Source organism: Conger conger, chromosome 13 (genome assembly GCF_963514075.1).
Source record: "Conger conger chromosome 13, fConCon1.1, whole genome shotgun sequence".
NCBI lineage: Eukaryota > Metazoa > Chordata > Actinopteri > Anguilliformes > Congridae > Conger > Conger conger.
In genome coordinates, this window is record NC_083772.1 from 15,136,248 (window position 1) to 15,279,820 (window position 143,573).

Consider the following 143,573-nt stretch of genomic DNA (forward strand, 5'->3'; position numbering starts at 1 on the left):
TACGGGTTTTTGCGAATTCGGGTTTTTCTTATATCTGGTGTGAGGCTTTACCTGCTGCTGATAGCTAAAGAGATCAATCCTGGCTGGTCTTCAATGGAGGCCCAGTAGTGCATACTGTGAGGGCTGCTGTCGAGCGGGAGGTCTTCTGTGGATGGAGCACCACTGGAGGTTCTCCTCCATAGCCCGCACCCCTCCCAAAACTGCAATTTCCATGAGCCCCAGCAGCAGGCTTTTAGTTGAAAGGACAAAGTGCAAATAAATGGCACACCCAGTGACAGTATATACTTATATACTATACACAAACACTTTCCCAGAGATATATTTTCACACAGGTGCCATGATGGGAAAGGTTTTAGATCATGTGAGCGATGTGAGTGACACAGGTCGTAACCCTGTCATAATAAGCTACAAAGTGTGTTCATTTACAAAGGGCCCATATGGCCCCTCTCTCTGTGGTCAAAGGGAACTGACCCAAAACAATCCCTGAGTTTGGGGAAAAATATGCTTGTCCATGCAGCGTCATTCAAATGGTTGCTTTATCCTTGTTCTGACATAACCCTCTAATTTCCAGAAACATTTCTTTGTGTTCAGATAACGACCAAGGCCAATTCCACACTGTTACCTTCATTTAGCATAGGGACTTATTCGGCTGCACTGTCCTGACTAACCACATTTTGCCCCATCAAACCAAGTAGAATTGTGACAATTCGACTGCTGAATTTAGAAAAATCAATTATACAAAAATTGTGCACATTTCATCAAAAGAGACTATATTTCATCAAGCGAGATTACATTGCATGCAAAGAGATTTAAAATGACAAGATGGTGCCTACTCCACACATGCAAATCAAACAGCTGACCAATAACAATTCAAATTCAATTAATCTGAAATATTATGTAAGATACAACTGTTGAGGTCTCCCTGCGGCCATGATTGCAGAAATGCATGTACCGCCCGAAAATCAGTGGTTTAAGTGAAAATAGGTCAGATTTCAAATGGAATCCGTCTTAAATTAAGCCAAATTCATTTTATTTCATACAGTGAATTCTCTCCTCTAACGTGCGCATGAATACACTACGCACTATACAATTAATACATTATACTACTTTGTTTATATTACTTTACCTTAATAGTATAGCATTTATTTCTGAAAGTCTATGGCATGTATGATAATTACAGTTGGGTTACACGCAAACACGCTCCCTATTAATGAGACCCCTACTATTAAGTTGTCCCTCGTGAGGCAAAGTTCCATTGAACTAAAATTAATTGCATCCAGCCTGGATTCCTCCTGAAACAGAATCTTAGCAGGAAGGGTGGTTTTGCGTCGGCCAGTCGCATTGACTTTCCCCGAGTCCATCCTTTTCTGTGTCACGGACGCTCATTCACAAAGCTCGCTCTCGCCATTTCACATCCGGTCACGTCAAGCCGGATGCGATGAGAAACAATTCTTATTCCTTAGTCATTAATATCCAGAAAGAAACAGAAACAGCATTTTAAGGAGGTGAGGAACCAAAAAAAAAGAGATTATGGCAGATTCAGGACACAGGGAGAGGAGAGGACCCAATGAGGCAAGTCATTGATCCTGCTAAACAGGCACACAAGGCCATATCCCCCCTGGGACTGCCAAACCAATCCAACAAGAGGAGCAGGCCTTTTCAGACACATCCTGATCTGGCTTTGAGAGACTTCTAACAGATAGCAACGCGCGGTCGATATGACTATGCAAATGTCACAATCTGGGCGAGTGTATTCTGTGGGTGTTCAGCGCGAGCGTATGTGTGTGAGCTAGCAGGCTGCTATGCTTTTAATTGCTGTAAGATAGCTAATGTAAAACATTTTTTTGCTCATGGCATCAACGTTTTTGCCATTGTGCATGGCCCAGCTGCGGGTGATAAATTGTCACTAGTGATCCCATGCTAATCCCACTAGCTACGTATTGCATGCTAATAGCCTTTTGCTATCATATCTTCCCTTCAATTTAAGATTAATGCCAGTTTCTTTTTTTTTCTTAATGAAAATTTACAGATTTAAGTAACCTTTCAGCAGCTGGACAGGGTAAGTGTGTACCTTACGCACCGTAGACAGACACTCCCAGGACAATACATCAGCATTTCACCCATTTCGTCACTGCACATCTGTCGGCTTTGGGGCAGAATTTGATGGAGAAATTCGATACAACTGGTATCATTTTAATTACACTCATGTCAGCACCACCTGTGGGGACCTGGGCAACCAAGCAATAAAATATGCAGGAGGTCACCGGCGCTGGCTTTCGTATTTACATCCCCTCCCCACTCAAAGCACTGGGCGAAAGCGGTTTGGTAAAGGAGAGAAATATCGAGTACCCAAAAGTGCATTTGCGCTGACAAACTGATAAATTAAGCTTCATCTCCCTGCACCACAGCCACAATTAAACAGCCGAGGGAGTGAATTCAGCAAGGGGACATTTTCAGCGCTCCGATCAAAGGAGAGACCAACACACAATATAAAGACATGCCTTTAAACTTGTTTTTATGATTTCCTTTCCTTTCCTTTACATTTTCAGGCCTCAGGACAGGAAACACTTGACAATCCTGCTTATGTGTAGCAAAAAAGAAACGGGAAATAATAACATAGTGAGATATGAAATAATAAAATTTTGTATTTCTTTAATCTCAGAAGCACCACTGATTTGACAGGTAAGTACTGATGGGAGAAGCTTCCACGTGCAGTCAATGGCTGACTAAGTTAGAAGACCAAACTGAAATATCATTGGTTTATACCAGGGAGTCACAGATACAAACGTAATAACTCCACCTATAATGGACGACATGGTATCACCCTCAACTCTTCCAAGTGATAGCATTATGCCTTATGCCTGTCAAATGTTTGGATTATTAGCACCCTGGTTTTTCAGTAAAATACGCGACTCTGTCGCTGAAATCTGTTGCGTGTCTCAATAGCTCCTGAATTTGGACACATGAGAGGTAATTGGCCACTGGTTCAGCCTAAACCGAGTGCAGTCCCATCAATGTAAACACTAAACAAGCAGGTGAGAATAGGGGAATGAAAAAAGGAAGAACAAAAACTAAAAGTGGTTTCTTGTACAAACGTGTAAACTACGGTATTATTAATTCTACAGGACACAGATGGATCATAATTTTTCACAAACTCAGTTTGCACAACATGCAGATACATGACAAATCAAATGCCAAACTAATATACAAACACAATGTACTGGACCTTTCTCTTTATCCAGTCTTTGTCTTCCTGCAAACAACCTTTTAGTGCGCTAGATTATTCCTCATAGTTGTACACAGCACTAAAATGATCATTTTCAGGTCGTCAAAAAAGGAACAGTTGAATGAGAAACTTTAAGAAAGGTTGTGACTTGACAGGACCGTATTTGTACATTCATTTGACAAAAAATGGATTAACAACACAATTGTTGTCATTACAATTAGCCTATACCAGACATACCACAATAAGCAATAACCTTGCTGTTTCAGTAAGAATACAAATCATTTACTGGTAGATAATATATTACTAGCATATTATCACAAATGATAATATGAATGGATAAATACTTGTCAATAGCCCTGAGCGTCACTTTGGGAATCAATACACACAATTCAGTGTTATTAATCATTAGAAGACTAATTGAGATGATTCGGGTACTTCAATGGGATTATTGTTAATGGTTGCTTAAAAGGTGGCTTCAGGAGTAGCTGTATCAGCAACCTGTCTTAAGAGGATTGAATTACAGTCATATAAAGGAAGTAAAGGATGGCCACTGAAATTGCAGGGCCCTAGAATGCATGGGAGATCCGCAGGAATATCAACTAACGCCAAATTAATTTCTTACGAAAAGACCTGATGTCAGCTAGACTGAAGTTTCACACGGTAATCACCACAATATTCAGTGTCCCAGAAACCAACATAAGAACACATGCAAAAATAAGTATTTCAGTTGTCTCCTGTGGGTTGCATAAATTATATTTAACATGGATTAACATTTAACATATTTAACAATGTTCTGCCAGTGTTCATACACGAACTATCATTCGGCATGTTAATAAATGCATTATTTTCTTTTACATGTGACATAATGAACTGACAGTGCATATGCAACATATAGATAAAGCGCAATGGCAAAATATGGCGAGAAACATTTTTTATCAAACATTTGTTTGCAGTTATTCATAACGCAATAGGTCAATATATCATTGACAACATTTCATTAATAAGATCGTTACAAACATCGTTATTTTAATGTAGGGACGTTTTTTAAGGCCTAGTTACGCCGTCTATACGGACTGTGTACAGATAAAGAAAACGAAATGGTTCGACTGGAAACGACCGTGTACAAGACATGAAGTATTAAATGTTATTTCAGAGTAAACCAATACGAAAGACGTGTAGCGTCTTTCCAGAAAAACAATGTAAAAACAGACATCATTCGTCTATGCCCCCTCCTCAGCCTTCCGCTGACAACCCCCGAACGAAAGGATGGGGATGACCACAAGTACTGTCATCTAAAGACCATATTTGAAAGAAATACAGGGGCCTTCACAAATACATCGCCGTTCGCTAAATGTTTTCTGCGATACGAAACGCACTGCCAGTTTCATTATCGGAACATAATCTTCCATAGGGGTACACACATAACCGACTGCAAGATGTAGATGTCTCCTGTTCGCTGTCACGTGTCCCGGACCAAGCCTCGGCCATAGTAACAGAATTGCTTCGAAATGGGAGTGGCTGTTCGTTTTTCCCCCTTAACTCGAGTTTTAGATACCATGGAATGCAAGATCATTAGCATCGCGTAGCAAAATGTATCATTTCAATTAACGATTTTAATAGTTATGCCTAGTGTTTTCTGATATTTGTGTTTTCTGACCATTAGGCCTTTGCTCTTAATATTATTAATACTACCACTACTTCTACTACGACTACTACTACTACTACTACTAATAATAATAATAATAATAATAATACTAATAATAATGGTATAAAATAAACTCGTGCATGTTGTTTATACATATTCTGTATCGTAAAAAATGCCAATGCGCGTCCACACGATTGTCGAGCGTTCACAGATCATATTTTGATTACTGAAATTAGCCACAGCAACTGAAATTGGCGTTTTTTTGTTGTTGTTAGCTTGCAGTTTTCATCTTAACTCAGTCTGCCAATTGGGGAAGGAAATACAGCTAGCTAAATCCTGACATACGGGCCTACATGAAAATGATATTCTCAAAATGTGTTATAAGGGCGCGTGAATAATATAAAACAAGACGACTTCTGGCTGGTGACATAATTAGCTAATAATCTACATTCCACAATAAAGTCAGTCCCGAATAACACGCCAGCAACTTTGCTAGCAAGCTAATGCTAAAGTCAAACAAATGCCCTCTAATAACCTCACCAAATTTTTGTAAAATCTTGTGACACAGCATTCATCAGCAGCACCACGACATAACTGAATGTATCCGACCAAATGTAGCTAAACGCCAAATAGCTAGCTGGCTCTACCATATTGTGCTTGTTCTATAGCATTACTGCTACAGCTAGCTAGGTAGATACATTTGTACATGCAGCATCATGCTGACCATGTAGCTGGAACAAATGGATGTGCAAATGGCATCATTTTAAAAACGCTGGGTTGCCAGACAGTGCCTTATAGCTGTAACGTTAGTATTATGCTCCTTGTAATAATTAAACCATCATTGTAATCGACCTTCATATGCAAAGTGTGCACAGATAGCTAAGAATTGCTACAGTAAGTTAACTGATGCTACCTAACTTACAGCTTGCTACCCCTTTTACCCGCAGTGCATCCATAGCGCATTCACAGCCAATACCACATCCCTATCATATGCTGTTTTATGACAATCACCTGCAAGAAAACACAAGATTAAAGTACAATGTATGATACATTGTAGGGTATTATTGCGAGCTGCTGGCGAGATGCGATTTGTTAGCTAGAGCTAACGTTACACATAATCTGCAGAGTAATGTCATTTTACTTACGTGGTCCGAGTTCCGTTCATTGCCAGACGGTAGTGCTGAGCGAGAAGACATTGTCCCTGAGTGTCCCTACTTTTAGAGCTATAAATTATTTGTGTTTATATATATATATATTTACAGTATTATATCCAACTGAAAATAACAGTCGACATTGGCCGCTCCGCAGCCGAGCCAGTGTTCCAAGGCAATCGATGCCTTATCCCAGCGGCGAATCCGTGTAGGAGAGTCGTATCCTCTCTCTCTGCTCGTCGCAGCAGGGACTGGTATCCTCAAACGATCCGCATTTTCAGTGATAAAATACGACAGCAGCAACAAACAAAACAAGATAAATTCGTACAGTCGACTAAGATTCGTTCATGTTTGGCCAGAGTCTACTGTATGAAACGAATGTCAATACTGTGCATCATTTTGGCATAAATACAAGCACGACCAATTTCGCCTCCGTTTATCACATAGCCAGCTACCTAGGCAGCCATCCGAAATAATATTGGCCGAAATACTTTATGTCCTTGATTCAATCGCTCAATTGGTCTAGCTATCAATCTGCGTTGAAACGCTAGCCAGCTTACTGAAAGGCAAAAATCGACAAATAGCGAACAGCTTGATAAAAAGAATAAATGGGAACGAAGGACTGAAACTCAGCTTACGCTCTGCTAAAGATTGAATAAATCTCCCCAGTAGAAAAACAGATTAAGGAAATATTTATCGGTATACTTTGTTTTCCGTAAATAAAATAAATAAATAAATACAAAACAGCGACTTATATCTAGCTAGGTATATTTAAAAACGGAAAACATGTGCTAGCTAGCCTATAGCAACAACGAAGCTAGCCTCTGGTTTGGGATAAACAAACATCCCCGTTTCAAAATGCACCCCCATAAGGGGTAGCTATTTTGTTAATAAACAGCCGTCCCCCACCCCCAAAATTATCTTAATAAGAACAGTTCAGTTAAAAATCTACATCCCGAAATCGTATGACACTTAGGAGAAGGAAGGACGTCAGGAGAAAGAATAGGCACGGCTGCAGTGGTCGCTCACACACCCTTCCCCCATTTTCTTAAAGAGACAATCCCTTCATTCATTCATCTGCACCAGTGCTGCCGCCAGCCACACGTACAGTTGGCATTAGATACACCCAGCCGAACGTTCTGCATCAACTCGGCCACTGCAGGTTGATCTCATCCCCAATAATACGATATTTCCCATATCCTACTATTTGAAACTAGTTATTTGGATCGAACATAGAGGAAAACTCAATTAAATCACAACAAATTAAAATGACAGACTTTCCAATTATGAATACAGGTATAATTAGAATTTCAGTGTTTTAAAAGATTTTGTTATTCAGCGGTAATATCATTGATATGGTTGATTACGCAATTTTCCTGAATTAGTCTATTTTGTGTACGTAGCTGTTACTATTGAACTTGAACCAAGGGTTAAACCTGTGATTGCATTGTTCCCCCTGAAGGTAAGCTGTTACAGTACAAGAATGAATGAATGAATGAATAAGCACGTTCAGAAAACAGACCCAGTGCGCTTAATGTGAAATTGTTGCATCAGTGTTACAAATGTTTAATAACTGAATAAAATAATGAAAATACAAATATACAGTACAAATAGAATTAGTGGAAAAGCAACATTGAAATACAGCACTGTGGAACAGTCATGCATGACATAAAAATGCAAGACAAGAGAGGTCACTGATGTTCCATTGGCAATTGTGGGTGTCCTTCCATACATATTATTATTTTAGGTGAAGGTGTCAAGAGGTCTGACTGATCTTCCACAATCTTATCCATCCTATACCCCCATATGTGACATCAACAACAATCAACATACATCCAAAAAACAAGTTCTTTTTTTTTCCCAAGCAACCTGCTTTTAATAAAATTCTTTATAGATTGCAGCAAGTATGGTACTGACTTGAGTCACAAATGATGAGCTACATGTTCTATATGCTCACAACCCCAATTCTCGTTCTTCCTCTCTACGCACTGATTCATGAAGATGAATGGTAGCATATTTCAGCTTACTGCAAGATGTGTATTGCCCTGTGTTCTGTTGTCTCTGTTGGCAATCCCATTCTTTGTAGTTCACGGGGAATGTCTGCTAAGTTGCTGAGTCACACATGGACACAGGCCACACTGAGTTCTAGGAACCAGCTGTTATAAAAAAACAGAGAGAACCTATCCGAGCTCCGCTCCATTAGTCAGCAACACTCAATAACAATAATTGGACAGTTTTTCTTTCTGCACTCAGAGGGAATAATTCAAAAGGACTTCAGTTGGGAACCTTTAATTAGCCATTTTCAGTATTTCAAATGGGTTAGCCGTGGAGGCGGGTAAAGTTTTTTCCATAGCCAGGACGGAGACGGCCGCCTGGGATGTGATTGCAAGTGATGTCTGCACACAAAGCAGGTCAGAAGAATCAATAGGGATCCAGCCTGGTGGATGCATCCATGTCTGACCCCAAATAGACAGGCCGCACCTCAGCAGAAGCTCCATGGCTTCCCCAGGTATGAGTAAAACAGCAGAACCCCAAATATTACAGATTTTCATTCCATAGCTTTATAAGAACAGATCAGTGCTGTGAAATGTAATTGCAAAAAAAACAAAAAAAACTAAAACTGAAGTGCACTCATTACTCAACTTCTGACCAGTGATTTGGAACAGAGTGTCTGTAACAGTGATGTTGTCAGTGGATTCTGAAGTGATCAATATGGTCACATTTTTAAAATGTCACAATAGTGTTTTGACAATGTGACAATGTTCAATGACATCCTCCCTGGCAGAGATACAGACAAGACTCCATAAGATTCAGTACAGACTTATCCAAGTGTATATTAGATGACACATTAAATTGAACTCTTTAGCAGATTACAAATACTTTTTTTCAGTCTGGCTACACAATCATTACAACTGAATGAGCTACGTAACTGAAGCTGTCCTCTCCCACTTAATTGACTAGCAATGAGGAGGCACAAAATAACTGCCACATATCATCAAGGTAGGGCTTCTGATTGGTGGTGCAAGTAGCTGACTTGCTTATGTCAGTGGAGGACAGGGTATGTGCAGTGATCACTGCATTGGCTTAAGAACCCCACCGGCTAGTGAACTGGTTGCAGTGGGTGGGTGTGGTTTCCACTCCATTAAATCAGGCACATCAAATGGTGCCTATGACTACCTTTTAAACGGTTTGCTCCACCATCGCTGGGTCTCTATCATGTGACCTGCGGGAACTTGTATTTCAAAGGTTATCCTCCAGGGGACCCCATGGGCACTCCAATGGCACAGTCAAGTGTGATCATACAATGAGCTTCTGAGACATGTAAAAATAATATGTGGATCTAATATGGGAAAAGTCAGGAAGGAAAGTGAACATGAATGGAAGTTTAAATGCAATGAAAAGCATGAGCCAGTGGTCATCACTGCTTGTCATGGAGAGCTGCTGATTAGCACAGCAATTTATCAGTGACCGCAGTGGATTATACAGTTTTAGTCGGGTCATCTAGTTTTTTGGGTCTGAACCGGTCGCTGATCTTAAGGGAAAAAATAAATAATAGACTCTGGCTCTCTAGGCCCAGGATTGAGTATCACTGCAGGAAAAAAGACAAATGCACCCATTTAATATCAATCTTATCTAAAAAGGATTTTTTTTGCCTGCCCAGCACTAAGACACCTGATTCTACTTAAAATCTTGAGGCCATGAGTAGTCAATTAGTTGAATCATGAATTTACATTTTTATTTAACTTTTTGTGCAAGTTAAAAGTATAACTGTTCTCATTTATAATGTGGGCATTTCTAACAAAACATATCATACTTTTCAACATTTAAAAACACTGCAGCATGTGCACGGTAGTAAATAATCAAACTGAATTTAACACTTCACATGGAAGCATTGCTGTCTATATCTGTGCATAATTAGTGGCACTTCATCAACTTAGGTTATGGAGGTGGTGCAAATGGGAAAATATTTTCACAACAAGGGGCTTAATAAAAGAGGCTATAGTGACCTCTAGCTGTTGGAGGACTGAAGTACAACGTGAGAAAGCAAGGGGAGACAAACTGATGGCTCTACCATATAACATACATAGGAACTGGAGAGGGTGGGACAGACCAGGTAGTGAACCCTAGGAAATAACAGGAAACAGTCTCCACATGTTGAGGGAAAAAGAGCTTGTTGAATTCAATTTAGAAAACGAAGATGATTTAACAACCTAAAGAAAACCACATTGGTCAATTTTGTTGCAATCATACATTTCATTATGTGTACCAGTTTGTGAAACAATGGTTGCTATGATCCAGAGGTTTTTGGAAAATATTTATTAAAATGTCAATATTTTCCAAATCTGGTTTTCATATGAAACATAATCATTATTAATCAAGCTTTAAAATAACATCGGGAAAGTTTTATTTTGCCTTGAAAAGTCTGATATCCCCCATTAACTTTAATGGGAGCACTAATGTTTTGCACTCAATATGTGTAGTACAGGCTTACTTCACAAGTTTATGTTAATTGAGGATGTTCTTTCATTTCTAGTTAAATATGCACGCATATGAGCCCTACTCAGAACATATTGGATTGTACTCAACGAACATTTTAAAAGTTCATTACCTCGGTGTCTCCATAGAGGAACCCTGGGTAGTTCATGGCTTCTTTGCCGGGCAAAATTGTTCAATCTGGGAGCTTTTACACTTTTCACACCTACCATAGAGGGCTCCATAAAGAACTAAAATGGTTTCCCCTATTCCCTTCTGGAGACAAGCCAAAGGACCTTTTTTTCTGAGAGGTTGCAAATTCATATCCCTGGGGTGGAGCACCGTCATAGCCTTGGGTACTGCATCTACATTTCTTCAGTAAATATCAAAGTCTGCAATGTCTGGTGAATGTAAGTTCTCTCATTTTCTCTGCATCACTTGCTGTGCTAATAAGTAAGGTTCCAAAAATCATAGAAGATTCTTAAATCCTTCAACCATCCAAAGTATACTGAGAGTCCTGCTTTTATTTTCAAGCAAACAGTGACCTGGAGCTCCTGAGACTGTGTCCTTGGGAAAGTGCATTTTGGCCCACACAGTTTCTCCTGTGGAAGCCCACACTAGGCCCTTCGTCCTGCAGCCTCTGAGCAAGGATAGAAGGGACCAGGTCAGAAAAGCCAATCTGGCAACCATTGGGAGGGAGCCAGGCAAGACTACGTGGCCAAGAGGCCGGCTGTCCTAGGACTAGCGAACAGCTCGCAGCTACATGTACCGAGGGGCACCTGGCCCCATATGGCAAAAACAAGCCTGGCTACAAATACCCCTCTGCTCCCAGATCAGAAATATGGGGTGTCCCTACCGTGAGTTTACCGTGATCCAGCTGGATGGGTGCCCGGTAAAAATCAATCCTGGAGAAATATGGCTTCCTGTCCATTCCTCCCCAGTCATCGCCGCCGCTCACGGCAATGTGCCATGGGCCCTTTGCTAACAGCTACACTCCTGAATTCTCAATTGACCAGACTGGCTAATGCACCAAGGCCAGTGTGCAGGCTTTTTCAAGGTCCAGGCCCTATTCAACTACCCTGAAGTAGCAGGATCTCTCCCTCACTCCCTTCCTTCCTCCATCATTTTAACAAATCTGAAGTGACTACTATTCCACTGAGGTGTTGGCCATATTGCTCCCACCACTTTCTAAGAAAGAAAGGAAGGACTGGAAGGAAGGATTTTACAGTTATCAGCCTTCTGGAATGGGAGTCAACTGCTGTACATCTCATTGACCCACCATACCAATCTGGGGCTCTGTGTGACCCTCCCTTAGTCAAGAGGATAAGTGCCACGCTATACAGCTAAATGCAACAATACTGAGGCAGTGGCACAACTTGTGTTGTTTTGGTTTGGTAGTCCAGCACATTGCATTTGAAATAAAACAATGAATATGAGGCTAAAGTGCAGACTGTCAACTGAAATTTCAGTGTATTTATATTACGTGATTCACGTTGGAATTACAGCCCTTTTTGTACACAGTCCTCCCATTTTAGCAGAAGTAATTTGACATCTGGCTGCTCAGCTGTTTCTTGGCCAGCTGTGTGCAATGTAAAGCAATGTTACGTAATGTGTCAAAGTCTAGAATAAAGGGAAGACAACTGCAGCATAACCTCAGTGGGTTCAACTGATAAGCCTCAAGAAAAGCATGATTGTTCAGGTCACAGTCTGCTAAAAAGTACATTAATAAAACTGTAGAGTCCTGTAAGTCTTATGTATGGGATATTATTTTCTGTGAGGAATCAGAACAGGACCCAGTAGCAAGACCACAAAGTAATGTTCAGAGTATTTATTGTAGACCTGGCAGCAGAGTATACAGGCGAGGTTCGATGGCCAGCAAACAGAATCAGCCGGGAATTGGCAGTTCATAAGTAAGTGTCCAGGCAGAGGGCCAATACACCAGCAAATGGAGATAGCAGGGATAATCCAAAATGAAGTCGAATTCACAGGCAAAGGGTCGATAACAAGCGGGCAAACCAAACAAAAACTGAATCCGGAAACGAAAGTCAAAAAGCCAAATAGGGTTGATAAACTGCGGTTCAAAACAAGACTGACGGATAGAGCAAGAGGCGGAAGTTGAAGACAAAACAGGTCATAACAGGAATCAATCAGAAATAATCGCTGGAGACTATGGTCAGGACACATAATCTGGCAATGAGACTAACCAGACTAACAAAGGGGTTTTTATACACAGGTAACAAGAGGGAAATTACAATCAGGTGTGGGGAAACAATCAGGAAGTGGGAGACAGGTGAAATGAATGACAGGGAATGAATTAACTGACAGACAGGGTAACAATGCACGGAAACGCTAACCACTTAGACAAAACTAGACAACAACAAAAACAGAACCTGACAATTTACCTTTGCCAAAGTAATAGAGTGGAAGGAACTGCTAAAGATCCAAAGCACCCTGCCTCGTCTGTGAAACATGTTGGAGGTAGTATTATGGCTTGGGCAGTTCTCTTTATTGATGACGAGAGTGCTGATGGCAGCAGGATGAATTCTGGATCTTATCTGCTAAGATCCAATCAAATGCCTCAAAACTCATTGGATGGTGCTTCACAGGACAATGACCCAAACATACTGCTAAAGCAATCAAGGAGAATAAGGGCTAATAACCAGAAATAATTTAGGCTAGTGATCAAACTGATCATGATACAGTCGTGATACAGTGGTGCAAGTGGGGGGACAGAGCGTCGCACCGCCACTGTTACATTCTTTGGGGAGAGCCCCGCTAAATGATGTGCCTTAAGGACATGAATGTTACTGATCACAGGACTCACGGCCACCCTGTCCTTCTCCACTGAAGAGGTCACAGTAATCTAATACTGTTTATTACATTTTAATGGCTATAATCATGTTTTAAAATGTGAAAGAAATATTAAGAAGGCAATAAGTTGTCACTTCTGGGGAATATAACCGCAATTCAAAACCAGTTTCCTAGGCCTTTAAGGCATTTGCACCATTCAATCATTCCTGGAAACTAAATATCCACCCCCTCCCAATCCCTATCCTTTGGCCCTTTCTTAGCATGTGTTTAATCCCTAATCTGGTGAGGATTATGAGAGACTGAAGTTATAGAGCCTGCCAGGGTCCACCCAGCAGTCACCAGGTTTAGACATCTGTTTGAGTGTGATGGGCCCTCAGCCCTCGGCCTTGCTACAGTATGGAGCTACATGACTGTGGTATGTTGTCACAACTGAGCCATATAATTCCTCAATTTCTCTTCTGAACAGCCAGGCAAAAAGCTTTTGGTGTTATATGTTCAGACAGAGGGGGCATTGGGGTAAGGCAGATGGTGCCGCAACTGCTTTGAAGAAAAACAAAACCTTTTCTGATGGAGCACAATGGGAAAAACCTTTGGATAGAGGCTGGAACTTACATCTGTATATCTCGAAGGCCTTAGGAAGAAACAAATTTGCTGAGCAATATAACAATACCACATGTTTAAAAATCACTGTGGTCACGGGTGTAGTTTGAGTACGCTAGATCTGCAACACAGAAAGCAAATTGGATTTTGAGATTAATTTCAGCCTTCTCAAAATGGATGTGTCATCTTGCCTGTTAGGACTAGGATAGCAAATGTCAGTATTAAAACAATAGTTACAACAACTGCATCAAAGTAGAAGAAATTTAAATGAACTGTTTTCTTACATAATGCATAGTAGGACTTTTTCTTCCATTACCTACAAATGGATTTACCATAATTATGTTGATGTAATTTTAAAATGTAATTTGAGCTTGATCCTTCAAATGAAATCTATTCCTTAAAACATTTTTGTTATAGCGCCATCTTGTGGATTTAGTGTTATGAATACAATAATTATGTTCTGCCCTCCTTATGTCGTCGGTTCAGTGTTGGGAGATCAATGTTCATTTATAAATTGGATAAATGTACAATTCTTAAAATTAACGATAATCCACTGAATACCTGTACAACGTGTGTTTGTGAAAATGAAATCCTTTAGATCTGAGCCGCTTCAAGGAGGATTGCGGAATGCAGCTGGTAAAGTATGACACGCAACCAAATGGGGGCATGGACTGAAGTAAAATAAAAAACTGGAGAAAAAAAAGTAAAAAGAGCGGGTTTTAATCGGCGTGGTTATTCAGATAACTCAGTAATCCTGTTCATTGAAATACTACCTGGGACCGTCAAACCATGTCGAAAAATAGTCTTATGGTCCCCCTTGTGGCGTGAACATAAACTGCAATCACATGCTCAATAACATCATCACCGGCAAGACAGCAACACACTGTATATTGATTAGGTGAAACAGTTTTTCCTGTGGAATTCGTTATTACGTTATTTAACGTTATTGCGAATTAATATCTCGCTGTTTTCGGCAAATATACCGTATCCTAATTGTGAACATGTACGTTAAGCACAACGTGAGCATGCTATGTGCCTTAACACTGTATAAGGCTTCTTTAAGTAGCGATGTAAGGATATGCTATTTATCATACACCGAACAATTTGTACCAACACAAACAACAACAAACAACACTGTAGGTAATTTCAATGTAGCCAGTACAGACGGATTTGGAAAACCATACAAGTTTTTTTTTCTTTTTTTGCAATGGCTATGATACACTCAGTGAGCACTTTATTAGGTATTTATTAGACTTATTTTTTTAGATTTATTGGTATTCTGCTGCTGTAGCCTATCCACTTAGAGGTTTGACACTTGTGCTCAGAGATGCTGCATACCACTGTTGTAATTGTAGTGGTTATTTGTGTTACTGTCACCTTCCTGTCAGCTTCGACTAGTCTGGCCCTTCTCTCATTAACAGTGGGTTTTTGCCTGCAGAACTACTGCTCACCAGATGTTTTTTTAAATTTTTCGCACCATTCTCTGCTAACTCTAGAGACTGTTGTGCATGAAAATCCCAGGAGATCAGCAGTTTCTGAGATACTGAAACCACCCTGTCTGGCACCAACAATCATTCCATGGTCAAAGTCACTTAGATCACATTTCTTACCCATTCTGACATTTGGTCTGAAACACCACTGAACCTCTTGACCACATCTACCTAGTAAAGTATAAAAAAACAGGTCTACCTAATGAAGTGGTCACTGAGTGTATATACACGTTTAACAGATCATCTTATTCCCATGTAGGCGCTGTTTTCCATTGCTTGTATGTGCTGTGCACGACAAAGTAAACAGAAATAATACAGTGCAGTCTTTGGTATTTGACAACAATTACTATGTGGTTGAACTTTCAGACTTTCAGCTTTAATTTAGAAGGTTTTTACATCCATATTGGGTGAACTGTGTAGGAATTACTGCCCTTTTTATGTCCCAAATTTTAGGGGACCTAAAAGCAATTGGACAAATTAACACAAACTGAAATAAAGTAATCATATTCAATATATGGTTGCAAATCCTTTGCAATCAATGACTGTGTGAAGTCTGCGACCCATAGACATCACCAGATGCTGGGTATCTTCCCTGGCGATGCTCTGTCAGGGCTGTACTGCAGCCCTCTTCAGCTCTTGCTTGTTTCAGGGGCTATTTGCCATCAGTCTGGTCTTCAGCAAGTGAAATGCATGCTAAATTGGACTGAGGTCAGGTGATTGATTTAGCCAATGAAGTCCATTCCATTTTTTTTTAGAAAAATCCTTGGTTGCTTTGGTTGCAAGTTTTGGAGCATTGTCCAATCAGTTTTGATGCATTTACTTGGATCTGAGCAGACAAGATGTTTCCATATACTTTAGCATTCATCCTGCTGCTGCCGTCACCACTGACATCATCAATGAACACAAGTGAGCTAGTTCCAGTGGCAGCCATACATGCCCAAGCCATAACACTACCTCCACCATGTTTGATAGATTTAGGTGATATGATTTGGATCATGAGCTCTGGTACAGGTTGATCTTTGTCTCATCGGTCCATAAAATTTTGTTCCAGGTTTTTTAATGTAGATTATTTGCAAACTGTTAACCTGGCCATTCTGTTACTGAGGCTTGACAGGGGTTTGGATTTTGTGCTGAGGTTATTGTGACATAGTCTTCTTTTGATGATTGTCTTTGACACCTCTATGCCTACATCCTGGAGAGAGTTCTTGATCTTTTGAACAGTTACAAAGGGATTTTCTTCAACGTTTAAAGGATGCAGCTATGCAGCTATGCAGATCTTATCATGGCTACACTGGGGCTTCTGAGTCCCAATCATGTAACTTAACCACTAGGCTACAGATTTTGCCACATGCAATATTTTATGTCTTTTTTCTTTTTTTATTATGATTTTTCAGCATCAACACTTCTTTGGTCCTCATGTTGAGAGGCAACAGCAGACTCCAAATGCAGATGGCACTCCTAGACCTTTTGCTAGCTCTTTTATACATGAACTAATAATGAAACTTAACACACCTGTCCAAGACACATTTGAGCAGCCAATTGTCCAATTACTAAATTCCTCTAAAATTTGGGGGACTATGCATTCCTACATGGTTCAGTATCATTTAATTGTGCTGTTTCTATTAAGTTTAGTTGTCAGTTGTCCGTTCTGGTTCCTCAGTGGTGGAATGACTTGCCTACCACTGTCAGGACAGCAGAATCCCTCCCCCTATTTCGACGCAGACTGAAAACACACCTTTTCAAACTGTACCTTAGTACCTTGTACTCCTTGTCTAACCCCCCCCCAAAAAAAATTAAAAATAAATAAATTTGCACTTATGGTGACTATATGTTTAGAACAGCATTTCATGTGTATTTTCCTAGTTGTGTGATGTGATGCTTTGACTTGTCGAAGAACCTATGCACTTGTAAGTCGCTTTGGATTAAAAGGGTCTGCCAAATGACTAAAATGTAATGTAATGGTTCACCCAATGTGGATGTAAAAACCCTCAAATTAAAGCTAAAGGTCTGCGCCTTTAACCCCATAGTGATTGTTTAATTTCAACTGTTTGTTTGCTCGAATGCAGAGTGGAAAAAACAAAAAATGTGACACTGTCCAAATACTTATAGTCTGCACTGTAAATTTCTTTCCAGAACAAATTCTCCTCTGCATGCAGAAAAGTCTAATGCTTTAATTTATGAATGTTATCAGAACAATTGACTGTTATTTAGCTGATACTTTTATCCAGAGCGACTTATAGTTGATTAGACTAAATAGGAGACAATCCTCCCTGGATCAATGCAGAGTTAAGGGCCTTGCTCAAGGGCCCAACACCTATGCGGATCTTATCGTGGCTACACTGGGGCTTGAACCAACAACCTTCTGGGTCCCAGTCATGTACAGGCTGACTGGCTGACAAATGTGATGCATCCAGGGATCTTTATGCAATCATGGGTTTAAAAAACCCATTAGCAAGTCAGGTAGGCCTGTAACTAACATTAAAGGGAACCTCCACTCCACTCCACAAAAAGGAATTAAAAATTGAATAGGTTGGTACAGTAAGAAAATGCACACACACACACACACACACACACACACACACCAGCTTTCTTCTTTAGTGGAAGTCACCTGCGTGACTGAAGACTTGTTTTTCAGCTTTGTGCATCTTTGGCTTTTATTGTGTGTAGGCGTCTCTTGGTCTTTGGTTTCTCAACCTCACGCCGAGCTAGCCTCAGAGAGCAACGTCAGCAGTTTCACAGTACATCCTCTTGAAGTCTGCCATAAAAAACCTTTTGTATTTGAAAGGTTTTTCCACATAACACACGTTTTTTACAAATGGTAATTTTAGTTTTAACATACATGGTTTTTTGAGATTAAGACAATAGACTCATATCCCCTACATGGGATAAAAATGCATTTCTGGGTCTTAGGAGGATCTCACTGCCCTCACATGCCCAAAGATATTTGACCAACCAAAGGAAAAATCATTACATTCATTAAATTATGTTATACTGCAATGTATATAGTTATAACAAACAAACAATGTTGTGTAGGATGTGTCTTGTGCCCAAAATATTAAAAGTGCAGTCCTGTGCAATGAGTTCTTCATGTTCATGAAGCGACAACAAAAAAATGAATGTTGCTTTTTTCAAATTCATAAACAGGAAAATAATGCCATTATCTTTCAATGTTAATTATGTATTTTACAAACAGGAGAGGTAGAGCTCTGACATAGTGTGTCCATTTTGTATGGATATTCACTTCAAGTTCCAAGAAAACATATAAGCATCTCCAAAAGACTTAATACTAAATATAGTCGGTAGTATAAGAACTTGCTTAAAAAACACATGTACAAAAAATAGGCTGAGAATCATCATATTAGTTCTCTTTGGGTCTTTATGTACAGTATATCTGTTAAAATATATTACTTTGAATGCACAAGATCTTTCATGCCAGATATAACAGGTTCATAACCGGTTGATACATGATATTTCATAGTTATTGTAAAGTAGTATCCATCAGGCCATTTTCTAAACTGAGGCAGGAATATACACAGGACCTGTTGCCAATCCATTGCAAGGCCTGCAAAACATTCACTCACACAGGCAATTTAGGGGAAACCAGAGTACCCTGCGGAAACCCACACGGACATAGGAAGAACATACAAACTCCACACAGAGAGGCCCTCTGTACCTAGACGAAAGGGCTGCCCCAAAATAGATTATTCCAAACATTTTGTTGGTGGGAAGTCCTGAGCTACACATCCCATCCCATTACATTACATTACAGTACAGGCGTTTAGCAGACACTCTTATCCAGAGCGACGTACAATGAAGTGACGCCCATTGTGAATATGTGAAGATGGGTTCTGTTCTGTGACTGAATGTCCAAGTACAGTGAGTATGGTCTCACCTCCAGTCCTGCCTCAGATACTATCTGTCCCATTTCTGTAATACAAATGGTGCTATGTGTGAGATAATTAGGGCCTAAATGACAATGGGCCATCCAGAAAAATAATGGCACCTTGACATATAGTTGAAAAATTATATGCATTATATAAATGACATAGATTTAATAAATGCATGTGAAATGAAGCATACTCATTACATTTTTCATTGTAATATGTAGTCAAATACATGGCAGTATCAAACAAATGAAATAAACCCACTAAGCAATTGCACACAGAAGTCAACTGAACAAGACAAAGAAGAAATCCCCTTTTAAAATGAAATTTTGTCTTTTGCATTGGGGAAAAAAACCACAATACTTGTCAGTATTCATCGCTAGGCTGAAAGTTTCTACTGACTGAGCATCTCAGTTGAGAATTCTGAGAAATCCACCTCGAGAAAGCTGTCATTTCCTGGCCCTCTTTGTCCGTAAAGAGTGACAAGCAATCCTCGCTTCTCAGTTCTCTTTCTGACTCATCTGAGGTGAGTCTCACCATTCCGTTAAAATCTCTAATAATGATAAAATGCAATTATAGTCTGTTTTATATGCTGTGTATTTAAAGTCCTCAGTAAGTAAGATATTTTCACATACTACAGTCTATCCATGACAGGGTAAATCATTTATTTTAATGAAACGGTCACATAATCAGCTATGGCAAAATGATTAATCATGCCACACAATAAAAACATAAAAGTAATGATGATAATCACATTACAAAATGGAATTATATAGCCATTGCTAATGTGTAGATGTATTGCATATCTGCTATCCTGTACTGTAAGTATTATGAAAGACTATATTACATCAATATCCATGCAAGATCAGCTGTTCACTGCCTATTAAAATAATTTACAGCACGCATGTTTGAAAGTTAACTTATGTTTTCTGACTTTAAACTACTTTTATTCATTATTATTTATTTTTGTCTGAAGAACTAATAAATGTATTCAATTTAACTTGATGCCTTACATAATGCATATAATTAGCTGTAAGAAATGATCACATGGAATCCCATGCTCATAACAATCTGTTCATGTAAAAAATTACACATTTTATATTAGAAATAATAAAAATGAGCTGTGCTTGGCCTTAATCTAAAGAGAACACAAAACTTTGCTTTCTAAAATTTGTGTGATCTTCTCTCACAGACAAGTTATGGTCATGCTGGCACTCTGGGGCATGATTTTGACCCTGTCCTCTGTGGCTGGAAGCTGCCCTGAGTCGTGTGAATGCACGGACAACTCCACTCTCAGCTGTCAGGACAAAGAGCTTGAGACACTCCCGTCCCTCCCGCCTGGGACCACAGAGCTCTACGTCGCTCACAACCTCATCGACTCGCTTCCCACCCATGGGCTGGAAGAACTTAAGATTCTAGATCTGAGCAAGAACCGGCTCAATGTCTCCATCTCAACCAATGCTGTCCTCCCGGACATGAGGAATCTGGACAAGCTCTTCCTCAGAGGCAACGGGTTGGGTACGCTGGCCCCAGGACAGCTCCAAGGCCTCACCAACCTGACGTTCCTGGACCTCAGCGAGAACTACATCCAGGCCCTGCTGCCTGGGTCTCTGAAAGGGCTGCTGAACCTGGAGACACTTATCCTCAGCCTGAACCGGATCCATACCCTGCATCCCGATGCACTGGAGGGTGCTCCAAGGCTTTCTGCCCTCCACCTGATTGGCAATATCATAGAAGAACTGGAGGAGGGTGTGTTGGAGAACTCCACAAGTCTTGAGATACTGACTTTGTCCAGGAACAATTTACATAACATGAGTAATGGGTCCCTAAGGGGGGCTACAGGCCTTAAGCACCTGGACCTAAGGGGCAACAGTCTGGAATCAGTGCCTGTGGCTGCCCTAAAGGATACCCCCAATCTTCAGAATTTATACCTACAGACCAATTCTCTCTCAAGCCTTTCAGATTATGTGTTTGCTGGACTAAAGTCTCTTAAAGTATTGGATCTGAGCAACAATGTCCTGACTTCACTCTCCGAGAGATCCCTGAAGAACTTAACTGAGCTAACTCGGCTGGATTTGAGCTTCAACAGGCTTTGGTCCCTTCCCTCTCTGTTGTTCCAAGACCTGGGCAAGCTGGAGATCTTAGACATCTACCACAATACGCTGACGTCCCTCTCAGCGGGCCTTTTCCGCAACATGACTCTCCTGAAAGAGCTCCAGTTGGACAGCAACAACATCTCCAGGATCCCTTCTGACATTTTTCACGAAACACCTGGGCTCCACGAGCTGCAGCTGGACCACAATCGACTAGCTTACCTCCCAGCAGACCTTTTCTCCAAGGTCAGAGAGATGAGGATTCTGTACTTGAACCATAACCGACTGTCCAGGATTCCTATGACCATCTTCAGCCGAATGCGAAAACTACGGGAACTGCACCTGGATAACAATTTTCTTGAACCCCTCCCACGCTCAGCCTTCCGAGAGCTCACTAAGCTCAGGACCCTAAAGCTGCACTATGACCATATATCAACCCTCCACCCTCACTTGTTCACCAACCTCAAGGGACTGAAGGAGCTGTTCCTCAGTGAGAATAAGATTAAAGTTCTGCCTGTAGGCTTGTTTAAAGAGCTTGGGAACCTCAAGACACTCTATTTGGACAACAACCAGCTGACTAGCCTGGCCCCTGAGAACTTTGAGAATATGGAAAACCTCAAGGAGCTGCACCTGAGTTTCAACCTCCTCTCTGAACTTCCCGCTAATGTCTTCCTCTCCCTGGCAGACCTGAAGATACTCTATCTCCACAATAACCGCTTGACATCCCTACCAGCCTATATCTTCAGGCCACTGATGAGACTGCAGGAGCTTGATTTAGACAAGAACCAACTTGACAGCCTGCCCCCGGAACTCTTCCAGAGCCTTGAGCAGCTGAAAGTGCTCTACCTCAATTCCAACCACTTCAAGGCCCTGGAGCATGGGACACTCTCGCCCTTGCGGTCCATGGAGGCGGTCTACCTGGATGGGAACCCCTGGGACTGTGCCTGTGCCTCCATTCTGTATATCAGCAATTGGACCAATCGGCATCCAGCGCTGTTGAAGGACAAGCCCACGTGCCCCAAAATGGCCGTGCCACTGTCCCAGCCAGCAGAGTCACCTTCTTTGCTCCCCCAGTGTGACAGTGCATCTGCATGGCAACCCACCAATGGACCATGGCTTCACATGCTGGCAGTACTCTCAGCTGTGCTCAGGGCTGTGGGTTTCCTGTGAGGTTTCGCACTTGTACTTTTCCATCCCTTGTGTTTGTGCACAAAACCCTGATGCACTTGATCAGAAGTTTTCTCAGTTGTGACCATTCAGGCTGGGTAGAGGGCCCAATGAAAAGATCTGACATTGGGCCCCACCACCCCAGAAAATCAAATGTTCTAATATTTTTTTATGTCAGTTAGGGCCCTAGAATTATCCTAAGCACCCCTAGGCCTGCATATCGTGCCACTGGGGAGAGCTGTTACATTTAATACACTGGCATAGGTAGTGCTTAAACTACGCATTTCAAAGTGATTATGTTCAATTACAGGATGTCTAACTAATTACCACCTATTCACTTATCGCATTGCTTGCTTACATTTACTTGACAGAAGTTATAAATGAGAAGTTTTCTTAATTTTACCTGAAATATAATTCAGATTTTAAGGATAAAATATTCATAATTTGAAGGTTTTATACTGCTATTGCTAATGAAATGTCTATACTGTGAAACTATATCGATTTCAATGCGTGATAAAGCAGTGTGGTATGTAGATAATAGAATTAGAACGCTTCCATGTCTGCTAGAAAGTTATCACTAGGTGTCACTGTTTCTCTATCATTTCTGAATCAGCAACACTATTTTGCTAAATTATATTTTACTTTCCAAATAAAAGAGCATTCACCAGCTTCATTCCCACTATTGCCTAACTTGACTCTGAACACACTTCTGGTCTGCCAAGTCACAATTAACTGAACATCACATTTCAGCTGTTCTTTCCCAATTGGGCAGGGGGTTTATCTTAACAGACCTGATCTTAACATTCCTTAAAGGTCAATGGTTTTGTTCCAATATTTCTCATGACTTAGTCCAATTATTAGCAAAAAGTAATTGAAGTGCAACAAATTGCAACATCTACCTCTTAGGTTTGATGGTGATAGTACAACATGGAGTCTGAAAATGGATATTTCCTTTAAGTTGCTGAAATCAGCTCCTGTTGTCAGGTCAGCTGAAGTAGACAATGAAAAAATGCCAGAGACATTTTGTTTGTTTGGGGGGGCAGACAAGCAGTGCTCAGACAGAGGAACCTGCCCTACAGCATGCACAGTTCTCACCTTCTGTCCTGCGTTCGAGAGGGTGAAGGGGTTGACTGGCCAGGAAATAGCCCGTCACAGAAAGGAAAGCCACTTTAATCTAAATGACATCTCTCCTTCTATTTCTGCCACTGGAACACGTCAGAGGGGCTCGGAGAAGATAAACAAAGGAAGGCGTTTGGTCTCGTTGACTTTTATCTATAAACAACGAGAGAGGTCTGCCAGTGTCCCAGGGGACCAGCAGGCTGTGCGTACCCTCGGCAGTGTATTCAGTTCTACAGACATAGGCACCGGAGGCTGACCCTAACCACAGTGCTCAGACCCCCTGCTCTCACACTCCAATGAGCCCGGAGTTTCATGGCACAAAGGCTCAGCATGTCAACCAGCTTAGTCTTTTCATCCCACTGTAATTCAGCTGGTACTCACCCAGTTACTCTTTCAGTTTCCAGATACAGTACTTATGAATTTCACCCAGTTGCTGGTGAAATTCATTCAAGAACAGAAATACAACAAGAAGGCAAACACATTGACAGTGGATGACTCGTACAAATTTACAATATAAATGTATGATATCTCTCAAATAACGTAACTGTGTAATACTTGGTCCAGTGTGTACACACCACTTAGAGCAGGAGTGCACAACAAAAGCTATTTACTGATATTTGTGATATTAAAAAAAACAAAACAATTTTAACAATCTAGTTTCCAGTTCTTGATGAAAACATTTCACTATGGTCCAGTATGAAAGTGAACTAGTGCTACACAGCTGTTAAATAGCTGTTTATAAAATTAAAAGGAAGGAATATATAAGGAACCTCCAGGACATGAGTGGCTCACCCTTGAATTTGAGGCATTGTGTACAGCTGCGGTTCCCAAACTCAGACCTGAAGACCCACTGTGTAGGCTGGCTCATTACAACCATTATTGCAACCTTTGAATTGTAACAGCCTTCTAATTGTTCTTAATTACAGTTTAAATGCCTATTGGGAGGGGATAGACCCTCTTAATTCAATATTATGTCAGACATGCACACTATGACAAATAAATGCCCCAAGCTACAGTGTAAAGTAGCTAAAGTATGCCCTTCCATGCTTTCAATTCTGTCCAAGGTGTGAGCAGTCCCTTGTTACTCTGCTATCCTTCATATACTGTACCACACATGGATCAAAGTGTGAGGAGGACAACATGGGCACCAATCTAACTCCTGCAAAGAGGAAGACAGTGCAGGTGATCGATGGGAAACCCCAATGCCAAAGGGGGAAGGGCGTAGTCGACTCAATCCTGTTACACGAAAAAAAAAAAAAGAACTTTCTGTACTTTGGAGCTTTGTTATCTCAAAATACCAAACTATTTTTCCTTGACAAAATGTACTTTTTGTCATCCCATTTATCTCAGAGGAAGAGATTTTTTTTCAGCACTTTCAGTCATCACCTATCAGCAGCAGGAACCAATAACATCGGCTAATATGCTATAACAGCTTCAGCGGATGGATATTACTTTCACGCTGCGAACGTCACTTGTTGACTACAAAATAAAAATTCCATAGACTCTATATTACACATATTTCACATTCAATATCCTATTCATGGTTGTGAAGCCAAACCCGGCCTAATTTATATATTGTAGAGGAAAATGTGGCAATGTCACTTAGCTTGCTGACATGAGATATAAGACCCCTAAGGACCTGCAAACAAGCAGTGGTGGTGAAAGAGGTGACTGAGTTCAAGAGAGAAAGTAAGCTGGAACAGATAGCGTTTGCCGTCTCAAAAAGACGTGTCTGTCGTTGCTGGGCTTACCCGATTTTTACCTCAGGCTTCCTGCAACACCTCTTCCTGACTTCGTAGGACAACAGAGAACACAAGCAACTCCAGCACACACGCTGCTAAAGGTCACATTAAGCCAAAAGGTGAGTGCCCGCTGCTGTATTTCAAGAGTCAGACAAACCATTGTTTTCTCCAGACTCAACTCCCGCTACATAAAGGAGTTTCCGCTCCACGGACTATGACAGACCAATAAATTTCTGGTTTTGCAAATAAGGAAAAAAAAGAGAGAGAGACCGGCTGAAATAAATGATTAAAAAAACACCATTACTACTGTAATTTCCAAGTTATACAGTAACACTGTCCTAAGTTGCACTGCCCTGTGCCCCCTTACCCATAAAATATGTGTCTCTATAGGACATTCCAGGTGAATTTAACAATGAAACCCCTTGATATCGCAGTTATACTTTTGAAATATGTTTATACTTTCAAAATGTCACATGATCAAATTACTGTACAGATATTTACCCCATTATTACTCATATCATTTAGAACATCCAATAAGTATTAAGATGATATAAATATGTTGCCAGTGTAATGTACAGTTCAGAAATGACTGGGGGCATGTAAGGCCAGAAACAGCCATTTTGATTGCAAGCTTCTGAAAAAGTATTTGTGACCCAAATCTCAAATATGTGTCAATCCTCCACTGGAAGTTGTGAGGACATTTTCATACAAAACCATGCAGTCTGTCTGAATTTGGCTTGAACATTTAACACCCTTTACTAATTAATAACTGACTAATAATGTAATAACTGATTGATAATGCAAAGAAATGTTGCCAACAAAAATTTAATAATGTACAATAATGTAATTACTTGACAAATTATTTAATTATTGGTGATTACACTATCTGGTGGGTAAAGATAACTATTGGATCCTTACTTATAATATTATTTGAAAATATTATTATTAGTATTTTTTGTTTTACACATCAGACCAATAATGTCATTTTTTTAAGTTAATACATTATTGGTAGATGTATTTAATTATTGAACCTTATTACATTTTCATTGGCATTTAGAGAAACATATTTTACATTCCTGGTGGGTTATTACATTATTTCTAGTTACCCTCAATGTTCAATATCTAAAATGTATAATCCAAGTGGCACTTGCAAATGTCTAAATACCAGTCATGCCATACAAAATACAAACCCATGATGAAAAATGCCTCTGGGACTGAAGATATTTTAATAAATGGAAAAGACAATACAATAATAAATAATATTTGATAGTAATCATGAGCTAATACAGGCTGGCACCCTTGATAAATATGCACAAATAATTAACTAAAAAATAAAACAGATATTGACATTTATTTTCCAACATGTGTAAAGTAGTGCTTAATTAATGATTCAATGGAATCTACCAAACAATGTATTTCTCCAAAAAAACTGGTTTCACAATTATTGTCACTCCTGGTTTAATAGTTTGCGCAAACAACCCGAGCAAAGACAACAGCCATAAGTCTTTATAATTTGTGATATGGTTAGAGAACACATTTGGAGGGACAGTATAGACGTTGGTGGATGTTTGGAGTCTCAGCTTCCTAGCAGAAACAACCAGATTTTGAGACAAAATGTCCTGTTACTTTTTTCAAGTCATTGTGCCATTTTTCTGAAATAGTGCCCCTGGAATACATCGGCTAAAAAAATCAAAGACCCACCTCCATATTTGACAATAGGTATGAGGTACTTCTTCTTGCATACATTCCTCTTTTGCTGCCAAACCTGTTGATGGTATATATGGCCAAAATTTTGCTCTCATCTAACCATAGCACTCTCTTTCAGTCTTATTTCCAATGAAGTTTGACAAACTCTAGATGCTTGGCTTTGTATATTATGCTCAGTAAGGGCTGTCTTAGTGGCACACTTTCAAAGAGTTTGTTGGTATGGAGGCACTGTTTTATGGTTACTTTTAAGACTTAATGGCCCCAATCTCTGCAATTCTTAAATTGTGATGCTTGGGTTCTTTATGGCCTCCCTCACCATCTTCCTCACCGTCCCTGGGGACAATGAGCACTTGTATCCTAGTGAGTTTGTAACCATTCTGTTTGTTTTACATTTTTGTCTTATTGCCCTTACAGTGATAAGTGGTATGTTTAACTGTTTATGTATTTCTTTGTACCCATTACCGGACCATTGATAATCAATTACCATGTCTCCTTTGTATTGACAGTTCTTTGGTTTTTCCTATGCTAATGGTTGGCAAAGGGATTTTGCAAGCTTGTTATTAACTAAATTATTAACTTAACTAAATTAAGTAAAATTGTATTCATATTTTCACTTTATTTGATTTAATTTACAATAATTGTTAGGGGTGCCAATAATTCTGACACCTACGGCTTTCAGACAGAAAAAATGACATTGCTAAATAAAAAACATTGAAACACGAGAGTAAATGTATTGGAATAAAAGTATATAGTTTTCCCATATATATATTGAATATAACATATCAATAATTATCTGTTGTTTATTAAATGCAGCCATTTTTCTTCATTTTTTTAAAGAGTACATATAAACTCACCCTTTTAGCCCACTGTATATTCATATAATCAATTATTGTTGAGTGAAATTGTTTTACAGCTTGAGATATAAGCAATCCTAATAAGTACATATTCATACTGTATATATAATCAGATATTTTCATTGCAATCGCTCTGGAGTGTTACAGAAAGGGCGATCAATGACCGGCACACCTGTTTGAAATGGAAAGGCCGCTGTTCACCTTGTGTGACTTCACGCTATCACTCAGCAGTGACTCATAACCCTGGGAATAAATCACGTCCGCTGCATTTTTTTCACTCGCTTTTCTTGTGCGTTCTCACTGGATTCGAGAGAAAGAGTAAAATAAATAGCAATTATAAACCTTGGCACGGGCCCCTGAGCGTTTTCCCCTTGAGTACACAGTAAATACACAGCCGCTGAGGATGTCCGTTTGTCCACCCTGTGTTCCCCCGAAGTTGCCCTTTTTCACTGTTGTTCTGATAGGGCCGTCTTGATAGTGATAGCTTGCTGTCTTTCCCTCCCTCCCCTATTAATAGCTTTTTTCAGAGGTTGTTTTGGTTCAATCCAGGAAACAGCCCGCTCTTCCCACCTCCTCTTGGAAGGAGCAGGCACTGTTTTTGCGCACGGTGGCACTGTCCAGTGGCTGGTGACAACCAGGGGTGGGCATATTCTTAGACTGCAGCTTCTGTGAATGCCAAGGCCTGTTAGCCAGACTGCTAGCACTACCAGCTAATATTGCACCTTCTCAAACATTCGGTCACCCAGAGTCACCCACAGTGACAGAAAGGTTATTTGTGATTAACAATTAATAAATAAAATTAAATAAACAAATAAATAAATAAAACATGCCAACTCCATGGCCTGCACATTCTGTTTGACTGTAGAAACTCAAACAGTAGGCTAGGCATGATTTTCTCAGTGATTCTGTGCCATGAACGCAGAGAATATATCAGCTCCCTTTTCCTGTTGTTTCACGTCTCGTTGCATAACATCCTACAGTATACGCAGCTCTTTGTTGTTGTTTCCTGTTAAAATGTCATCTGTCATGTTACCTAACTGTTTTCCTCAAAAATTGTGAAAATGTGCCGACACACAAAGACTATTCACCACAGGTGCAAGAGAAGACATCTGAATGTGAAATAGTTCACTTAGTTAATTAATGGACCTTTTTTTGTAATTTGTATTTAAAAAGGCCGAGTCCTTGTCACCATCGTGTTAGTATTCCGACATTGGTATAAACTAGGCTAGTTTATTCCTGTATTTTTTTACAATGTTAGTACAGATATTTGTACTCTTTAAAACCAACATGTGCCTTTATTTAGAGAAAAAATGACATTAAATATAGACACATTTTGGGGATATAACTACCATAATGAACATTGTCTCCGAACATAATACAAGACGGTGTGTGTGTGTGTGCAGATGTAAACCTGTGGATCAGACCTATGGATCATGTGTGTTGGGACTGTTGGGACAGTATGTACAATATTACACACAGAGGCCCACTCACACACACAGGCTTGTGGATTTGAATAGAATTATGGAATTATAGAATTATTGAATAGAACCCCACTCACATTGGAACCCACCTCTCTCATAATAAGATGTTACCATGCTAACAGCATTCACCAGACTTTTAAATTTTATATAAAAATGTAGCTGATTTCTACTACTGTAGCTATCTCTACTGATTGGAAGTAAGACATTTCTAATATCCCAAACTAACAGTTTTATTAGTGTGAAGACCATCTTTTTACTTTTGAAAGGTTTACCTCCCAAAACAAATGATTCTTCAGATATTTGAATGTTACATTCTTGTGTGTAAGACCTTGAAAGAAGCAGAAACTGGCTGTGTGCCCACCAGCCCGTGTGCTGAGTACGTTTGCACAAATATACACCTGAGGTTTCAAATGTGAGAAAAATCTGTTTCGAGCACAAACACAAAAAAAGCCTTCAAAATGTAGAGTCATGCAGAATAATGTTTACAATATCTGAGTCACTAAATTTATGACTGTAACTTGTGTTATAAATGGAAGCTTTTCTGAGTAACGGTAGAAGAGAAATCTGTTTCCTAGGAAGATGAATGAGGCCTTCGGTCCAATGGAGAGGGGAGAGGCGAGATGGAGAGGCGAGATAAGCTGGCCGGTGTATACAGCTCCTGTGTGCCAGCCAGGTCTCTCTTCCCCAGTGGAGACAGTCACATAAATAAAGGCCCCTGTTGCACGCATACCATCGGCGCAGAGAATCACCCTGTTTTTTTCCACGCTATTATTTAGATGTCAAAAATATTTAAACAAAGGAAAGCTACATCCTCGTCTCAACAGATGTTTACGGTGTCTGTGACATCACGCCAGCAACTGCCTCCCCCCACCCCCCACCCCCCCACCACACACCTTCCTGCTCCGGTCTGTGCCTGTCTTACTGGGCAGTGCAGATATTTCAGGAGGAACCCATTATAATGCGCAGGGCTGTTTTGGAAACCTTTATTGTTTGGCCGGGGTGGGGTCGTCCCAGGTACTCTCCCACACGGAATGTGAAAAGACAACAGAGCTGAGTGGAGTTAGCCGAGAGCTCTGACATCATAGGCTTACAATTCGTTCGCTCTCTTCCTCAATCATCTCTTTAATGCCAGTAAGTAAGGCGCTATTCTTAAGTTCAGGCAACTTCAGGACAGTTGACTGAAATCTTGAAAGTTGCCGAGGAAACATGACGTAAACTCGGCAGTACAGGTCCTTGCCACAAGTTCAGGCGCGGCTCTCTAGCACAGAAATCACAGGGTGAAAACCAAGATGTTCTTAACTGACTGTGACTAAAAGTGGATTGGATTGGATTAAGCTGGCCAGAGATTCTAGGACTTTCACATGACCCCCAATATGGAAATGCCCAAATAGGCTGCTAGTTGTCTCTGAGGCTTTCATAATCAAGTGGGAATTTTGGATAGCCTATGAAATATACATACAGTATAGCCTTATTCCAAAATGGAATAAATTCATTTTTTTCCTCAAAATTCTACACACAACACCCCATAATGACAACATGAAAGAAGTTTTTTTGAAATTTTGGCAAATTTATAAAAAATTACTAACTAAGAAATCACATGTACATAAGTATTCACAGCCTTTGCTCAATACTTTGTTGATGCACCTTTGGCAGCAATTACAGCCTCAAGTCTTTTTGAATATGATGCCACAAGCTTGGCACACCTATCTTCGGGCAGTTTTGCCCATTCCTCTTTGCAGCACCTCTCAAGCTCCATCAGGTTGGATGGGGAGCGTCGGTGCACAGCCATTTTCAGATCTCTCCAGAGATGTTCAATCGGATTCAAGTCTGGGCTCTGGCTGGGCCACTCAAGGACATTCACAGAGTTGTCCTGAAGCCACTCCTTTGATATCTTGGCTGTGTGCTTAGGGTCGTTGTCCTGCTGAAAGATGAACCGTCGCCCCAGTCTGAGGTCAAGAGCGCTCTGGAGCAGGTTTTCATCCAGGATGTCTCTGTACATTGCTGCATTCATCTTTCCCTCAATCCTGACTAGTCTCCCAGTTCCTGCCGCTGAAAAACATCCCCACAGCATGATGCTGCCACCACCATGCTTCACTGTAGGGATGGTATTGGTCTGGTTTCCTCCAAACATGACGCCTGGCATTCACGCCAAAGAGTTCAATCTTTGTCTCATCAGACCAGAGAATTTTGTTTCTCATGGTGTGAGAGTCCTTCAGGTGTCGTTTGGCAAACTCCAGGCGGGCTGCCATGTGCCTTTTACTAAGGAGTGGCTTCCGTTTGGCCACTCTACCATACAGGCCTGATTGGTGGATTGCTGCAGAGATGGTTGTCCTTCTGGAAGGTTCTCCTCTCTCTACAGAGGAATGCTGGAGCTCTGACAGAGTGACCATCGGGTTCTTGGTCACCTCCCTGACTAAGGCCCTTCTCCCCCGATTGCTCAGTTTAGATGGGCGGCCAGCTCTAGGAAGAGTCCTGGTGGTTCTGAACTTCTTCCATTTACGGATGATGGAGGCCACTGTGCTCACTGGGACCTTCAAAGCAGCAGAAATTTTTCTGTACCCTTCCCCAGATTTGTGCCTCGAGCCAATTCTGTCTCGGAGGTCTACAGACAATTCCTTTGACTTCATGCTTGGTTTGTGCTCCAACATGCACTGTAAACTGTGGGACCTTATATAGACAGGTGTGTGCCTTTCCAAATCATGTCCAATCAACCAAATCTACCACAGGTGGACTCCAATTAGGCTGTAGAAACATCTCAAGGTTGATCAGTGGAAACAGGATGCACCTGAGCTCAATTTTGAGCTTCATGGCAAAGGCTGTGAATACTTATGTACATGTGATTTCTTATTTTTGTGAATGTTTAATAAATGAGCAAAAAACTTATTTTATGTTGTCATTATGGGGTGTTGTGTGTAGAATTTTGAGGAAAAAAAAGAATTTATTCCATTTTGGAATAGGGCTGTAACATAACAAAATGTGGGAAAAGTGAAGCGCTGTGAATAATTTCCGGATGCACTCTATATAATGGTAAATGGTTGGCATTTATATAGAGCCTTTATCCAAAGCGCTGTACAATTGATGCTTCTCATTCACCCATTCATACACACACTCACAAACCGACGGCGATTGGCAGCTATGCAAGGCACCAACCAGCTCGTCAGGAGCATTTGGGGGGTTTGGTGTCTTGCTCAGGGACACTTCGACCGGGCGGGGGATCGAACCGGCAGCCCTCCGACTGCCAGACGACTGCTCTTACTGCCTGAGCCATGTCACCCCCCCATATAATCAGCCAATCATGTGGTAGGGACTAAATACTTAAAGGCATGCAGAGATTCAGTTGTTGTTCAGACCATATGTCAGAATGAGGAAGAAATGTGATCCAAGTGACTTTGACTGTGGAATGATTGTTTGCCAGACAGGGTGGTTTGGAAATCTCAGAAATTGCTGGTCTCTTGGGATTTTCACATACAACAGGCTCTAGACTTTGCAGAGAATGGTGCGAAAAACTAAAAATATCCAGCTGTTCTGCGGTCAAAAACGTGCTGTTAATGAGAGAGGTCACAGGTGAACGGCCGGACTGGTCGAAGCTGACAGGAAGGTGACGCAAATAACCACACATTACAACAGTGGTATGCAGAAGAGCATCTCTGAACACACAAGGCAGCAAAACTCTTAAGTGGATAGGCTACAGCAGCAGAAGACTCAATATGTCTAAGAAATAAGAAGAAAGTGCTCACTGCATGTATGTACTGCATAGCCGTTTGGTGTTGGCCTTTGCGGTGAGATAACAGACAGCCACTGGAGCAGCAGTCCCTGTGAACTCTTGGTGTTGCCATGGTCCCCGGCAGGCACAGACACCCTGACAAAACCCAGAGTTCAGGTGGGAGGCGGGAAACCCCTCGCTCAAGAACAAACAAAAGAGGAACAAGAAAAAGTATCTACCAAGAGAACAAAGAGATCCAGCGACGGTCTTCCTAAAACAAACAGCGAGTATCAGTGATTAGGGTCAATATGTTTTCCAGCCCGGGGAACATTAATTAGAGGAAACCAGCGACTGATTCCTAGGGAATTCATTGTGCAGTAATGCATTATTAGGCCTGAATGAATGGGACTTGAGAGCCAATTCACCCCCCCCCCCCCCAAGCGCCAGCCATAGGGCCATCCCATGGCCTTTATGCATTTGGCAACTCAAACCGTATTCGCTGAAATGCACAGGAAATTAGTGTTACTTAATGTGGGCTGACTGGGTTCTAATACTTGTTTTTTTTTTTTGTTGTTGTAATGTTGGAGGTTGTTCTTCTAGGAGACAGGTTAATGGTCTGTAAATATTACACATTTCTGGGAAGCTTACAGGAAGTATAGTACATATTTATTTCACGATGTTCTGATTGCGTGTGTTCTTTTGGCCCCAAGTGTTATTTCTCTGCCTCTTCTCTCCCCTTTTCAGTGTCTCAGACAAAAAAGTGTTTCGTCAGTTGGGAAACTGAATTGTCTTTTCCCCTGATAACTAGCAAATTAACATGTTAGCATTTTTAGTTACTAAAATAAAGCTTTATCGTGGCACAAAACTACATTGTCTTTAGGAAAATCTTAAAACTTCAGTCATCAACCTAAATAGTTATTTCATGAATTATTGTTCTGGTGCTGTGGCCAGTAGTAAGGTGTGGATTCACATAAACATTAGCTTTTAAGTGTGATCAGGTGCATTTTGTGGAATTTGAAATTCAGAGTAGACAATTTCAATCAAAAGCAAATGCTGCTCTTATGAAGGTGTTATGCAAGCAGACCGAGTGATAAATGTGCATGATCGTACCAAGACGTAGCTTAAGGTGTAGTCCTCTAGTTATGGCAGTCTGACACCTCTACAACCACATAATGGCGAGTTTTTTTTCTCCACAACTGAAAGTATTCTTCAGACAAGAGTGGCCTTCGGTGGTCTACCAGCTCAACTGCCATTGCGGAGCTTACCAGTGTGTTCCTGCTTCTAAACAATGTATCAAAGTTGATTTTGGCACACCCGATGTTTTAGCTGTGTCTCTGACCAATTTATTCTGATATTCCCTCCTCAAGATGTCCTGCTGTACTGGAACTGACAACAGCAACAGACTCCAAATGCAAATTCCACACCTAGAATCAACTCTTGGCCTTTTGTTAGCTTCCCGTGTATGATGCAGACACACAGCTAGCCAGGAAACAGCCAAAATGTCCAATCATTTTTAAATATAATATCCAACACAGATCACCTCATATAGATGTAAATGCCCACAGTCAGCACTTTACCCTTGTATTCATTCAAACAGTGTGTCATCCTCCCTCCCAAGACTTTTACATTTAACTGTAAATTAAGAAAATGTGAATATAGGAATTAGGTACTTACTTACTGTGTATCTTCAAACTGACTCATGTCCTGGTGAAAGTAAGTATATGGATGCAACACATTAGCAAGTGGTTTTAATCTATTTTTAAAGACATCCCTGTCAATTAAGACTGTTTAACACTTAAATGGGCACTGTCACGGTTGTTTCAGTTTAGATTATTTGGATAAAATGTTTAAATGATGTGTTTAGGCGATGGCCGTCCATAAACCAGTCTCTGCTTTCAAGGGTGGAGTTTGAGCGCCCGTTACCTTCTGGCTCACACAGGCTGGAGATTCAAGTCAAACACGTCCAGTGACGTCACTTAGACTTAGACACTTGCCCTTAGAAGTTTTGCCCAATAATTAGGAAACTGCTACACTGACGGTGATTTTAAAAAGGCCTACACTCATAATTTAACCATTTAATCAAATTAATCTCAACTGAAACAAGCGTGACAGTGCTTCTTTAACAGCACCATTCATTTGATGTACAATTGCTCCAAAAATATATGAAACATAAGCCGTGTCCACTGACTCATTCCTACTTTCATTACTTCCAAGGCAATCCTTGACATCTGACATTTTCTCCAAATGTGTATTTGACCACTTAAAGCGGAGTAATCATCACAAATGGAGTTCCCCTTTAATTCTTGGACACAAACACATCAACACATGAAACACATTGTATAGTCATAACACATTATGCATGTGTTTATTCACTTAATGTTACACAGAATTTAAAAAAGGTGTACTATAATTGTAATGTAAAGCAGTTCAGGACTACGGGTGTCTTCTTTGGCCTTGAAATGCACCTTCACGCGTTGCATTGGCAGTGAATGCACTTATGCACTTTGTTGTACGTCGCTCTGGATAAGAGCGTCTGCCAAATGCCATTAATGTAATGTAATGTAATGACTGCACCTTAGTCTGCTCTCCAGATACAGATTCTGGAGCTGAGGAGAAAAGTTAGCCTGGAGCCACTTGAATTCTATCTCTGTTCTGGGCTGGTGGAGCTGCAATCTAATTTCAAGTGAGTACGTGACCATGTTACATTTTCAACCCAATGGCAAAACTACTGAAGATGATGAAGCAAGTTCTCGTTAACATTTCTGTGGTGTGGTATAAACTGCCATGTTTTTATAGTAGGAACAAAGAAGTAACTTCTTGGTCCTCACAAATATACTTCAGATAATTAAAGGTGAGAAACCTAATCAGATATGTTAACTGAACACGTCCCACCACCAAGCTGAAGGCTACATAATGTAGCATGGATTCATTTTCTTGTGTTAGCTGTAGATTTTTTCCAGGTTCTGGAAAATCCAGACCCAATCTCAAACCCATACTGGAACACTCATCGGTATCTTACTTAAAATCACTTACCTTACTTAAAATCAGGTACCTACATAAGATACTGATAATATATACCGCTTCTCCATTCATGCTCAAACTCAACGTGTGGAATCAGTAGGCCTCTTTTCAAATGATTCTTGATTGATGTCCCTTCACGTACAAAAACACAATGTCATGGTCCAATGTGTGCAAGCCGGAATGGCCTTTACTGCTTTAGATGCAAATATTAATTGGACCATTACATTGAAATATGAATTAATCTTATTATTGGACGAGAAAACCTCAAACACAACAGGGAACATGACAGGAGCTCATTCAGCCAAACACACACTTGTGGCCTTTAAGATTCCTCAGGTGAGCAAAACGTTTTCCACATTTATCGCACACGTATGGTTTCTCTCCTGTGTGAATTAGTTCGTGGGCTTTAAGGCTGTCCACTTGATTAAAACTCTTCCCACACTGAAAACAGTGATACGGCTTCTCTCCAGTGTGTATCCGTCGGTGTCTGTTAAGATTGCCCACAATTCGGAAGCTCTTTCCACACATGTCACAGCTGAAGGGCTTTTCACCCGTATGGATATATTGGTGCGTGTTAAGGCTACTCCGCTGAGTGAAAGTTTTGCCACACAACTGGCAGCTGAATCGCTTGCCGGCAGAGTGGGTTTTCTCGTGAATTTTGAGGGACCCCGTAGTCCTGAAGCTTTTCCCGCAGACGACACAAACGAAAGCTTTGAGCCCGGCGTGGCACTGCTCGTGACTCCTGAGAGAGGTCAGCGTCTCTCCGCACCGGGCACACGTGCAGGGGTTCTCTCCCGCGTGGGTCAGCAGGTGAGTCCGGAGGGGACCCGCCGTGCCGAAGCCCTTTCCACACACCACGCACGCATGCGCCTTGCCTCCGCCGTGCACCTGCTGGTGCGCCTTAACTCTGCTTTTCAGACTGAATCTCTTCCCACACGTCGCGCAGACGTACGGTTTCTCGCCCGTGTGAATTCGCTTGTGGGACTGAAGAGTGCCGGCTTGATTGAAACTCTTCCCGCATAAAGTGCAGAGAAACGGTTTCTCGCCGGTGTGAATTCGCTGATGCCTATGAAGGTTGCCCTCGATTGTGAAACTCTTCCCGCAAAGCTGACAGCTGAACGCCCTTTCTCCAGTGTGGACTATCTGGTGCTTTTTCAGATCGTAAGCGCGTCTAAAAGTCTTGCCGCAAACATCACAGCAGAACGGTTTCTCCCCGGTGTGAGTGCGCATGTGCAGTCTGAGTCTGCACTGCAGCGTGAAGCTCTTCCCACACGCTGTACAGCTGTAAGGTCGCTCAGCAGAGTGGCCAAGCCGGTGTGTCTTCAGATCCAGCAGTGTAGCAAAGCTCTTCTTACAGTGGGTGCAGATGAGTGGTTTTTCGCCGTTGGCATCACCTCTTCTGCGGCTCTTTGTGTCGTTTCGTTTCTTGAAACACTTGCCGTTGAGTAGGCTCCCGTTGTCACCAGGCCTGGCTGGCATGGGCTGTCCTTCTGCACAGGCAAGGCCTTCGCTATGCAAGCTGATTTCCTCCACACAGTTCTGATACGCAACAGGAGCTTTCTCTGCAGCAGCGGCAAGCACAGTAGGCCCTGCAAGAAACAGCAGGATTGGATATTTACAGAAGAAACTCAGTGGTACAAGGGCAATACTCCACCTGGGGATCGAACCTGCAACTTCCCTCACAAGCCCCGTTTCCTGCTACGCTGCCACCCCACAGCCCAACAATAGAAACAAGCAAGCCATCAATAAAAACAGTAATTTGTTGACACAATGTTAACCATGTTTTGAGTGTGGACTCCCCACTGTTGATGTCTGGTCCTCCCCACCACCACCACCACCACCACCACCACCTGCCAGCCTGCCCCTCATACGCAACGATCTGAACTCCTCACTTGGCCACAGCCCACACTGTCAGGACCTTTACAGCATCCTGCCTAGTAAGAAACATGACCGTTTCCACAGATGTGGGTGGTGAATGTATTATTACGACCAACAATCGTAATGCGGGACACCTTAAAACTTCCAGAAGCTTTTCAAAGTTCTATTTTGTAAACAAGTTGTACAAACCTGTCTCGGGATATACAGAACCAACTTATACATCCTTCTAAAACCTTTGATGTGGGAATTAGGGGACATGCATATCTGGTCCATATACAGTACAGTGCTGTGAAAAACTATTTACCCCTTCCTGATTCTACAAAGAAGAGTGGGCTAAACTTTATCCACAGTGATGTGAAAGACTGATAACAAATTTTGCTGCTAAAGGTGGAGCAACCAGTTATTAACTTTAAGGGGGCAATTACTTTTTCACATGGGTGGTATGGGCGATTATGAACTTTTTTCATTTAAGAAATTAAATAATTGTATAAAAAATGTGTGCTTATTCAGATTTCTTTGGCTAATATTACATTTTGTCTAACGATCACAAACCACAGTGTGACAAATATTCAATAGAGGGAAAATGCTGAAACCTATACTACAAGGAACATTCAAAGTAAATTAAAATATTTTCATTGCAATATGTTTTTATCATCCAAGACACTTGTATTATGTGAAAGAATTTGTAAAAAAAAAAAGCTCACAGCAGAATACACATAACATTTACCCTCTTTACTGGAGCCCAGTCTCCCCTCCAGAGGATGGCTCTCCAAATCCTCTTCAAGCCGTTCCTCCTTAATAATTACGGACTCAATCCTGTTGTCCACTTTAGAAGGCTGCAACAAAGAATCGTGTTATCCTCAATGTAGCAATATTCTCATTCATTCAGCAAACACACACAACCTCTCGGACGGTTAGCAAAGAATACCTGCAGGAAAAAAGTATTTACTCTTTAAAATTTACTCAGAATCTCTCAGGCCCGGTAATGCTATATAAAACGCACAACAATCTTGACTGTGCCCACAATTATTATCAGAACACATTTTGCCCACATGAAACAGAAAAAAAAAACTAGCTGAACTGTGATGGCCACATCAAAGGCTGAAAAAACCAAACAAAAAAGGCTGCAGTATCAACTGCGTCATTTGCCCTGGTAACATGAACAAGTCGGACTAAAATGTGAGGTAAGTGACAGACCTCTGCTATCATGACGACATGGTCCAATGGAGTGAATTCCTCTTCCACGACTGTGGGGACTGCATCAGCACACAAGCTGACAACGGCAGACTGTGGCTCCACTAAAATTAATGGGAAAAACAAAATCTCACCTCATTGACAGGTAGGTAGGTGTGTGTGTGTGTGTGTGTGTGTGTGTGTGTGTGGAGCTGTAATCTAACGATCACACAAACCACAGTGTGACAAATATTCAATAGAGGGCAAATGCTGAAACCTACACTACAAGGAACATTCAAAGTAAATTAAAATATTTTCATTGCAATATGTTTTTATCATCCAAGACACTTGTATTATGTGAAAGAATTTGTAAAAAAAACTCACAGCAGAATACACATAACATGAGTAATCCAGATTTTACCCTCTTTACTGGAGCCCAGTCTCCCCTCCAGAGGATGGCTCTCCAAATCCTCTTCAAGCCGTTCCTCCTTAATAATTACGGACTCAATCCTGTTGTCCACTTTAGAAGGCTGCAACAAAGAACCGTGTTATCCTCAATGTAGCAATATTCTCATTCATTCAGCAAACACACACAACCTCTCGGACGGTTAGCAAAGAATACCTGCAGGAAAAAAGTATTTACTCTTTAAAATTTACTCAGAATCTTTCAGGCCCCCAATGCTATATAAAACGCACAACAATCTTGACTGTGCCCACAATTATTATCAGAACACATTTTGCCCACATGAAACAGAAAAAAAAAACTAGCTGAACTGTGATGGCCACATCAAAGGCTGAAAAAACCAAACAAAAAAGGCTGCAGTATCAACTGCGTCATTTGCCCTGGTAACATGAACAAGTCGGACTAAAATGTGAGGTAAGTGACAGACCTCTGCTATCATGACGACATGGTCCAATGGAGTGAATTCCTCTTCCACGACTGTGGGGACTGCATCAGCACACAAGCTGACAACGGCAGACTGTGGCTCCTCTAAAACGAATGGGAAAAACAAAATCTCACCTCATTGACAGGTAGGTGTGTGTGTGTGTGTGTGTGTGTGTGTGTGTGTGTACATACAAACTGTACAGCCAACAACAAATTAAAGCCAGCATTTAGATAGGTTTAATTAGAAGTACTCACGACAATTTTAAAAAGGGGGCAAGAAATACATTTTACCTGTTTCCGTTGCTCTTAATTCACAGGCATCCTGCACTCCAACAGAATGGGTTTTTAAGGGTCTGTCTCCTGCTGCACCTGGCTGCACAATACTCAGCTCTTTGTCCATCAGCTCCAATTTCCTCTTGAGAGTTCCAATCTCATTTAGACTCTTAGTCACTTCCAGACGCAAAACCTTTGATTCGTCAATGGCGAGGTCACAGATTTTTCTCATGGCCTCTTGAGCCAGTAGCTCTATGACAGAGGCTAGTTGCGCCTAAAAAGATAGTGATACAACCATTCAATAAGCAAATCCCCACCAACGGCTGCTTGCTCACCATCTTCACGTTAACACAATGATAACACCAAGGCTGTAAAGGCATGTTCAGTCAGCAGCTAACCAGTTGGGTTATCTAGCCAGCAATATTGTATCCAGCAGCATCAGCTCTACCAAATTGGGAACATCGCTGAGTCTCTTCATCGCCCAGTGTTATTGGCACGCTTAAACTTACCATCTTCGTCTTGCTTTCCACCACAGGCAATTTAACTTTAGACACTTCATTCTCACACGACTGCGATATTTCAAAACACAAAATGGCTGAGCCTTCTATAAATTTACTAATTTCTGTAAGGACTGCTGTGGCCATTACTTCCATTATGGATGCTATTTGTGTTTTTAAAGTATTTGACATTCTCAGTGACATTAGTTAACACCTATTTCAGAATATTTTAACGATGAACATAGTTTGAACGATTTAGCATTAGGTTACCGTATAGTAATAAACAAAGATGCCACTAACAGCGCGAGCTTTAGTTTTGCGTGTAAAAAACAAACCTGCATGGTCTACGTATAGCAGGCGATGTAGTTCCGGTTGTACTTATTGAAAAGGCATTTCAAAGTAAAAGCATATTGAATAAAATTGAAAAATAGTAGACCAAAGAGAAAATAGTTGTGAAACATTGGTTAACGACGAATGTAGAAGGGACTGCTTCGCAACAAGCACTGCCGCAGTAATAGTTTTATTTACATAGTGTTCTCAGCAGTGGATGAATAATCAAGGCAACGATTGTGTCCTTTCTAAAACATTCTTGTTCAGTCAATTTAATGCCTTTGTGTCTTTGTTACAGTGCCTGTATGTATATGCATCTGGTTGTGTACGTTACACATTCATATACGAGTCGTTCCCAAAAAAGACCCAAGGACATATTCTAATAGCAATACCAAATCAAAACACACTCAAACACATTCTCAAAAGTAAACAAATTGCATACTGCCAAAAACAACTCTTCAATTTAACTGAATTAATGCTACTAAAAATGCTGGCCAGTGCCACATTTCAAAGGGTTGCATTTGGTAAAAACCAGGTAAAACCATCTGCGAAATGGTCCACAGGGACAGTAAGCGGATCCATGGGTTCATGAAGTAGGTGAGGCATTTCCTTGTGGTTTGCTGGCTTTGCTCACCCGGCACAGGGCCCAGCATTCCGCCACACCGCTGAACACCTTGATGGCTTCCATATCGGAGTAGTCCCCCCCCCTCCTGAGGAGAACCTCGATTACCAGCTGTAAATTACATGCGTAGCTCTCGGCCACGTTCATTTGTGAAAAAAGCTTGGAGATCCCCATTCTAAATGCACACGTCATTAACTTTTCCTTCATGCCCATTTCATTGGTGAAGGCATAAACCATGTTGGTCTTCACACATATAATCGTCTGTAATGACCTTGCGATTATTTTAATAGGCAGTAATTCCAAAAATAAGAAATTCACCACTGACAATGTGTACCGTCTCCAGTTGTATAAAAACAACTACTTTGTACTGTTACACATTATTATTAAAAATACCGCAAAAACACTGATTAAAAATTTAAAAAATACTGCAGAAGTGATTTATTAAAATAACAGGAAAGGTTAACAGAACATAGTCCTTAGCATGCAGCTGGAAAAGTGGATAAAAAAATAAATAAATACAAAACGTGTGAAATTATGTACATACAACTAAACTGACTGAACAAACAAGAACTCACTTCTTAAGTAAAAAATCCATCACGTGCAAAAAGCGTGCCTCTCGGGCAGCTGCCTCCCTTGTCCGTCTGTTTTCGCGGTCCCTACTTTCTCTAACGAGACGCTCCTCTCTCCCCCTCATCTCCCGGTCCCTCCTCTCCTCTCTCTCCATCATCTCCCGCTCCCTCCTCTCCTCTCTCTCCATCATCTCCCGCTCCCTCCTCTCTTCCCTCTCCATCATCACCCTCTCCCACTCTGCCTCCCTGACGTCCCTGGCCTCCTCCCTTCTCTCCAGCTCTTTGATGGCCAGGAGCCATTCAGGCTCCTTTTTGGCCCTCTTGAGGGGTGGGCTGGAGGATGGAGCCTCAGGAACAGTAGAGCTGGAGGTGGAGGCGGTGGTGGGGCTGAAACAGGAGCCGGCAGCTCTCTCCTCAGAGGGAAAGGGGACGACTGTGCCAACTGGAGCAGACGGAGAGCCAACAGCCAGAGGGGTGATGCTGTGCCCGGAACCCAACACCTTGTTCATGGCCCCATACCACTTCCAGGTGGCAGCGGTCATCTCCCCTCCCTCTGTGCTCCTCCCAATGGGTAGACTCTTTAACTCCTGAAAAAGAAAGAAAGGCCATCGTCACTGCGCTGTACTTCGTAGTAGTAGTAGCTAGATGTTTTATGTCACTATTTTATGTTGAAGAGTAGCCTATGTTTTTTGGAATGTTTTCCTTTTCAAAATTCTAGGTCAGTGTACTAGAATCCCATTGCTTTCAATTCCCACTAGTAGTCCTTACATCAGCATTAGAATGTTATATTTGTGATCTCACAAAGGAATACTGGAAGACCATGGTGAGTTTTAGCTCCCTGTAGCAGACTGAAGATGACAGCCACCAGTGAATTTCCTGATGTTACTGTTGGTGTGCTGACTTCCACAGTTGTATGTATACAGGGTGTACAGCAGCAGGGACAGGAGACACCCTGAAGTGGAGCCAGTAGTGGAGCACTGCTTATCACAGTATACCTTTGGCTCTATACCTGAGACCAGTTGGTAAGGAGGTCCAAGAGCCACCACACTAAACCCCAACTTTAAGAGATCCTTCTCACAGTAATACAAAAGCAGGAAAAGTACACAAACAATGAACAGGCATAGCTGTTTAATACAGATACCTTGTATTTCTGTTTAAGGTTCTCCCACTTTTTCTTCATAAACGCCACTGTCACCTTCCCCTCCAGCCCCATCTCTTTGATAAATATCCTGTGAAGAAATTGGCACCAATCATTAACTTCAAGCTGACCAGTGAAGATGCTGTGAACTACTAGAATAATGTACTCTCTAAATGTGGCTATAACATAGATATGATTTGTAGACTAGCTCATCACTTTCAATAATGCAGACATAGTATCAACTTACTCAAACCCCTTCACTGCAGCGTTTCGCTTGCCCGTGAAGAGGCTCTCGTTAGCGCCTCTCCATAAGATTAGCTGCTCTGTTATTCCATCCATCCCTGCAGCAGCAGGGGCATCAACAACAAAAGCAACAGCAACAAGTTACAAAACTATATAATTACCCAGCATTTCAAGTCAAAGCAACACAGTATCCTGGCCATACTGTAACGTACCACTAACAAGCGGGTATTATCACACTGTTGTTTTGATATCCCACCTAAGCAAGCTGATATAGCTAAGATAAAGTTACATATCGCTGTATTGTAGCTAGTGCCACTGAAGGATAGCCTCCACAGGTTATAGGAACATATACTTGTGCCATGACTTGGGCTTCCATAAAGTTACATCAAATCCTTATGAAACCTGTAGCCATTAACTGGCGTTTAGTAACGGACAGTTATTAACGTTGGGCTACTAATGTTACGTGCAAGTGGAGCTACCAGATAAACTACTGAGGACATTATTGTCACAAAACACTATACGCTATTCTGTAAACAGAGTGAGATCATTTTTAACAACAGAGCACATGTCGTAGCTATTTACCGGGAACTACAACTTAAAGGGAAGGTTAGCGCACATTACATTACATTACATTATTGGCATTTGGCAGACGCTCTTATCCAGAGCGACGTACAACAAAGTGCATACCCATAACCAGGGATAAGTTTGCTGAAAGACCCTAGAAGGAAGTACAATTTCAACTGCTAAGGACGAGGGCCTTTTTTTTTTGAGAACAAAATTCTCACGTCATATTACACTGCCTAATCACCTACTGGATTTGGGTAGAATAATTATTTGAATCTGTTACATTTTCCCTTTTTTTTGGGGGGGAGTTTTGCAAATAAAGGGCCATCCGCCGTCCCAGAGATTTTGTTTTGCTCGGTTTTTCTTTTGTTTCTTTTATATCCACGAAAACAATGAAATTCAACTATCTGCGAAACCACCAGGAGAGCATGCCGCTGCAGAAGGCTAGAACGATAATGGGGTGGTCTTCCAACAGAGATGAGTCACCTGTGGAAATGGAGGATGTTGTCCTGTGCCATTTTGCCCACAGCACACACCTTAGGTTAGGAAACTCTCATTGAGACTGGTCAGGGGCATCCTGTATCGGCCAGCACACTATAGGCTCAATTTGATAGATATATTTCCCAGCACTAGAGGGATTCATAACACATTTCAGAGGGAAACTCAAACCACAAGGTGCTACTTGGGAACGAGCATGTGTGATTTGAGACTACATTATACTGTGAAGCTGTTCCCACACACTGTATGGTCTTTCCACAGTGTGAAGAATCTGGTGTGCTTTTAGACTCAGCACTTTCTTAAAAAGCTTACCACTGAGTAGATTCCAATTCTTATCTGGCCCGCCTGGCATAGGTTGTCCTTTTGCCTCTACACAGTTCTGATGTGCAACAGCAGGTATCCCTGCAGCAAGAGCAGCAAATGTTACAGGTCCTGCAAGAAGCGGCAAGACTGAAGACACTGTAACCAGCATGAACAAATCCGTGGAAAACTGTTTCCAGAGCAACACCCTTGTCATGAAAGAATCATCAAAAAAGCTCACCCTGTTTACTAAGCTGCAGTCTGTCCTCTGTCTTATATATCCTTATAAGAGCAGGGAATTCATTTTCCTCCCCTGTAGGGAACATGAATCTCTGGTCTTAACCATAAAGGAAGAATATATTCTCCTACGCTGAAGCCTAAATATGAGGAACATTCAACTGAAATAAAATACATAATATATTCCTATTTTTGAAAGCACTTTGAAGGCACTATTATGTGACAATTAAAAAAATCTCAGGAGGATCATTGACCTCCGGGGAGAGCTGATGACAGCAAAATGCTCATAACTCAAGTAATCCAGATTTTACCCTCTTTACTGATGTCCAGCCTCCCCTCCAGATGACGGCTCTCCAAATCCTCTTCAAGCCGTTCCTCCTTAATAATTATTGACTCAATCCCATCCTCCACATCTGGTGGCTGTAACAAAGTTGCATTATTCTCAATTTAACCAGATTCTCAACAAATTTACAACAAATGTTAACCCTTTCAATCCCAAGCCCAATATGAAGTGGGCTTTATCTGCAAAAAATCATCAGACCCTACACCCCTGCCAGACCTCTTCGTTCAGCCTCCACAGGCCGCTTGGCACCTCCCCCTCTCAGAACCTCCACCTCACGCTCACGACTACCATCTGTTCTGGCTCCACGGTGGTGCAACGAACTCCCCGTTGAGGTCAGAACTATAGAATCTCTCCCCACCTTCAAGCGCAAGCTGAAGACACACCTCTTCAAGCAGCACCTCTCCCCATCCCTCCCTACCTCCCTGTGAACCTTAATTGTCTCTGTGACTTGCTTTGTGTATCGGTATTTTTAGTTGGCTAGGTAAGCAGTGTTTCGATAGTCAACTTTGGTGACTTTTGCTCTGTTTGTTTGTTTGTTCAAAAAAAAAAAAAAAAAAAAAAAAAAATGTGGCTCTTATCCAGAGCGACGTACAACAAAGTGCATACCCATAACCAGGGATAAGTGCACTGAAAGACTAGAGGGAAGTACAATTTCAACTGCTACCTGCACAACAAAGACAAGGACCAGGGCCTATTTGATCATCAAGTACTGTAGACTGCCTCCCTCTGGCAGTCAGGAGGAATGACATCAAACCAGAGACAGGATAGCGATGAACTGTGATGGCCACACAAAAGGTCACAAAGACCAAACAAGAAAGGCTGCAGCGTCAACTGCGCCATTTGCCCTGGTGACATAAACAGTCAAAGTAAAAACGGTAAGCGACAGCAAGTTGAACAGACCTCTGTCATCATGCTGACATGCTGCAATGGAGCAATGTCCTCTCCCACAACTGTGGGGACTGCATCACCACACAAATGGACGACGGCAGAATGTGGCAGCTCTATAATGAAAGGGAAAAATGCAAGATCTCACCTTGTCCACATATATACATGTGTGTACCCAGCTACAAATGAATACCAGTACATTATATGGATACTCCATTAATTAGGAGTATTCATAAGTATTGAAGTTAAAAGGGCAATATGAAATATACTCTCACAAACATGCTGCAACATCATACCAATTTCTGTTGCTCTTAATTCGCAGGCATCCTGCACTCCAACAGAATGGGCTTTTAAGGATCTCTCTCCTGCTGCACCTCCCTGCAAAGTCCTCAATTCCTTCTCCATCAGCTCCAGTTTCCTCTTGAGAGCTCCAATCTCTTTCTGACTCCGAGTCACTTCCAGACGCAAAACTGCTGAATCCTCAAGAGCAAGGTCACAGATTTTATTGACCGCCTCCTGAGCTAGTAGCTCTATAACAGATGCAAGTTGTGCCTACAAAGACAGTGATATAAGGAGCAAATCACCACCAAAGTCTGCTTACTCACATGTTCATGTCAACACTGACGGAGGAAAATCTAACAATGGGGAAGAGTTTTAGTAACACCACTGGCTTATTTAAGACAATTGGCATTAAAATTACATTTGGTTGCGAAAATGAGTTTATTACATTCTCAATTAGGTTACTGAACAAAAGAATAACTAAATGTGAATTACTGTGGAAGTACAAAACCAATAATATATTTAATATACAGCATTAAAACTGAAAAAATAGACTGACTAGATTTTCCCAAAGCTGTTCTTTTGCATGAATTATCTTTTACATCAATGCATGTGAGCACTCTGCCATTGTCATTTACATCTGCCTCGTTAAAGAACATTTTAGATCAGTAAATGAGATAATTGAAATTGACTCACAGAAGAGCAAGCACTTTATATTTTAGAAATATAACCTTTGGCCTATGTACAACACCTGGCATTACACCTGTTTTTAAACTGATCCGTCAATAACAACACGTAGCCTAATGTTACGCCTGGTAACACAAGTCAGTCACTCGGTAGCCAGTTGGCCATCTAACCTGCAAAGTAGAACTTGTCTACAGCAAACAGCGTCGACTCTAGACTTTGGAGCAGCGCTCAGCCTCTTCGTCTCTCACAGCTAAAATTAGCTATTGGTACGCTTAACTTACCATCCTCGTTTCGCTTTGCACCACCGGGAATATAACTTTAGACCCTTTATTCTCATGAGAGCCGGACATTTCAATACACAAAGTGGCTGAGCCCTCGACACCTTTACTCATTTCTGTAAGGACTGATGTGGCCATTTCTTCCATTATGGTGACAATTTGTCTTTGAAAGGTATTCGACATACTCAGTGACGTAAACTTAACAGCACTTATTTCAGAATATTTTAAGACTAAACATAGTTTGAATGTAGAAATTAATTTAGCAGTTAGTTACAAATAACAAATAAAGACGCCACGAGCAGTGCAAGCTTGAGATATGTGTGTAACAGACAATCCCAACCATGTACAGGCTCTGTACTTCCGGTCATACTTCTTCAACGTGTTTCAAAATAAAAGCTATTGCAGAAAAAAACAAAAAAACGTTAGACCAAAGGGGCACTAGTCTGCAGGCGTAGAAAGGACAGCTTAGCAATAAACACTGCATCACCAATAGATTCTGTGTTTACTTGCATATTATTCCATACAGTGGACACTTTAGTGCATGTACAATCAAAGCAACAAGTTGCACATTCTTAAACTATTATCAGTCAATTTCTTCTTGTATTTGTTAGTGTATGTATGCATACAGTGAGGTTGTGTGATGTAATTTAAAGAACTGATACCTGAAAATATCAGTAACTCACTCTCTCTCTCTCTCTCTCACACACACACACACACACAAGAAATAATAGGCTTGCCACTCAATGCATTGATCTCAAAAGAAATCATATATTCCACACAAGCAGTATACACTTGGAAATAATATAAAAAATAGGGTACATTAACAGACAAAATAGAACTGTTCAAAATGAGCACATCTATATTACATTTAATCAGGACAAAACAAATTAATATTTAACATGTTCTTCATATGGTAATGGTAGCATTCAAAATTGTAATACTTTACATTAGAAATGTTTCTTAAGGTGTAAACTTAATTCAAACAAACCGGATAGGCAAAAAAATAGAGAATATACAATTTTTCATCCAAATTCATCAATTCATAAGAACAAAAATTGGTATGTGGCAGCAATTTTGTTAAACAAGAGCCACACAAATGAGTGCAATTATGTGATGCAACATGTAACATTACCAAATCAGTATAATTCAAGGAGGCTATTAACACAAACTATGATATATTTGGCTGTGTTGTGTCATGCATATGTACTCAGTGAGCACTTTATTAGGTATTTATGATCTTCTGCTGATGTAACCTATCCACTGAAGAGTTTTGACACATTGTGTGGTCAGAAATGCTCTTCTACATACCACTGTTGTAATGTGTGGTTATTTGTGTTACTGTTACCTTCGCCCAGTCTGGCCCTCCTTTTGCTCACAGAACTGCTGCTCACTGGATTTTTTCTGTTTTTCGCACCATTCTCTGCAAACTTTAAAGACTGTGCCAGGAGATATTCAAACCACCCTGTCTGGCACCAACAATCATTCCACAAAGTCAGTCAAAGTCACAAGATCACATTTCTTCCCCATTCTGGCATTTGGTCTGAAAAACAGCTGATAGATATATTACATAGATATAAAAACAGCCTTTAGTTGCTGCCACATGATTGACTGATGAAATACTTGCATTGACAAGCTGGTGTGCAGGTCTACCTAATAAAGTGCTCAGTGAGTGTATTTTGGGCCCATGTGCCCAGTGTAAGTTTACGGCACATTAGGCATACATTAATCTACTCTGATCCTAGGAAGTTGTAGAAGTTCTTGATAAGTGACAAAGTTTTATAGAAATATAGCCATACATCAACAGGATGCCAATACCCATTCTGTGCATTGGCCCCATAAAAATATCTTCAATTTCACTTTAACCTGGATTATTGTTGTCCCTGGAATTATTTGATTCTTATTCAAAACTTACAAAATAAATTAAAGGGCAATAACAAAGCAAATATCATTGAATTAATGCTACCAAGGATGTTAAAATCCTATAAATAAACCAAATCTCTCTATACTTCAACATGTATAATGTTCTTATTTTGTCAACATAATAAGGCTGTTTGGTGCAAATACTGAGACACTTTACGGCTTCTTAGAATTAAGTCACAAGGTATTCCTTGCTATGGGAAACCTGGCATGAAGAGGAAAATGTGCAGTAATGGAACATGTGGGGCCCCAAAAATCAATCATGTTGTACGGTCCAGTTAAAAGATTTGGTCTAGACTTTTACAACAAATAGTTGACCCCAGTCTCAAATTCCTTGCTGTCAGGAGATGTGTTGTTGGGAATCCCATAATGCTGCATAATTGGCCATAACATTCTCTAGAGATTTAGTGTTTTAGCAGGCAGTCTACAGAACACTGTAGAACACTGTCTTCTTCAACAGTGGCCCCTCTGGTTAAGTGGGTTAGTGAAACCACTTCCAATTTTTTCAAGTCATCGGGTCAATGTCAACAACTGTATTTTTCACACAGAGTAGCATCTGTACGAGACACAATGCAATATTTATTGCGAATGACTGCTTCTAGCTGACATACTAAGGAGTTGCATTTTATTTTTAGATTTTACATAAAGCCCTGTTAATAAGAACAGATCAAGGTTGCTTGGTTCTGAGGAAATTCTGATTTTAAAAGATGAGGATCAGAGAACCTCTTCCCAAATGGTACCAGAAAATAGTTCCCTTCAGGTGTAAACACATTTGTGTTCCCTAAGATTTCTTACATATGCAAAACTCTTCCCACACTTGTCACACATGAATGGTTTCTCTCCTGTGTGAATTTGCTGGTGAGCTTTAACATTATTTGCTTGGCTGAAACTTTTCCCACAAATATGACAGCTAAATGGTTTCTCTCCTGTGTGAACACGTTGATGTCTCTTAAGATTGCCCACAAAACTGAAAGTCTTCCCACATGTGGCACAGTTAAAAGGCTTCTCTCCAGTGTGAGTTCTTTGATGTGACTTAAGACTATTTTGAAAACTGAAATTCTTCCCACATATGTCACAGGTGAATGGTTTCTCTCCTGTGTGTATTTTTTGGTGTGATAGAAGTGCACTTACCTGGCTAAAACACCTGCCACACTTCACACAGCTGTATGGTTTCTCTCCTGTGTGAACTCGCTCATGTATTTTAAGGTAATGCGCATACCTGAAGGTCTTTCCACAAAACTCACAAGTGCAAGGATTCTGTGTGTTTTGCTCTCCAGTGTGAGTTTCCTCATGTTTCTGGAGTGTGACCTGATGAGTGAACCTTCTCCCACATGTAGCGCAACTGAATGGTTTCTCCTTTCTAAACCTTCTCTGTCCAGTGTGAATTTGCTTATGGTCTTTCAGACTATTAGCTTGTGTGAAACACCTCCCGCATATGTCACAGCTGAACGGTTTCTCTCCCGTGTGCACTCGTAGGTGTCGATTGAGGTTAACTGCAACGCTGAAACTCCTCCCGCATATAGCACAGCTGAAGGCCTTCTCTCCCGTATGAACTACCTGGTGCGTTTTCAGACTATTTGCACTGCTGAAGCTCTTCTCACATTTGTTGCAAGGGTACGGCTTCTCTCCTGTGTGAACCCTGCGGTGCACTGTAAGGTAGCTAGCTTGGCGGAAACTCTTTCCGCATGTAACGCAGCTGTATGGTTTCTCACCCGTGTGAATACGCTGGTGTACCAAGAGGCTGCGTTTAACAGTGAAACCCTTTCCACACCGTGTGCAATTGAATGGTTTCTCTGCCGCATGGACAATCTGGTGTGTTTTAAGGCTATATTTCTGATTGAAGGTCTTTCCGCACTCTGTGCAGCTGTACGCCTTCTCTTCCTTGCGAGCGATCTTGTGCGGTTTCTCTCCAGTGTGAACCCGCTCGTGCAATTCAAGCCTGTGTTTCACCGCAAATCTCTTCCCGCAATGTCCGCAGACAAACAGTTTCTCTGCCGAGCCGAGGACCCGTTTGATTTTAGGAGTACACTTCTGTCTAATGTGCTTCCTGTCGTTTGAATAGCCTGGTCTTTTTTCGTCATTGCCTGCCGTCCCGCCAGTCTTCAGGTTTTTCGTTTTCCTGAAATGCTTTCTACTGGCGAGGCATTCGTCTTTGACAGGAACGTCTGCGTTTGACTTGGCAGCAGCATCCTGTCCCTCCACGTCCTCTGTATGCGTGCCGGTTTCCTCTGCAGGGACCTGATGTATAATGGGAGGTTTTTCCCCTGCGTAAGTGCCTAATTTTACAGATCCTGTGAACAAGCAGAGTAAAAACGCTTCGTCATAAAAGAGTAAGTTCATACAAAATGGTGTCTGCCACAAGACCCCATCGCGCTCACCAATCTCACCCTCTCCACTGAGTTTCAGGCCCTCCTGTAGATTGGCGTCATCCAAGTCCTCTTCCAATATTTCTTCCTTGATGACAATCGATTCGAGTCCATCGTCTTGCAAATCCTCCGACTGTTACAAAGGTGGGAGCAGATTGCTATCACAAATCTCCTCATGAATCATGAGTACAAAGACATGGACATTAGACTACCTAAGGGGGGGGGGGGGGGGGTGGAACCCAGCTCTGAATCTTCAAAGATGGAGCAACACTCACTACAAAGCAGAGGGCAAGCTCAAAACAATGTATTATACTGCACAATAAGGGAAAACTTGTGTATTATATCAAAGGCCCTACTACAAACATATAAAGCTCAAGAAGTGCACCAGCAGCCCTATGAATACCATAGCTTTCTTTGGTACAAACGTGTAAAAATGTGAGAAAATGTTTTACAAAATCTTCCGAGCTTATAAAAATTAAAGGGGGTGGAATCTATTTAAAAAAACAGGAACAGGACAGGAATTACTGAATAACTAAACATGTTCCACCAGCTGCCATGTTCATCATTACCCATCCTTTCTCTCTCTGCAGCAGTGCTCTGTTCTGTCCATTTAAGGTGGACTGGTCCATATAGCGAGCGAGTGGTCAATGTGTGGAATAGCTTGCCAGTACACGTAATGGAGGCAGAAACACTGGGGGTTTTGAAGACCAGGCTTGATACGGTGTTAAATTCTATTTAGCTTTTAGGTACACCTACACTTAGTAGGAAAAGGCGAGCATTGCTGGGCTGAATGGCCTGTTATCACTATTACCTTATGTTATGATTACAGTTTGTTAAACCGGAAAACACTAGAACACAACATTGAGACATCACGATTAAATATTTGCTAGCTGGCTAAATTAGTTAAGCTGGCTAGCTGCCTGCAACTGTGTTGTAAATGACCCACTGAGGTGTTGCTATCTATAGAATGTACTATATCTATAGTGCTGACTGGAAATGCTTTGCAGAAAACAGCCAGTGGCAACTCATTTTACTGTTCTCACTGCACACTCTCACCAAGCAACCGAACCATACAATAATAATGATTTTCAGACAGTTAATAAATCAATTTTCGACATCCTCCTTTTACTATTTTCAGTAAAAAATTCAAATACAGTACCGTGCAGAAGACTTAGGCACCCTTGACTTTATTATATATATGTTTCTTTTTTGTGTGTGTTCCGTTTCAGATTTCCAAATTAAAGGTAACATATTACTGTAAGCAATTGACTACTTTTTACATAAAAACTTGATCAAGGCTGTCTGAGATCAGAAGCAAGGAGCCAACCAAAGTCTGCAGAAGAACTGTGGCAAGTTCTCCAACAACCTCCCTGCTGATTGTCTTATAGAACTGCAAGACAGCGTTGGCTCAGAGAAGTGATGCCATTTTAACGGCGAAGGGTGGTCACAAAAAATATTGATTTGATTCAGTTTTGAACTATTCTGCCAAATTACAAAAATGTAATGCAAAATGTATAGTACGTTTATTTAGGACCTTTCATTGAATTATTTTTGAAAGAATATTATCTGTACAGAATGTTATACAGGTGCCAAAGACTTTTGCACAGTACTGTATATCTGCAATTCAAAGTGAATTCCCAAAATAATCATACTAAACATGGCCAACTTTAAGACAGCTTTACACAACAGCTGAAATGAGGAGAATAAGTCTGATTTACTGTTGAAGACCTCAAGCTATGTTAATGCAATAAACCCCAGGTTTCTGCAACACATTCTCTGAATCAGTTCCCATTATCAATGTGGTCCATTAACAATAACATCCAAGTAGAACATTGGTTGACAACCTGCCAACCGAGCATACCTCTACCATCATGACCACACACTGCAGTGGATTTACGTCCTCTTCCATGTCTGTGAGTCCAGAGTCCCCCCACAACCCAACCTGACGAGACCGGGATTCCTCTGAAACAACAATAGTGTTGTGAGTTCCAATGAACAAAATTTTTCCACACACTAAAAATATTTACATACATACATACATACATATATACATACATACATAAGTATATACTACTATGTACAGTTGTCAGTTAATACAACTCCTATAAAAGTAAACAAATCCTATAAAAGATACTACTGAAGAGGAGGGCATGCAGCTACAACCCGTCATTCCAAACTGGGAAAAAAGGAGAAGAAAACCAGGAAGCAAAATAAAAATAACAAACTCAAACACAACACATCATCTTACCTCTTTCTGTTTCTCTTAATTCCAAAGCAACCTGCACTCCAACAGAATGGGTTTTTAAGGATCTCTCTCCTGCTGCACCTCCCTGCAAAGTCCTTAACTCCTTCTCTATCAGCTCCAGTTTCCTCTTCAGAGTTCCAATCTCATCCCGGCTCTGAGACACTTCCAGACGCAAAGCCGCTGACTCTTCAGTGGCAAGTTTACAGAGGTTGTTTACTGCGTCTTTAGCCAGTGCATCCAAAACAGTAGAAATCTGTGCCTGGAAAAGAAAAGCAAATGAACACCCATCACTTATTTTCAGAGTGCAGCCCACAGCCAAGGCTGCAACGAGTTGATTCAGAGGAAGACGTCTCACGCTGCTTTGACAGCCAGTCCACAGGCATCCCCTCCCTGTCCAGAGGAAGGGTCCCCGTAGAGTGATAAAATGTGTAACCAACTCAGCCTTCTCCTGCTCCTGCTCTGACCTACTGGCCACATTCGGCACGGTCACGGCACAGTCACGGCACGGTCACGGTCATGGCCCAGAGACGGTGAGGCTCATGCCCATTTACATTCGAATAAATGCATGTTCATATGAATCAAAAAGAACAATAACACACACACGATGCAGGCATCAGTTCCATGCAGATGCACACCGAGGACCGGGGTTTGGGTCCTGGTCCTGCCAAAGCCGAGTACGGGCGGCACACGAGGGACTGGCATAATTGGCCCGCTGCACCGGCGGTGGGGGGAGGGACTCGGCAGGGGGGGGATCGAAACAAAGGAACAGTTTCTAAACTACACCTTTCCTCAATGTACTAAGTGAAAGAACTGTTACCAAGGATTCACAATCAAGAAAATAATACATCAACCTAGATCGCTAGTAAGTAGGGGAAACTTTGTTAACTGGGAAACTTTGATACTCTGCAGAAGCCAGGACATGACTTGGATTACTGCCCCCACAGTAGGCCATGGCACCTTACCCAATAGACAGGACACCCTGAGTACTGAGAACTGTGACAGGTGGATAGCCCCATGCTTGTTCAACTGACAGTGAAACAGGTGCTTTTGACGGCACTCATTATATACAGTATGTAGGCCTAATGAACAGATTCAATATAATTTCTGTATGCTAGTCTATAGATTGGTAAGTATAAGCCTAATTATTTTCATTCATCTCACTCATTGTAAAATATATCCAAGATGCCCAATTACTTTTTAACTATCAAGCTATCATGCCAGTGATGGTACACTACAGTGAAGAATGGTCTGCAGTATCCTACATCTACTCCATACCAAGTGTAGGAGTGATGCTCAAGCAACAAAAACTAAATCGCTTGTATCCATGTACCAACTACATGGATGACGACTAGTGTAAATATTAGGCTACAACCGAATTAAAATATACACCAAAGTTACACTGACATAGCCTGGATTTGTGTCAGGCAGACCCCATAGTAGCATTAATCTAGCTTGTGTAACTAGCCGGAGAATGGTAACATTAATTTGGGGGTATGAAATTACCATTTTTAAATGGTAACGAGGAAACCTGTCAAAAAACATGTACATTAAAAATACACCATCAGAGTACTGCCCTTGATTATCCAGCATAATTATTTCGCACATTAGATGCACAAAAATGCAATGTTACAGATGTAGTGGCAAAGCTTTGAATATGGAACTGCCCATCTGGTTAGGCTGTAGAACCTGTCACTACAGTTGATTAATATTTACGAAGAAATATACCCAAGGCCAGAACATTCAGCGCCATGTATTGTTCTTCATAAATATTCATGAACTACATCGAAGTACAAGGTTTCAGCCTCAAATTGCAAGTAAGAATGTAGAGCTCACCATCTGGTTGTCTGCAGAATCTTTGGTTCAATTACAAATATATAAAACGGCAAATATCAGAATATCTGGAAACTCAGTTTCTTTACGTCAACAATGCTCTCTATTAGATAAGATAATGATCATAGTGATCCAAGAAATACTAGGGAAGATCATGTTGCTCTTTACTTGGCATGCATTAAGCTGAATCAGTTTAATATTTACAACTAAATTATTTCTGTTCAAAATAGACACACTTCTATACAGCCACATACTACGAATAAATGCACGTTGGCTTTCTGACCACTCAGATGAAACATAATTTGACATATAGCAGGCTAATTAACGCTAGCAAGCCAAACGCAAAGGATACACCGCTGGCTACATAGCAAGGTCACAGGATTCAGAATCTTGTTACAAGTCATGAAATCTTTAATTTATTTGTATTTTGTATTTTGAGCCACATTTTAATAAAGTAAATACATGAAAATCCATACTGGTTACTGACAGCTAACTAGAACACTATCTCATTTACATAACTATGAAGAAAAAAAACACGAGGGTAGAAATCAGAGAGCAATAACTATAATGTATTTGGAACTAACCATAAAGAGCGGTTTCTTCGGCACTCCATCCTCATTTTGATCCTGCGATATTTCAAAACCTAAAACAACAGAGTCCAGGTCGACAACTTTCCTCATTTCTTCTAAGGCCGCTTTTGCCAATAATTCTATAACAGAGGCTATTCGTGTTTGAAAATTATTAGACATTCTCCTCGTGATTTAACAGAATAGCTTTCAGGATATAAAATGAAATTCAATTGGTGTGAAAATCGAAATCCATAATACTGCCACAAGAACACACGAATGTACAGGTGTAAGAGCGTTGCATCTGGTTACTTTGGTAGGCAGGAAATAGCAAGCCAATTACTTCCGCTGGTCAACCGGCCTACAGATTTCAAAACAAAGGTACCTTGTATTTCTCTGCATTCTGAAACCGCTCACTTGCCTGCTATTGAGTATATAAGTTGCAAATAAGATCAAGGACTGTAATGTAAATTACTCCATAAGTCTTTCTTCTCATTTTTACCCTATTGACTGCAGTGATTGGGTGCCAATGTTGTTTTTGGAACCACAATTGAAAATGGTTCTGATGGTGATCCCGATTTCAGCCATTGTTATTTCAGGACATTTCATAGCTATCATTGTGGTGAAGCTATGCATCTATGTTCATTTGATCTGCATGTAGCATCAGGTACAACTGATGGTTTCCATAATCCATAGATGGCTGTTGTTTTTTGTGTTCACAACAAACAATCATATCCTCAACTCCTTTAAGTCTAAAAGCGAGGCAACATTTTGCTGGCAAGTGAGGATGGAGGAAATTGACAAAATGATGCATCATTCGAACAGTGACATTTAAGTGCAAATATTAAAAGGGTCATTCAGCCAATACGGTGTATTCAAAGGTAAAGAAAAAAAGTTTCCTTGTTTTCCCACCAATAAAATGATGTCATGCAACTTCTGGAATAGTCCTTTATTTTCCAATTTATCTTTTGTAAAGATAACATGGGTGATGGTTGATTGAGGAACACAAAAACATACAATTAATTTAGTTATTGCATATTTTCTGTAGAAAACAAATTTGCAACAACAGAACTAAAGAACAGGAAATGTTCTCAAACACGCAATTTCCATGCCACATAATACCAGGAACAGTGGTCAGATGATACAAGGGCAATTTCTTCCAATCGCAAGACAATGGAACACAAACATACCAAAAAAGAACTTGTCAAGTGTAGAAGGGGGTCCGGTGGGTCACATAGTAGTGTATTGTGGAAAAATGCATCAGCACAACATTTTTACCACATTATGTTTTTGCCTTAAACTCAAATGAGAACTGCATAAAATATGCATTATGCCAACCCAAATAATCACACACTGCTAGCTAATTTCTTTAGGTGATAGGTGTCCACTGATATTTCAAGGTTTGGGTCTGGGAGAATGTGGACCTGCGAGTAGTAGAATGTTTTCTTCAGGCATAAACACATTTATGTTCCCTCAGATTTCGTGAATAAGCAAAGTTCTTCCCACATTTATCACACATAAACGGTTTTTCTTTCGTGTGGATTTGCTGATGAGCTTTAAGATTATTTGCTTGACTAAAACTTTTCCCACATACGTCACAGATGAAAGGTTTTTCTCCTGTGTGAGTACGCTGATGCCTCTTAAGATTACCAACAAAGCCAAAACTCATCCCGCATGTACCACAGATGAATGGTTTTTCGCCTGTGTGAATGCGCTGGTGTGTTTTAAGCCCATTTGGAAGGCCAAAACTCTTCCCACAAACATCACACGTGAATGGTTTCTCTCCTGTGTGAACTCTCTGGTGTGTTATCAATGCACTAGGCTGACTGAACCTCTTCCCACACTTACCACAGCTGTATGGTCTCTCTCCTGTGTGAACTCGCCAATGTGTTCTAAGGGAAGAAAAAGAACCAAAAGTCTTTCCACAACAGGCACAGTCCCATGTTTTCCCTGTGGGGATTTGTTTATGCTTATCTCCTGCATGCATGAGCTGGTGTTTTTTAAGCAAACATTTGTAAGTGAACCTCCTGTCACATGTAACACAGCTAAAGGGTTTCTCTACTGTGTAGGACATTTCTTCTATATGAATCTGCTTATGGGCTTTCATATTATTCGCTTGACTGAATTTTTTCCCACATACATCGCAGCTAAATGGCTTCTCTCCAGTGTGAATTCGGTGATGTCTATTAAGATTAATAGCAAGACTAAACTTCTTCCCACATATATCACAGTGAAAGGCTTTTTCCCCTGTATGAACTATTTGGTGCTTTTTTAGAGTATTTGCAATGCTGAAGCTCTTGCCACATATATTGCAGGAAAAGGGCTTTTCCCCAGTGTGGACCCTGTTGTGTATTTTAAGGTTACTAGCTTGCCGAAAACTCTTTCCACAAGTAAGACAGCTGTATGGCTTCTCACCAGTGTGAATAAGCTCGTGTACCTGAAGACTACGTTTTACTGTGAAACTCTTCCCACAATGTGTGCAGCTAAATGGTTTCTCTGATGCATGGACAAACTGGTGTGATTTAAGATTATGTTTCTGGGTGAAGCCCTTCCCACATTTAAGGCAGTTGTACTTTTTCTCAGTGTGAACTAAGAGATGTTGGTCAAGACCACGTTTCATGTTGAAGGCCTTATTACAATGAATGCAGCTGAAAGGTTTTTCCAGTGCCAGGGCCTTTGGCGTCTTACGAATGAGCCTCTTGCTTCTTGTCTTTGCGTTTGCGGTGGAACTGAGCCATCTACTCCCATTGCTAGGCCTATCCTTTTGGTTCCCATTTGTGTTTCCACTTAGATCTTCAATGTTTGCATGTGGCTCCACTGGAGTAGAAGATGTCTCCACACCATTCTCAAAAGAAGGTTCCTCTCCACCACTTAGCTCTCCAAGTCCTGGACATAACGGTAATAATAACAGTAAAAAGATGTATCAAGACACAAAGTTCAATATCAATACAGCTTTATGAATACAAAAACATGCTTCATCCATCCATGTGGAGTTTTCTGCAATGTCTTACCCTCTTCACTGATCTCAAATTCTTGCTGTGCATCACCACCATCTTCAACAGTCTCTTCCTTGACAATGACTAATACATTCCCATCTGCAATATCTGCAAACTTAAACAGAGGAGCAAGTTTAACATTCTGAATTTGCATGAACACTTAACGTAATGACTCTCTTGCTCTCAGGACAGAGTATATCCAGACCTGAAAAAGAGTGCGCTTGAGAAAAAATAACTCTTGTTAATGAGAGTGGTCCGTGGAGAATGGCCAGATTGGTCAAGGAATGTGATAGTAACGCAAATCACCACACATTAAAACAGTGGTATGCAGAAAAGCATCTCTGAACACACAATGCATCAAACCTTTAAGACTTAAGTCTAAAAAAATTAGTCAAATAAATACCTAATAAAGTGCTCACTGAGTGTATACTAAAGCAATTCCTTAACCTAAAGGTTAGATACCGCGCAAATTAAGCAGAATGGCAGTGCCCTAGTTGAGAATCAAACCTGTAATATTTTGGTTTCAAGTCTTAACAAAACTAATAATTACCAACCTGCACTCCAACAGAGTGAGTGTTCAGGGGTCTCTCTCCCAGACCAGAATCTTGCACAGCCCTCAGCTCCTGTTCCATCTGCTTCAACTTCCTCTTGAGGTCTCCATTCTCATTCTGACTCTGAGACACTTCCAAGCGTAAAACTGCAGATTCTTCGACAGCAAGTTTGCAGATTTTGTTCACTGCTTCTTTAGCCAGTGTCTCCATGCTACAAGCAAACTGCGCCTGAGAGGCAATGTACAGATTTTGATCAACCAGCTGAAAATATTGCAATGCAATATATGCCATGATTTGACTTATGTTTGATATTTGTGGCATGTTTTACATTGCTGGTAGGCGACATACTTTCAATTGCAGGGAAAGAAGTGTGACATTTCTTCTATTTTACAATAAAAAATAATCTAAACTGCAGCTTCTCATTTTCCCAAGTAAAATGAAAAATACTGACATGGTAGCATGAGTTTAATTTACCTTTCCAACTTCTCAGGACATTTATTACAATTCTAAATATCTGAAATTTAACCAAAACCTCTGGACTCCCAGTGAGTAACGGTTGTTATTCCTTATTGCATAGCGTGAGGAATAAGTTACGTGTATTACAACCTAAGCTTCCTGACATAGCTGGTATTCTTAGATTTTATCACAAGATAACACATAGCTAATACCGTTTAGTTACTCAAAACGTATTTTCCCACGAGAGAGGACCAGAAACTGAACTCAACAGCCACAAGACGACGTAGCTATAATTATTTTCAACGTATACATTTTCCCGGGCATTTCTGGTTTCGTCCCCCGAGTCTCGATTGTAAATACAGTTCAATGATGTAAATAGTCAGGCTCACTAGTTACATAGCACTGATCTGTATCGACAAACGTTACACTATGCTAGCTAGGAGTCTATGAATGGGGATTTTTTTTTGATGTAGCTGTATAATCGACTTGTAAATAAACATTTACTATCATTATAACATGTGCATCTTGTCAGTTCCTCCAGCTTTGCTATATTATTTATTCCAACCAATAAAATATTCGGATAAAAATGCAAACGAAATTAAGTACATTTTCAGAAAAAGGGAAGAGTTTGCTTTCTATACAACTTACTTCTTGATGTCATCGCTGCTTAATGAGCGCTTGAATATTGATACAAATACTCTAATATTAAGACCATCATTCGATCTCAACTCTGAAGTTCCTGACAAACTACAGATTGTGGACAAGGTTCTCCATTGACTTGTGCATCTTGTTTGTTCTTCCTCCATCTTTGTTTGTACATTCACCTGGCTACTTTCTGGATTAGTTTAACAGTACCCATGCTACTTAAATATGAGATCTTATATTTTTTGAAAACCAGTCTTTGTGCGACAAAGTTGGTTGGACCTTAGTGTCTAAAAGTCACGGCTTCTACAACTCACCGTCTTAGTTTCTGACGCCGTCGAGGGTAATGCTAATGTCTGCGCTTCATTTTCTGGTGGAGTCGCATATTCTTCCACACCTAGCCCAACAGACGAACCAACATTAACAAATCTGCTCACTTCTGTCACAGCAGAGTTGGTTACCGTCTCCAGGATGGAGGCTACTTGTTTCTGAAAAGTGTCAGAAGTCGACATCCCCTAATCAGTTTTACAGTACGCCATTCTTTATCATATCACTTAAAACTGTAAAAAGAACGAAGAGAAGAAAATTAGAGGTTTTATCTAGCAAGGTGATTTCTGTACTTAAAGATAGATATGAGACGAGTACATCAGACACGCTTTGAACTATCCACCATTTTTGACGCTACCTAAATATATGTATCCAACAACAAAGATGGTGGGTCATACAAGCTAAACCACTCAACAGAGTGTGTCGCTCTAGTACTACGTCAGATGACACGCACTATTCAGAGCGAGTCCACCACATACATTAAACATGTGCGCGTTTTGTACGAGGAGGAAAACAACTTGGTTGTTTAAAAAACAAACAAACAAAAAAAAAAACTTCCGTACTGAAATTTGTAGTGGTGTTCAACTGGTGTTTACCGCTTAGTGGTCAATGTAGACATGCAAAACTGTAATGTCTACTGTTTTAAAATCCATGGCAGTAAGTCAAATTCACCACTATGAATTTTTCATTTTTCTTATCAGTGGCTTATATTAATTACAACAAGTAAAACATTTGCCAATCAAACATTCAGTTAAAATATAATCATCAAAATTATTAATCTTAAAAAATCAAATCAAAATGTGTCAAATGTTCCAAATGATGTAGGCTATGGCACACTCCTCTTCTTTAGTGATGGTCTGTAATTTTCAGATCCTGTGGGGGGTTGTTGACTTAAGCTTTCTCTTTAGCATATTAAATGCATGTTCATTTGGATTGAGCAATTCACCACACATTTCAAATGTGAAATATTTGCGATACATGACATACATTAAAAACACGTAACATATTTAAGTGCAATATTAACACAAATGCCCATTATCACAGACCCACCTTCACAAATATTTTTAATTCAGGAACATTTGACTAACACAATAAATTATGTAATGATGTCCTCCGTAATTATGTGCTGCCTTGTATGTTGGAATAACCAGAATAATCAGAAAATAAGACATTTTCAGTCCATAATTAAATGATACCCACAGACAGACCCAGAAATAGGAAAGGGGTTGAAGAAACAGCAGAAGGCATTGAGAGCCCAGGGAATTGGAAAATAATGTCCTCTTCACAGTAGAAGAAGAAGAAGAAGAAGAAGAAGAAGAAGAAGAAGAAGAAAGTATAACAATAATAACAGAGCAATTTACCTGGGGTGAAAGATTTGAAGATTAATTGGAAGTATGGTGGTGGAGCTGTTCCAATCACTTCATTGGTGCTTCTTTTCCCAATAGTTTCCAATTAGTTCACTTACAATTGATGATTGAACTTTAATATTTTTATTGTGATCGATGACAGTAGTGGCTGCTTTAGACTCCTGTAACTAGTTGAGTTAAATGTGCTTTAATTAATCGATTTTATTTTGAGTAACAATGCCAAATGCTGCTCTCCAGGACCCCAGTTGGCACACCATGTTGGTGTTCAGTGATTATAAATGCTTTTGAACATAAAAAGGGGTGGGCAGCATTGCACCCCCCCCCTTACCGCTCAACAACCACCGCCCCCCCACCCCACTGCCCCACACTGCCGCCAGTAAACCATAGCAGGGGAAGTCCCCTCCCATCATGCGGTGTAAACTTGGCTCCAATAAAAGTGTCCATTTGCCACCTCAGCGGACAACAGGAAACTGTTGTTTACTGGAAAAACATCCTTTCTGCAGGCGAGGAGGAGAGGCTCATACCCTTCCTTACTGTAGCCCTTCCAGTGGAGCCTTGCTGGAGCCGTGCCCAACATGAACTTGCCCTCTGTTCAGAATATGACCACACCTGCCAAGAACCAGCAACAAAAACAACACAGAAAAAAACCCACTAAAAAAAAACCAAGAGAAAAAGAGCGATGCTTGAGTTCAGGCTCTTGACTCCATAACAAGGGCTGGACCGTGTTCCCCAGTGAGCTTCTCTTCAGCTGCCATTGTTCTGTTGTTTTTTGGACGTTGTTATTTAGCTCTGTCAGTCCTCCAGGATTACCCTGCACTCTCCAGGAACTGACAGTTTCACCTTCCCTCCTCCACCGGAGGAAGATAAAAAGAGCTCTGTGGATCTTAAAATGGCACTCGGTGGTGTGCGGCCTCCATCCCAGTGCTGTTTTTTTTTCTCTGTGAACCTTTCCCCCCAACTGGGATAGCTTAGCTCTATTGTCTTTATGCTTAATTAATGGCTTTTTCTCTTATTCCATTGTTTCAAAGGTTGGAAAAAACAACAACCCAAACAACACTCTTTGATCTTACCTTTCTCATTTATTCACATTAGCTGATTTGATTATTTACAGTTCATAGCAAATGTATTTTTACATCTACATTGTGTACCAATTGTACACAGTTTATGCATTGATCACAGAAGAAACAGGAAATACAGTTACTGAGCCACATACATAGACAACCAAGGCACCCGACCAGCACAGTGGAGAAAAAGTGACCATTTTTAGAAGAAATTAAACGTGGTGAACAAGAAACCTGATTATCCAGGACTGTCTTTAAAAAGCAATTTCTAATCAATATATATATACAGCACATTCAGAATTCAAGGAGTAACTATTTTTGAGAACATTCCAGAGGAGGTCCAAATCCCACCTTCAATTCCCCTCCTGTGCACTTCCAACAGCAGATTATAATCCTGAATACATGAAATCTACATATTAAAACCACAGGACCTTTCATATGCATTATAGAATGAAGATTAAATCATTTGACCACAAGCTACATTAACTGATATGATTCAGTTTTAAATCCAAGCTTTTGTTAATGTCTCTAATATTTCTTTTTTCTGGTGATATTTTGACTACAGACTTTTTTTCTTGGTCATTCCTAAGTGTTAGATCAAGGATAATTCTAACTTGAAATGGAAATTCAGCTGAATGTTTCCTTAAGAGTTTGACTACAGTTATAGGACGGACTACTTTACAATAAATAAGACTCTCTGCTGGTACATAAATAATTGTTGCTTGGTCCGATCCTCTTTTCTTGAGTTTCATGCTTTACATTTGCCTTTATAACAATGTAAAATAAACTGTGAATCAATAATTCTTAAATATGAAGAAACACACTGTAATGAATATATAATTAAACTGAATAGTACCTTAAATCAAGCTTTTATCATGTGTGGCATCAAAAACTGCCTCAATCTCCTTTATATTGCAGTAAGCATGTTGCTAGGATTAGGAAATATATTTTTACCAGCAATATTTTAAAATGTTGCCTTTCATCAGTAATGATATAAATTACATTAAATCTGTTGGAACCCTCATATAACTCATGTCAAATATATTAATGAGAAATTAGCTTAGCTTTCCAGTTCATTTCCAGTTGTCAGCTGTTGGGGTTCATTTCTGAATTACAATAATGAGTATTTGAAGAATTCCTGGTATTTCTATTGAAAATAAAACATCATTTATTGTGACAGGCTTATTTGTTCTAAGGCAAGCTGCTTGTTTTTTTTTCCTTTATTAAGAATATTCATCAAGGGTAAAATCAGTAGGAGATGCCATGGAATTGTTGCACAGATCCTCCTTTTAATCACCTCACTGTCATTATCATCACCTTTCCTTTCACAAAATCCATCCCTGTAACGGGGGTAAAGCGTTCCTCAGTTTTCCCCTTAATTTTTAAATCTCAGGAAAATAATCCCCCCCCCCACCCATTAGATGCCTGGGAGTTTTGCAGAAACGGCACCCCCCGGTGGTTCATCTGGAGAGTTCAGAGCATGTCGTCAGACGCCTCTCTCTCTAGGGTCCTCTTGCGGCGTGGCCTCAGGCCGGAGATGCAGGAGGTGGCGGTGAGGGCGATCCGGCTGAGGCCCAGGTTGAGGCAGTGGATCTCTGAGGTCACCGGGACCTCGGAGAAGAGGGCCCTGTCGCGGGAGAGCTGTGTGAGGCTGTCACTGTTCTCAATGTCCTTGACGATGTTCAGGATCTCCTGCCTCTCCGTCTGCCGCGTCATCCCGCGTATGTTGAGGATGGCTGATATGTGCTTCTTTCTGGGGGGAGCGGGAGAGAATCAAGGCAAATTTATTTACAAAGCACATTTAAGAAGCAACCAATGTCAACCAAAGTTTGTTGTTTTCCAGTGTCAAAATTAAAGCATTTTGGACAGAGCCAAACCAGGGGTATATTCAATCTTATGTGAAAATGGCTGGTGTGGGTTTAGATTTTAGCCTACAACGCTTAATCCACTAATGAACTAATCCTGGTCTTCAATCAAGACCTTAATAATTAGAATCAGGTGTCTTATTGCTGGGCTAAAACAAGAACCTGCTCTCACACCTGACCTTTCACGGATAAGATTTGACACCCCTGCACTAAACTGACCAGGACAGGGAAAAACACCCTCTTGGCGGGGGGAACAGTTGAGAAACACGGGAAGGCAAACCGACGTTGGCAGACTTTGATCTCCTGCAAACAATGGGCGGGGTCGACACTCGAGAACAAGGCGAGCCGTGAGTGAAGATGACTTTAACATCTGTGCTTGTTAGTCAGGCACGGTTGGCCTTTGAAGGAGCACCTTGGCACCAGGCAGTCCCCTGTGGGGTGGCAGGAACAGCCCTGCAACAGTTTCCTGTCTGTGCTGAGCGGGCGGATCGTTGGTCATGGAGAGCCCTCGTCTTTGAGCGACCACCATCGCCTCACCTTGCCGGATGGCTGAGCCAGACAACGTGCCACTGTATTGTTTCCGAGGTCCTCAACTTGTGCCACCGGAAAGTTGTTTTTCAAAATACCACATTATGACACATGGTCTGGAACTGTAGACTGTTCAAGAGTGACTCATGTGGCTGCTCTGGTCGTTTATGAAGGTGGAGGGGTCCTCAATTATCAGGATAGCTGATGTGGCGAGCTGGAACTCACACACTCATACTGCGCTGGCACAGGCTGCAAGTGCTGTGGTCTACTCAGTTGTAATAGGCCTAGTATTACCATGGGAAGGGAAATGTGTCTGGTGGATGGTACGGGAGGGAACTGGAATGTCTTAATTGCATATTCTGCCCAGTTGCTACCATATAACGTGTAATTTACATGCACATAGTCACATATAAGCTTGCACTGACACATGTATATATCTCATGCATACCACACCAGGGTGGACTTAATTATCTCAGGATGACATTCAGGCCTAATAACCTGGGTCTAGGAGTAAGGGGATCATTCTTGGGATGGAGATATGGTTGCAGTGAGTGCAGATCAGTTGGTGGATGACACGGTGGAATTAAATGGCATTTTGCGTGGTTGTCCTTAAAAAAATTTCCCCTTGTAGCAAGTGCTCATCTTTGTAGTTGATGGTGCTCATGGACTGAACCATTGCTTTAAGCCCTGGTAGGTAATTGTTTGAGCTTTAGAAATGATCTGGTCAAGCTGGTCATAAGCTGGTCTAGCTGGGAATGAGCTGGTCAACCAGCATCGCCACGCTGGTCTAGCTGGGTATTAGCTGGTTAACCAACTAGTGCTGGCAGCTTGTTCGAGCTGGTAGCTGGTCAACCCACTACCAGCTGTCTCAAAACATAGCTTGAACTGGTCAAACCACGTCAAGCAGGGAACTGGTCTGAACTTGAGCGGTTTTTCAGCCAGGCATTGCATAAAATTAGGCACTGTATACTTTTCCTATCTCTCTGGATTAGAGTTTCTGGCTTCCTCTCTCCCAGATACCATTACAACCACTGCTGTGCATATTTGGAAGTGAATTGAGTCAGAGCTTCAAATTACACTCTTCTGTAGGCTACACTGTACATACCTACTGCTCACCTCATAAATGCTAATGATACTGAGTCACACCAGGTGAGCTGACGTCCAAATGTAGGCAATGACTCTGCAATGCGAATAGCAGCCACGGGCAACTATATGTAGAAAGGAAGGGTGGTGATGTTCCTGGGCTTGGGTTGGCCCATTGCGGCTGAAGCAACAACTGGGTCAAGACTATAAAGTGTCACGGAAGAGGAGCAGGAAGATGTATGGCTGCATTAAGAATACATTCTGCTTGTGGCCACTTCCTCGGACCCCGGGATTGCCCCAATGGGACCCTAAAGTTGGCGACTGACCTCTGCAGGATAAAAAACACTGCTAATATGCCAGGACCTAGGCAGGAAGCTGCTCTTTGGCTCTTTCTTGGCTAAGGCCTTGAGATGGATGGTTCCCCCTCTTTCATGCTTCAGCAGTAGCAGTTTGTGTTTCCATTAATATCAGGAAGCAGTCAGGGCTTGTTTGCTTTCACAAGTTCCACCTCTACCACCCGTATGCCATTTATAGAGATAGAGGATCGCTGAAATTTTTTTAGAATGACTTCTGACACCGGGCCTCTCGGTTTTTGTTGGCTCTGCCCTACACGGCGACCCCCCGGACGATGCTTCCGCACATAAGCAAGCCTCTTTCAGGAGGCCCTTACCGTATGTCTGGGAACTCTCGCACCAGGACTCCCACTTCCATCTGGATGGAAGGCGTGTCCTCCAAGAGGATGATCTCCGACAGGTGCGGGACGGCACTGTCGAGCCACGAGGACGTTGATTCCTGAGGAAAAGGGGTCAGAGGTCAGAGCAGCCCTCATCATTATTCAACAAGAAAGAGCTAAGTATGAAAGCACCTGGCGCCACATCATATACATTTAGCAGATGCTCCAACCAGACTCCGAGAAACTTAAAGGCCAGCTAAAACACTTACTGTGGAGCCACTCCACAGTGAAACAAGCAGCACTCTAATCAAATACACTGTCAGCATAATCAGCTTCCCTGCCAATCATAATCAACAGTCCTGTCAATCAACAGTCTTGTCAATCATCATCAGCGTGTCCATTATTACCTGCAACTGCATGATATCTTATCCTCCAATGTGTCAATATTAACAGCTTGCCAAAGACAAACAGACAGGGGCTTGCTTCATGAAAAATTACATTCATTATGTGGTGTGATGTGGTTGATCATAATCATTAAAACAAGTGAAAAAACGATGTGTATTCTGATCACAAAAATCAATGCAGACTATTAAGGGAATACATGTTAACCAGCCCAACTGAAAATAATAATGCTCAAACCAGGCCCCTGCAAGGATTTTCAATAATTGTGTCAAAATTTTGTGAACCATGAAGAGTCCTCTTGACTGCATTCACAACACATATTTACATCTAATAATGTAATACCTGTCCTGGATAGTTCTTCCCTTTCCTGGTTTTCAGTAAAAAGAAAAAGTGAGCTGGAATGCCAAAGCCCATGCTCTTTACGGGAAGTTCAAATGCCCCCCAAACGTCTACGAGCCAGGGCCCTTGGTCAGCTACAGGGCCCGCCGCCTGAGACTTGAAAGACCCCGGACAGGATGCTCCTCGGTAAACAAAGCCTTCCTGTTGTCTGCCTAGGTGACAAACGGATGTTTTAACTGGATCGCGGAGCGGACGCAGTGGCCGGAGATGGCGGGGGAGGGGAAAGGTGCCCTCCCATGTGAGGTGGCCCGGTCGCATCGCTCACGTGCCTACTTCAGCCCAACGGTGCCCATTCATCACCCGTCTCCTTTTGTTTGAGACCGAGTCATCCAGGCACAAACACACGTGACAGATATGAGGGGGGGAGGGGGGTACATTCCTTTGGGTCGGTCCATTGTGCAAGAACTTGAGCTTTGTGTAAAGAGGAATGTGACTGGTCCAAGCCAATTTTAACCATACATTTGCGGGTCACACAAGTTTTTTAAAGGTCCCATATTGTGTATTTTACAGTGTTGTTTGTTAGGTCCTGATATCCATGAGTGGTTTTCACAGTAAGTACCAAAAACGATCTCTATCCAGGTTTAAATTAGTGTTTTAGTGACTTTAAGGCTCAGTGTCAAATGTCAATTTTTCTCAACGCATCCAAAGCAGCATCACTTTTGGTAATGGTAAATGGTTGGCATTTATACAGCTCCTTTATCCAAACTGCTATACAATTGATGCTTCTCATTCACCCATTCATACACACACTCACACACCAACAGTGATTGGCTGCCATGCAAGACACCAACCAGCTCGTCAGGGTTAGTTTAGGATAGGAGCATTTGGTTGCCCAGGGACACTTCAACAGACCAGGGTGGGATTTGAACCGGAAACCCTCTGACTGCCGGACGACTGGTAGCGTATCTCCATGTTAGCGTGTCTCCATGTTAGCGTGTCTCCGGTGTAATTCCAGAGATTTGACTCGGCTGACTCACCAGGTCTTTGAAGAGGACTTTGAGCTGCTTGCTCTCGTCGCGCAGTCGGCTGGCCATCCTCTTCCTCATCTTCAGCGACGTGCAGATGACACGCCCCCTCATGATGGCACGCAGGTATTCAATGAGTACCCGCCTGTGCACCTCACTCACCAGCGTCTGTCAGCAGAAATCAGTTGTTTGATCAATCAGTCAATAAATCAATCAGGGACAGCTGATAGCCTAGTGGCTAAGGGGCTTGACTGGGACCTGGATCTTGGTGGTTCAAGCTCCAGTAAGACCGGGCAGTTGTTGGGCCCTTGAGCAAGGCCCTTAACCCCACATTGCTCTTGGGGGGATTGGACCCTGCTTAGTGTAATCAACTGTTAATCGCTTTAGAAAAAAGCGTCTAAATAAATGTAGTGAAATGTAATGTCCGTAATGTAATGAAGTTAAATCTATCAGTATGATTCCACAAGAATGTGTTGGGTTTCACTCATCCATCCAAGTCTTAGGCCCAGATTAACTATCATCTTTGACTAGCTTTGACTTAACTGTAAATGCAAACCTTAAGATACATTCAATTTGTGCTGTCAGTTCCAATGCGCATTTAACCATCACTTGGCCTTCAATCAGAGCAATGAGTATTAGAACATGTATGTGTATACTGTATGGCCTCTGCAATCAGCCTGTGAATGTATGTGTATCGCCACTTTTCAAAAACCGCTTGGATCACACAAACTCGTACAGGAAATGTATTTTGCAAATATACACGGGTCTTGGTGAATACCTGGTAGGGTGGACAGTCCATTCTGTGGAACTTCTTGAAGTGCTCCTTTATAATGGCTATGATTGCATCGAAGGCATCTGTGTTGTTTAGCCACTTCCTCTTCACCAGTTTGTCAAAAAAGGGCTGAAAAGTGTAAAAGGAGGAGATTCAACACACTTCGATAGATGTGTTTCACTGTTACAGTAAGGCAAGGGTCAGAGGAACTGGTAAGAAAGGGCCTGGGATAGGAAATGTGGGTAAACAGGATTCAGGGTCCCTCTCTGGTAATGTCGGCGGGTCATTAGGCCAGGAGGCCCATACAGTCACTCTGCTCTGGCCTGGGGCCACTGCTGCTACATACACTACGGGTAGGAATGTGCTGCTCTGCCAACTCTGTTGTGTTTGTATGCCCATAGGTGTTTGCAGTTGTGTTTGTTTTTGCCGGGTGTGTGCCTGTGTGCGTGCCTATTTGTGCATGCAAACTTGCAGGTAGCTATTTATGTGTGCGCCGTCCCTGAGAACCTTCAGATGAGGAAACAGAGGAAAGGCAGATAAGATTTTGATGAAGCTTACATCAGGCAGGAGGCTTTGGTTTGTACTGGATTATACAGTGTGTGCATGGGTGTTTGTGTACACAAGTGTGTGTGTAACTGTATGCAACGGTTTGTAAAGCTGTGGCTCACCCTGATGTTTTCGAAGAGTTTGTCACTCAGCACCTTCACCCCCTGGTGCACAATCCTGTCCAGGGAGGCATTCGCTCTCCGCGCTGAGTCCTCACTGACCTCCGACGCTCCCTGACTACAGCGCTGGACAAAACTCCTACAAACAAACACACACAGGCACACATCACTTAGACAGAAGGACTATAGAAACAGTGCAGTGAAATTTCATGGAATGTAAATATGTGGCTTTGAAAAAATGTAGACAGTAAATCATTGTCTATTGTTGACCTATTGTTGACATTCTGTAGAGGAGAATGGCCTACAACTGCCATTGGCCAGTTTTTTTGGCACAATAGCACATTTCGTAACAGATATCTGGTTCTTGCACTACCTTGTAGAAAAAACACCACTGGGAGATTAAGTTTGACAAAATTCCTGGTCCACATACCTGAAAGGAGGACAGCAGTTAACCTGGGCGATGGTCGTGGAGATGTAACCATCAGCCCGTTCACCAAACTCAATCTGTGTCTCATGGAAAATCTCGACCTTTTTTTTGAAGCTGGAAAAAAAAGTGATAGAAGATCAGAGTTAACGGTAAATTCCACTGTCTCCTGATCTCCTGATTGCTGACACCCAAACGGCTGTCTCTGTACAATACTAATGCAAAAAATTACAAAACATATTATATGCTGCTATTATGTATAATACAATAATTATAAATGATAGGTCCAATCCTTTGCTATACTGGTTTAATTCTGTGATGCATAGGAAGTATAGTTACCAATATACTTCAGTAAAACCACATGATAGTACTAAACTGACCTTTATTAACCCTGTGCATTCGTTAGGTTCTTCTTGCCAGTTATACAGTACTGTTAGTATTGTCAGACAAGTACAATTCAATCTCAAAGAGTAAGGCAAGAAGCTATTTCTGGTCTCAGAAACATGATTAGTGAGACGATGTGTGTGATGTGTGTGTGTATTTGTGTGCTTGTGTGTTCCTCTTACCTGTACAGGAAATCAGCTAGTCCATTCAAACTGCACTGTGCCACACGGGAGCCAAGGTCTCGATTTACAGAAGCTGATCTCTCGAGATCCACCTGTAGTCTCTGCACACATGAACACACACACACACACACACACACACACGCACACACACATTGTGATACATTTTATTTTGAGACATTTTAAAGACAGGGAGCCACTCACTATTCAAGAGCAAAACTCATGGCAGCTAAGGAGGCAGTACCTGTTATGGCCACTAGAGCACACTGCAATAACAGCAATTACAAGTCACATATTTTACATAACAGAGTACTATCCTCATAAGAATTACCAGCAAGAACAAGTGGTGCATAATCATAACAAATATTTCAGATAAATTAACAAAATCTCATACATAATTCAAAAGAATTTGCTCACAGGACTAAAATCATCCAGACAGAAGACAGACAGAAACAGGAGAGTCTATAGAGCTCTATTATTTAGTCTGCAGGCGTGTAGAGATGTGTCCTTCTCTGATAAGATGGTGGTGAATGTGACTCGAGGCTGACCTGAATGGCGGTGCGAGCCAGGGATGACTGATACTCCTCTCCCCGCAGCATCTCACTCCAACGTTTCTCCTCCTCGTCAAGCACCTGAGACAGCTCATTGGTCACTTTGTCCTGAAAAGCAACACAACCAAAACCAAGCTCAACTTAGCCTCTGGGATGCTAGTTGTGCAATGTGGCGAAAGGGGAAACTGATATGCATTTTAAAGAAAGAACTAAAACTGTGAAGATACCAATCAAAAGCATGCACTGGTCAAGATCCACATACATTGCATTACATTACATTACATTATTGGCATTTGGCAGACGCTCTTATCCAGAGTGACGTACAGTTGAATAGACTAAGCAGGAGACAGTCCTCCCCTGGAGCAATGCAGGGTTAAGGGCCTTGCTCAAGGGCCCAATGGCTGTGCGGATCATATTGTGGATTAGAACCACCAACCTTGCGTGTCCCATTCATTTACCTTGATCACTACGCTACAGGCCACCCATTGCACTCACCAGGCACTTTATTAGGAACATTTTGACTTTATTACCTATTTATGCGATTATCGAATCAGCCAATTATGTGGCAGCAGTACAATGCATACAATCATGTGGATACGGGTCAGGAGCTTCAGTTAATGTTCACATCAACCGTCAGAATCAGTAAAAAATCGAAGTGACTTTGACCGTGGAATGATTGTTGGTGGCAGACAGGATGGTTTCAGTATCTCAGAAACTGCTGATCTCCTGGGACTTTCACGCACATTAGTCTTTAGAGTTTGCAAAGAATGGTGCAAAAAACAAAAATCCAGTGAGCAGCAGACAGAAATGCTGTGATAATGAGAGATGTTAGAGGAGAACCACACATTACAACAGTGGTATGCAGAAGAGCATCTCTGAACACACAATGCATCATAACTCTAAGTGGATAGGCTATAGTAGTAGAAGTCTAAAAAAGAAGTCTAATAAATACCTAATAAAGTGAGTGTATGTACTGTATTTGCCAAGATGGCATAATTATTTTCTCATTCTTTCCCATTGTGTGTGTGTGCCTTTGCCTGCATGCATGTGTTTGTGTGTACATTCACTGTATGCAATTACCTCTCTATGTACACCACTAGATGCTGCTTGAAGAAAAATGTGTGCTACTAATACTTAAGTCTTGCAATGAAACTTAAACTCTTATCCAAAGTCTCATTAGAAGAAAATATAAGTTTTTTCTAAGTTACTTTTTGCTTGACAAATGAAACTGTATATCCCCATTGGAATATCTTGAAATGAGAAAAACTATCTCACCTCATTGGCAATATTTTTGTCTTATTTAGCAAAAAAGTAATAGAAATAATATTTTCAGACAATAGTGTGTCTGAGACAGTCTCTAGTCTTTATGGGACTGCAGTGATTGGCAGGTTTGCTGCGAGGGACATACGTATGCCTTACCCTAACAGAATTGAGGCAGTCCAGCTCCAGCCTGTCCATGGTCTCCGAAGGCAACAGGGGCCCCAGCTGGGAACGGTTGATGGGCGTGGACTTGCTGACAACATTAAGAACGTCCCTGGAATGGAGACCAAGAAACACTGCTGAGCATAACTGCACTGCCTAACTGACCTCAATCGCTTTGATGATTGATAGAAAGCTGTAGATATGTAGACGCTGGTTTTGGAAACCATTTACAAGAGGAATGTTAAACTCCAGTTTGCAAGGCTGCTGTGTCTACAGGTTTCTGTGGTTTCCTTGAAAAGCCAGTTAATTAAGACCTTTAGATCAAGGTGTGAGTACTCTTCAGCCATGACTTAAATGAATCACAGGTGCTGAAACATCAGGTTCTGAAATATGTGATTTAAAACATTTGGAAAATTACACATGATCTCACGAACAATGCAACTCTTGAGAGCGTGTGAATATTAGCTGACTAAGGTGACACGCTGTTCTCGTTTTTGGAAAGAGCTTACACCAGACTCAGCAGTAGTGGGGTCAGAGATGAGGAACTTGTTAGATGGCTAGGGTCAGGTCATGACTGTGACTAGCTGGCCTGGATCCAGCTGTTAATGTTCTCATGCAGTCTCTCATCCATCTGCCTCTGTGGTCAGTCCTTTTCCAGGTGTTAGAAGCTCTGAAGCCTACTGTACATTACACACCTACATTACAGACATTTAGCTGATATTTAGCTGTCAGATATTTACTTACAGTCAATTGGACTAAGGAGCAATTTGGGGTTAAGGGCCTTGCTTAAGGGCCCAGCAGCTGCACGGATGTTATCATGAACCAACAACCCTCGGAGTTCCAGTCATGTTCCTTAGCCACTAGGCTACAGGCTTCCCCCAGGCTGCCTACCTGCTGTAGATGTTGTAGATCCAGTCCAGCAGGGAGTATGTGTCGGAGACGGGCAGGGCGGTGCTGGTCATGGTGTGCAGCCGGCGGATCACGGCCTGGTGGTAGCTCTGCAGGTACACCTGGAAGGCTCCGTACTCCTCGGGGTAGATGGGGACGGCGTTTCGGCAGGCGGCCCCCAGGTCCTCCACCACGCGGCTGCGCAGCCTCTCCAGGTAGGCAGCCAGCTGCCCCGCCTGTGCCTCCATCTGCTGGGGCAGGCTGGCATCCGCCGCCTCCGCCACCGCCTCCTTCCAGAGCTGCTTGAGCCGCCGGGGCCTGGGGCCGACCGGGGCAGGCAGGGGCCCGGGCGGAGCCTCCCTCTGGGCCCAGTCCTGGTCCGCCTGCTCCTCCTGCTGCAGGACCTGCACCACCAGGGTGAGGTTGGGCCCGGCCGTGGGGCAGCGCAGCGACTCGCGCACCACATCCCACATCTCCTTCTGCAGGGCCTCGTACAGCAGCTCCACGTCCTTGGCCTTGCGCCGGCCCCCGTCCTTGCTGCCAGGGCTGGCCAGCTCCTCGGCCAGCAGCACACCCGGCGAGCTCACCCCGATGGGGACTGCAGCCGCCTCACACTCCTGCTCCAGCTCCATGATGTGCGTGTCCGCCAGGAACAGGTCCCGCTTGGTCACCAGCTTCAGGATCTCCAGCACTGCCAGGGGATAGTGAACACAGTGACTCTTACATCCTGGTGATTAATTCAAAGGCAAAGACATACAACATCCCCCTTATCCTCCTGAGACCCACAAATTCAGTTTTGTCCCCTGTAGGGGATATGAGTCTGTGGTTTTACTCTCAAAAGCCATTTATTCTACTGTGCAGACACCTACACTACAAGGGACATTCAATAAAAATAAAACAAACAATATTATTGAATATATTTTCACTGAAACATGTTTTTGTCACCCAAGACACTTGCATTGTGAAAATATATATAATATATGCTGGGTCTCAAGAGGATATTTCACTCATTGACTCATATGTTAAAATGTTGTCTAGTGTAACCACTCTGCCTGCCCCTCTACCCTGGCCCCTCAAGCACCACTGGCCGTTGGGGCAGGGTGAGGTATCTGACATGGATACCCACGGTCTGTCCAAGATGAGATTCAACAGCTTGAGCTGTACAGCCAGGAGGCAGGTGCTATTTTTCCCTTGAATCCTTATTTCTGTGACATTTGAGTCTGTCAAGTAGCACTCAGGAGGAGTGTTGGTTTCATCATTCAGCTTTCATTTGGGATTAGAGAATGCCAAAGATAAATCAGCATTCCCACTCAATGCCCAATGATGTGTCTGAACTTTAAAGCCGACAGCCGCCACTCCATACAGTACAGTGTACGTATGTGCTATAATCACTGTGTGTACTGCACTACCGGCTCCAGTTGTATGGAGTATAGTTGGAATGTATTTCGACCTGAATGAGATCTCAGCTGATGCGAGACAGTCAATCTGTTTGGCATATTTATACCAGTATATCACCTGGTTGAACAGGTTGAGGTAAAAGCATGAGGGATCATCTTTAAATATCTCTTTTAAAACTCCAGAAACAATGAATGACAATTTTATTATCTTATCTTAGCAATGTGAGCTGACCAAACACTACCCCCTGAGGTCTGTTAGAGGGAGAGGAAGCCAGAAAAACACACTCACAGCTTTAAACCCATTTGGCCAAAAGAAATAAATCATTCGGTTGTTTGCATGACGCTAGTGGCACCTTTGCCATCTGACTTGTGACTGCCAAGGCAATAAAGCGTAAAGTATATAAACAGTTTATGGAAAGACAAAGTGCACTGTTGATTAATATGGAAACTAGCAGGTGGTGGATGGCGGAGAGCTTGATGAAGAGCTCCGCTTGCCCTTTGATTGGCGCTCAATCAGCGCCGCGGCGGGAACAAAGGCCGATTGCAGAACAATGGCTGCCGAGCGCCGCGATTACGCAAGAGGATGCCGAGGCAATCAACGAACGCGCAACGCCAGCGGACGCAAACTATCCGCGGTAATTTATCAATGTGCAGTTAAGCCGCTCTTCCAGTCGGACAATGTGGAGGCCTATGTGGAGTCAAACGGCTGAAATGACTAAGGGCTATTTGGAACAGGCTATTTGCGCTATTTTGTTTAGAAACAGGAGGAACGTTGAGTAACTACTTGCTCTAAAGAGCCCTCATGGTTTTGTGAATACTTGTACTCATACTTACCTGGCTCATTCTGCCGCATTCTGATAAGCAACATTTGAAAACAGCCAAGCGGTTTGTTTTACGACATCTGTAAACAAAGCGCTTTTGTATTACTGATGATAACATTCCATCCCACTGAGAAGGCGCAATCTGCACAGTCAGTTGGAGAGTTACCTACTTTCATTGCATTTTGAAAAAATGCTTGCTTATCGGTCACTCATCCAGGGCAACTTACACACCCAAATGTTACACTGATACAGCTGGATATTCACTGAAGCTGGTGAAATAAGTACCTCGCCAAAGGGTGAAACATCTGGAGGGCCAATGCGCCCCACCCTCCACACCCGAAAATCAAACCAGGAACTTTTAAGCTCAGATCCACTATGCAACACTGTTGATGCCTTCTGCTTGATCTGCTCCATATGATTTAATCAATATTATTCCAAGGCAGCTGAACAGCATTACACATCTTAAGACACCCTGCTGTAAAATCCAGCAATGCTAGCTTGACCAGCTTGGAAATTTAACTTGTCAAGCTGGTCTTGAACTGGTCAAACAGCATGGCCAAGCTTGTCATAAAGCTGGTCTAGCTTGGTATGAGCTGGTAGCTGACTGACTGTTTCAAATAGCTTGTGCTGGTCAAACCATGTCAAGCAGGGAGCTGGCCAACCAGCTACCAGCTGTTCTAAAACCTAGTTTGACCTGTTTTTGCCAGCGGAGTGTACATTTCCTGGCTCTTCTGAAATTTCATACATTTGGCAAATGGCAATCCTTCCTGGTACAGTACACGTTCAAACTAAAGCCAAGCTGTAAAACTCCCCCATATACACTTGCAGTTATATGACCCTGAAGCCATTATTATCATTATTTCTTGCTGTACCGCATCAACTTATCCTAGTTTTTTTTTTCTCCTTTGTTGAACTCCTTGTTGAACCCCTGAGCAACCTTGTAGTTTATTGCCTTTCTCTTTAAGTGTTTTTTGTCTTTGTCTATGTATTTGTAAAGTGATTCATAGCATCGACTTTTGTTCTGAACTGTAAATCAATAAACACATTGAATTTTCAAAGTTGGTGTTCTACAACAAGTTTGTGTTCTATTTTAACTGAACATTAGAATGTTCAGTTAAACTAATATATGTGTGATATTATGCCTAAATGGGTTAATGAGTGAAACCGTCTCTGGGCTTGGGAGATCGGCTGAAGCACCCAGGCAGACAGTGGCTGTTGAATGGCTGGACAGAGTAGCTGGATATAAGCCAACAAACTATATGGGATGACCAAGCAAGTCAGCCTGGATAAGAGCTTCTGGCTCCATGAACGGGAAAATGTAATATAGTGTAAAGTATTTTTAAATGTTATTAATTTGACACCCAATGTGGGGTTGAACATGTACAACTGCGGGGTCGGGGGGGGGGGGGGGGGGGGGGGGGTCAGGGCCCCTGAAAGCTTTCCCAGTTCCCCCCCTTATGCGGGGGATGTGTTTTCTCACAGAAAACCCTTTATGCAGAGTCTTTTTTTTTTTAAATACAGTTTTTCCAGGTTCAGTGTGTGAAATGATCCCTTCCCAAAGCCAGTCCAGCTGTGTGCATGAAAAGGTTCTGCCTGATTTTGCTGGGCTCAAGGCAGGGTCGCCATGTGTCTCGGCTGCATAGCAATAATCCCGATCTCCACTGCGCCAGAGGGCTGGTTTAAGGAGCACGCCGTCAAATGGAATTCCTTCAAGCCCCTTGGTGCACAGGGAAATACAGTCATTTCCTTCTCCTTCGGTGTCATTATTATTGAATGTGGATGGGAGGGGTGGGGAAGGGGTGCTTTGGGAATTCTTTCACTGTGACGGCTCTAACTCACTGCGCCATGGCAAAGGATACCAATGTCAAACACTTCCTCCCCTCCCTGATGTGTCATGCGTGCCCAAACATAGCCCACGCATGTACATCAGTCACAAACATAGCACATCCATGAACATCAGGCCCAAACATAGCCCATGCATGTACATCAGGCCCAAACATAGCCCATGCATGTACATCAGGCCCAAACATAGCACATCCATGTACATCAGGCCCAAACTTAGCACATGCATATATATCAGGCTCAAACAGAGGACATCCATGTGTATCAGGCCCAAATGAGGCCCATCCGTGTGTATTGCCTGAAAGAAACATGCCTGTGTGTATCAAGCCATAAAAAGTTGAATCAGGAGCAATACAGGTTCTTCTATTGCTGAGTAGTCCATTTTTTTCCACCAAAAAAGGGAACTCTTTTTAAAGGAAAGGATGTGGGGCCACTCATCCGCCTCGGTCGCGTCCTAGGAGGAAGCATCCGGTGATGTGATGGCGCCCACCCTGTCCCCCCCCCCCCCCCCCCAACCCAGAGTCATTTCGGCCTGCTGTCACCGTGCCAACCATGCGGAAGGACATCTAAATATAATACACAATGCCACCCCAGCGCATCGTTTCTGTATGTGTGAGTGGTGGGAAATGGCCGTTGTCCCTGGGACGGGAGGAAAAATGGCACGCTCGCCCATTCTGCAGGCCCCGGAGCCCTCTGCCAAATGCGTGACGCACCACTAGGCGGGTGGGGGCTTGGCGGGTGGGGGGCAGTGGGAAGCCCACTGTGTCGCCGCTTAATCCCGACGGTTCAGAAGGGAGGGACAGATACGTGCGCCGTTTAAACAGTCAGAAGGAAAGGGCCTGTAATGTATCCCCTTGAAACCACACCAAGTCGGGACGGCCAGATGTAGCAAAGCCTCTGCATGCACCGGTTCTTATTCAGGGTTACGCCTGGATCATTAAAACACAGATGACTGACACGGAGTGGAGAGCTGGCCAAAGAGTTTCGCTTAGCCCCGCAGAACCCAAACACTGGCTCTTTGTTCAGAGCCACTCGCCCCTTAAACTTCTCGACGAAACATACTCCCAAAACCTAAAGAAATGGTCCCACCCTTCCTGACCACAAACTGCCGTTGTATAAGCCCTGGCTATAGGATACAGTGAAATGATGTCCCTTTTTTCACTTTTGGGAATTGCAAGAACATAATCCTAGTTTTGGGCAAGTAATCATGAAGAAAGGATTGTGCTGAAACAGGAAGCCTGGGGGGAGTGAGGTGCCTGCTCATTTTGACCCCTGTCAGGTTTATGGCCTCAGACACATCTTATGAGGTACCGACTACAACCAACCAGAGCCCCCCACACCACCCTCCAGCCTCCCAGCAACTCCACAATTTCCTCCACCATGCTATTTAGAACGCCATACTGTCGTGCACCGGGAGTCAAGGTCGGACTGGTATTTGTGTGGTTCCCCTTCCCCTGAACACCTCCTAATCTCCTGGAAGCCTGAGGCACTTGGCCATGCCAAACCCACCGCCCCCAGGTCCTCCGCAGCCTCCAGGCTTCTCCCACGACGCTCAGTGTCCAGATGGGAGACTGCCCCATCACATCTCAGCGTGGTCAGGGCAGATAAATATTTTCCTTCCAAGGCAAGATATCAAATAAGCAGCACAAGGTCCAGTTTCTCCCCTGCAGGCACAGCTGGGACAAATGTGTTTCTGGGACACCCCCCTCTCCCCTCTACCCCCTCCATTTCTCACCAGCACCATGCTCCAGCCACTGAGAGGACTACAAAGCAGCTGAGCCTGTCCTGAAAAATCCTCCTGTCCCATGGTGTGGGTCACCCCCCTCCCTCAAGCCCTCTCCAGTCACACTGTCCATGGTACTTGACAGGTGACCCCAAAACAGGGAGGGGGGTCTGGTCGTCACCCCGCACGGGTAACGATTGGACAAACGGCTGTGACTCCCTTTTCTATGGATTGTTTTACGTGTAATTTTGATGTCGGAAAAGAGCAGAAATTATACAAATTTCAGTATGGTCCTCCTTGTCTTGCTACCCAATGGCAGATGACAGAGACTCTGCTTTCTCTCATTTTAAATGTTGTGCCTCCATGTCACTTAATTCCCCTCATGTCTACTGTGAGAGCAGAACACAGGAAGACAAAACTGCTCTGCCCTTCACTAGGCACAAATTACCTGCAATTTCAATGAAAAAGCAACCACAAATGCACAATAAAATGAGTTCTATTTAACATTCAGGAGTGCCTCCATACTTGATGAGCACATTTAGAGGCGGAAGTGGATTTCATCAGGTCTGTATCGTGTGTTATGGTTACTAAGGCACCGCTTGGACACTGATATGAGCTAGCTGCAATCACAGGATGTCTGCCAACTAGAGTTATGGTTTTATGGTCAGAAGGCCTTGGACTGCACTGGAGCAGGCCTAGAAATTATTCACCAGGGCCCAGCATACCCACCCACCTTTATGGCAGCTTTATCTCCACAGCCAGACCGCATGTGGACTGGTACAAAACTCCAGGCATTGACCTGCTGTGTCTTGTTAATCATAAATTAAGAACTACCTGTGGCACAGGTGCCCTTTCTTTCTATCTCCCCAGCAAAGTTGTGCAAGGCCTACCCGACACGGAACATACCAGTACCCAGGAGCGCCGTCAGGGATATTGGATCTCATGAAAAGATCTTACTTTAGGCCATCCCCACCCAGGCCTCCCCATCTCTGTACAATTACAACGCAATCATCCGAGGGCCACTGCCAGATCTTCCTAACTACTCGTCCCTGCCAAGGCTGACTCTGGTTGCCAAAGATCTCCATACAGTTCTCAGCTTTTTTCCTTTGTCTTCAGAATGTAAAAATGTGGACATTCCTCTCGGTGTAACCAACACCATTGGAAGGGACACTGCCGTTGGAGTGTGTGCACACCCGTGCCAGAGTTCCCACACAAAACAACAAGCCCATTGCCGCAGGTGATCTGGGCCTCAGAGGGGAGGATTGGAAGATATTCATCTTTCACCCAGGACAACCCGCAGCCTGGGCATGCATGTTGTGTCTTTTGGGAGGAGGTACTGAATATGTTACCTGAGGAGAACCTAGGCTGACTCCTCCTCCTACCCCTGGCAGGACAAGGGTTTTGGATTGACCCAAAATTTGACATACTTGAGGCAGACAAACAAACTGAGAAGCAAGTTCCATATATAGGAATGGACAAACACCAGGCTCTTCTCCATCATCAGGTCTTCACCAGACTCTTTGTTGCTGGCACCAGGGCTTTCAAAGCTCACTTCACCAATGCCTCCAGGGAGTGTATTCTTCCTACTTTTGAAATTGATTATCAGCAAAAATAACAAAAAGGCTGTTTGTTTTCTTTTTTGGAACACTTCACAGTTTGATGATTGAAAAGATTGCCATGTCATTCACTTTGGCCCATTAGGGAATTTCCTGATGTTTGGCAACTGTCATCCTTAGTGAACATTGTTGAGCACAATCAATATTCACAGCACAATGAATTGCACAACACCAGTGTCTGCATTGTTAATGGGCTTAACCTGGGAGGATGTCAAAGGAAATGAGGCACAAACAAACCACCCATAACGGCCCAGTACTTTTCCACACTGACCGCCCCCAACTCCGTATGTTACAAAAGAAAACCTTTTCTTGCTCACGTCTTACTCACTCACTTTTTAAAAATGTAAAGGTTACCCAAAGAGAAAAGTGACTTTTACTTTCTTCTGAGACTGACAGAACATTGTGTCTCTTTTGGCCGTTGCGCTTCCCAAGAGACATGATTCATGTCTTGGACTCCCCTATGCCCCCCATGTGGATTCTGCAGCAGTGGGGAGTCGGGAATGCCGCCGTTGAACTGTGCCTCAGCAAAACAGCCCGTGGGGCCTTGGCAAAGAGTGCTGTGCGAGTTTTACACACATTATGCAGATAAACAAATAACCGACCGAGCTTTGCTATGTCAGCTGGCGGACTCGGCGGCCCTGCCAGAAAGCTTAGCCCTTTATGAAAGATATACCACAGAAACCTGTTAAACCTCACGCATGACTTATGAAAGTGCACTTTCATGTGCTACCTTTATAATGTCTAGCCAAAGGTTAGCCTAGTGGTTAAGGTACATGACTAAGACCCGGAAGGTCGGTGGTTCAAGCCCCGGTGTAACTAAGATAAGATTGGTACACCTGTTGGGTCCTTGAGCATCCCCCCATTTCTCCAGAGGGGATTGGCCCCTGCTTAGTCTCATCAACTGTAAGTTACTTTGGCTAAAAGCATCAGCTGATTATTTTCATGGCTTTGACATTACAAAACTTGCGGTTAGAGGTACTACGATAGACGATGAGAGCTGGGCACCACGGCAATGCGAACGCTATGGCTACACAATGGACAGGGTTCCGGTCACATTTCCCAGACTGTGACTGGATTGCTGTCGCCCTTGACTTTCCGCTATGGCCAGATCTGAAAAACTGCTTTCGTTGGCAAGTCAAAAATCCGGGCTGCATGAACAGTTGCCAAGCAATAACGATCAGCAGCACAACTAATGCAGGCAAAATTGATATTATTTGTTACCAATATTTTCTAGTTGTAATCAATGCTCACTTTAGTTGTGTATGCTGACCACCTTTTGATAATTCCTAAATTACATGAGTAACACTAATCTTCAATAGCATGAGTGTCATGTGGGCCGTTTACAGTATATTAAGAGTCAAATGTACGCAAAATGCGCATTTGCACTGAACGCTTGGTATGTTGCAGATTTGCTCTGTTGATATCATTCACCAAGTATTGTGTTTAGAAAACAAGCAAATAGCAGCTAGACAGCTGTTGCAACCATTATAGCCTTATCTCCATATCAGAGAGAGCCACGAAGGACCAGAATGCTTTGAAATTAAGAGGACAGATCTGGGCAAGCTGTTACAGTGAAATAAATCTACTGAGAAAAATGTGCATGCAAACTAAAACTGTAAACTTACAGAGGTGATTGTGCAAGAGGTCTGTGCAAGAAAAATATAGCAAGATTGAGATTGATAGTGAGAGAGAAAGACTGGAACAGAGCGAGCAAGAGAGCGAGACAGAGAGATAGTCATTTAAAGGTTATTTCAAGGACACTGAGGCGACTTCCTGGTAAACCTAGCCCAAGTAAAAACTTTGGTTGAACCAAGCAGCTCTACATTATCATTCATCATTATCCAGTTGATGAATGCCCAGGTATCGTTTAAATAAATTATTGCTCCAGCTGCAATGTAATGGAGGCATAGATTCTATGCTGAGCATGACAAAAACATTCAATCAGCAGATACTCTGTTTGGGCATTACATTTCATGACATTATATCAATTCAGCAGACAGACTTTAGTCTAATTGGACTAAAATGTGTAGTCTCAATAAACACACCAGATATACTGTACATTTAGAGATGACACAGGAAGAGATGAAACTCCCTACGCCATATGTTTGTAAAATTCACCCTGCTGTAAACTGACACCAGAGGTTAAACCTGCCACCGTTCCCTTGGTAACCTCGTATAAGCTTCTGATTTGGTGACAGATATTTAGTGACATACACCTGCCCTTGTATGGAGTATTGTATTCTGCTTTTTTTGCCAATGTTTCACTTAAAAGAATGAATAACAAACTTAGGCAACTATATTGCTGGAATATTGTCAGCATTGTGCAAGATTTCCTTAATGAAATACTTAACAAGAGCACAAAACAGTTTTTAAACATATTCATCAAGAGAACACAGGGCTTTTATTAATTGGTGAATTACGAATGCACAGTAAAAAGCTGCTTAAAAACGTTCTATTTACGTTAAACAAATAAATACTTAAAACACAGAACGGACATTGCACTGCACAATAAATCATTTCGAGTTTATTGGATTTCTTGGATGTTACTACAAGAATTTCAGGAAAACATTCCCTTTGACCAAAACAACGGAATCTCTGCGTATCCTACTTGGATTGGTTTGCGTACAGCATCCCCTCAGATTTTCCCCCATTGTCTCCAAAGTGTACAGAAATAACCCAGACGACAGCGACACATTCATGACATCATCTTTGTTGTGATACTGCTGGTTCCCTTTGCACTTGAAGAAAAAGGAAGTTTCTAGGTCGTAATTCCAAACGGCGAGGCACGAAGGTTTTTTTATGTTTGTTCAGCAGCAAACCGGGGAAAATTCTCAGCAACACGTTATGTAACGCTGCATATGCCAACTCAACATGGCTGACTTCACACAGATTTGGATTTGAGATAAAATGCCATGTCTACCCAGTGCCCGCCATGCTACCCCTATCTGCACACAGAGACCGATGGAGTTGAGTCCCTGCATGTAGGAATAACAGACCCAGGCCCACCTCATCACAGATGTTGCATAAGGCAGAATTTTTCAGGCATAGAAAATGCCAAAAGGTCCCATGAAGCCATAAACATGGCTCATATTTCTGTCACAGCTATCATATGTTAGGGCATGGCTACTGAATGTGCCTGTCTGATTGCTTTTTGAAGATAAATGCAGCCAGCTATCAAGATAGGAGATTAAATGCCGCAGGTGAAATGATGGAGGCAACAGAAGTGTACAGTGATATCCCTCTCAGACCCTACATCGGACAACTTTCTGTCTTCATCTCAAGATCCATATATTCTGCTATGCTCAAAACATCACTACATGGACAAACATACAATACACTACATACAAAATAATACATTTTCACAGCAACATGTTTTTATGAACTTTTTTTCCTGCCAGGTCTCAGGAAACTACCACATTACATTTAGGAAACACATACCCAAAGTTAAACAGTGTCTACATTGGCCAACAGTCTAGTATATGTATATGCAATACCACTAAATCATTAGAGGTAAGTACAGTATGCTAACCTAGGACCATGGTATGATTCACAAAGACATGCAGAGGGATGTCCAATGCCATAAAAAAACTGAATTAATTATCATTTTCTGCTGGGTCTCTTGAGGATGTCCTGGGGCTTGCGGAACAGTCCTAACTGCCCAAAAAATATGTGGGCAGACCTTTGTCCGGTTATGCATCCGCCATATAGCGATCAGCACGATAAAAACACACTCGCACACTGTTCAGACAGAGATGCACTCTGCTTACCGGAGAGTGGCTCCCTGGGCTTGACCTCTGGCACCTCCTCCACCATCTCCTCCTCAGGGCCCTGGGAGGAGGCGCGGTCCACCATGGACTCCCTCTTCAGCTTGCCCCCCCTCACCATCTTCATGAAGGACAGGCGGCGGCTGCAGTCGTCGCCCTCCGAGCCCAAGTCCCCGTTGGGTAGGCTCTCCTTCCGCAAGCTCTCTTTGCACCTACCCGCTATCCTGCAGAGAGAGAGAGAGAGAGAGAGATATTTAAAGGTTATTTCAAGGGCACAGAGGGCCTCTTCCCAGAAAATTAAGCCCAGGTAGACTCAAGTCATTGAACTCCAATTAATTTGGAATTATCCTTAGAGTTTGCTGATCCCAGGCCAGTGATATTCTCTACATTCAAAGCTCTCTACCGTTGAATGAATTCTCCTCAAATTAAGTAAACAATATGTTTAAGTAGTGCTGATGATTGTGACATTTTCCAGGTATTTTGGCAGTGCGAAGCTGTTAGACGGCTCCCTAGAACAATGTGTCTGCTTTAAATAGCCCTGTTACCTCGAGCAAGAGCCCACCGCCCTCAGGAGACAAACAAAAGCTTGGCACACAAAAACAGGTTGCTTTGCTCCCCAGATTGCATAATGCAGAACACATTCAGGAAATAATGCACGGTCAGTTTAAGTGTTTAACGTCAACAGCTGGCAATAAAGCTGAGTACTAAGGCAGAAATAGCTGCCTGTTTGTAATTTTTCACCCATATGGCACTACATGGAAGATTCAAATGGAAAAACACCAATTCAGCTTCTTGGCGGCCACAGACTGACTGTTGTGAGGTTCATGAGAGTTCACAAATCTCAATAATGGGTGGAGTTTCACTATACTGTCAGTCAGTAACTTGAATGACCAATCAAAAGGCATTTACCATGAGCCAATGATAGCTACAGTAAGGCACATGTGGCGCCTCGCTCTCCCAAACTCAGTCCCCCACCAATCACCTGAGCAGGCTGCCCTCGGAGCTCCGTCTCCCTTTCTTCTTCTTCTCCTGAGGAGAGGGCTTCCCTAGAGAGCCCTTGGGGGACGGGGTCCCCTCGCCCTTGCTGCGCCCTGACATGCGCAGCCCCTTGCCCAGCTTCCCCAGGGTCTTGAGCGGGGAGACCCCCCGGATGCGCTCCAGCGTGCCCTTGATGGAGCCCCCCTTCCCAGACCCGCCCCGCCGGCCCTCGTTGGCCTCGTTCTCGTCCTCCTCGTCCTCGAAAGGGTTGCGGTCGCGGGGCACGCTGCCCTCCAGGAGGGAGCTCTCGTTGCCCTTGCTCCAGGCGTCCTGGTCCCCGCCGGCCTCATCGAAGGGGTTGTGGTTCAGGCTCATCTTGTGCAGGATCAGCTCTCCGTTCACCTTGGCCCCTTTCAGCCTGCCTGGGAGGTTCTTAAGAATGGGCATTCTTCCTCTGAGGGCTTGAATTCTACAGGAGACACACAAGGAGACACGGAGAGATGACATACAAATGCAGTAATTTGACTGATGGGGGAGGTTTTATCTGTGTCCACTCAGTGACTGGTACATAGCTTGTTATGAGACAATCTTACTTGCACCCTCACCCATCTCACCACCGAGCTACTCCAATCCAATGCAATTAACTCAGGCTTTTAACTGTATTGCGCATTCTTCTGTATGCATTAGTGTGCATTAGTGTTCTGCAGTGGGTTGGTAGCATTTTCTCCTGGATTGGTTAAGTATCATTTGTTCGTTTGCTGTTCCTAATTCAGTTTAGTTGTCACTATAGTGTTCTGCTGTGTTTGTTTGTTAGTTAATACAAGTGGTGTTTATTTAGATTACAGTGAAACTGGGTTAGGTGTTTGTTTCTCTCAGGTGAGCTAGGCTATTGAGTTAGGCTATTGTTTTTACTGGCTGGCAGGCCACAGCTTTTGTTGTAGGAGGAGCCAATAGTTTGCACCCTGCTTAGGGTATAATTACTGGCACACCTGAACTCACTTCAGTGTGCATTAGTGTTCTGCAGTGGGTTGGTAGCATTTTCTGTATTCAGCATCAGTTAGTTATTTAAGCAGTTGTGTAGCGCACCAGCGGCAGCTGGGTGCGACAGCCTCGGCTACTTGCCTCGGCATACGAAGTCGCAGGCATACAAAGTCGAGGGTGTCTATCTACGGGTGTCCATCCAGGCTGTCTGAGAGCCTGATGAGTGATTTTGTCTTCCTCCACCCTCTCATCTACAATCCTCTCCTCCCTACCATTCACGGAGTCTTTCTCTCGACTGTCTCCCGATGATGCTGCTACAACTCTCATGTCCTCCCTCTCATCTTCCTTTGACTCTCTGTGTCCTCTCACCAGCAAATTAGCTTGGGCCTCCCCCCCCAGTCCTTGGCTTTCTGATGCTCTACGAGCTGTCCGAACCGAACTGCGGGCAGCGAAGAGAAAATGGAAAAGGTCCTGTCTCCCCAGTGATATAGCTTCCTTCCATGCCCTCTTATCATCTTTCCATTCCTCTGTCTCTCTAGCTAAGTCTTCCTTCTTTCACTCGAAAATTAACGCGGCCGCCTCTAATCCCCGCAAACTCTTTTCAACCTTCTCCTCTCTTCTGGCCCCCCATCCCCCCCCCACCCCCCTCATCACTCACACCTGATGACTTTGTCTCCTTCTTTGAAAAGAAGGTCGACGCCATTCGCAATTCCTTCTGCTCTCATCGCTGTCTGGGATGGGTGTCACAGAGTCTGCACTCGCTTGGTTTTCCTCCTACCTCTCTGGTCGCTCCTACCAGGTGACTTGGAGGGGCTCAGTCTCTGACCCTCACCCCCTACTAACTGGAGTCCCACAGGGCTCAGTTCTTGGGCCTCTCCTCTTCTCGCTAAACACCATGTCTCTTGGTTCTGTTATCTCTTCCCAGGGCTTTTCTTATCATTCTTACACTGATGACACCCAACTCTTTATTTCCTTCCGCCCCGACACCCAAGTCACCACACACTGCCTGCTTGGCTGATATCTCTGCGTGGATGACTTCCCACCACCTGAGGCTCAACATTGTTAAAACTGAGCTCTACATCCCTGCTAAGTCCTCTCCGTCAATCGACCTCTCACTGACTGTTGAGGACTTTGTAGTTTCCTCCTCCCGTACAGTAAAGAATCTTGGGGTGACTCTTGATAACTGCCTCACCCTGGCTCCACAAGTATCCTCAACTGCCAGAACCTGCAGGTTCTTTCTGTATAATATACGCCGTATCCGTCATCGCCTGACGGATAAAGCCACCCAGCTCCTAGTCCAGGCATTTGTCATTTCCCGCCTGGATTACTGCAACTCCCTCCTAGCCGGTCTCCCAGCCTGTGCCATCAAGCCCCTCCAGCTGGTCCAGAATGCTGCAGCCCACCTGATCACCAGTCAGCCCAGGTCAGCTCATGTCACCCCGCTTCTCATTGGCTTCCACTGGCTTCCTATTGTCGCACGCATCCGATTCAAGGCCCTAGTGTTGGCATTTCAGGCTGCTAAGGGGACTGCCCCACCTTACATACAATCCTTGATCACTCCCTACTCCCCAGCTAGACCACTCCGGTCTGCCAGCTCTGGTCGCCTTACGGTTCCCTCTCTACGTGCACCTGGCGGTCGAGCTGCACGTTCACGCCTGTTTTCTGTTCTGGTTCCTCAGTGGTGGAATGACTTGCCTACCACTGTCAGGACAGCAGAATCCCTCCCCCAATTTCGACGCAGACTCAAAACACACCTTTTCAAACTCTACCTTAGTCCTCCCTCCTGATTTTCCCCCACCCCCCCTTTCTGATATCCCTACCCTTGTCTAACCCAAAAAGAAATTTGCACTTATGTGTATTTTCCTAGTTATGGATGTGATGCTTTGACTTGTGGTAGAACCTATGCACTTGTAAGTCGCTTTGGATTAAAAGCGTCTGCCAAATGACAAAAATGTAAATGTAAATGTAAAATATATGTGCAGATTTTACAATGGTTCCAGGTTAGTATAATTAACTTGCAACCAGTGATTTAGTGGTATTGCATGACTTGCAAGACTTAATAAATAAGTCTAATAAATACCTAATAAAGTTCTAACTGAGTGCACAGATGGATGTGTTCTGAATATGAGTCTGCTAGATGAATGTAATGCAATATAATAAAATATATAACAGATGTCTAGCTGATTCATCTCACTACTCACAGATTTCTAACTGATACAAATTTGAACCTTCATAACCAGATACTGTGCCCAGAATGGAGATGTAGGACAGGAACAGTTACTGTGGTAGATTTACACTGGTGTAGAAGTGGTAGAATTACACTAGTGTAGTAACACAGCACAATTTCAGCAAAGGTTAACATTTCCAATTGTGTGTCAGTGCTAAGCTCTCGCAAGAATGCGGCTTTACTTTGGTGGAAGCTCTGGAACTTTTGTCAGTTCCAAAGCCAGGTCGTATAAAGGCAAACTGTTGATCTCATTCTGCATTTGAATGAGCAAATGACAAGCAGAGAAGATCTTCTGAAGGAAGGAAGTTTAGCTGCGCTGTTAGCTGCACATGATTTAGTATTCCATAAGTGGCAAGGAGGAAGTGAAAGTACGAGAAGAAGCAACTTGAGTACAACTGATAAATAAAAAGATCTTTCATACTGCATACATTATTCTCTGGTGGAATGCATTTTAAAATAGAAAACTTGATTGTGTACATAAGAGTAAACATTTTATCATGCTCCATTCAAGACCAATTAAATACGCTAATGTGTGCTGAATTACAACCGTAGGGTATTCGCAATGTCTTGCATCGCAACTCTAGTTGACTTTCAGTTCTTGAGAACTGGATTTAGTAAAAGAAGCACTTTGTCAGAATAGTGGTCTTGCTGTCCTTCACCTGGATTGTCTGTGCTAACAGTGTATTTACACAATAAACAAACCTCCTGAAATGTAAGTAATCTGTGTGTTTTGGAATATCACCTTGGCGATTGTCCAGTTTCATGAAGAATGGCCACCAGGTCTTTATCAAAGTTTGTGAAAGTGAGCATGGTGTTTTGTGGCCTCTGACTCTCTTCAAGAAAACAATATTGCCATTTTCCATGGACTTCCTGTCGCACAGAGAGCGCTAGGATATTTCAGGCTGGTGACAGCTCGACAGGGACAGCGCTGAATCACTTCCTCCATGCATGTGGGTGTGTGTGTGTGTGTGGTGTTTGTCCATCCGTTTGTGGGAGCAATAGATGTAATTTCTGAACACTGACTTCAGATGGCCTGAAAGATTTATATGAGTATTTCCCTGAGTGGCAGGTCTCCAAGTTAACAGTTCAAATCCTTATAGGGAAACAAAGTTTCTCTGGTGACGCAAAGGCCAGATAAGTTTAGAAAGTTTAGAAGCTATTCCCTTCAGTAATTTCACCTCTTTATAAAGACAACGGTTGAAACCCAACCATCAAGATTTGAAATTCGTGCCCTTTTCATAATGAAATAATGAAACTGACGCATCATCCCAGTGAATTACACTGGTCCAGCATATTCTCATAGGCCACGTTTTAAATTCCTAAAGAGAGCCTATTGTGTTTCAATTTCCTACTCATTTTTTAATGACAGCATGTCTCGATGGTTTTTCCATATGGGCAGTTTGGCAATCAAGGTCTGCTCTGCAGAACTTCTCACAGGGAAATTTTGGCGACTGGGGCCGTAACATCAACATTAGGTTTGTCCGTAATAAGGGCTATGACGGACTTGGGTGTTCCAGGACTTCCTAAAGAGGGAAATGACATCAGCAATTTTGATGATGCCAGCTTTTGACAGGGCTGAAACAGGGCAATAAATGCTCTTTTGCATCAGTTTTTAAATGAGATTTTCAAAAGCGTCCCTGAACAATGAGACAGGTGCCCTCACAACAATCAGAGAAAAAGAAAACAGTGTATCACTCACTTGTAAAAGGACCGCATTATGGTCTCATTTACAGCTAAGTTAGGTGACCACAGTGTCACAAACCTACAGTACAGTAATTACCAGAGCATTTGCAGTTGTATTTATTCACATGGTGGACACATATGACCCAATCCCCAAAAGATTTTTCTGCCGAATAAAAGCCTCAACAAGTTTGACGTAATAGTAAGTCTTAATGTATCGAATCATATGAAAATGAATTTTTAATTAAGGTATAAAGGCATATATATTGCATAGAACAGTTCATCTGCAAACGCATTTCTTCGGAAAAAGCTTTGTGTGCTGCTTATTTCTTCATTGTGGCCGACAAGACGTATACTGCCTGGGACGTGCTGTCCTGTGTAGTGTCAGAATCCTGGAACTCATCCCTTTTCAATAAGTCACATGGTCTGGCGTAACAGAAATTCATCCAAAAGGAAAACTGAACTGAACACCAAAATAAGTGCAGACAGCAGTGCTCTGGGGGTAAAAACGTGCACGTATCCAGGAAGGATTTGAATCATCAGCACACAGCAGAACTGACGCATTTTATTAGATTTTTTTTTACATAATACTTGGATGACAACAGCATGTTGCAGTGAAAATATTTTTAAAATATATAATTTCATCCTTATTGCATTTTAGTGTAGCTTTACTGTATCTTTAATTGCTTTCATCCAAGATGCTTCTCATTCACCCATTCGTGATTGGCTGCCATGCAAGGCTGTGCCATGCAAGGCACCGGAGCATTTAGGGGTTAGGTGACTTGCTCAGGGACACTTTGACACACCCAGGGCGGAATCAAATCGGCAACCCTCCGACTGCCAGATGACTGCTCTTACCACCAGAGTCAATGTTGCCCTATATGCTTCTTGGGCAGACCCGTGTCCCCTACAGGGGACAGAAAGGAAAGGACTCCACAGAGGAGGCCACAGAGGGGTTCTACGACTGCAGTTCCTGTAGCTGGGGGCCATTCAGATTCTCATTGTAATTCTGACTTCAACTAACCTGAGACAACTAACACCTTGGGATGCCAATTACTGTATATGCCTTACATGCTGTGTGTCTTCAAAGTATGAATTTAACACTCATTAAAACCAACTCAAACCACATTCGCAAGCCAGTAGAAGGAAATTTGATTTTTTAATCATGTAGAGTAGAACTATTATTTAGTCCTTATAATATGCAGGGACATAACTGTTATACTGAAATCTGCATACTGTCATACTGTGAAATGCTGTCATCTACAGTACTGTGCAGAAGTCTTAGGCACCTGTATAACATTCTGTACAGATAAGATTCTTTCAAAATTATTCAATGAAAGGTCCTAAATAAACGTACTATACATTTAACATTACATTTCAGTAATTTGGCAGAATAGTTAAAAGCTGAATCAAATCAATATTTTTTGTGACCACCCTTTGGTGTTAAAACTGCATCACTTCTCTGAGATAGCCAACGATGTCCTGCAGTTCTATAAAACAATCAGCAGGGAGGTTGTTCCAAGCATGTTGAAGAACTTGCCACAGTTCTCCTGCAGACTTTGGTTGGCTCTTTGCTTCTGATCTCAGACAGCCTTGATCAAGTTTTTATGTAAAAAGTAGTCAATTGCTTACAGTAATATGTTACTTTTTTTCATGAAATACAAAAATGTCAAATGTGTTCTTTTATACTACCACACACAAAACAATAAGCATATATATAATAGAGTCTAGGGTGCCTAAGAACATTTAGGGTTATCATTATGGCTGCAGTCTTGAAATATATATAATATCACGGTCTCACGCTAGAATCAGACACGGATTACTCAGGAGCTGGTCTTAAATCAGTGTCAACCCCCAGTCTTGGTCTCAGATCTTTCTCAAACTCTTCCCTAATGCATACACTTGGTCTTGACCCCCAGTCTTGGGTCTTGGTCATGAGTCATCTCAGTCCCTCCCAATCTTGGTCTTGAATCATTCTTTCCTCCAAGTCTTTAATTGGACACATCAGAAGTGGTCTCAACTACAGTGACTACAGTGACTAACCAATCAAAGCACATGAAGGTTGAAGGCTTATTGTGATCCATCCCTGATTAAAAAGCTTCCTGACACCAAAATACTATGTGGTTCATTATTTTTACATGGCCCCTAAACTATAGTCCACAGCATGCAAACTACACACTGTGCTTAAGGTGGCAAGTGTGAATATCAATGGAACATTTATTCACCTGATGAACAACTGCTATCCCTCAAGTGATCAGCCACAGCTTAACCCTTGTGTTGTCTTAAGGGTCAAAAATGACCCGCCACTATGTTTTACCACAGAGAAAACCCCCTAATTTATCTATTTTCAACTTGAAATTTGATGACAAAGTTTGTGGTGAGTGACAGGTTGTTTCTTCATGCAAAATAGATTTGGGGTTTAAAATTCAATTAAGCTGCTTTATTTTAGGGGTTTATTGAGTGCAGGTAATTTTCTACCCTTAGGACAAAGGGAGTATACAAAATGTGTGTAGACTACACAAGGGTAATAGGTTCCTGCATTTCACAGTCACTTAGTGAACAGTGCATTACGCTCCTTAGTTAGCGGCCATCTTCTCTTCAGGAAAGGAGGGGGGGGGGAGGCTCAGGGATACGGAGGGGCTGGTCTCTAAGGGAGATTCAGCAGATAGACCCCAGCACTCCAGCCTGAACCGCCTGGCACATGCACCTCCATAAAGACCAAGCCTTTAGGAATAAACCCCCAGGAATGTTGGAAAAGTCCCAGGGAACCCTGTGTGAATTTCCATTAGGGAATACACAGCCTCTCACACACCCAATGCTGCACACTCTCAGTTAATGAAGTGGTATTGTACTGGTTTGTACCTGATTTAATGCTGGGTGGGGTAGCTGACAAGTCGTCAGTTGAGCCTGCACTTATTGCACTTGCTGTCTCCACTCTCCTTTTTAAGGAATTACTGCACTTTGAACCCTGATCTCCGCACTTGAGTCTGCAGTCTAAGTCATCCTGGAAAAGGAATGTCTGCTAATTTTCTGTAAAGTAAAGAAAGCTACATAGTATGGTTTGAGACTTTTATCTCAACATCCCACAATGCATCTGCTGCTCATCCAGACTTCCACACATACTATATGGGAGAGTCTTGACCTGCGTTGAAGTATCCACTGTGCATACTGACTTAGACTGTTGAATTACACTGGCTATCCACTCCTTGTTTAAAAAATATTTACCACAGCTGTTAATCATTATAAATGAGGTGAAGTATTGGTCTTGTCATGAGAATGAGCATTCTACTGCCCTTCATGCACCAAAAGCCACGCAGCGTAATGTATGTCCCAAAGCTAGACGGACATAGCTGGGTATTAAATTGTTGTTCTTTCACCAACCTGGGGCAATTTCCAGGATGTAACTAAAAAGTTGAATGACTCTTGAATGCTGTTATATCAACAAAAATCTTTGTTGAATGATACAACAGGTAAAACAGATGGTTCCCAGCCTTCTTTGACATTGGAGTTTGCCCTGCCATAAAATGCACCACAATTAGTGTTCCATGACACATTATTTTTCAAGATTATTGGTGCAGTAAATTTTTAACAGCTCCTCTGGAGACTGATATCCCACGGTTGACAAAGGAGAAGTGAACTTAAATATTATTTTCATTAGCAGAAAGAGAGTGCCTAAGTCAGCTGGTTTAGAATTGAATTCCCGTGACAGCGAGTGAATAAGACATTAATCTGACAACAGCGAGTACATAGAAAGGGCATAATGCCTCCCACAGAAAGGTCATTATCAATAACTTCTCAACCGCCCGTGCGGAATTCAATCCATTTGTGCGGTTGTGCAAGACATTCTGGAACACAGCTCAAGCTTCTATAATTATTGCCAGTATCTGCCGAACAAAAAGCAATACAAGATGCATAACCTAAAGATGTGAATATCTGGTCTGTTTCACAGGGAAAAGAAAGATAATAGCAGTATAATTTTCCAAAAACAATACTTGGACTACCCTGAATAAGTCAGATCTACATGCATTCATGGTTTTTCCATTTGAAGGACAAACTGGAATAAAACATATGAATAGATATCTATAGAATTAGCCAATGACATAGCGTGTAAAACATTTCAACAAATCCATTCCTTATTCATTTCAAAGTTTTTTGTAAACTTCTGGTACTATTATCTAATTAACTACTGTTCAGTCTAAAATCAATATCTAATATATGTTTCATTATCATTTTAAGTTATTTTTACTGGTATAATAAAAGGGTATGTTTGTTTTCAACACTGGTACCGACAAGCTTATCCTGTGTATATCATAAATTGATGTTCACCAGTGTATTCCAGTGTAAATAAGAAGACTTAGTTTCGTGAATTGGATTAATTTACTTACTGAATGCATGGTGGCGCGTCTTTGAAAACGAAGCGGAAAAAGAACCGGAAAGGTTGGGGTCCAGGGATCCAAGACACACGCAGGGGGAGAAATTACTCCTGCCTTGATGCCGACACAGCTGAGTCTGCAATACTGACGCGCACTATCTTTACTTTTACTTCCACGAGCTGGGAGTCCCCTAAAACCCAATCGCAGTTCACTCCAGACGCAGGACACCGCCGCCGAACGGTGTCGCAATGCAAGGCATTGGTGAAAATGAAGGTAGCTAGTGTTCTCACCTTCATTTAAGTACAACAAAAACGCCTCACTATTTTCCCGTGGGGCATGGGGTACACGGCCAAATTATTGAACACAGGGTGAACGGTTCGATCAGTATTTTGAGTTTTTAATATTTTAACATCCTGGTATTCGTTGCCCACCGTTTATTGTGCTTAGTTTTGATAGTTTACAGTGTTTTTATTTTACATTAGGACTTACGTCGATATGCTTATTTGATACTACCTCATATTGCAATGGTATTTTCCATGTACAGCATTAGTTTTCCGCAACTACCATCGAAGATAAACACTCCGCTGCACAGCACTTGCAGGTATTTACAAGGAAGTACACCTGATTTATTGGAAAAGCAATGCCAGAGTGTAAGTGAATAACTGAAACATTGTAATTAATTACTGAAAATGGTTTTACTCATAATATAAACATGTATGGCTATGACTGGATATTGTTTTTACAAACTCGTTGCTGTTTAGACGAACGCAGGCTTTATATGTTCATTTTCACGGAACAGAACATGAAACATTTGCCACCTGTGCATACACAGTCTTTGGTTAAAGTGAAAGTCTGCCAGGTAGACTCAGGGCAAAGTTATGCTTTAAATTTTATATTATTTTAGTATTTATTTTTGCAGCAATACTTTCAACAATGATATCTAAAGTATTTCTCTCCCCCTATAGACCACAATGTCTTTGAGCAGAATATTCACCACAAGGCTTTTATTCTGAATGTAAATCTGTTTGAAATACCTAAACATTGCTTTTGAGCCTTGTTTACAGTAGTTTTGCAATGGCTTTGTGTTTATTGCATATGCATTTCTGTCTCTCTTTACACCAAACAATAGCAATAGCAGAGTACCCATATGTATTTCCAAGGCATTTGTACTGGACAAAATGTGTACTTTTTGCTTAAATGTAGTCCTTTGTCTTAGTTCAGACAAAATGCAACTCACACAATCAACATCTTTGAAGAGTTCTGTGTTGCTTTTGTATAGTTTAAACTTTTTTATATTTTGATTTCAATGAGACATTTCTCTTGGAATAGGCTTGGTTGGAGTGCAGTTTGTGTAAAATGGTGTATGTGTTTTGGTCTGTAAGGGTATGTGACAGTTGTGAACATGGCAATAAAACATCCTTTGCTGTGCCGGAATGTTCCTTTTACACTTTATTGTTATTGTCTGACACGGTGCCAACAGGCATTATTTACTGGCATACAAATGGAAATGTTTTTTCTATGTACAGACCATGTTCAGTACTGTTCGACAGGAGTGGTTTGCCCAATATGTGAATATGGTTATCCAAAACTTTGAACAGTAACATTTAAGTACGCTACCATGTTAATTCCCTGAAGTTTACATGCACATTATTGAGAAAATTATCAGACCTTATTATTATTCAGAAAATTCAAACATTCACCGAAAAGGAAAACCCCGTCAAGCCCTTACTCCGACTATGTACGATCCGAATAAGACAGGTCACATATGGCTCTAATACTCCGAAAACTAAAAACATGTAAACACCTCATACCATTTAACGCATGTAAATGTCATAATGTGAATATGACCATAACCAGAATAAGGATCATTCAAGTTTAAGGGGTGGGTGGAGCACTTTGGGGCCAGCACTTTTAAGGCCACCAGAACCCTTGGGCCAGCTGTGTGTGTGTGTGTGTGTGTGTGGTGTGGTGTGTGTCTGCGCCTGTGTTTTTTTTTTTTTACATCGCTCATAAATTCATATTTTAGTTGCCCTTTGACCTTCATCCTCAGCCTCGTGCTACACTCATTAGCCTTTGACCTTGTGGTTCCAACCGTTGCTCTCCCTTCACCATCACTCTTCCTATTTCCTTTTAAGACACGGTGGCCAGGACACATGCCGAAGGGAAGCCAGTCGACTGCGTATCAATTCCTTCACAAACACAATAGAGTCTGTTGAAGTGCGTCACATCGGGGCGATATTTAGAAAACGCCAACTTTTCATTAGTTGGATCCATTTCAGAAGGACACGCTGTTGGCAGATAATTACTTAGCCTGCTCACAACCCTGGCACCCAGCAAGAACATTAGCAATGTGTTTGTGCTTGCATGGAGAACTTTGGGAAATAATTGGGGGGAAAAAAGAAAGAAAAAGAGAAAAAAACTGAAGCGCCCAGACGCTTATGTATAAACACAAGACCAAGACCAGCGCAAGTGCCTGTGCTTTCTTCCCCACTAGCCCCGGAACGCTATCGCAAAACATTCCAGTCAGCAATAAAGGACTCGCAGAGGTCACCAAAGCAAGACAGGGGCCCTGCAAAGGTCTGTCGGTAAATGGAGACACGGGGAAGAAACGCCTAAAGATTTATTTTACTTTACCCAATTTGGACAATGATAACCCCCTGTTTGTTTTCTTTTATTTTACGAGCTTTGTGTGGCTGAAAATAGATCTGCGGCCATACCAAAGGCTTGTTTAGCCAGTTAATGTGCAGTAAGGTTTTAAAAAGAAAGATGCTAAAACCTCTGGAAATGGGATGCACAATGAACAGGGGACAGAGATTTACAATAATCATTCACTTACATAAAATATTCCAGTCATTGACCAATCAGGTTTTCCTGCCAAAAGAGCGAAGGAATGCGCAACTAACAGAAAATAGTTTAACATCTGTTTTTGACATGTTTAATGATGAAATACTGCCTAAAGATGAAAAAGTTTTTTCATTAAAAATTTGTTGACATATTGCATCCATTGTAACTTTGTGCCAAATCTGTATTTATGTTGTACACGTTGTAACTCACGATGTGCACATATTTTGATTTTTAATATCATCAGCTGTTCTATTTTGTAAAAATGATGTTGCAGAATAATTGTCCATTTTGTATTTTGTACAGTTTTAAAAGAAGAGCCTATCAGGGTTATTAATCAGCCTTGGCCATCAATCTTAGATGCAGCTGTTTCTCCTTTTAACTTGTTACAATGTTAAAACGCACAGTCACAACAAATAAATTACAAAAAAGAATATGTATTTTATATGTTCAGATTAAAGGTTACAAACGGAATTGTTTTTTTCCTATATCTCTATCTAATTATATATTATTCATTTAAACATTTAAGTGATGTTAGCTTACTATTTCTTAACGAGTGTGTTACTACAGTGCACCTTTCTTTTAAAACAAGCACAGTACAAAGAAACAGCCATAACGTCGATTTTTGAATATTTAAAGAAAATGTATTAGCTCCTATTACTAGTTATGAACAACAAAAGTTCATTTTGACCAGAAATGTTCCACCTTACTGTTAGTTAATCCATAATTTATCAAAATAAAACAGATGAACTGCAATGCTAGTTAGCCCAGTAGCTACACAACAGGGCTCTTTCACGTGCCAATAGTCTACATAATGGGCAAAAACAGACTTGATATGTGAAACAGCTTAGTTTAATGGGAAACTTTTTCCAACATTACTTACTGTCTGTGGTTATAGTAGATGAAGGGAGCTTTCACTTTCACAGCCAGCTACCTTGGAATTCAATGGTTAATTATATTTCAATTAATTTTTAAATAACAATGTGAGCACAGTGCAACCACAAATATCTAGCGCATTTCAGTCTAACTTGCCCTATCAAATGGGTAGCGCTATTTTCCCACACCAATCTGTTTTGCCCATTTGACCAGTGGACTGGTTATCATGAGCAGGCAGGTTAATTTGTGAGAGCAACTGCTTTAAACTAGAGCACACGAATACTGATTAACCTGGATGTCACACTCACTCTCTGAACCGAAACCACGATTGATCACCTTTTATTTTCTGCAAACCGACGTGCACATGGCCTGTCAGAAATGTTTTGTGTCCAGCAAAGATTATTTATAACATGGCAGTATACCAGTACACTCTCAGAAATAAAATGACCATGGAGGTTCATTTTTGTTCTTCAATGATCACATTTCTCAAATGTGCCCTGAATGTACAGTAATGTTCTCTATCTCAGTAATGGGCACAAATGAGTATTTTTCAAGCAATTTTAAACACCAAGGGTACTGCCGTAGCAACAAGCATTTGTATCTTTTAGAGACTTCTCATACCTTTAATTCTGTGCACAGTACAAAAAGGCTGCAAGCACGTACTGAATTGGCTAATGAAATTGTATGGTAAACCATGAGAATGGTTAACAAAGACTGGGCAGTAAGCAGTATGTGCAAGATGATGTTCCATAGTTTGGGGAACAAAGGAGGATGCCCCCCCCCCATCCTACAGAGTCTGGCTGCTCCCCAGGTAAATCTCTTCCTGCAAGTCTTCCAGGGAGTTTTCCTTGCCAGTGTTGCCTCTGGCCTGTTTTGTGGGGACTTAGGCCAGGGTAAACACGAAGCATATTGTGACAAATCCTTTGTCAAAGTTTATATAATAAAATTTTATTGAGTGACTGATTAGATAGAATTTGATGGTTGTTGGTTGTTAAACAATGCTTTTCAAACAGAATTTTTTTTTTTTTTTTTTTACACAATACTGATAATCAATCACATAGCTGCTCAAGTGGAAATAATGCGAGGACACCACTGTCTCGTTCCTGTTGATTATCGCGGAGAGACAGGCACAGGAAATGTTTAAACAGGCTCCACGTCCTAAAGGCAGTATTGAAGAAAATAAAGCTGCCATTTTACTTTACGGCTTGGCTTCTATATAAAGAAACAGCAATTTGAGTGTATTTGTGCTTTGGGAACAGGAAATAACACTCCATAACATCAGCCTCCTCATTGTTATCAGGACAGGAGCTGGTGTCTTCCCCGTCCTTTTCCACACACTGTAACCAAAGCTATCTTGGGGTTATTATGAAGGTTCTGCAATGTCCCAAGCTTACCAGCATAGATATGTTTCTGTTTTCAGTTTAAATAACAATATTAATCCAAACCTAAAATTATGAAGTTATTGTTTCCCGACTGCTTCTCATTCACAGGAAATTGCATGTTGGGCTTTCCCTTCATGACCACTGTGTGACACTGCACATCCTATTTTACTGAAAGCACAGATGCTTTCATTTGAAACAAATGGGAACAACCGAGGTCATTTTTATTTGAGTGAAATACATTGGTGTGCTAGTGCATACATAGCAAAGAAGAGGGAGCTAAAGAACAAGCAAGGGAATGTGGTTCCTAGTAACACCGACCACATTGTCTTTTGTCAGGACCCCTTCGAAAACCAGGGTTTTATCCTGAAAATAAATATATACATTTCAAATGTCATTGTTTTCCCGGGATTTGGTTGGCGTCTTCAGGCTAATGTGACCCTCTGGTTATTCTGTCTCATGTCAACAGATAGTCATTGGAAACCTGCTTTGAAGTGGTTTTCCCCATGAACTCCTCTAATGTATCATTAGAAGTGAGAAGCTGACAAGACATATGTTGCTTAAGGCTGTCCTCCAGGTAACAGTGAGGGGCATCCACTGATGCAGGTCTGAGAACCAGCTAACATCAGCCTTTTGAATGGCATCCTGGTTAAGAAACCCACAGGCTACAACAACATACTATTGTGGACTATTGTAAAAGACAGCCAAAACACTGGTAGACCGGTTTTCACGTCTTCCCCCACAGCGACTAACGGCTGCACGCCAGCCTATGTAATTTCTGCTATTCAACAGTAGCAGAAACTTAATGCATACATTCTGTTCAATTACTGTTATAGAATATGTCCTATGCTGATACTCAGATGATACTGTTTCAGACCAAAACAGTATAATTGTGATACAGTAATAGACAAGAGCTAGCCAAAATATAATAGATGTTACTGCTCGCTCCGCAACGGGCACATTTTCCCATCTCTGCTTGCTGATTAATCGATCACAGTGCATGTGAAAAAGTGGCGAGAGGGGTGTGTTTATCGGATGCTGCAGTTGCACAGCGCTTCCACAAGGGGGCCGGCCATGCAGCCACGAGAGGGGTCACCGGAGGGCGCTGTCAGCACAGCCCAGCCTGCATCCTGTACCTGCAGCATAATCTGGAGCCGCAGGACGTACCCCGGGGAACAGCCTCCACATCCCCCAGCAAGCCCGGGAGGCCACGTATTCCTGTATTAATCACCCGCCGTGCTTCCGCCCGCCCTCGTTAATCTGTCCGAGCGGCGCTCACCTGCCTCGCCGGCTTTGTGTGCTTTGGCAGCGGGGCGCTCAGAGTAACGGTCGTCCGTTGACTTGATTTGTGTTCCCTCAGGCTGCGGTAGCATCCTCCCGCAGCCGGTCGGAACGTGGGAACCGCACCTGGCAAAACCCGCGCTTCAGGTGAACGTCGGCCGGCAGTGTCCGAGTCCTCAGATGGCACAGGCTTTCCTCACGCCAGACCGACAGACATCACGCTGAATTACGGTCCCTCACCCTGACTGGTTTTCACAGTCGCGCAGCCGACAAAGTGATTAATCTGAGCCCTGTTGTTCCCCGCTCCACGCTGTTTAGGCGGTTCATTTCTCTCCATAATTCCATAATGGCTATGCTCTGGTCCTCAGCTCTCAATGTGACCACAGAAATGTATAAATATTACAGGCAAGGTCTGCTAGTTGCCAGGTCCTTTTGACATCCACAGAGGGCAATTCCCATCTGCGGTAGCTACAATGCAATAGCTACAGACGGTGTCCTGCAGTGCACTTTTTTGCATTTTGTTACTTACACCTTGAAATGAACTATTACGTACAATTTCAAGTACATATACTTTTTATGATTTATCAGACGGTCATATATATTCATTTTGTTGAATATTCATGCCCACAGTATACCCACTACAAGTTCTGCTCTAATCTATACCTTCCTGGTCTGACTGTTTGGCTTGTGATTGAATGAACATAGTGTGAAGCTTGTGTCCAGGATAAAGGTTCAAATTCCGGGCAGAACACTGCACAAGCACAGCCACTGACTTCACTGAATATTCAGCTACACAAATGCTTAAAATCTACAGGTTGCATTGGTAACGGTGTCAAATCAGTAATGAGAATCCCAAACAGCAAGTGAACCGTTCGGTGAGATCTCCGACTTCAGAGGAGATGCCGCCGCTGTGGACATAAGCTGCTGAACGTGTTCACCCAGCTCGCTGCAAGTGGGGTATACAGTGACTTGTCTGTCAGCTAAACCATGATGGATGCCCATTCCCATTATGTTGCACACATATCATATTGTCACACAAACTCTAGAGAAACCCAAGGAGAGGACATTTGAAAGATTGCATTCAGAATTTTCTTAAAATGTGTACATTGCCATGTGCTCTTTGTTTTGGCGATTAACAAACAAACTATTGAGTTGACAAACTGTTGAGTTGAAGCAGACTCATTCACAGAGGAATTTCCCAGCAAATGTCCCAGATAACAATCAATGAATCATTAGGTCTTGAGACTGACCTGCTGGAGGGAAACAAACTGACGCAGACCCGACCAGCTGTTTACAGGGTCACTTATAGTCATCAGCCCGGAGCACTGTGGCGAGAAGCGCGTACAGTAAACCACGGCTGATTGGACGGGGAAGAGGTTGCGGTGATCTGGGCCGTTTATGCGAAGAGCAGGACACAAACGAAGGAAGCACACATAACACTGTCGTCAAGAGATGTGCCGTGTGAGTCCTGCTCTGCGGCTCGTTAAGAGGTCATCCATAAGCCCCATCTGCAGAAATAGCTGTACCCAAGGCCCATGATGCAATGGGGCACAGATGGTGTCCTATAAGCATGTTTCCTGGCATTTAGACATCTAGGCATCTCTCTTACACTGCAGGAATTCACCAAGCACATACTGTATACTCCGAACAGAAGGCTACGCTGTAATGGGATCATGCCGGCTTCGTCTTTTTCCAATCTGTCTGCAGATTGCATCAGGATATCTGAATTCTGATTGAAGGTATGCTGTGTGATTTGAAGTTGTTTAGGTCAAATGAACAAAGAACAACTGCATAAACTTAACTGCCCATCAGGCAGTGAGAGAAGCTAGCTGCAGCAGAAACATTGTATGAACTTTAAATATAAATTCACCACATAAGTCTCTGTAATCTGTAAAGTCTCAGTTCACAACAGGACCAAGTCTGACGAAAGATAATTCCCAATGAACCCCACAGAGACCATGACTTTAGCCAAACCCCAACCTTCCAAGACAGTCGAGAAAAGACCTCTTAGCAAGAAGCTCCCCGAGGCAAGACAACTCAACGGATGAAGCGATAACTGCATTTTTTTCCCTGCGCTCCACAGTCGCTAGCCCGCGCTCTTACCTTGCAGTGCGGAGAACAGCGTCAGCGCCGTGGCATCCCTGTGTGGAGCGTGTTGTCAGTCTGCCTTGCGCGCGCGTGTGTGTGTGTGTTTGTGTGTGTGTGTGCGTGAGCGCGTCTTCTCTCTGGACTCTGGGGCTGCGGCGCTTCCTGGCAGGCCTGTTTTGTAGCCTAAGACGATGCTTTTTCCTGAGGAAATGTTCCATCCCCTTTCCTCCCTGCGTGGGCCTCTGCCGGGGGTGGGGGGGAAGGGGGGGGGGGGCACAGGGAGGGTGGTAGGGGGGTGGGGGAGGTAATTATACTAATTGCCGGTACAGAGGGCTATTCTTTCTTGTGCTCTTAAAAATGTATTTGCGTATTTATTAAATAGTGGTTTACATCTCCCCCCACCAGGTCACACCCCCTGACCCCCCTCACTAAGGAAGGGTTAACAGGGTCAGTGAGGAGTTCGTTTGGAATTTTCCCTCTGCTGTTCTTCTTTGTCTGTGTTTGTTGATGCTGCTGATGTCCCCCCCCCACCTCCATGTACAGGTAGAGCTCTGCTATGAGGGCAGTGATGTCACTGGGCAGATTAAGCCTTTCCCCCCGTCACCGTGGCACCAGCTGTCATGCATGTCATACATGTTTATGCTGACTCTGTTTGAACCGGGTCTGTCGCACACCTGACGGATGTTGTCGGGCATGAACACTGTGTCCAGTCCTTCCCTGAGCACCCGAGGCACTTTCCTTCCCTCAGTGACGACCGGAGGGCTTCGGCTCACTGCGTTTCTCTGCCCTCTGCAGCACCCTTGTGTTTTGCTTGATGTTACTACCGAAGAGAACTCCATTCTACCCTCTAAACAGAGAGTTGCTCCAATGGACCTATTTCAGTTAAGATTGCCTTTACCCAAACCCCAGTTGCAAAATGTAGTTGTTGTATATTTTTTGTAAACGTGAGCAAAACAATTAGAAAAAGAAGGAACAAGTGAGCATCGAACGCTGTACTCCTGCATCTAACCAAAACAGAAAATTTGCTGGGTGCCAAAGCTGCCATACGCGGCTGCTCTCCCTGATTGATTAGCAAACACGTAGGCGCAAAATTTCCCCTTTTCATATGACCATCTGCCCACCTGGGTGCTGTTGAAGGCAAAAATATAGCCATCCAAGGCTCTGCTGCTCCAAAACAGCAGGCTCACCCGTGTCAACCAGAGTGGATGTGTACATACATAGTCACAAGCAGTTTTTCTTTGACATATTTTTATCAAATCTGTCTGTAGCTATGTTACTAATCTAGCTAGTTTCCTCATCTGATGCTATTAGTTCACTAGTTCTAAAAACCACTGGCTTCCAATCGCAGAGGGAACGACTGTGCCTCAGGATCCCTGGGCCACACAGTTCAAGTCTTTAAAATGTGAATAAAAGACTTTCCTGTTTCGGGCCACCAAAACTCTTCGGCAGGCCCTGTTGCTGGGGTTTATAGGACCTGGGTTGTTTGTGGAAAAGAGGGGGAGAGGCTCAGGAGTGACAATCTTAAACAGGATGCATGTAATCCAGGAGTTCCCAAGCAGTCTTTAGCTCCCCTGACAAATGGAAAGAATGGGTTTATTTTTTCTAATATTTAATATTACAGTTCTGACTTCAATAAAGGTGGTTGGTACATCCTTGGTGCATTCATGTACTAAATAAACATATGATTGTATTTTAGACATTCTATCATGTCCTAGTGTGAAACGGGCAGTGCATTGCAGCCTGCAGCGTTGGCTAAAGCTGTCAGTTTGTTTAATTCAAGCAGTTTAATTCAAGTTCATCTAGGACTGGGGTGCACAGCAAGGCCCAATCTGTTTCAGGATTTTGTGGCAACTTCTGTTCTTAATTATTTAATCAACTTAATCATACTGCATTTTAGTAATTTGTATAAACTCTAGCTACAGTCACAGACTGCAGGTGTATACTAAAGGTTTTACTGATCCAGTACAGGAGTGAACCAGTATAGTTTATAGAGCGGCCAGAAAACTAAAAATAAGGTAAACTGGTTGAAACAAAAACCAGCATGTAGATTGGCCCTCCGGGACAGGAGTTGTGCACCCCTGATCGAGGATAAAAAAGACCTCATCAGCTGATTCATCACTGACATGTTTGATGTTCTCGTGGAGCCCCCTTCAGGTAGGCCCCTGTTACAACACTTGAGGAAGAACCCAATCAAAAATGTATCTGTCCATGTACATATATGAAACTGCTGGACTCATATATCGCTACGCTACCTCATGCCAGTTTAGTAGAATATAATCTTAATTTATCCTGTTTTATCTGGACACTTGGCTCTTTTGGGTTTTTGTTGCTTTGGTTTGCCTTTAAATTACAAAGACTAACAATTAACAATACAGTTTGCAGTATTTATAAGTGCATGCAAATATAGATTTAAATGTAGCATTTACTTTGTGTGGCGGCACGGATGGTGCAGTGGGTAGCACTGCCGCCTCACAGCAAGGAGGTCCTGGGTTCGAATCCCCGTCGGCCGGGGCCTCTCTGTGCGGAGTTTGCATGTTCTCCCCGTGTCTGCGTGGGTTTCCTCCGGGTACTCCGGTGTCCTCCCACAGTCCAAAGACATGCATGTTAGGCTGATTGGAGAGTCTAAATTGCCCGTAGGTATGAGTATGTGAGTGAATGGTGTGTGTGCCCTGTGATGGACTGGCGACCCGTCCAGGGTGTATTCCTGCCTTTTGCCCAATGTATGCTGGGATAGGCTCCAGCCCCCCTGCGACCCTGTTCAGGATAAGCAGGTTCAGATAATGGATGGATGGATTTACTTTGTGTGCTGAGTTTATCTTGTAAGGAGTGTTCAATCTTTAAACTTTAAATCTAAAGTTAGATTTAAAATCTTGAGTTATGGTAAGCCAGCCTGAGTTTGAATCTTTAAAGAAAATGTTATTACACTTACTGTTATTCCAATGGTCCAACATACATACACGAAATACGCTAATTTCAGGAAATATATGTACAAACATTCATTATTCATAGTATTTGTTGTATTTTAATTCAAGCCGAACCACAGTCACTCTAGTTGATGTGAGACCTTACATTGTATTCATTTATCAAACCATCTGCTCAGAGCAACTGATTGCGTATGTTGTGACAACGTAACAGAACGTTCACCTGCCAGTGCATTCCTATAGGAGCAAGGTGACATTGTTTACTCTACAACTGGGTTGTTTTGGGAGAAACATTAAAAAAATGTTTTTTAAACATTTACGCAATTTTTACTCATGTCCTTTCCTGCCACCTAGAGGCTGATGGGACTCAATACAACTCGATTTCTGTTGCCAGTTGTCTGTATCACAGATCTACGTGCAGTTAATGTGCTGTTGTACAGCCTAATAACTACAGTAATATATTATTTTTTTACAACCTTTATCCTGAATAATAATTATTAATTCAAATGTTTAGTTATGAATAGCCTTGTTTTAAATGAGCACATGATGAAAATTCCTCATATACTCAGTCAAATAAGTACAACTCCATGATTCCTGGTGGATGGAGAGGGTGACACTATGGTGCCATCCAGGAGGAATAATAGGGGCAGGGGTAAGGAGGCAGTTGGGAAATAGGATTGAATTTTAGCCAACTTGAGCTGAAATCGATGATTTGGCATTTCTGCTTTTCTATGAAATGTACACCACGATCAAAGTATTGGAAGTGGGATGGAGAGGTAATTCATTGCTTGTATCTTATATTATTGTGCATCTTCTGAAATCTCCATTAAGATTCCCGATAGCTCCTGATAACTACAGTCAGGTCCAGAATTATTGGCACCCTTGATTAAAATGAGCAAAAAAGACTGTAGAAAACAAATAATACCATTACTCAGATATATTGTAAGTTTCCAACAAGTGGAAAATATTTTACTTTATTAATCATGCAATGGAATTGACCAAAATTTCTTTCCAAAAAAAAAAAAAAAGGTTTCACAATTACTGGCAGCCCTGTTTTTAGTACTTGGTTCAACCTTCCCTGGCAAGGATAACAGCACTGAGCCTATTTCTATAATGTTTAATAATGTTGGAGAACACATTTGGAGGGATCTTGGACCATTCCTCCAAACAGAACCTTTCAGATCCTTCATATCCTTAGGTTTGCGCCTATGGACTGCCCTCTTCAATTCAGACCACATGTTTTTGATAAGTCCGGAGACTGAGATGGCCATTGCAAAACATAGATTTTGTTTTTACGGAACCATTTCTGTGTTGATTTTGAAGTATGTTTGGAGTCATTGTCTTGTTGGAAGGTCCACCTACAGCCTCTCAGCTTCCTGGCAGAGGCAACCAGGTTTTTGGCTAAAATGTCCTGGTACTTTGTGGAATTCATTATGCCATTGATCTTAACAAGAGCCCCTGGACCACTGGCAGCAAAACAGCCCCAAAGCATCAATGATCCACCACCATATTTGACGGTAGGTATGAAGTGCTTTTCCTTGTATGCATCCCACACCATACATGCCGATGGTGTACATGTTGGTTTCTCACAGTAAGGGCTTTCTTCGTGCAACCCTTCCAAAGAGCCTGTTGGTATGGAGGTGGCATCTTATGGTTGATTTTGAGACTTTGTGACCCCAAGACGCAACTAAAGCCTGTAGTTCTTCAACTGTGGTCCTTGGGTTCTTCTTTGCTTCCCTCACCATCTTCCTCACTGTGCGTGGGGGCAACACATACTTACGTCCTCTTCGTGGAAAGTTTGCAACTGCTTGAAACTTTTTGATTATTGCCCTACCAGTGGTTAGTGGTATGTTTAACCGTTTATGTATTTTTTTTGTTCCCATTACCTGACTTGTGTAGGTCAACAACCATCTGTCTCTTTTGATTTGACAGTTCTTTGACTCTCCCCATGGTAATGGATGACAAAGGGATTTTACATGTGTGTTACCTCATTTTTATACCCTAGGAAAACAGCAAGTGATGGTAAGACTGAGATTAACTTAAATAAGTAGAATTTAACTTTGTTTGGTTTTATTTAAAATAATCTTTAAGGGTGCCAATAATTTTGACACCTACATTTTTCATAAAAAATTGTATTACTCAATAAAAAGAAAAGAAAAATTAGATTATGATAAAAATATATAGTTTTCCCATATGTTTGGACATAAAATATCGCTCATTATCTGTGTTGTTTATACAGCCTTTTTTGCTCATTTTCATCAAGGGTGCCAATAATTCTGGACCTGACTGTAGGTCTCCATTTGGACTTGGGGGAGGGGCTTCCTCAAAATGAGGAGATTTCTAAAATGAATGGTCTCATGGTATAGGTATAGGCACTCTAACCCCTTTGACCCCTCTGTCCACCACCCTGCGCTATCATGGTACCAGCTCAGCCAATTCTGCCAGAGACAGATCCGAAGCCGCTGAATGAATGTGCGTATTCTACATTTGACCAGACGGTGGTGCTGTTAGTCTATGATACTGCTTCACACAGACATTTCCAGAGTGTCGAAATTCATGGGGCACTGAGGGACACATACAACAAATCTGTTCCATTTCCTCACACTCATCTGTCTCCGGCTGCATTTACACAATATTTATGTAATGTCCAGTTATTGTACTGAACCTTAAATAGTCTTGTGCAATGACTCTAGCCTGCCAACTCCAGGGCTGTGCGGGTATCCCACTTGGCAGCTCAGAGGACTGAAAAACAGATCCAAATAATTGCTCCTTAATACACCACTGTCGACAGATAAAAATATGGTGATGCTTACAGTGAATAAAGGCTGATGGGTTAAAAATCATCACAGCTCATAAGCACCCAATGCAAAAAAAAACATTCAATTAGCATTTTGTCAGCAACTCTAGGTGGGGTCAAGAATGTGATCTAACCTGTTACACGTTACAGGCAATCAGCTTCCCGTGAAGGGAGGCTTGCATACATACCAACTGTTCGGTCCAGGCCCACTATACATGTAATATGGTCAGTCTCTTCAGCACCTTGTTGTGATTTAGAGTGGGTGTAGATTCCAGGGAACATCCATGATTTGCTGACTAAATATGGAAGAGAGTGTCAGTTTGATACACAGCATTTTGCTACCAAGTGTTTTCTCGCTGGCTTTGTTATTATTAACAAAGGCAAGAGTAGAGGTGTTAATTTTAGACCTGCTTGGTTTTGCCTGGGGAGCTTAACTGGGTTCTGGGTAACTTTGTTTTGGGAACAATCAAGATTGTAATCAAGTTGTGGGCAAAAGAGGATGTTATGTATCCAGATTAATTTATGATTTATTTATCCTCCTTGGAAAGTAGTTAGTACGCTACTTCAGAAATGCCATATACGTAACTAAAATGGTTAGTTGCAGCTGCTTGATAATGAAAAAAGACTCAAGGCACTCTTCTCTAATACAAATATAAAAAAGCCTTGCAACATATCCATGAAGGAAATTACATTTAAAAACATGTTAACTACCTTTGTGTTTTGGATTACTTAGCCTTTGTCAGGGTGTTAGGTTAGTTGTTGTTTTTGTTGTTCTTGTTTTCTCAATGGATGCCTGAAATGCTGTTCTAAAAAAAAGTGGCATTGCCTTAAGGAAATGTTATGCTATTATTATCATTCACTAAGTAAAAACGACACAGAGAATGGCCCCATTTTCCTTTAATATGTCTTCTTCATTGTGTACGGCTAAGATATACTATGTGCATAGCTCAATGAACACCATTTTTAGACGGGCATTGCAGAGGTCGATCTTTATTTAAAAGAATTTACAAATAAAAAAAAAAAGACTAACAAACAAATACAGATTTACAAATCATACTGAAACAGCCAATTAACAAAAATGGGTAGGAAAAACATGAATAGAAATTGGCACAGATTATACAAATCCAAAAAAACACATGGAGCTGTCTCTGTCAACACTGGAGTTGACAAGTTAGGTTTATCTGACTGTTAGAAGGTTTTTTAACAACCATGAGGCAACTCTTATCTTCATTGCTCTTTTCCAATTAATAATGTAAAGGGAAACATAGCATAATTAATGAACTGCTTAAGAGCAATCCCTCTTGAAATCATGCAGGGTTTTTTTGTTTGGTTTGGTTCCTGATAATTATCAACAGGAGATGGAGAGAGGGGACGTACTACACAGTGCTGTGAGCAGTAAGACTGTCGGTTACTCAATCATCACTTAAAAAGCAGAGTATAAGAATACAAGAAGCAGACTTTCGGCTTTTTACACCGACTTATATTTACAGTTTCTGTGAAAACAAGTATATAAGTGTGCAAATGGCTGCACAAATGAATTAATAAGAAAATTATCTTTTAGGAATTATAGGAACCTAAGGAGTGTTGCTGGCTTGAAGCATAACTTTTCCGGATGACGGACTGAAGATATACAGGTGGCAGTTACTGTATGATGCCAACAACCAACCAATAGGATTCCCTGTGCTCTGAAAACTTTGGAATCAATGGTGTTGCTGTGCCATAAAACACTGTAGCAATGTGACATTGTTGTGTTTTGGTTACCATCCCTTTTTAAAGTACCTGAACAAGAAAATAGTGGAGGGAGGATTTACCTTATCTTAATTTTATTGAATATAACAGAATTGAATTTGATGCTTTTCAATAAATCACATTAATTACAAAGAGATTGAGTTAAATGTGAAAGATCTGATATAATTGAATTTGAATCATTGTGGAACAATTTATTGTCATTTTAATATAATGTAATGACATGTAATACAGTAATATAATTCAAATCACTCATAATTAAATACAATAACACCGCATTAGACACAGTAAACGATTATAAAGGTGACCAGCTTTGAAAACATTCAGTAGTTTCTAGATAAGTTCTCATTCTCCACTTTTTCTTGTTCATTGTAAACCTTCATTTTGAAGTTTTAATCTAGACACATGTCAATCTTAGCTTTGAGACACACTGTTTTAATGTAATTCTGAATGCACAGTGTTTTATTTCTGTACTGTTTTAAAAAATATTCTGTTCACGAGTGTAACTCATTAAATTGAACAAAACACACACATGCATGCACGCAAGCATGCATGCACACACACACACACACACACGGACAGACCTCTGCATAGACCCTTCAGATTCAATGATCATACAGTATGGCTCACCCTATGCACACTAATCAGCTACATGCATCATTATTGCAGTCGTGTGTGCTTGTTGGTTTTGGAAAATCTTCCATCTGGGGCTCAAACAGCTTATTCCAACGAACGCACCTGAGAAAGCTAACACTGAAATCACAGGGCAATGCTTATCTCCCAGTAGGGAGGAGATTAAAGCTTCAGGTCCACAAAAACCCACAAGCAAGTTAGAATGGCCAACAACACCATCTCCTATAGATTGTGTTTGTTTTGATTATTGGTAATCCCGGGCATTTAGAGCCATATTTAATCTTGTTTCTCATTTCCATTTTGCTCTTGGGTTTTCCGGCATTAACCGGATAAGGTGTAACCTTGCGGCACGAGAGACCGTAGTGAGTGAGGTGATGTCATCATCCCCATCCATTTCACCCCATTCATCAACTGCTGATTTTCCAATAAAGTGTACTGCTGCAGATCACTTAGAGGAGGATCGATTTACAACCCTGGGGCTTGTAAAAAAGAAAAAAAAAGAAAACACACACACACAAGGATGGGAAACGTCGGCTGGTTTCCGGAAATCCCCACCCAGAGGGCCTGGATTTGTGGGAATCAGTGCACACTGTGAAATGTGGAGGTGTGTCCCGGCACGCCTCAGTGGGGCGCACTCTCTGGGTCGTGCCCAATGAAAATGCGGCTCCCCAGGGGGTCTCTGCGTGGGCGGAGGGCTGAAGCGTGTCTGGGGTTTTAGGCCGTGTTCTGCCGCCTCTTCTTCTGTGTGGCCCAGGGCTGCGGACCAAGAGCAGCGTGTGCAGGGGGGGAGGGGGTTCGGTTTGGTGAGGGGAGGGGGTGGGGTTAGGAGACACACTGGTCAGCCCCCTCTCGCCCTGACTGAAGAGCGTGCTCAGTGCATCTCCGCTTCAGGGTGGGGGATTTGGGGGTGTTCCATGCCATCATTGTGGAGGTCCTCCTGTTTCTGCAAGCCCTGGACCTTGAGAATCAGCTCATTAATGAATGCCTGTGGAGAGAGAGAGAGAGAGAGAGAGAGAGAGAGAGAGAGATAGAAGTGGGAGAGCGGAGTGAGAAAGAGGAGTGAGAGAGAGAGAGAGAGGAGTGAGCAGGGGGTGCGGTTCAGGGGTTTTTGGGGGGCAGCCCAGCACTGTTGGTGTTGGGTTTGTAGAGGCCCACCTTGGGCCAAGCAGCCCTGCAGATTGTTTGACTCTCTGACAGAAGAACAGCAGGGGGGGCAGAATGAAAGGGTTGCTGTCATAGAGAGAAAACAGACTGACATTGTTGGCCATGTAGAGTCATTGTAGAGGGACGTGTCAGTTACGGCCTTCCACACCGTGTGTGTGTATGTGTGTGTATATGCATGTGCATGTTTGTATACTTCTGTGTATGTGCACTGCAGTGTATGTGTACATATGTGTATGTATGCGTGTATATATTTATGCATATGTGTGTATTTAGATACGTGTGTTTGTATGTATGTGTACATGTATTTGTGGGTATGTGTGTGTACACGTGCGTGTGTGTGTGTGTGTACATGCATGTGTACGTGTACATTTCAGAAAGAGTCGGGTAAAGCTGTGTGTGTTTGGGTGAAGAAGCTGTGTACGACTGTGTAAGTGATGGTTTGGAGAGCAGCACACTGTCAGAAAGAGAACATGCTGGCCCTGTGTATATTTCCACACACATCTATCCACCTGCCTGACACAAGAGGTCAGTGCGTAGAGAGAGAGAAAGCACTGCTATAAAAGGAGACAAGTGGGCAGGGGGCAGGCCACGGAGAAACTGTAACTTAGACGTGAACAGTGCTGGAGGCTTAGTGCAAGTTGAAACCCCAGTTTAGCCACGATAAGATCCACACAACTGTTGGGCCCTTGAGCAAGGCCCTTAACCCCACATTGCTCCAGGGGGGATTGTGCCCTGCTTAATCAAATCAACCATAAGTCACTTTGGATAAAAGTGTCAGCTAAATAACTGTAATGTAATGTAAGGCAAGGCAAGTACAGGGGCCACAAAGCAAAAATCCTGCCTTGTTTTTCTTCCAAATTAGAGAAAAACAAATACCATTGTGCTCAACTGCCAAGAAATGCTGCGTTGTTCTACACACTGACGAAGACTGGATGTCGAAATGTTTGTGGTTTTGTTCCCCTGCTACTTCACATTAAAGAAGTGATTCACTGTAAGTCATGTGTGCGTATCTATGGGTGTGTCCCATTACTCTAAAAATGCATCCTCCTTTACTGCACTACCACTGTGGAGATTACAGCAAACTTGAATCCCCACCAATTATGGCAAATATGTATTTAGCGAAATTTGTGTATCATTCAATTGTGTGTCATTATTATCACATATATCACTGTAACCAAAGACTAGAATGCTTACAATGGATAACAGTTCATTTTGTGCCTCATATCCTACAGACAAATTAATTAAAGATGGGGAAGCAGGTTTATTTATTTATTTATACATTAAACCAACTTGGAGCCGTCGCCTAAAAAAGCATGGCAGCTACTATTTCAATATGTGAACATGCATGAATGAATTTATTCAACCAACAATTTCCAAATTACATAGGCCTATTTCAAGTAGTGACATATCAGTTTCACTAATCTACAGAAATGTTTATGAATTAGATTATGTGAGATGCAAGCAATTGACAATAGAACGTAGGCTGTTATAGTAGCTGAGAGTATACGTAGGTCTACAAAGTACTCATCAGTATTGGACACATCATGATTCTGGTATTATGTCAGCTTAAATTGTTATGTTTATGTAGGTTCATGTTTTTACAGGCTACTGTATCCTACTATGCTCTCACTCAACCTGACACTTGCTTTTCACTTTGAGGACTGGTAATGGTTACTTTAAAGCCTGACTGCCAAGCAAAGGCACATCCCCATGCTTTATATCAAATTGACAATTTTATTAAACCAAGTACAGTCTGGAACAGCCACTGGCAATTTTGTTTTGGCAACATTTGAGTGATTGTGTTTGGTTAAATAAAACAATATACGTATTTCTTCTGAAATTATCTCATGGCAGCTCATCTCTGAAGCTGTCTATGACTTCACTAGCTCTTGAAAACAAGTCCATTCTAGCTAATTTTGACTTGGAAATGTGCCTGTTAATGGTATCTGTTTTGGAGTGAGATCATTAGAGACAAAAGGCAATTTTATTAAATCAACCATAACCACTCAACTGTACAAAACAAAATAATCAGTAACCGTGTTCATATGTTGGATTGATGCACTGAGTTTGAACTATTACATGAGGTATTTTGTTATTCAAATTGTGGCAAAATTTGAATAACAAAAATAGCTTCCATATGGACTGGCAGCAATATTTTCTGTATTCTAATATATTTTCAATGTGTAACAGAAATATTAATATTAATATTAATTAAAACTGATAAGTACTTGCTCCCTTTTACAACATGGTATATGTGGTTGTGGAGAGGTTTTATCTCCACCACATCCACTAAACAGAGGGAAACAGATACTCACTTCTGTGTTGTTACTGCAGGTGTGAAGAATGTCCTGAAAATCAAAAGACAATTGTCTATTACTCTTTCAATCTTATTTTGCATAGACACAAGAATGTGATGAAGAAACATGACTACCGACTAGATGGCAGGGGGATAAATGTTGTGTAAGGGTGTATGAGTGTGTCTGTGTTAAGGCCTGTATCTACATGGTTGTCCTACATACCACTGTTCATCCATCTCTTTGGATTCCATCATCTTGAGTTGCATGATGGGAATTCAAATAATCCAAGGGGTAATGCGACTCTGCACAAGCTTCCCTTATTAGATCCTGCCAGTCTGTGGCCTAGTGGTTAAGGTATATGACTGGGACCCGGAAGGTTGGTGGTGCAAGCCCTGGTGTGCCCACGATAAGGGGCAACTGTCCCCTGCTTAGTCTAATCAACAGTATGTTTGGTTGAAAAACTGTGGTTAAAAGCATCAGTTATACCACAAAACAAAATAAAAATTTGACAGCACATCTGAGTGGCCGGCACCAGAGAAATTAAATATAAGCAATGGACACCCCATCAAAGTTTCTCAGAGTTAGCACGTTAGCACGGCACCTTTAGCTTGCACACCCTCTCCTCATCACTTGGCAGGTCTAGCAGCTCGTCGATATTCACCTCCTCCGGCATGTCCTCTTCCTGCAGAAAGAGAGGCAGGCTATTATACAATCAAGACCGTCTCCAATTAGTGACGGTGTCCTGCTCTTGTAATGTGTGGACTGGTGACCTCTCACTATCAGGTTATCATTGAACCACTGATCGCTGTCTTTTCTGTGAATAGCTAATGATGACAGTTGACAGAACCTGGCACAGTAGCTCCTCCAATCCCAGGGCTCACATGACCTCACCCTCCCATCAGATCCTCCTCCATTAGAGAGACAGAGTCGTTCCGTTGAATTCCTTCTCCCCACTGTTTACTTCATTCCAAGTGTAGAAGATCCAAGGTCACCATTTACCTGGGACCACATCTTCCCCGGTGTAGCAACAATAAGACAGCCCTTAACCCTACATTGCTCCAGGGGAGGATTGTCTCCTGCTTAGTCTAATCAACTGTACGTCGCTCTGGATAAGAGCGTCTGCCAAATCTCCATGTCTCCTCAGTGCAATATTCCCCCATTCTGTGTATCTTCTCTTTTTCACAGTAGTTGAACAACATAAAGGCAAGGTAGTCAAGATCATTCCTACTGAATTCCCTCCAGCTTACCTGGACCCTCAAACACACTTATTTTTATTTTACTAAGTTTACACAATATTCACTTCCTCATTCAACCAATACATATTAGAAGGAAAGTATTTATACTAAAAAACAAACATATGAACACAGTTTGTTTTGTACAGTTGAGTGGTTATGGTAATAAAATTGCCTTTTGCTCAAATGATCTCACTCCAAAACAGATATCATTAACAGGCACATTTCCAAGTCAAAATTAGCTAGAATGGACTTGTTTTCAAGAACTAGTGAAGTCATAAACAGCTTCAAGAGATGAGCTACAATGAGATAATTTCAGAAGAAATATGTGTATTGTTTTATTTAACCAAACACAATCACTCAAATGTGGCCGAAACAAAAAATAAAAAAACTGCTACACAATACACCGATGAACAGTGAAGAACTGTGGGATACTTATCAAAGGTGCACAACTGGCCCTTAGTGACCTCTACATCGATCTCTCCATGGCTAACTACAGTGAAATTAAAGATACTAAACAAATAGCCTAAGAGATATGTACATCTGTCTAGTCCCACAAAATCTCATTTTTTGTGGGAATTTAACTCAAGATTAAGACCTCATCCCTGAGGTCAGATCATATTTTTATTCTTAACCTTTACTCTATATTTAGCAGATCTATTTGTCGAGAGTGACTTGCACACTTTACATTTTTAATGCTGTCCATTAATATAACTGAATTTCCACTGCTGCTGCATTATTAGTGAGGTCATAAATGATGATCACGCGTGTCCATATGAAACATGAGCACCCAAAAAGGTTTGACTCCACTCCAAACCACCTAAGCAGGCAGCATGTGTGTTTGACTCAGTGTGTGTGTGTGTGTGTGTGTGTGCAAAGATTCACCCTTCCTGAAGACAAGCCCTACGCTGGGTCATTCAGCTGAGGTCATTGTTCTCCTGTTCAATTGAACAGCTGTCCAACCGAGCCTGGCAGCTGTCACTCATGGGTGCCTCCAGATCAATTGTGTGTGTGTGTGTATGTGTGTGTGTCTCTCTCTCTCTCAACTCTCTCAGTCCCCTCTGCTAGGGCCTTCTCACTCTGCAGGCTACAGAAAACACTGAGCAGAATACATAAACGTGCATTACACTGTTTACACTGATTGTTTGCATGCCCTCTGAAAATTCCAGCCTTCACGCGACAGTGATTATCAGGTTCTATGCAACGTGATGATGCTTTGGGCAGAACTGTATCTGCTGTAGTGCGGAAGGGACAGAGCATGGGGCTCTAGGCCCAGCCAAGACATTTTACATCAACTGCCTCAGTGCAGGAGTGTGGCCAGTATGGTCTACCTTTCCCACTAGTGCAACCACTACCACTGCTATAACTACCACTACTATTACTACTACTACTACTACTAATGATAATAATAATATATATGAAAATATTGATAATTAATGTACTCCCCAGATTCAAGGGTCAGCTGGTAACATCATACCATTGACTTTCACCTTACAGATGTATGCAGGCCAACCAATGGCTGCAAGCATGCCTATATCCTGTAGAGCTGGAGGGAAGTGACTCCCTAACTGTGCGGAGACTGCACGAACAATCACAACCTGGAGACAATCACAAAAAAGCCCCCATGAGGTGCATCAACAAACAGAGACTGTCCACAGCCAGCAAAGTGCAAACGGTGAGTGAGTGACTGCAATGAAAAGTGAGTGAGAAGTGGTGTTTCTCCAGCAGGAAAATACAGTACTGATTCTCTGACTGGGGTGGATTCACCATAAACAGTCATGCTCTGATTGCAGAGTAGTCAGTGTTTTATTTTTAGCTTATTTTTGGAGCTTTCTTTGATTAATTCATTCTCATAACCAGGATGACTTGTAGAGCTTTGGTTCTCTGAACTTTTTGTACAGCACAGGATGTCTGAAATAAAAAATACAACTGCAAAAAAAAAAAAAAACCTGAAAAAAACACAGCTGTAGGGATGTCATTGTGTACTGAACTGAGGCCATTGGCAAAAAAACGAATACTTCTACAGATTCATTGGGCAAATGAGGAGGACACTGTTTGGGTCTTCAAGCCAAAACACTGCTTCCTCATAAAATACAAACCGGAGCTGACAGAAGGAAAACAGAAACCTGGTTTCAGAACTCACTGTCCAGTGTTCAAACTATCACTGTCTCCCCCCTAGTCACGCAGTCAGTAAGCCTTCAAACTATCACTGCCCCCCCCCCCCCCAGTCACGCAGTCAGTAAGCCTTAACAATATCACTCTCTATTGCTGATGTACAGAGAGACGCTACCTCAAACCCTGTTCTGATCAGTGCTCGTATTTTACACACAGTAACTTTACCCACGGATTGGTGTGAAAACTGATCCTGGATCTGCTGTTAGGATACAGCGCACTGAAGCCCAGGCAGGTGAAACATGACCCATCGGTGTATCACCACAGTCCTCCAGCCTCGTGCATTAAGGATCAATTATACCCCCCTCTAGCCAGGTGTCTATTTAGCACTGTTTATACTCCAAATGCCTATGCTGTTTTTCTTTTCTATAGGCCTTTTTTTGCCTTTAGACATCTGCGTATCTTTGATAAACAGCTAAGACGATGTGCTCTTTGTCATAACCGTTCAGATGCAAAACATACTGTATGTATTTACCTTTTTAAAACATATTTACTATTATATTTATAATGCATACTGACATGAGTCAGCACTGCTCATTTTGCCATTGTGAAAACGCTCTTCACAGCCTCCTGGTTTTGTGAAGATGAAGACTTTATTTCTGATAATGGCAACATGGTAGCAGGACGCCCAGATTAATTTCATGACTTTTCATTTAAATGTCCCCTTTATCTCTGTTTTACCCAACTCATAGCAGCTCCTCTCCAAACGAAATAGTGTAACCTCCCTCCCTCCCCCACCCCCTCGCAGCACACAACAGTGGATCCCAGAAATACATTACATCACATCACATTAATAGCACCCATGCAGGGAAAAGCTACTTCTTTTTTTCTGAGAAATTCACAACATTTGTATTAATTCCGGGGAAATTGTATCTGAAAATAATTCTTGAAAATGCTGTATGTAATACTTGTGGTTACCATATACTAAAAACCTTTTTCACAATTAAGTTTTATTTACTGCAAATTAACCAAATCTGAAATAACATTCCTATGTACAGGTTATTTTTAAGGAATATGAAACAATACAGAAACTGCTCATGCCTGAACCATATAGGTTCATCTCCTTTGTTAATCAGGCAATAAGCCAAAAGGCCATCAATCAATAGAATAACAGCATAAGAAGGCTATTTGTCTAGACAAAAGGATAATTCAGAAAATGCTCTGAAAATCTAAAAAGCGCTCTACTGTTCAATGATCTGTGGCATAACTTGTCTATTGCTTTTACCTATTGTAAATCATTGAGAAGAGACAAGAAACCAGGTGTATTATCTAGGCATATCTGCCATGATTCAGACAGTGCTGCTTAAATAATTCCAAACATATCTGTAATGACAAAAAAGAGGTGGGTCATCAAACAACATATAACATAGTATATTGTCAGAGAGAAAATAGTGATTCCTGTACATGAATATTGCTTACTTTCTTTTAAATCCACCTCTGAATTATTATATTATGAAGTTTGTTCACAGCTATAGCAGGTTTGTGAGCTAAGCCCAAAAAGGTTCTCATACATAACCCAGGCTTATTTTTTCAAAGTCTGAATGTGTTGTTCATAGTTGTTTGTAGTTCAGAGGTCTAGGATGAAAACTAGACGTTCGCAGAATACTATTGTCATCGGTGGGTTTATAATACAGAGTGGTAGACAAGTTGTAGGTTTGTGCTGATGACTCTGACAGAAGTGAGTGACTTTTGTTTTATGACATCACAAGCAGAATAGCAAGGTACCCAATCAAAACACGGATCCCAGCATGTGACTGGACAGTGGGCTGGACACAGAGACTGTATTTCCCTGGTAAACCGCTGACCGTAAGTGCCACAGGGAACTTTTTTTCTCTTCTGGCTCTGACAGCGCAGCCTAAAGGTCAGTTAGAGTAGATCCAAGCCACACGCACCCACAGGGCTGACCTTTCTTTCAACTCCAAATGCCACAAACAGACACGCGGACCACCATAGATGTTCTTCCTAAGTTCCATCTATGAGGAAAAAGGGTGCTATGTGCTTTAGACTTGAGACCTGAAGGGTTGTGAGTTCGATAGCTAGGTAAGGGGGATGTATGTGCAGTACATTTGGGTGAGGGGCTTTAATTAAATTCTTGCAAACAAAATGTGGCTCTGTAATGGGATTCACATAAGGCTTACTGGATATACACTCATTGAGCACTTTATTAGGCTTATTTATTAGACTTATTAAGTCTTCTGCTGCTGTAGCCTATCCACTTAGAGATTTCAGAGATGCTCTTCAGCATACCACTGTTGTAATGTGTGGTTATTTGCGTTACTGTCACCTTCCTGTCAGCTTCACCCAGTCTGGCCCTTCTCCGTTGACCTTGCTCATCAACAAAGCGTTTCCGTTCACAGAACTGCCACTCGCTGGATGTTTTTGGTTTTTCGCACCATTCTGAGTAAACTCTAGAAACTGTTGTGCATGGAAAACCCAGGACATCAGCAGTTACAGAAATACTCAAACCAGCCCGTCTGGCATCAACAATCATGCCACGGTCAAAATCACTGAGATAAAAAAAATTCAGAATTCTGATAGTTGATGTGAACAGTAACTGCATGATTTTATGCCGCCACACAATTGGCTGATTAGATAATTGCATGAATATGTAGGTGTACAGGTGTTCTTAATAAAGTGCTCAGTATATGGGACAACACCTATGTACTGTATAATATAAAATAATGGTAATAATAATCCTCATGAATGGACAAAATGACATAAAAATCCAGGGGTGGTTAAGGTACATGATTGGGATCTGGAAGATTTGTGGTTCAAGCCCCAGTGTAGCCACGATAAGCTGATAAGCTGACTCCTGCTTAGTCTAATCAATTTTGGATCTCGCTTTGGATTTATTTGGAAGCTATTATTATAATTATGAACTATAGAAACAAATGGTAAATGGGTTCTATATGAAAATCAGTCTGTGAGTTTAATATGGTCACTAAGGAAAGGATCTCGTAGAAAGCAGTGAAAGACAGCGAAAGAGGAAGTGTCTAAAGAGGCAGCACCCTGTCACAAGCTTGGACGTTAGGTATTGTGCGATATTTCAGCTAATGTGAAAGCCTGTGTCCATCAGCTCCTATGCCATGAAGAACTCAGCAGGCCAGCTCATTCAGCTCTGCAGCGGCGGAAATCTCCTCCGAGGGTGGAATGTAGTCCTCGTTATTTCCAGGCCAGTGGGTTGTGGGTAATGTGGTTACGTTTGCTTGGATTCTCTGGTTGGCGACTCGCTGGCCTGCCTGCGGTGCATCCAGTCGTGGACCGTTTTTCTTCCATTTTGGCTATTCGCCTGCCCGCTGTGCACGCGTGTGCGAGTGTGTCACGTCAATAAGCCTGCCAAGCCAAAATGTTTACAAAAGGGTGTGGTTCAGAACAAAAGGATGTTTAGCCACATAGTGGAGTATGCTGCGATTCAAAAAGATACATATCACGGTGAAACCAAGAACTTTATTTGCACCGGAATGCAATGGCTGTGATGAGATAACATTTTATCCAATGGCCATTGTTACCTGGTGATATTAGACACAGACACTGAAAGTTCCCTTGAAAACTTGGCTTTTTCTGATAGCAAGATTTCAAGGGAAACCTACCATGCAGAAGTGCTATCTGTATCCTCCAAAATGATAGTAGAAATGTCCATGTTCACCAGTGCGATGAACATTTGTACTGATGTGTTCCCTGCAACCGATTCTATGGAACCCTGTACAGAAGCTCTTGTGTCAGAAAATGGCTGTTCCTGGCATTGCGCTGTGTGGGATAAAATGTTCAGTTCCTGTGCAACTACTCTTTTTTTCCATACTACTCTTCCGTTTTGTGTGCTCACAGCTACCATGTAGATCCGGCTGAACTGTGACTCAACTTTGACAAGTCCCCCAGCGTGGGCAAAATGGCATTGTTCCAACAACATTTGTTGACTTGCATTGACCTTTGAAACTAATTGACATTGCGCAGATGTGACACTGCCTTTAGGACGTGCGCATTCAAGCAGTTTTGGAAATCAAATAAACCCTGCCGCCTTTATGTGTCCGAATTGCCAACAGCAGTTTAAAGGAACCCGTGCCATTGATTTTCAACAGCTCAGTCACAACATTATTCGTGTCATTCATGATTTCAGCAAAAAACCCATATCCAGGCAGACAAATCAAATCTGAATTGTCTACAGTTGAACAGACTCAATACTAATGTAGCAGTACTTGTGGGATTATAGACAGGAGTCTATAAGAGTAAATACTATCTACACATTGCTGCTGTACTCTTGCACCCTGAAAGTATAGTAATGTTCTATTTGGGCACAAATTAGTATGTATTCCAAGCAAAACAGGTACTTATTAATTATATATTGCTGGCTAGGGCTACAATTGTTTGTACCTATTAGGTACTACCCCAGCGACAAGCATTTGTACCTTTTTGTTTTCGTACCTTTATTTCTGAAATCCCAAAGATGTTTTATTGTGGAATCGGCAGAACAATGTTTTGACTGCAGACATCTTTTTCAGGTTACAGCCAGCTCTTTATCCAAAGGGGAAAACATTCTGTTGTGTTTTGAATGTTCCATCTATTGAACAGAAATGAAAATTCACACGTTTTAATATGTTTCGCAATTCATCTCACACGTTTCATGGACGATGTTTAAAGCAAGTAATTGACCACAGTATAAAGACTGCAGTGTTCTGCAACTGGATCAGTGTTTTTCTGTCTTAAAAGAATTGAACAACAGTTATCTGTTTTGAGTCACCTGAACAACCTTTTGGCGCTCTGTAATAAGTTATGAGAATAACGGTTAGGTGCTCCGTTTTAAAAACATCTGAGTAAAGTTGTTGTGCTGTTGGACATGTCCCTGAGATCCAGGGAAAATAGGAAAAGTAAGTGCTGCCCAACCTGCTGCCCTGCCCTGAAATGGTGCTGAGAGCTTCAGTCCAACCACACTCACTCTGCTGAAGTCAGCAGTCTGTGCCACTGTGTCTGCTGCAGGGGTACATTACTGGAGCCATTTCCTTCCCTTCTGGCCCCTGGGGTCCCAGGCCTGCTGCTCCTATGCAAATGGAGAGCTTTCATTCACCCTGCTGTCCAAACCACACTAGTCTCATGGCCTGAAAACACACACCACGTGCAGGACAACAACAGCTTCAGCTGTTTCGTAAAAAATAAAAAATAAAAAATAATAATAATAAAAAAATAAATAATAATAATAATAAACTTGGGATTTTCTGAGCTCTATTTTAATATTTCTTCAGAAAGCATTGATAAGGTAGGATCAGTATCATGTTTTGTTTATTTCTGTTTTTGAAATGCTTTAACACTTCATGGAGGCCACTGGCAAGAAATAAACTGTGAATGTGCAGATACCGTGGTGGCAGATGTGGGCTTACAAGACAAATAGCTGTGCTCCATACACGCAAGCACGACCACACTGTAATGTTAATCTTGGCTTTGATTACCCAAGGAGGAAGACTGCTGGCCTTTCCTAATGAAGTTGCAGATAAACAGTGTGAATACTAAGAGTGGGGGAAGAGGGGAAAGATGGTGGGGTAGGGAGTAGGGAGGGGCTGTGTGTGCACGTGGGGTGTGGGGAGGGGTTATATGATGGTCTTTGTGCAATCCTGTGACATATGGGCCGAAACCCCCCAGCCCCGCCCAGAGTCATCCAATGGATCAATCCTGGGACCATTTGCTGCCATGGCGATTTGCCGCGCAGGGAGAAATGCACGCGGAAGTGCTGGAGATCTCATTACCAGTACATCACATGGACTGCTCCCAGTTCAGCACCATACGCACACACCCGCACAAAAAAACATACGCTCTGTTTCCACACAAACATGCAAACAAATGGACTCAGGCACACACATACTGCATGAGCCCACACTCACAAACAAATACATGAAAACACACACTTGCCAACTGCCAACTATGACACTCAGACACACACACACACACACACACACACATACAACCATGGCACCTGGGAGTACCCAACATACACACACCCAAAAGAACCTGTCCTACACACCCAAAGTCCTTCTGATTATACCTTAAAATATAGCAGCAACAGATACTATTATCAGCTACAGCATCAAAGTACCAGTATATCAGCAGGGAGGGGCTCATCCGGGATACACCATTGGTATTTCCGCCACCCAACTGAACCTTCAAACTCAGCCCACCCTTCTGCTCACAGGATTTTCCAGATGGGACACTCCTGTTAAAAGCAGCGACAGCACTATTTGCAAGCTGCCTGGTCACAGCAGGCAGAAAGTATATTCTCTAAATGCTTGGAAAATATGCTAATTATGGGTTGCGGGTATTCGATTCTGTGTCTGTGCATACTTTGATACAGAGCACGTATGTCTTTGAAAGCGAAGTTAAAAATGCATATCAGGTTTAGTCATTTTGTATCTGCTTCCCTGAATGAAATCTAAGCAGATCAGACGCAGCTCAAACATCTTGTTGAACAGGATTTCTCTACCTTTTACTGTAATTTTCAGCCTTATAATCGCCACTGTAACTGATGAATTTCTCAGGCCTTGATTAAATTCCCTTAGAGCCATGAGAAAACACTGGGCTTTTATCTGACAAGCATGAAACTGCCAGCATTGTGAGTGTTGTGTATTTACTGTGTGTGATATACTCAGTATAGGTATACCTCACTGAATTAGGTACACCTGTACACCAGCTCATTAATGCAAATACCTAATCAGCCAACCAATTGGCAGCAGCTCAATGCATAAAAGCATGCAGACATGGTCGAGAGGTTCAGTTGTTATTCAGACTAAAGTTCACAAAGAGGAAAATATGTGACCTAAGTGACTTTGACCCTTCAATGATTGCTGGTGCCAGACAGACTGTTTCTAGCATCTCAGGTCTGATCTCCTGAGATTTTCACACACAACAAATAACTAGATTTAACAGAAAATGCAAAATAAAAAAATAAAAAAGCATCCTGTGAGCGGAAGGTCTGTTGGCAAAAATAAAGGTCAGTGGAGAAGAGCCAGACTGGTTTAAATTGACAGAAAGGTGGCAGTAACTAAGATAACCACATGTTGCAACAGTGGTATGCAGAAGAGCATCTCTGAACACACAGCACACATTGAAGTGGATGGGCTACAGGAGCAGAAGACCACACCAGGTTCCACTCCTGTCAGCTAAGAACAGGAAAGTAAGACTATAGTGGGCACAGGTTCACCAAAACTGGGCAGTTGATCCATTTTCTCTGGTTGTCTTTTTTTTCTTTCTTATTTCGGCAAGAAAAAATGGCAAGCCAAGAATCAAGACTTGATACTAGAAGTTGTCTTATACCTGCATTAAGGTATAATGGTGGAATGCACCTGATTAATCAGAAACAGCTGAGAAGCCAACTGTCCGATTACTTTTGGTCCCCTAAAACTGTGTGTGTGTGTGTGTGTGTGTGTGTGTGTGTGTGTAATTCCTACAGAGATATAGTTTGGTATTTTCATATTCTTTAAATCTGAGTTCACACCTCACCACACTTTGTAAATGTGTCTAAACACAGGCAACAGCTTAACATCCCACCACACTACAACACCTTGCAGTACTCGCGCCACACTCGGGCCAAACAGATTCTGCAGCAAAATCACGTCTATCAATACTCCCACAGTTTTCTCCTCAACAATGTCATTGTAATTCTCGGGTTGGTGGTTTTCGGGGTATGGGGAGGGGGTCAAAATGGTCACAATTCAGCTGCAGTCCACTCGCAGCGCTGTACCAGTAGCAGATTTACGCGCAACAGTGGCTCATTGTCAGATGGACAGAACAGGCTCTTCTCATCCGGCAGGAGCTGAACTCGCTGATTCACTGCACTGACTTTGCCGGGTCCCATCCAGCTAAGTGTTTCTTTTGAGGCCCATCTGTCATTCCAGTGGGGATCGACCCACCCAACCCCAGCCCAAAACTGCTGTGTGGAGGCAGACCAGGGTGTCCCGTTCAAGGGGAGTGATGCACTTCATTTTGAGCTACTTCTTAGTTAGCATGATGTCACCAACAATGAGACAAATATGAAACACTATATGAATCGTATATGTATTATATGAAATACTGCTACCTGGCGTGTTTCTACCTCACAATGGTGTGTGGAGTAACAGGTCCATCAATACTTCCAGCTGTTTGGATTAGGGCCATCAGCTGTCGCTCTGCTCAAGCTTCATAGAGCTTGACTGGCTATTCCCACAGGGAACCCATCAGAAGCCTTTATAATGTTATATATATATATATATATATATATAATACATCTTCAAACACCAGCAGTAGTGCTGATGCATGACTGGTCACCACCTATTCCTCAGTTCTGCCTGAATCAAACGGTGGTGTGTCTACAAGGTGGGAAGGGAAAACGTCTACGGGAGGTATTGATTGGGCATCATCACTACTTTTTCTGAACTGGGGACAAGCAGTGGTTGAAAGGCCAGGAAAAGCCAAGCCACCAGGTGCTGAGGGGTTTGTTTTGGACCCTGTGGCTAGCGGGTAAGCAGTCTCGCTCCCCGCCCACTGTTGGAGAAAGTTCTCCAGGTCCTGTGTTTCCTCCCCTCTCTAAGCGCTGAGCGCTGCCCATGTAAGGCTGTCCGAGCCTCAGCCAGGGCTGCCTCTTCATCTGGGAGCAATTACTGCCGGGCTCCTCCACATTTCCCAGGCAGACATGGGAACGCACCGCCCTTTCCCTAACGCAGGCGAAACCACCCCCATAAAGGGACCACACACAACAGAACAAGTTGCAGATAAATATTTAGATTTATCTTTGCACAATTTTTATTTAAAGGGACTGGGACTGAGGGACTCAATTAAGGGACTGAGGCTATCAACCTTCCATCCACTGTACCATGCTGTTTCCACAGGAAGACGTGTGTCTCCTTAGGTCGTGCCTAAAGTAACTAAATAATTCTACCTACTGCAGTACAATTCAAAAGGAAAAACCATGACCTGAAAGCAAACAGAATTTGTGGCTGCAACACCAGACATTTCGTGTCAGGTTAATTGTATGTAAGTCCTAAAGTTTTACTTTCCATTAAATGACCAATACCACGGGAGCAGACCTTCCCGAGGTTTCCTCGTATTGTCCCTCGCACGTGCTGTTTAGCACTAATGCGCCTCTTTGTGTGTCATAAAAATGTCAAACGGTCTAACAAATGAGATTGGTATTCCTAATACCGGAGTCACAGTTATTTAAGGGCTTTCTTAAGTTTGCGCACACACTTATCGTGTAACTGATTGTTTTTGGTTAGAAACCTCAGTTTGAGATGAAAAAGAAAAGATCTACCCGTTTTGTGAATTTGCCAGTACCTTTATCTCGGCTACGTGGAGATACGATTGTGGTTATTCGTTGTTTTAATGTGAATGTAAAGTAGCCTATATTCAATGCTGCCTCTAAACAGAATTTTTTTTTAATTTTTTTAAATTTTGATTATTAACTTGATGTAATGTAGCCTACCCAATAAAGTCGGATCACACCCATGTCTGCGAGACTCTCTCCTGTCTGCCAGTGTGTGACGAACACGCTATAACCCCAACCCCCTCCCAAATTAACATATTTGCTGGACAGCGACACTAAGATGTTTTCCAGCATCTCTGCCAACGAATATACGAGTAATCATTTATCTCCCCCCGCTTTATGCGTCTCGCTATCCATGTTCTAAAAGATTATTATCACGTGTAAAGACGCACCCTGTAACCGGGGGGCTTATTCCTGCAAATATAACTGTACATAGCGATTTATATCATTATTACTAGTCCAGCCTAAAAGTGTACTTAAATACTGCACTACAGTGGACAACATAGCCTCAAGCAACTGTCAAATCACTATATGTCATCTCGAGGAGGAGCTCATTGGTTAACTCATGGTGTACGAGTCCTTCTTAAATATCAGAAAAGGGCTCTCCGAGAACAGGTGATGGAGCCTCATCACTGTTTCAGGCAGAGAGGTTAGAATGACACTGCAACAAAAGGGACTCACCCTGCCCCTGTAAAGCTCATCCAACCCAGAATCAATCCATTTCTCCACGTCCAGTCGCCTTTGGAGCTCCTTTCTGTTGTACTTAACCGTCACCCTCGCTTGCCTCTTCTGCACACTGAGTCCAGGTTCCCTTGCCGCCCCACGATTCGGAGAGTGGACTTTGTTGTTACATCTCCTCCCGACCCGGTTCGCTGCCATCTCCAGCTTGGCTGACAGACAAACACACGCGCGCAAGGTGGGCTTCGACTGCGCTGCCAGTGCGCAAGGGAGATAGTAACACTAGGAACGTTCAAACTGAGTGGCGAGAAGAGAGATAATCTGCGCTGGGTCCTAACGCTTCCGCAGTAAAGGAACAGAACGACTTATTCGGGACGTTTCTACAAGAAGATGGTCTCTAAATATTTCAAAATAAAAAATGTGACTAAGAAGAGTCTTTGAAATGTGTGATGTGTGAACAAGAAAGTTAATCTTCTTTAAATTCTAATGGTTTCACATATTAGGACCCAAGTAATATAGCCCCATGTGAATCATAATACAGAGAAATTGTCATTTGCCATTATTTATTATACTTTATACAGTATATACATTATTTATTCGACCAAAAATAACAACAGAAGCCATATGTGAAAAAAATTAATGTGATCTTAGTTCTTCCAGAGCGCTCCAGAATTATTGGCACCCTTGACAAAAAAGGCTGTATATTGTAAACAATACAGATCTATATGTTATGTTCAAACATAAGAAAACGATATACTTTCATTTCAATACATTCATTCTCATGTTTCATGTGTGTGTTTTATTAAGTAATCAATTTTTTTCTGAAAACCATAGGAATAAAAATTATTGGCAGCCCAAACAATTAGTGTAATAACATTTTACTTAATTAAAGACAATTCGTCATACAAGGTTTGAAGTATATATATATGTAAATTGTAATATTGGTATATCTTCAGATCAAAAGTTTTTTCAATCAATTTTCTGGAAAACAAGATTTTACAAGATTACGACATCATCGTGTACCAGTGGGCGATATCAATCAAATGTCAGTCAATTTTCCATTCTCTTATAATCCTTTTCACACAATGGAGCAGTCAAATTGACTCCCTGCCCTTCAAAAATCCCATCAAAAGTGTCAGGGCTCAGAACAACAGGACCCAGTAGCAAGACCACATCGTAGAATTCAGAGTTTTTATTGTGGTGGCATATATGTGGTATATAGGCGAGGGTCGATAGCCAGCCAACAGAATCAGCAGGGAATAGGCAGTTCGTAATTAAGTGTCCAGGCAGAGGGTCAGTACACCAGCAAACAGAGATAGCAGGTATAATCCAAAAAAAAGTCAAAGTCACAGGCAAAAGGTCGATAACAATCGGGCAAGAATCCGGAAACGAAAGTCAAAAAGCCAAAAGGGTTGATAAACTACGGTTCAAAACAAGACAGATGGCAAAGGCGGAAGTATAGGACAAAAAACAGGTTGTAACAGGAATCAATCAGGGAATAAAGCTGGAGAGTATGGTTGGGACATATAAAAATCTGGCAACAAACTAACAAAGGGGGTTTATACACAGGTAAAGTGAGGGAAATAACAGTCAATCAGGAAGTGGGAGACAGGTGAAACGAATGACAGGGAATGAATGAACCGGCAGACAGACTACGGTATGCACAGAGTGTAACACAGAACCTGACACAAAAGACACAATTCACTTGTGTATATGTCATACTGCGGAAGCTAGTGCTGCTCTAACAGCTAGTGCTGCTCTAACTGTTCCAGCATGCAGTTAATCTCAGTCTAAAGTAGACTGTCTAAAGTAGCCTATAACAAATAACAAACTATATTTTGTCATTCCTTCACTTCCTGTTTCACTAGGGTATATAAATGCTTATGGATGACAATCTCTTTGTCATCCATCAGCATGGGAATATCCTAAAAGAGATAAATGGTAATTACCAGACCATCAAATGTCTGGTAATGGGGGAAAAAAATACATAAACGGTTAAACATACAACTTAGCATTATAAGGGCAGTGAGAAAAAGATTTCAAACATATGGAATGGTTGAAAACCTGCCAGCTAGATGATGCAAGTGCACATAGTCCTGAGGAAGATGGTGAGAGGCAATAAAGAACCCAAGAATCACAAGAATTGCAGACATTAGTTGCATTTTTGGGTCACCAAGTCACTAAGTCTCAAAAACAACAACAATTAGATGTCAACACTAACTGAACACCAGAAACAAAACCAAGCATCTGGAGTTTTCCAAAGATCCTTGGAATAAAACAAAATCCCTCAGAAAGATTACTCTTATTACATGATAAAAAATGTTAATGCACATTACCAAAGTATCCACTTGGCTGAGGAGAAGGGTCAAAAAACAAAAATTATATTGTTAAGCCAGAATGTGACAAATAACTTGTGTTATGGACATGACACAAAAATACAGGTATTTTGGGGAGACTATACACTTTCTAAAAACTCTGTGACGTCTAATGCAGAAATTTCTATATCCATGTAATGCAAGAGGGCGGCACAGATGGTGCAGTGGGTAGCACTGCCGCCTCACAGCAAGGAGGTCCTGGGTTCGAATCTCTGTCGGCCGGGGCCTCTCTGTGCGGAGTTTGCATGTTCTCCCCGTGTCTGCGTGGGTTTCCTCCGGGTACTCCGGTTTCCTCCCACAGTCCAAAGACATGCACGTTAGGCTGATTGGAGAGTCTAAATTGCCCGTAGGTATGAGTGTGTGAGTGAATGGTGTGTGTGCCCTGCGATGGACTGGCGACCTGTCCAGGGTGTATTCCTGCCTTTCGCCCAATGTATGCTGGGATAGGCTCCAGCCCCCCTGCGACCCTGATCAGGATAAGCGGGTTCAGATAATGGATGGATGGTTTATTTTCAGTTTATTATCATAATGATAATAATAATCATCATCGTCGTCAATATAATAATATAGCCTTAATTTATATATATATATATATATATATATATATATATATACACACTCACTGAGCACTTTATTAGGATTTTTAAAAAACTTTATTACACCTATTTATTCAAGCAATTATCTAATCAGCCACTTGTGTGGCAGAATTGCAATGCATAAAATCATGTAGATATGGGTCAGAAGCTTCAGTTAATGTTATATATATATACAGTGGTGTGAAAAAGTGTTTGCCCCCTTCCTGATTTCTTATCTTTTTGCATGTTTGTCACACTTAAATGTTTCAGATCATCAAACAAATTTAAATATTAGTCAAAGACCACACAAGTAACCAAAACCAGGAAATTCAGGAACATAAATGAGAAAGAAAGTAATTGAGATCTATCAGTCTGGAAAAGGTTATGAAGCCTTTTCTAAAGCTTTGGGACTCCAGTGAACCACAGTGAGAGCCATTATCCACAAATGGCGAAAACATGGAACAGTGGTGAACCTTCCCAGGAGTGGCCGGCCGACCAAAATTACCCCAAGAGCGCAGCGACGACTCATCCAAGAGGTCACAAAAGACCCCACAACAACATCCAAAGAACTGCAGGCCTCACTTGCCTCAGTTAAGGTCAGTGTTCATGACTCCACCATAAGAAAGAGACTGGGCAAAAATGGCCTGCATGGCAGAGTTCCAAGACAAAAACCACTGCTGAGCAAAAAGGACATTAAGGCTTGTCTCAATTTTATATATATATATATATATATATATATATATATATATATATATATATATATATATATATATATATATATATATACAGCACTGTGCAGAAGTCTTAGGCACCCTAGACGTTATATATATATATATATATATATATATATATATATATATATATATATATATATTACAAAAATGTAACATAAAATGTATAGTATGTTTACTTAGGACCTTTCATTTTTGTGGAGACTTTTGCACAGTACTGTATGTATATATATATATATATATATATATATATATATATATATATATATATATATATATATTATTACAAGTTATTACAAGTGAGATAGTGTTGGTGTGTCTACCAGGGGAAGAATTTTATTTATTGTTTTTGATGGCTTTGGCGGGGGTAACTGAGACACACAGTGAACATAAAATCGGGTTAATACTGTGATATGCATTATGTGCAATAGTGCGCTAACCTACGAGACTACCTGCCTGCCCTCTGCTGGCACCTGAAGAACTAGTCTTACCAGTGCTTCAGTTACCATTTACAAATGTGGGGGGGGGGGAAGCTATGGAAAAATAAGTTTTGCAAATCTAACCCATAAGTTATAAAATATAATACAAATATTTTACAACAGAGATCCATTCTACACGTGAATTTTGTTTCCGCATCAGAAAAGGTATTTTGCACACGCCCAATACCTTTTTAATTACATGCGTTATTGTTCTATATGGCAATACGTAGGCAAGATTTGGCAAACCCGTTACCTTTATCTTTAAATTAATATATTACATTTCAGAAAACATTAGAAACGTACCTGACGTTATGTGGGGATTAAGCTTTTTGTATTTCAACAGTGAATGGGTAACTAGAGAACTGCGAAGTCAATCATGACGTCACACGAGGAAGTAAGGGGACAGGTTATTGTTTTATTTGCAGGGAAGAATGCACCTGGCCAAACAGGATGGTTCAAACATAAAGAGGGCGGACGTACAATCATCAGAAGACACCATCACCGTTCTGTTTTGATATAGCGTGTTGTGTTAGGCAGGTTTACATTACTTTGTGCAACAAGCGACTTTTAGGTGACGGTTTGAGTTTCGGTGGGACCAAATAGAGTGCGAACAATGACACAGTTGTGGTACATCGGCGTTTTATGCGTCTTGATCTCATCGTCTGTGCGAGGACAGCTTACAGAAACAAAAACAACCTCTTCAGAAGCCGAAGACATAGATGTGGTCTCCACAGGTAACGACCCAGGGTGTTCCGCGTAGCTTACCTTACAACCGACACAAACCTTACGCCAGAGCGGTAACCTGTGGCGTAGTAACTGTCTAGCGCTAGGAAAATGAACTGATCGAAAGAGAGAAGTTACCATTGAGAGCGAGAGAGAGAGAGAGAGAGAGAGAGAGAGAGAGAGAGCAGAGCAGAGCAAAGCAGAGCGAGAGAGTGCAATTTCAAGGATAATCCATAGACCTAGGCAGATTTAGCATAAAACTTTTCTTACCAGTTGCTATATTAAATTATTAGTCATCACCATTTATTTACTTGAATATTATCAGAATAGTTTTCAGCTTTCCAGTGCTGGGTTGTGCAATAACCAATTGTTTGAAATGACGCACCTTTTTAAAGACTACTTAGAGCTATGGGGTGCATTTTCCCATGCATTTGCTATTGTTTGCAAGGGAAGACTAGTGGTGTAATGGTGGGAAAGAATATAGTAGTTTATTGGGTTGTACAGTTTACTTATTGAAACAGCGATTAGTCATTTACTTACTCAATTGATGTGATGTTTCCGTGTTGTGGACATCTCTTGCACAAATAGACTATCTGTTACCCCAGCAGTTTTACTGGTATAATGTCAAATCCTTTTGGATAGAGTGACACACATTGGGGTGACGTTGGCTCAGGAGGCAAGAGCAGTTGTCCGGCAGTCGGAGGGTTGCTGGGTAGATGTGTCCCTGAGGGTGTGTTGAAGTGTCCCCCGGTCATCTAACCCCCAATTGCTCCTGAGGAACTGGTTGGTGCCTTGCATGGCAGCCAGTTGCTGTTGGTGTGAATGGGTGAATGAGAAGCATCAATTGTACAGCGCTTTGGATAGATGAGCTTCATAAACGCCAACCATTTACCACTTACACATGTGATTATAGTACAAACCAGGGGTTCCCTTGTTTTATAAGTCTTAGGCCAGTGGAATGAATTGTTTCGGTAAAACAATGTAGTGTAAGCAATGTGGATTAAAGTTTGTTTCTGTTGTATGTCAGTTTGGGGACTGGCCTTTACCGTCTTGTAAAGAAATGTTGACTGTAAGCAGTTATAACCTGTCATTTGGGCTGGGCCACAAACACACCATGTTAATTATTGTTTGTAGAGTTTCAGCAATACTGGGGAGGGGGTGGCCTAGGGTACCATTGAAGCTTCTGTAGTGGGCTGATTGTGTAAACTACTTCAAAAAAAGAATTAAAAAGAAGAATTTGATACCTCCTTCCTATTCTTCATAATGAACCTCACTCAAGTAGTTAGCCAACGAGAGTAAGGTTTTGTAATGGTTCTAGCGTGTTCCTTTTCTTATTCTAATGTAAACTAACTGGGATGACTGGTTGGGACTTGTTGTGAGGGTAGATACTAGATACTAATTTTGCCTAATGGTTTTGGTAGTCAAGACAGTTGGCTGCAGACTTCTAGGATTATGTAAACAATTAGTGGTTGGGAAATAAAATGTGTAAGTGAAAAATAGTTTGAGGCCAATTTCGAAATACTTTTGTACCAAGCTGTTGTGTAGTTTATTTTGTAATTTGTAGTATTCAGATTGAAAATAATCAATTTATATAGATGGCAGTTTACAGATTCAAGCCTCTAACCTCCAGCCTAGCTCCTCACTGTAAGCCCCATTGTGGTGTGAGGTAAGAAGTTGCAGATGACATAGCCGAGAGGCTATTTACAGAACGTTATTGCTCGTCTGTGTGAATGCTCGCATCTTACTGGCACAAGCCTAGCTCCTTAATGGCCTTGTACCCTACACTGGTGCCCATGTCCACTGTTAACACTGAGCTGTGATGCCTTCTTCCCCCAGATGCGTGTACTGCCCCCATGGTTGTGGGGTTATGCCGTGCCGCCCTCCCCAGATTCTACTATGATGGTACCAGCTGCCAGAGGTTCGACTACGGAGGATGTGGGGGCAATGACAACAACTTTGAAACCATTGAGGCCTGCAATGCAACCTGCAAAGGTACCTCAGGTAAGGGTGTCTGCTCTCTCTTCGTATGTGTACAGTATGTGTCTCTATGTGTGTCTGTGGTTTGAGAAAAGGGAAGGAAATAAGAAAGATATTTTGGTGGATTGTAAGTTAATTGGCAATCTTCTCCCTTTTTTCACTGAATGCAACTCAGAGTTGTTGGTATGATGAAAAGTTAATGATTATTAGCTATTCCGAGTCTCAAGCATATAGCCCAAAAAGCATTTGGCTATGCTGCTATTGAAATTAGTTTTAATATTACCACAGCAACTCAAATACCACTAGCTAAACAAATGAGTTTCATTTACCATAAACTTGACAGCTTCTTTTATTAAAATTTGGACAGGTAAGAATTGATGGAAGTGATGTCAGGGGGAGGAGTTGTCAGGAAGAGTACCACCAAAAATCCCTTCCAACATTTTCTATGGAGCGTGGTCTTCAAGCAGCACCTCTCCCCATCCCTCCCTACCTCCCTGTGAACCTTAATTGTTGTCTTTGTGATTTACTTTGTGTTTCGGTATTTTTAGTTGGCTAGGTAAGCAGTATTTCGATAGTTAAGTTTGGTCACTCTTGCTTTGTTGTTTGTTTGTTTATTTGTTGTTTAAAAAAGAAGGAAAAAATTAGGCCCTGGTCCTTATCTTTGTTGTACGGGTAGCAATTGAAATTGTGCTTCCCCCTAGGGTCTTTCAGCGCACTTATCCCTGGTTATGGATAAGAGCGTCTGCCAAATGCCAATAATGTAATGTAATGTAATGTCTTGAAAAGAAGCCTCTCTTTCTGCCCTCCTGAACTTTGCAAAACTTCACCAAACTTCACCCATGCCCCGGTAGAGCAGTGCACTGTGGGAGATCACGCAACTAGACTGTTTCCAGTGCTGAGTCATACTGCATATGATGGCGCATGTGGCCATAGATGAACACAAGAGCCTTTGTCATACCAGGAAGCTGAGGAAGGCAACCTGTAAGAGAGACACAGCCGCTTGTATTTTGACTCCCTTTTTCCATTGTGTCAAATTATAATTTTTTTTTTTCCTTCCCCCATTCCCAGCAGTTCTGTAGGCTGTTGGTGTACGCCCCTTTTCTTTAACCTGCTCAACCTGTTTAACCATGTAGGGCAGCGCTAGTGATGAGCCAACTAAGCTTTTTGGCTCTGACATCGCTGCTGATCCATAAGGGCATGACTTCAGTGACTTTTTCAACAGGAGGGGGCATTTTTGGCCAGTGGTGACCTACTCCAGGCCTGTGGCGGCACAGGCAAAGGACACAGCCGATACCTCCATAGGGTGACCTGACGGGTGATTGCTTTGCCCAGGCTACCGGAGGACTCTGTTGGTTAGGGGTTTACATTTCATTGCTCTCTAGTGAACCCCGCTGGTCCAACAGGGGCCCATTGATTGCTTGCCAAACACCGTCTATGAGGTGTCCTCCTCTGGTCGACCTCAATGTGAGCTTGGATGTGGGTTGCGGTCTGACGAAAAGGCCCTTTTTCCGATGAGAAACACAGATGTCACCACTCCAAAATCAGCAGTGGAGGTCAAGCAGGAACCTGACTACAAGTAGTTCATTGGATATTCTGAATTGGGGTGGGGATTGGACATGTTCTGCACCATGTTGGGTACCCACTGGTTTGAAAAGCATGACAACAATAGTTAGATCTGGTTTAGTATGTCACCAGATCTGGAACCAATCAAACATTTCTGGGACATTGTGGAACAGCATCTGAGAATGTTTTTCACCATCAACAATGCATGAGTCAACTGACTTCATTGCAGAAGAATGGTGCTGTATCCCCCCCGCAGTATCCCAGATGTTGGTGGATTCTATGCCATGGCAGATGTAAGCTGTTCTGCCTGTGTTTGGTGGCCCAACGGCTGATTAAGTAACTTCATATTGGTGTTCCGTCCTTTCTGGCCACTACCTGTATATCCTACCGAGATCAAAGAATAACGGCCATGACAGAATTTAAATAAGCGACTATTTATTTAATAAATAAATCTGTGTTATATCAATTTGGGATGTTTGCTCAAATTGTGAAAATATTTTCAGAACAGCCTTCCAAATCAAGAATAGATATATTTGGAAAAGTATTATCTTTTTGTTGCATAAGGGGTGGTGACCCAAAAAAGAAAGGACTACTTTCCAAATGTATTTTATGCGTCACCCCTCCTCCCCTGATTCTCCTTTGTTCTTTTTATTGCGCACCGGCTTCACTGGTAGCAAACCTGGCGGCCATTTTGAGTGTAGTCACTCAAGTTCTATTCCTGGTTAGAATTTCTTAAAATGTGGTGGACAGAATTGAACCCAATTACAATCCATTGTACTTCTAGCCCTGATTTCTTTTCTTTTCTTTTCTTATAATGCATAATTATTACCTACATACATATTATTTGCTTGATTTTAAAAGATTTGTAAATCTTTTTTTGTCTTTGTAGTCCTGTCTGAAAGTCTATGGCTGTAATTTGCAACATTGCAAATTTGTAAATGTAATAGTGTTGTTTTGTGGGGTTGTCCAATGTTGATGGGTATTATTTGATTAAATAAATAGTGACAGATTAGAGTGGGCGGAACGGTCTTCTGTGGGAAGAAGGCCATGCGTCTCGCAGTTATGTTTCCTGAGTGAGAAAATGTGTAATGTTAAGATGAGAAAATAAATGCTGTTTCACCTTCCAGGCTAGTTGTCTTTCTCTTATGATTGTTTGTTAATGTTAAAATGGTTTTATTTTTTTTTATTTTTTTCCAGTGTCCTCTTTGCTTTATTTTCATTGAGTTTACATAATTCTGTATAAGGCTGATTTAATTGAATGTATCCTCATGTAGTTGGTTGAAGTTTATCAGCCTTTTTTCAATATTATTTTTGCAAGGAAACAAGGGCTTATAATAATTTAAGTTGAGCATACAGAAGCAAGTGTATTGAGCCTGTCTTTAGTTGTGTTGGACTTATTGCAAGGTTGTCGGCTGTTGCTATTGTACAGTATAGTATTCATAAGTTATTTGACCATAAGGACATGGTATGGCTTATAGTTTTTTTTAAATGCTGTAAATATTAATGTTTTGTTGGCTAACCGTTACGGATGTTGTTTTTGTCTTTTTGCGAGCTTCAGTAGTTTCTTTTCTGCTGTTTCAGTTCCCAAATTCCTTGGGGATTGGGAAAGTTCTGTTTGACTGCAATCGAGGAAAATGAAAGCCGCTAAGCTCAGTTGGCACCTAATTTAGTAGCAGTATGCTACACAGTATTTTAACTTCAGTTGAAACTGTTGGCCTTAAATACTTTATCAAATTGAACCATTAAGTATCTGATCTTATGATCAGGATGACGAGAGGTCTTCACGGGAACTTCACTGTAAAAGGCATCCCAAAATAGGAAGTGGGGCGGGGGGGCGGGTACCCAGCCAGACTCTGCTGCCCCCGCGGCCCATGTCGGGACGCACTGACCAGAGGCAAAATGCTGCACAAGGCATCCCAAGGAAGTCGGGCGTGGGGACAAAATTTAACTTCTGGCATCTTTTTGTCATTTTCCCCCCATGACAAAGGAGAAATGGCTAGACTTTCTGTCTCCTGGCCAAGGGCCTCCGAGGTCATGGACATCCACTGTAAATTTGTGGAAACTCCTGCCAGATGCCTCTTCCTTGCCAAAAGTCATCAGCACCCAGCAGAGTGCCTCAGTTCCTGCTCCTCAGGGCATCGATCCAAATGCTTCATATTTCCACATTTTTGATGGAGGGAACTGTCTCCAATCAACAAAATGATTTATACGTCACTAAAATCCTTCTGGAGAGGTTTCAAGAAAAAACTAGAAAACTCATTGCATGGTGTATGATTAGACAAATGGAGCATTTAAATTTGATCCTGAGAACGTCCAACCAAAATGAGAAAAGTTGCGTTATTGGCCACGATCAAGGGCTGTGAAAAAGCTAACAAAACAGATAGTAGATGAATCTGCATTAGTTTTATTTTTTAGCTTGAATAGGCAAATGTAATACTTGGACTGACATTGTGTGATGAGGCAGGGAGTGGTGTGTGTACAGTGTTAAATTGTTTTTTGCAGTTTGAGCATACTTGCGGTGGGTGGAAGAACCAGTTCAGTGACCTCCAGCGTGTTGTGTTTCTATTGGTGTCATGTGACTGCCTGAGCCACATTTCTATTTGCCTTTAGAGGTGTGACCTATGAAGACGAAATTCCAATAGGTGCCGTCTACCTCCTTTTGTTGGATTGTTTGTTTCAAAGGACAAATTTTTCAGTTGCACTTCTGAAACCTAGTAACAGTTTGGGCATGCATACCTGCATCTTATCCAAAGTTCTCTACTCTTTTTATAAATACTACTCTCCAATATTTGCCCAGCTGTTGACATATTTTGTTTGTGGAATTGCGGAAGCTGTAAGGATCGTTGTGCTTTCTCTGTGATGACTGTGTATACTGCAGTCACATTCTTGGCAGGATCATTCTGGAAAGTTCCATCAGTTGTTGTGGGGATTTTGAAGAAACCGGTTTCATTCCTTTACCTTTGCTCATTTCCCCCTGTGATTCCATTGTCACGGAGTGAAGTCGTCCCTTGGAGAGAACATAAGTGTGCTGCCAGATTAACACCCGGAACCTTGTACCCTCAAATCCAATTCCTCCCCACTGTTCTCCAACTGAGCTTCAGATCTTACAGTAGGGGTGTCCAGATTAATTGAAAAAGGGCCAGTGTGGGTGCTTGTTTTTGTTTTAGCCCTGAGACCCTTGATTAAACTTATCAAAGTCTTGACTAAACATTGACCTCTATTTGTTGATGCTGGTGTCGTAGCACTGGGCTAAAACAAAGACCTGCACCCAAAACTGGCCCTTTCCTGATAATATTGGACACACCTGCCTGGTCACATGTCCCAGTCATGACACCAGTGTGTATTGGCTGTGCTATGGTGGATGACTTCCCCTAATGGTCTAGACCTCAGAACCACTTATTCAGTCTACATTTTGGCTCCCCCTCCCATTCCCACCCTGTGGTTAAATCAGGTTTCTATGGTTTTATGGTTTAATTTGTTACCCGCAAACAACTTGTATCATGGTTCTAGGCTGGTGTAGTTGATTTAGGGTTACTGGTATACAAAATATTTTGTATGTACTCGATGGTCCTGGTAATGCCGTTGGCCATGTCTTCCACTGGGGCCGCTTACAAGATTCTTTTGATAAGAGGGTCTGCTAAATGAATCTCGAGTAATATAACCTTCACACTGCTGCCATTTAAAATGTGGCCTCATTGCTGTAAAGTGCATAGGGAGAGCAGTCTGTGGTTGGACCGATAAGGGTGTGTGTGTGTGGTGTGTGTGTGTGTGGTGTGTGTGGTGTGTGTGGTGTGTGTGTGTGGTGTGTGTGTGGTGTGTGTGTGGTGTGTGTGTGGTGTGTGTGTGGTGTGTGTGTGGTGTGTGTGGTGTGTGTGGTGTGTGTGGTGTGTGTGGTGTGTGTGTGGTGTGTGTATCTGCAGTTAGCTGTAGTATTGCTAAGTTAGAATTGACCTGCTGGACTCCATTATCACGAGAGGTGAGAAAAACAGTGATTATGGGCCAAGCAGCATTCATTCATATGCACGGGGTCAATAAGGGTTTCTTGTGGAGGCAGATGCACTTAATTTGCTTTTCCAAACCAACCAAGGGCCTTCATTTTTATAAAATGACAACTGACAATTAGGTTTGTTTCCTCAACAGTCAAGGTTTCACTCACTCATGCCGCCCCCCACCCCCCTCTCTAGGTGGTGTGATGTCTAATGAACCTCCCTCAGCCCCTGCATCCAGGAAAAGAATGGCCCCTGCTGAGCACGATGGTAGGTCAACAATACCACTGTCAGTAGTATCAGTCTGGCCGAGGGAGGGTGTAAATGGTTGAGCCGGCTACCCTCCGACTGCCAGACAACCTCCTGAGCCAATGTCACCCCACAAGGTCTCACCACTCATTTTGGTCTCTTGTCGATGTGTTCCCAGCTGGCTCTCCTGATGTCTCCCTCCGTGAAATGACGGCAGAGGACTTTGCAGGCAAGTGATGGATTTACCTTAGGGCTCCCAAACCATGTTCCTGGAGATGTACTGTCCTGCAGGGTTTCACTCCACCCCTAACAGAGAGCACCTCGTTCAACAGCTAGAGATCTTGCTGCTAATTGGTAGAACCAGGGACTCTTTCCAATCACTTATTTTCACCTCGTCGGTCCTTTCCTGGCTCCTAGCTCCACCTAGGTGTGCTAATTTACAGTTGAAATGTAAACCTACTGGACCATAGATTTCCAGGAACAGGGTTGGGCAGCCCTGCCCTATTGGGCAACCTCCCCCTCTCCGAACTTCCACCTCCCGTTCACGACTACTTCCTGTTCTGGCTACACGGTGGTGGAACAAACTCCCTGTGGTGGTCAGAACAGTAGAATCTCTTCCCATCTTCAAGCGCAGACTGAAGACACACCTCTTCAAGCTACACCTTTCCCTGTCCCTCCCTAGCTCCCTGTAAACCTTAATTGTTGTCTTTACCTGTGATATTTACTTGTGTATTAGGATGTTTTATTTGGCTAGGTAAGC

At 42.1% G+C, this 143,573-nt stretch overlaps 9 protein-coding genes across 17 annotated transcripts in view; 2 read left to right on the top strand and 7 right to left on the bottom strand.

The window, feature by feature from the left end:
• mark4b (MAP/microtubule affinity-regulating kinase 4b) overlaps positions 1-7,056 on the bottom strand; it is a 61,880-nt gene extending 54,824 nt beyond the window's left edge. Inside the window, exon 1 of the mRNA XM_061216860.1 lies at positions 6,017-7,056. Coding sequence (XP_061072844.1) covers positions 6,017-6,067 — 51 coding nt within the window. The 5' untranslated portion in view covers positions 6,068-7,056. The remainder of the gene's footprint in view (positions 1-6,016) is intronic.
• Positions 7,057-20,476: 13,420 nt separating this feature from the next.
• Positions 20,477-23,148, top strand: si:dkey-182i3.11 (insulin-like growth factor-binding protein complex acid labile subunit). Its single transcript, XM_061218127.1, has one exon. The coding sequence runs from the start codon at positions 20,480-20,482 to the stop codon at positions 22,541-22,543; it is 2,064 nt and encodes a 687-aa protein (XP_061074111.1). The 5' UTR covers positions 20,477-20,479; the 3' UTR covers positions 22,544-23,148.
• Positions 23,149-35,249: 12,101 nt separating this feature from the next.
• On the bottom strand, positions 35,250-42,177 carry si:dkey-182i3.10 (gastrula zinc finger protein XlCGF26.1). Of its 3 annotated transcripts, none has more exons than XM_061216813.1 (7): positions 41,839-42,177; positions 40,396-40,651; positions 40,109-40,209; positions 39,640-39,748; positions 39,243-39,343; positions 38,773-38,881; positions 35,250-37,756 (listed from the first exon to the last, which is right to left on the bottom strand). In XM_061216813.1, exons 1-7 carry the CDS (start codon positions 42,061-42,063, stop codon positions 36,465-36,467), a joined length of 2,193 nt encoding a protein of 730 aa, XP_061072797.1. In that variant the 5' UTR covers positions 42,064-42,177; the 3' UTR covers positions 35,250-36,464. The 3 variants fall into 3 exon arrangements, with proteins under 3 accessions (XP_061072797.1, XP_061072799.1, XP_061072798.1); XM_061216815.1 differs by lacking the exon at positions 41,839-42,177 and adding an exon at positions 41,210-41,267; XM_061216814.1 differs by lacking the exon at positions 41,839-42,177 and adding an exon at positions 40,887-41,210.
• A 56-nt stretch (positions 42,178-42,233) lies between these two features.
• Positions 42,234-48,181, bottom strand: LOC133107710 (uncharacterized). Of its 4 annotated transcripts, none has more exons than XM_061216821.1 (9): positions 47,851-48,181; positions 46,900-47,155; positions 46,619-46,719; positions 45,687-45,795; positions 45,380-45,451; positions 45,151-45,240; positions 43,781-43,874; positions 43,537-43,624; positions 42,234-42,982 (listed from the first exon to the last, which is right to left on the bottom strand). In XM_061216821.1, exons 1-9 carry the CDS (start codon positions 48,028-48,030, stop codon positions 42,398-42,400), a joined length of 1,575 nt encoding a protein of 524 aa, XP_061072805.1. In that variant the 5' UTR covers positions 48,031-48,181; the 3' UTR covers positions 42,234-42,397. The 4 variants fall into 4 exon arrangements, with proteins under 4 accessions (XP_061072805.1, XP_061072807.1, XP_061072808.1 ...); XM_061216823.1 differs by having other exon boundaries at positions 47,740-47,869; XM_061216824.1 differs by lacking the exon at positions 47,851-48,181 and adding an exon at positions 47,579-47,711.
• A 414-nt stretch (positions 48,182-48,595) lies between these two features.
• LOC133107708 (oocyte zinc finger protein XlCOF6-like) lies at positions 48,596-57,067 on the bottom strand. 2 transcript variants are annotated; one of them, XM_061216817.1, is made up of 5 exons: positions 56,790-57,067; positions 54,379-54,634; positions 53,992-54,092; positions 52,152-52,263; positions 48,596-52,055 (listed from the first exon to the last, which is right to left on the bottom strand). In XM_061216817.1, exons 1-5 carry the CDS (start codon positions 56,952-56,954, stop codon positions 50,521-50,523), a joined length of 2,169 nt encoding a protein of 722 aa, XP_061072801.1. In that variant the 5' UTR covers positions 56,955-57,067; the 3' UTR covers positions 48,596-50,520. The 2 variants fall into 2 exon arrangements, with proteins under 2 accessions (XP_061072801.1, XP_061072800.1); XM_061216816.1 differs by having other exon boundaries at positions 52,143-52,263.
• Positions 57,068-57,705: 638 nt separating this feature from the next.
• Positions 57,706-62,144, bottom strand: LOC133107709 (gastrula zinc finger protein XlCGF57.1-like). 2 transcript variants are annotated; one of them, XM_061216818.1, is made up of 4 exons: positions 61,734-62,144; positions 60,322-60,546; positions 59,783-59,882; positions 57,706-59,657 (listed from the first exon to the last, which is right to left on the bottom strand). In XM_061216818.1, the coding sequence occupies exons 1-4, from the start codon at positions 61,926-61,928 to the stop codon at positions 58,219-58,221; spliced, it is 1,959 nt and encodes a 652-aa protein (XP_061072802.1). In that variant the 5' UTR covers positions 61,929-62,144; the 3' UTR covers positions 57,706-58,218. The 2 variants fall into 2 exon arrangements, with proteins under 2 accessions (XP_061072802.1, XP_061072803.1); XM_061216819.1 differs by lacking the exon at positions 61,734-62,144 and adding an exon at positions 61,423-61,709.
• Positions 62,145-64,169: 2,025 nt separating this feature from the next.
• Positions 64,170-105,375, bottom strand: exoc3l2b (exocyst complex component 3-like 2b). 2 transcript variants are annotated; one of them, XM_061218467.1, is made up of 13 exons: positions 105,254-105,375; positions 87,517-87,981; positions 86,538-86,758; positions 75,375-76,062; positions 74,481-74,595; positions 73,059-73,169; positions 72,514-72,614; positions 71,954-72,064; positions 71,527-71,662; positions 70,865-70,987; positions 70,099-70,254; positions 68,318-68,439; positions 64,170-65,924 (listed from the first exon to the last, which is right to left on the bottom strand). In XM_061218467.1, exons 2-13 carry the CDS (start codon positions 87,957-87,959, stop codon positions 65,645-65,647), a joined length of 2,607 nt encoding a protein of 868 aa, XP_061074451.1. In that variant the 5' UTR covers positions 87,960-87,981; positions 105,254-105,375; the 3' UTR covers positions 64,170-65,644. The 2 variants fall into 2 exon arrangements, with proteins under 2 accessions (XP_061074451.1, XP_061074452.1); XM_061218468.1 differs by lacking the exon at positions 105,254-105,375 and adding an exon at positions 96,786-97,017.
• Positions 105,376-111,930: 6,555 nt separating this feature from the next.
• ppp1r14ab (protein phosphatase 1, regulatory (inhibitor) subunit 14Ab) lies at positions 111,931-130,440 on the bottom strand. Its single transcript, XM_061217541.1, has 4 exons — positions 130,159-130,440; positions 117,398-117,478; positions 116,815-116,847; positions 111,931-114,320 (listed from the first exon to the last, which is right to left on the bottom strand). Exons 1-4 carry the CDS (start codon positions 130,354-130,356, stop codon positions 114,207-114,209), a joined length of 426 nt encoding a protein of 141 aa, XP_061073525.1. The 5' UTR covers positions 130,357-130,440; the 3' UTR covers positions 111,931-114,206.
• Positions 130,441-134,742: 4,302 nt separating this feature from the next.
• The window catches only part of spint2 (serine peptidase inhibitor, Kunitz type, 2), a 14,774-nt gene continuing 5,943 nt past the window's right edge, over positions 134,743-143,573 (top strand). The window contains exons 1-4 of the mRNA XM_061217558.1: positions 134,743-135,049; positions 136,875-137,039; positions 142,763-142,834; positions 142,992-143,042. Of these exons, the coding sequence (XP_061073542.1) occupies positions 134,929-135,049; positions 136,875-137,039; positions 142,763-142,834; positions 142,992-143,042 (409 nt within the window). The 5' untranslated portion in view covers positions 134,743-134,928. The remainder of the gene's footprint in view (positions 135,050-136,874; positions 137,040-142,762; positions 142,835-142,991; positions 143,043-143,573) is intronic.

What these genes read in the sequence shown, in the direction of transcription:
- si:dkey-182i3.11 (XM_061218127.1), top strand. Translation starts at nt 20,480, where the DNA reads ATGGTCATGCTGGCACTCTGGGGCATGATTTTGACCCTGTCCTCTGTG.
- si:dkey-182i3.10 (XM_061216813.1), bottom strand. Translation starts at nt 42,063, where the DNA reads ATGGTTTATGCCTTCACCAATGAAATGGGCATGAAGGAAAAGTTAATG. An exon ending in ATGTCGTCATGATAGCAGAG is followed by an intron (nt 39,749 to 40,108) that starts GTCTGTCACTTA and finishes TCTTTGTTGCAG; the next exon opens with CCTTCTAAAGTGGACAACAG. An exon ending in ACTGGGCTCCAGTAAAGAGG is followed by an intron (nt 37,757 to 38,772) that starts GTAAATGTTATG and finishes TGTTTCTTGCAG; the next exon opens with GGCCTACTGTGCTTGCCGCT.
- LOC133107710 (XM_061216821.1), bottom strand. Translation starts at nt 48,030, where the DNA reads ATGTCGAATACCTTTCAAAGACAAATTGTCACCATAATGGAAGAAATG. An exon ending in ACTGCAGCTTAGTAAACAGG is followed by an intron (nt 45,241 to 45,379) that starts GTGAGCTTTTTT and finishes CTCTTGCTGCAG; the next exon opens with GGATACCTGCTGTTGCACAT. An exon ending in ACCTTAAACAGAAATACAAG is followed by an intron (nt 42,983 to 43,536) that starts GTATCTGTATTA and finishes TTTCTTTTTCAG; the next exon opens with GAGTTAAAGAGTCTACCCAT.
- LOC133107708 (XM_061216816.1), bottom strand. Translation starts at nt 56,954, where the DNA reads ATGTCTAATAATTTTCAAACACGAATAGCCTCTGTTATAGAATTATTG. An exon ending in ATTAAGAGAAACAGAAAGAG is followed by an intron (nt 54,093 to 54,378) that starts GTAAGATGATGT and finishes TTGTTGTTTCAG; the next exon opens with AGGAATCCCGGTCTCGTCAG. An exon ending in GTGTGGTCATGATGGTAGAG is followed by an intron (nt 52,264 to 53,991) that starts GTATGCTCGGTT and finishes CCTTTGTAACAG; the next exon opens with TCGGAGGATTTGCAAGACGA.
- LOC133107709 (XM_061216818.1), bottom strand. Translation starts at nt 61,928, where the DNA reads ATGTCGACTTCTGACACTTTTCAGAAACAAGTAGCCTCCATCCTGGAG. An exon ending in CGGCGTCAGAAACTAAGACG is followed by an intron (nt 60,547 to 61,733) that starts GTGAGTTGTAGA and finishes ATTGCCTCTCAG; the next exon opens with GCGCAGTTTGCTTGTAGCAT. An exon ending in CTCACTCTGTTGGAGTGCAG is followed by an intron (nt 59,883 to 60,321) that starts GTTGGTAATTAT and finishes CCTCTGTTTAAG; the next exon opens with TTTGCAGATATTGCAGATGG.
- exoc3l2b (XM_061218467.1), bottom strand. Translation starts at nt 87,959, where the DNA reads ATGCCCATTCTTAAGAACCTCCCAGGCAGGCTGAAAGGGGCCAAGGTG. An exon ending in CTAGCTGATTTCCTGTACAG is followed by an intron (nt 72,065 to 72,513) that starts GTAAGAGGAACA and finishes TTTTTTTTCCAG; the next exon opens with CTTCAAAAAAAAGGTCGAGA. An exon ending in AACTCTTCGAAAACATCAGG is followed by an intron (nt 70,988 to 71,526) that starts GTGAGCCACAGC and finishes TACACTTTTCAG; the next exon opens with CCCTTTTTTGACAAACTGGT.
- ppp1r14ab (XM_061217541.1), bottom strand. Translation starts at nt 130,356, where the DNA reads ATGGCAGCGAACCGGGTCGGGAGGAGATGTAACAACAAAGTCCACTCT. An exon ending in ATGAGCTTTACAGGGGCAGG is followed by an intron (nt 117,479 to 130,158) that starts GTGAGTCCCTTT and finishes CTCTTTCTGCAG; the next exon opens with GAAGAGGACATGCCGGAGGA. An exon ending in CCTGCAGTAACAACACAGAA is followed by an intron (nt 114,321 to 116,814) that starts GTGAGTATCTGT and finishes CTCTCTCCACAG; the next exon opens with GCATTCATTAATGAGCTGAT.